Source organism: Oreochromis aureus, linkage group 1 (assembly GCF_013358895.1).
Source record: "Oreochromis aureus strain Israel breed Guangdong linkage group 1, ZZ_aureus, whole genome shotgun sequence".
Taxonomy (NCBI): domain Eukaryota; kingdom Metazoa; phylum Chordata; class Actinopteri; order Cichliformes; family Cichlidae; genus Oreochromis; species Oreochromis aureus.
The window spans coordinates 29,960,339-30,104,517 of record NC_052942.1 but is presented as its reverse complement, the minus strand read 5'-3'; the positions used below and the strand labels follow the sequence as shown (position 1 = coordinate 30,104,517).

The window sequence follows — 144,179 nt, the reverse complement described above, 5'->3', positions numbered from 1 at the left end:
ATTTTCAAGGTCATGAATGGCTTTGAGTAAAAAAACATACACTGTATATAAAAGATGGAAGTAGCCATCATGCCATTGTTTACTGGTTATTGAAACCACCAGCTGTCTTTGTCGCTGCTAAATGAGTAAACCAGTTTAAAATCACCAAACTGGAACTCTAAACCCTGCTGTTGGAGCTTTTTAGAGCATTTTAATGAACAAACAGTATGGCCTCTTGTGTGGTACGCATTATACAAGTTTAGTTATGGTGAGTCAACTTGTATTATACTAGTATGGTACTACAAACTATATCTGTGTCTGAACAGTGCATCCATAGAGTTAATGGGTGCAGCTTTCTTACCCAGAAAGCCCCTTTTGGATCCAGAAAACCAAAATGATGACACTGCAGTGGCTATATCCATCTTTTTTTACACTCTGTGGTCTCTGTATGGATGCAATTGCTTCAGTTTTTGTACATTTTGTCTACAAACAGTGTTTCTAAGTACCTCCTCCAGTATGGCACCCAGCTCGGCCTTATCTTTGGGGCTTGCTCTTTCTCTTTCCAGCCACAGCAGCAGCTCTGGTTTCTTATAGGGTTTGAGAGCCAGCAGGTGGAGGATGCGATCCTTCAGGGGCTTCTGCATTGAGGTCGCCATACTGCCATTCCTCCGGTTATTGACAGAGTACTTGGAGAAGCTGGTGTCTGAGGCAGGGAGTGGGCCTGGCCTCTTCTGGTACTTGACACATTTACCTGAACATAAAGTAAAAGAACAAGATCTACGATGATGCATCAGTGTGCCTGTGATTTAGGATGGATTAACTTGGATGACATTACCTCAAAAGATACACACATTATGTTAAGTCTCTGTATATTAGATGGCATTGCAACATATCTTATAACACATTCTTCTTTTTCAAGTATTTCAATAACACTAAATTAATCAAATCAACATCTAATTATAAATACTTTGTATGCCTCGAGGAGCGGGCTTATAAAAAGCAGGATATTTCAAATCTTTATTGCAGGTGGCAAAACAGAAGATTGTTTCGCATCAAGCATTTTTGAGAACTACCTGAAGAGCTCCTCGTTGAACTTCATACTCTCCTTTCTTTCCATCTGCTTGCATTCATATTGCTTATAGAAAAGCCGAATCACTGTATTAAGCAGCCAGTGGCCAGGAATGCAACATTAACTTTGATTTTCTTGTATTGTTGTTTTAGCCTCTGAGTCTTCTCAATATTTTTTGCCTTATTGTGGATTGCGCTAATCAGTTTCACAAGTGCTTACAGGAAAATTTTTTATATTTTGCAGTCCAGTTATAGACAGAATGGCTTTTAGTGTTGGTGTTTGCATGTTTTATTACATTTTTATGGCTATAGTTAAGAGTTGTTGGTTACTTGTCTCATGTTTTACTATTTGTATTGCTACTATAGCAATCACAGTACACCTACATCTCTCAAAAGGTCCTCTTATGCTGGTAAAATAACCTGTGTTAGGAGCTAAAAATGTAGTTCTGAGAACAACAGTTTCCTCCAGTTGATGTAGTAATTGAATTCGATCTACATACAATATTGCACAAGGAAAACACCAGGTGCATGCCTTTGAGATCGGATCTCAGTGCAGTTTTGTTCTGTTCTTTGTATGGCTTTGAATCACAATTTAGTCTGCCAGGGGTCTTTTATTTTTAAAATTGGCCAGATTATCTATCATCCTCCTTTGTCTGACTTCCTGTCTTTACTCCATACCTGCTCTGTGCAGCTTAATTCAGATTTTATTAAAAGAAAAAAGAAAAGAAAAGAGAAAAAAGGAAAAGGGAAAAAGAAAAGAAAATACAACTGTGCAATTTTAAGCAGGGATACACTTCTGGGACTATTCTGAAATACTTTGTGGGTCATCCTGTGAAATTGCAAGCACCGTCTTACTGGGGTCAGAATGTAACACAGCCACGCCTGGTGGATTCCTGCGGTTAGAGAGAGACAACCCCAGCAATCAGACAATCTCCTATGCAAGCTGGCGACTATGGGAAGAAAGAACTCCTTTTTTACAGGAAGGGATCTCCAGCAGAACAAGGCTCAGGGAGGTACAAGGAGAAAAGCATACCAATAGACTGGTAGACCACCTCCAGCAGTTACTAGAGCTATAAATAAAATTCTTACTGTCTAAAAGAATCTTAAGGCAGTGAGATCTGAGACAAAATAAACAGATTTTTAAAAAGTGATGAACACATTATTCGAGATATCATCTGAAACCCACTTTTGGGGCGATTGTGGCTCAAGAGTTGGGAGTTCGCCTTGTAATCGGAAGGTTGCCGGTTCGAGCCCCGGCTTGGACAGTCTCGGTCATTGTGTCCTTGGGCAAGACACTTCACCCGTTGCCTACTGGTGGTGGTCAGAGGGCCTCGTCTCTGTCAGTGCGCCCCAGGGTGGCTGTGGCTACAATGTAGCTTGCCATCACCAATGTGTGGATGACTAAATGTGTAAAGCGCTATACAAATACAGGCCATTTTACCATTTCACTTTTTATAGATCACATGTTCAGGCTTGCAGCTACTTGTCCTTAGTTGTAAAGATGGCATTGATTATTGCTTGTATCTCCAGTGAAGACAGATAGGGCATGTTAGAGCAGTGAAAGCCACGTCTCTCTGTGCTAATCCCATTACAGGTTAATCTGCGCTTTGCAGGTCAGTGTGGGGGAAAGATACAGGAAAAGAAAAAGTAAGTCCAACAGATAACTTCATGCATATGTACTTCTATTAGTCATTTATCATGATGAAAATAAGGAGAATTATGTCATAATTATTGTGTGGGGATTTATGGTGTGCCAGATACGTGCTTGATAGGGTTTGGATTTCTTTCTAATAGATTCTGTAAGAGTTACAATTTATACTGCTTTGTCATGTTCACCTTAAGATCTGATGTTACACAATCCATGCAGTATTAATCTGGTTTAAACCAACTAGAGTTGCAGCTTCCCTGGAGCTTCAGCACTGACATGGGGGTCCAGGACAGAGCCAAGAAAAAGTTTTGCATAACCGCAGCAAAGGTTAGAGAACAGGGGGGAAAAAATAGAAGGTAGTTTTCAGGTCATCATTAGTAAAACCTGCACGTCCGATACAGCTCTCATTCTGCAATAATCTTTGTTTTAGAGACATGGCTCCATTAACTATACTTTTCAGTTGTATTAATGGTAAGGGCCTGGCAGTGAATCGAAACTCCCTGAAATTAAAGTTTAAAGACAGTTTCTGACTTTGAACAATGGCAAACATTAAATATCGGAGACAAGGCTTAGCTTTTGTCTTGGTATAACCAAAAATACGACCTACGCATGTGGTTTCATCGCACATCAAAAACAGGAAAGTATCTGGTTTTTAGCTTCAAGCAATAAATAAAGGAATATTTTTCAAGGCAAATATTCCTTTTACTTTTATTGGTGCTATTATATTTCTATTTTGGTTTTTATACGGCCTCTTTTGTATCCACATCCAAATTGCTGATCCCTCTCCAACTAAAAAGCTATTTGGCCCTTCCACATGAAAATCTGCAGATGTATCATCTTCGATTTCGGTTTTCCTGCCACAGAAGCCTTGTGCTTAATCTTACTTGGATGTGTTGCTCCAGGTTTGATCTCAATGGCGGAGCGGCTCCAACTGTCCTTCTCCACCTGCGACATCCTCTCGCGGGTCATCTGGTAGGAATCATCAGTGGCACACACAGTGATCTTGTCCTGGATGCTGCCCTGACCTTCCAGCTGCTCGCGGCCGTCACTACAAGATAAAAAACAGCCAGCTGTTGAACTTCACGGCATTCTGCTGCTTTTTAAAAACATCCTTTAAGTTATCTCAGAGCAGGATGCCAGCGGAGAACCCTTGCAGCAGAAAGTGGCTTTGCGGCGGAATCTGGCTAAACCTGTGGTTGCTGTATGTTATGTCACTGTCTAGATTTAGCTCTGCAGCCTGTGACATGTGAGAAAGGCTATATATCTTGGTTCAGAGCAGGACAGACCATGTAGAAAAACCGCCAGGATTAACTTGGCTCCTGTCGGTATGCTTGCAAAACAAGAATCATCTTGGCCAAAAGTAAAAAGTTAAAATATGAACCTGGGCTCCATTAATGGTGCAAATAAATCAGAGATTTACAGAGCTGCCAAAATCCAAAAAACAAACAAAAACAGAACAAAATTTAAAAAAGCAGCAATTTCTGCTCATTTGAGACATTTTCACTATACAATAACATAAGTGACCGATGGCCAGTCTTTCACTCTGTCCTCCAAATATCAAAACAAATGTAGGGGGCAACGGGAGCAAGATATTGCTGTCATGCTGATGTGCTGTTTCTCTTGGCTGCAGTAACTGGCTGAAATCAAAACTAGTTAAAGTTCAGGCCACAATTAGCCATCTGGCACCAAGAAGCCGCAACAGAGCATAACCTTTAGTTTCCAAGCATATCCACTCCATAAATAAGGCAATGCGGGTCTCAGTAATGAGAGGTTCGGCCCAGAAATTTACAGGAAATTACAAGTGCTTCATGGTCTGTACGGTGAGATGCAAGCAAACAGTCTCTTCTGATTTGCAAGCATAGGGAGACAGTGTCTTCTGAGGTTATGAGCCACTACAAGAGGATCAGACCACTTACACATCTGGAAGCTCAAAAGAGTACTTTGCAAAATTCTCCACAAATGATGCACAAGCAATACGCAATCCTTCTTCATAACCATTTATGACCCACTGGAAGTGGGTAGTGGTGTACTTCTTTGTTTGTATTTTCTTCTGCATTTGGAACATTTTTGGGCTGCAACCTTCAGACAATACGTGGATGCCAGAAGCCATGTACGCAGGCAACCAGTTACCAGACTGAAGGGGGCTGAAAATGTGGATGCAGCAAAACAAATCTCCTTCCAGACTTAATCTGAGGTTGGCCTTCACCCAACCAGCCTAAATTGTTGATGCAATGCAAGATGGATCTTGGTTTAAACATTTTTGCAATCTTCTATTTTCTAGTTTGGCCCAACTTGTGTGAACTGTAGCTTCACTTTCTTGTTCTTAGCTGATAAGAGGGTTTAAAGGTTCGATAAGTTGTCCTTGCAGAGAAGCTTTTTTACATACTTTTGTTGTAATAACTGATTATTTGAGTTGTTGCCTTCCTATTAACCCAAAGCAGTCTGATCATTCTCCTCTGACCTCTGGCATCAACAAGCATTTTCATCCAGAGAATTGCCACTCTCTGTATATTTTATTTTTCTGACCAGTCTCTGTAAACCCTAAAGATGGTTGCGCTTAACTCAGCTTTCTTCCTCATTCTGGTGGTCTGTTTGAACTTCAGTTTACATGGCTAAATGCACTGAGCTGCTGCCGTGTGATTGGCTGGTATGTGGGTATGAAGTTTGTGTGTACATCTATTTGGTCTTAATAAGTGATAATAACCAACATAAATGTTAGCAGCATTTTTTAAGTCTGCAGGTGGTTCACTGGGTTGTGTGTGTGTGTTCTGGCAAATTCGGTCAGGCATATTGAGCGAGAACTTTTGGCTGCGTTTATCCAGAGAAGAATAGCCAAGTTTGAAGCTTTAACAAAGAGTTCTTTTTTTTAACTGAAAATATTTGCCAAAATTCTTTGCTGATTAATGTAACGGGGAAAAAGGGATTTTTGATTAGTCTTCCATGGTGCTCAAAGTTGGAACTTGATTCAGTGACGATAACAGTACTCGACTTGTGAAAATAAGTTTCGGATTCATACCTCGACACATACTGATGGATGCAGTCAAAGCTGGCTTGTGGCTGGTCTTTGCTGTCGCTGGACAAGTAAAAGGAAAAGACACGGAGAGCAGAAGGAGAATCTGAAGTGGGAGCTGGGATCTTGATGTACTGTGGAGAAAACAGAGGAAAAGATTTTTATTTTAGCAGATGCAAATAATAACAAAGTCAAATGAATGACCAAGTTGCATAAGCGTGTTAAACGCTGCCACATAATGATGTGCAACATGTATTCCAGGTTTTCCTGCCAGCTGATTTTGTCCTTAAAACAGCTTATGTAAATATTGTGTGACAGCATTACCACGTGAAGTAAAAGAATGGTTTTATTGTTTCATTTGACTGCCAGCTAGTTGCTTTAACTTATCATTTTCCTAAGAGATTAAGCGTCTTTTATCATATTTCAAACTGTCAACTCATTGTAGGGAAAAGCAATTATCTACTCAGCACAATTTCAGGCAAGCTGATGCCAGATGCATTTAAGCCAAGAACACGGGACCATCCAAAGTCAAGATTTCTGCAATCAACATAAATCAGTGAAGTTTTTATTTTCACAACAGGATGCCACAGAAATAAGACTAAGTAACATGCACAATAATGCATAATACCACCAAAGGGTATTTACTTTATTTCATCAACAATTTTACCCAACAGGATGTTAAATGGACAAAAAGCAGACTGATACTTCTTTTAAATTTCCAGTGGGGTTAATAATATGCAACCAGGGGCCTTTAAAAAGAGGCTTTAAAAAAATTAAAATCTAACCAATTCTTTGTCTTAATAGTATGGGAATGTGCCAAATGTCAAAGTGAACAGGTTGCTTAAGTTGAGTCAGTGAACTATCACTTGAATCAGCCAATTTATAGCAAGTTTTTGCTTATTTGTTTGGTTTGTGTGCAAAAGTGAAACCCCCCCCACCCCCCAAAAACCTACATTGTGCACTGGCTGCCCAGCACAGCAGACACATGCAGATAGCATGGTTTCAACAGGAAAGGGAACAACGGTGAAGTTCACCGCGAGGGGGAGGAGGATAAATAAAAACATTAAAAATAGCACACAGAAAATTGCTGCTTTGTGTATTTTGACTTCTATCTTCTGTGCGACAGGGGCTAAGCTAAAACCTCCAAAGGGAGGCGCCCAGGAGACATCCTAACCAGATCACAGAACCACCTCAACTGGCTCCTTTCCTTTTTAGCAGTACTCAGCCACATGATACGATGCGGTTCTGTGTAGAACCTACGGACAACCAACATACTGCCACATGGTGATCTTGAGGAAAAGGTTCCTTTATCTTGTTCCACCACCACAACACAAATTAGAATTTCATTTATTCACTGTAGAGCTTACATTAAACTCAAACATTCAGTGACTGATATTGGAAACATGACAGTACACAAAATCCCTTTGGGGTTGGGTCAGGAAGAGCACCTGATGTTAAAAAAAAATACATTAAAATAACAATATTTGTTGCTACCTGCTGTGGCAACCCCTTATGCAAATAAAGGAGCGTCTCAAAGTAGTTTCTGCATTACATTACATGATAAGTCATTAAAACAATTAAAATTCAAACTGGAAGTAACAATGATCGGCTCTCGCTCCTTTGAGCACCCCATATTAAACTGGCAAAAATGGTGCAAATTCCAGTTGGATCTGGAACGTGAGCTATTTACAGATTTCTTTCCTCAAGCATGTCTAGCTCTTCCAAAATGCAATTCATTTTTGTAAACAACAAACAGAGCAATTTTATTAGCACCTTCTTACCGTTTTTTTCCCCCTAAAAGTCACACTCATGTGTGCACAATAGTGTCTGATCCATACCGCACACAGGTTGGAAAACGCATACTGAAACCAGGCGACACGTCAAAGTCTGTTAGAGAAGAAATCTGCCAATGCAATGTGATGATTATCTCTGGGGTAAAATGTGGGAGATGATTAAAAACAAAAACACTACAGTTGCTTGAGAACAAACGCTTGGACTATGACAAATGAGCTGTGGAGAAACACTGCATTAAAATGACAGGGTTTACACACCTTTTTAGAAATAACACTGAAACATCACTGGCTTCATTTTTTTGTTTTGTTTTCGTAGCATTTCAACACAGTCTCGCATGTGTAAATACAATGAATCACACACACACACACACACACACACACACACACACACACACACACACACACACACACACACACACACACACACACACACACACACACACACACAGTTTCTCTCAGAGGTTTTAGACACTTTGTACTGCTCTGTAACTTTAAATAAATCTCCTTGGGTAAGCAGTGTTTTTAAGAGTCCGCTCCACTGAGGCGTCCATGAGATCTCCTGGCAGACTCAGTGGAGCGCAGCAGAGCCAAGGCTGCAACCTCCAGGGCAGACCAATGCATGTGAGTGTACACACACACACACACACACACACACACACACACACACACACACACACACACACACACACACACATATAATAACAGATTTGGAAAAAGGAGCATGAGAAAAAAGTTAGGATCAACGTTGATTTGACCACAGAAAAAGATGTAATTGTAGGTCTGTGAGCAAAATCCTGAAATATTTACTTTCATTTATGGGAAATTTGTAGCAGCGTTTGTTTTCTGTTTTTTTGAGGGGGCATATGAGTGAGTAAAGGCCACTTCATCAGCTACAGGAAATACAGTGACTGAGTTGAGTCTCAGAGTTCAGAAGACATCCACATTGTCATCGCAGCTATTCGGCACCGTCTCCTAACAGTGGCCAGGGGGATCAGCAGTTTCATATCGGCCCATTCTTCATGCTGCTGGCAGCTGTGGCGTCCTTTTGGGTTGGGAAGCAGCTTAAAGTGCAGATATCACGGGGGATTTCCTCTGCTTTCTCCTTTTCTGTCCCCTCACTACATGACTCTGGTTTCATTCAGAACACAATGTGCAGTCCCCGCTCAGATTTTTCCAGCTCCAAGTGTGGACGTGACACAGATGCTCGGGCTTGGGCATTAGCACTGAACGGTACAAACACATACCACAGAATGTCGTTTCTAAGTTACTTAAGCTGAATATAGTCTAAATAAAGAATCAGACTCTAAAAAAGAACTTATGATTGGTATGCATGCCCTTTTAGAAATTGCTTTGTTTTTATTAGGTACATATTCACATTTAAATGGCGGCAATTACACAACTTTAGGAGCCAAAAATGATTATGCTGGTTTAGGATACCTCAGTTTTCCATTAAACTCACATTCTGACATCTCTGCCTTTATAGACACTTTTGCACATTGCACATGTTCAAATGCTCATCAATGCAAATATCCAAGCAGCCAATCACATGGCAGCATCTCAATGCATTTAAGCTCAAAGTTCAAAATATTCAAAACATAAGGAACCATTTATTTATTTCATTCATCGATGATCAAATTGTTTGTTCTGAATGTCACCGAAGTGTCAGACTGCCACACTTTGTAAAAGCAGTTACTTATTTTTGGCTATTCTGACGTTTTTGCACCATTTTTCTCGTTTCTTGCTTTTCCCCCACCACTATTTGATATTAACCGCACGTGTTTAATTTAAAGCTTCGATTAGCTCAACAAAAGATCAACTCCCTTATGTTTCACCTGGGTGGAAAATAGTTTCTATTGCTTGCCTCCATATACAGAGATATAAATGTTGAATGCATTTTGGATAAATTAGCAAGTATAATTTGGTCTCGTGTGAAGAGCTGAAGGTGAGGAAGTGATGATGGCACATTGTTTATATATCAGTTTTTCAAAATCAAAAGTCTCTACATATCTAGAATAAAGACATCATATGCTATGTTTTACGTGTGTGCCACTTTAAAGAAACAACAAGAGCCTCATAGGCTATTAAACTGAACAAAACTAATACTGTTATAGGGAATTCTGATCTACTCTCATTCAGCTGTGTGGCCCATTACCTCTGTGTATTTGCCTTTAAGTCACCTCAGATGTTTTGCAAGTGTGCAACAAAGAACAGACGTTGGGTCTCTTTTCTTATCAGCCTGCTGCACATGTCTCTACTTGCAGGCTTTCATCACAGGAATTTATACAACCTATATTTAGCTGAACTCAGATGGGACAGAGCAGTTTACATGTAGCTACACAGGTGGATCTCAGTTCCTGAAAAAGTTGTGTTTTTAATTCAGCCTTTGCTGAACTGTGTAATGTTTTTCTGAGATAGTCCTGCAAGTTAACAGTGGATGTCTCATTGTTTATAAGAAGATGGAATACAAAAACATGTTGATTACACAGGGGAGAAGACCAAAAGCATTCCCCCCCCACCATAAGACATTTCTGTTAATGATTCATAACGCGATGCCTGCATTTTCTTAAAAGCAAAAAAACAAAACAAAAAAAACAGAACAGCAATAAAGTTTAAAGTCTTGTAAGTTAAACAACCACATCAGGCACACAAATAAAAAGGCTGATTTACATACAGATGTCACTGCAATCACTAACGCTTAGTGCATCTCTCTCAGTCCAAATCATTTTACACCTACAGATTATTTCACGCAACAACCACTCAAGCTGCAAAACCAGAGAAGCAGCCATTAAATAAGAGCTTATGTTTCATCTGAAAAAGCAGAGAAACAGTCTGAGACAAGCAAGGGAAAAAATCTATTAGCTGATCGAACAGAAAAGCACTCATGAACTGTTTTGAGAAATATAATTATTATATTTACATCTAAAAGTAAAAGCACAATTACAAAAAAATTTAACTGAACAAACAAACAGAGTAAGAGTAAGACTCAGAGAACACTAGATTATTATAGTGTATTATAGTGTGTTGGGGACCATGACCAGTCTCATCATGATCCACTCATGATCCTCTTATGCATATTGCTTATTTCTTCTTTCGTCGCTCATATATTGTGTGTTTTACATTGCTGTGCTTGAGAGACACCATCGACCAGAACCAAAATCCTAGTATGTGTTTGCACATATATTTGGCCAATAAATGCGATTCTGATTCTCTGCATCATGTCCTGCAACTCCTGTTAGAGACTTCTGGATAACATCTGGATATGGATAGCATCTATGCTATCTATTACACACGATAGCTAAACATTAGTCAAACAAATACAAACATGAGTAATTCTGATACTGTAAATCTGATATCTGTACTTTTTTGTCACTCTTAATATGAAGAAGTAAAATTGTATTATTGGTATTAAAGTCTTAAATTAAACCTCCAGAGGTGCTCTGTTAGCGTGCTAACAAGCTTAACTAAACTTAAGAACACCGAAAATACTATGCTAAATATTAGCACACGTAACAGGGAATTTATACTTGTGTTAAATTTATGACTTTGGTAATTCGTAACCAAAAACACCCCAGAAACACTACAACATAACTTAGGCCGTAACCTGATGTGCACCTCCCTGGAAATGTAACTACATGTTGGGTTAATGCAGCTCGCAGCTGTTTTGATTGGCCTGTTCAGTACTGTCTAATACTCCTGTGCAGCTACTTTTTCGCTGCAGGTTTTGGATTTAATCAGTGACAAAAAATTATCATAGCTTCAATATAATGACTCACTGATGGAGATGCAAAAACTTTCAGAACGGATGTGAGATAATGTACGAAGTAGTCGAAAAACCCGAGGGACAAATATTTTTTGAAGATTTAAAACACTGACCACAACATAGAGAAGCATTCAAAGATGGAAAAGTCCCCACGTTTTAATTGTTTCACATGTGGCTGCCACCACATATGAAACATTGGGACACTGCCAGAAGATAATTAACATATAAAACACCTTGTAAAAGCATCAAAGCTGGTAATAGCGTTGGCCATTCATGAAAGTTAGGTTGAAGCCTCTACAACGATTCAGCGCAGAAGTCTAAGAAGTCAAAGCCCCCAAAGAGGAAGGCACCAACTCAAGGAAGCCTCTGATCAACTGTCCTTCAGACAGGGCATCACACAGCAGATCTCTGTCAGCTTAGAGACCAATGTAACCTTGGATTCACCAAGAAAACAAGGCGCAAACATCGTTCTGCTAATTGTGTTAGTTCATGATACATTTTGTTTGATTGTAATTCAATCACCTGACTCTTAAAAGCCCAAATATGCAAATGAGATAATGAAGTATTTAAAGTCGTAAAGTTAAAGTCGCCACTCTGTGAATACATAGACAGCCCTCACTGCAGGAGGGGAGACCAGATCACCTCCTCGCTAATTAGCACACAAAACCCCTGAACGACCGATTTAAGCTACTTTCTTGACCTGTGGAGAACATTCTCCAACCCACTGTGATCTGCATACTCAACCTGAAACTCAACCACTCACGTTCAGATACGTCACAACATCCTGATCAGTGCCTCAACTAACTGGTACGCAAGTTACTTCTGAAAACCTGATCATCTGATAACCTGGTGCAAATTAATTGCTCCTTTCTTACAAAAACACAAAAACAACTTTTACCTTAGTTACCGGCTTAGTTACCCAGGTGATGCTCAGGTTGTCTCTCTTTCCGGTTTGGTTGACTCCTCCATATCCGTCACTAAGTTTTACTGTGTTGATGTTTGTGCTTGACTGAAGCTTGAATTAGAGAAATCTAAGTCGTATCTTATGACATAACTAGAAACCCCGCCTCGCAGGAAGACCCCTCCTCACCCCACACTGCAACTTTCCATGCCATTCAAGCTGTTTTGGGCTGTATCGACCTGATGCGTAACTACATTTCTCGGGAGGTGCATGGAAGGTTTTGGTGTAGGATTAACTTAGAATATAATTTAATAGTACTGCACAACTGGTTGTGAACAATTTTGACTCCAGTTTCTCTACAACAGTGGCATCCAAACCCAGGTCTCGAGGGCCGGTGTCCTGCAGGTTTTAGATGTGTCCTTGATCCATCACAGCTGATTCAAATGGCTAAATTACCTCCTCAACATGTCTTGAAGTTCTCCAGAGGCCTGGTAATGAACTAATCTTTTGATTCAGGTGTGTAGACCCAGGGTGAGATCTAAAACCTGCAGGACACCGGCCCTCGAGGCCTGGAGTTGGCCAAGCCTGCTCTACAAAGTAATCTAACATTCCTGAGTCTTGCTCCATCCATCCACCTTCTTCCACTTATTCAATTCAGAGTCACGCTGGAGCCCATTCAAGTTGTCACAGGACGGAAGGCGGACTATTCCCTACAGGTTGCCACTCTATCTCAGGCCCAACACATAAAGACATCTATTCACACTCACATTCACACCTTTTAGCCAGTTTAGAATCACCTAATATGCATGTCTTTGGACTTTGGGAGGAAGTTGGAGTACCTGGAGAGAACATGCAAACTGCACACAGAAAGCCCCAAAGTGGACTCAAACCCAGGGCCCTCCCGCTGCGAGGTGACAGTCCTAACCACCCGGAACTAAATTTGTAGTTTTGCTATTTCAATATATTTTATCAACAGAAAACATTTTCTGTCTTATTGCATAATAAAAACTCAAAATAAACACAGAAACATGGTGCTCATGTGAGTTAGACAGACGGTGATGAGTCCTGCTGCTTGATTTGAATATGACTTCCAGTGTAATCTGACTTTCACGTGAAGCCTGATAAGCATTCATGGGTGATATGTGACAGAAGAAAGGTGACTAAGCGCCACACTTCACAGGACAGAAGAAATTGTACTGGTGGTATTTAAAAAAAAAAACTAAAAATCTGCGCACTAACTTTTCTTTTTTAGCAGCATAAGTTTTTGTCAGCTTACAGCTGAGTTCACACATCAAACTTTGCAAATGTAAGGCACTTCTAGGTGAAAATTAAAAGTCTGTAATTGCCAAGAGCATCCACTTTTTATACAAGGCTGCCGCTTCTTCAGTCAGGAGTTCATTACAGGAGGTTTTCACAGTAACTTTCAATAATTTATGGACTGTTGTGCTGCGTGCCGTCACAAGACTACAGCTGTCACAGATGCCCCGTCACGCAGTGCACGTAGGAGCAGTAGCTGGCCGCTCCACAGGCAGACATCTAGATCCCCACCGTCCAAACTACAACAATCACTCTTGTTCCCAGCCACTGGGGCCCATGCCAAAGCCAAGCGTATTCTCTTGAGAGACAAACACTGCAAATCAAACCCAGAGAGGCGCTCCAACAAAAAGACTGGGCACTTTAAGAGTTCAACTGACCATGAATAATGAAATATTTATTGTCTTCCTTTGAAGTGAAATATTCAAAGAATCTGTGGGGTTGCTTCTGATCTTTGTGCTTTTTAAATGAGGCAAAAAGAAAACCAGATTAACCAAACAGGGCGCAAGTAATCAGGACGGTTAGGTATTCATACAAGTATTAAAGGGTCTCTTCGTAAGAAATTGTTGTAATAAAAATTGCTTTGAAAGGGACTTCTGACCTCAGTAATGCTCAGTGACCCCAGAGGCCACAAGGCAAAGAGGCAAAGCAAGCAGAGGCTGAATCTGACAAATGTTTCTGTTATCCCAAATCGAGGGATAACAGAACTCATCATTCTTTTTTTATTGTAAGTTAGACAGTTGGGCAGCCTTGTTCCAGTTTCTGCCTTTTCACTAATTCCCCCACCATCAAATATTATGCCTCTCCTAAATCGTGTCTGTGGTGCAAAGTCCATATGTCAGTCTGCGTCTCATTATTGCCATAGGTTTCACCATTCGTTTCCTTTGAGCTTTTCTGTTTCATCTGTGTTCTTCAATTGTTAACGATTTGAAATGTGATCAGGTTAAAATGATCATGAAAGGTGCCATTGTCCCAACTAAAACGTGCAAGCTCATAGGAAAGAGACATCAGTCAATCAAACAAATCTAAATCCGCCTAATTAAATGAAGACACCTGTGTGATCACACCAGCCCATCAAATAAGAAACCCAACGCTGCCGCGCACTGATAAATGAGCACCGAGTTTAACTGCAGTGTTCACTTTAATGTAATTTTCCGGATCTCAGTTTCTCCACCAAGAGTAGGTCACTCCCTTTATTGCACACACAAATCCATTCCCTCAGGCCTCCAACAGTTTTAATCATGATCTTTCCATATTTATCATGTTACATATTAGGCTGAATAAATGAGCAGACATTTAAACTTTTCACCCCCTTGGATTATGTAAGGGAACGCAGCAGCAGTTTAAGGCTTGGCAAATCTATACTTGCATTTCTCTCGGTTTCTTGAATGTTGAGCTGAATGCCACATCTGTGCAAACAAACTAAAAAAAATAAATAAAATACAAGTACACATTTTACGTTTACCCAAAATTTAGCATGTGTACACCTACATAAAAGCCCCAACTTGTTGCTGAAGAGTATTGTGCTTCTTTAAATTATAAATTATAATCTATAATGCAACTTCATGCATAGATGGTCAAATCCTAGCAAGACTTAAATTTGTTTAATGAGTTTTAGGACAAAATACTGTCAGATAATGAGACAGCAGTTGTATGTTCAGGTTCATGTGACGGGAAACAAACAAGGAGAATGAACAGAGACATCTTGCACGTAGCACACAGCAGGAAATAATCCACTTCAAAAGCATTCAAGCTACATGCTTTGTGTGGTTTAGGCCACAGGCAGTATAAAAGATGTACGTGGCCACGGTGATGGCACTCACTGGTTTTGTACTACAGATTTTCAAGTCTCCGTTATTTGAAACGAAGCGTGGAGTGCAAACACCAACATCGGCAGGCTTGGTTAAAAAACCGCATTCGCAAACTGCAGCACAATCCAGTGAGCACAACAGTCCAACAGCTGGGTGTAACATACAGATAGATATCTGCTAATTACTGCGGAAAACCAGACTGAAAACCCCCCCCCACTACAATTTAATTCACCAAAACTGAAGCGCAAAGCTTTTGCCTGGTCTCTGCTATAAAACAAGTCATTAGTCATAAAAATCCATTAAACCCCCCTATAGAGCAATCTATAGAGGCTAAAGCTGTTCCTTAAAATTGGATGTAAACATGTCTTTTAACACTGTACAGTTGGGCTTTTTCAGTCTGTGGTGTTCGACTCACTTTTGAAGCCAGACCTGCCACATAGCAGCAAGCTGACATAGCAGGTGAACTACAGTGGTGTTGTGACACAGTTCTGATTTATTTTAAATTAAGTGTTGTCAGCCCAACCCTACATACTCCAAGAGCCCTATTCATAGTAGGATGGCTGCAGTCACCCGTGCTATCCTTACACGTGTTCCACTGGACATTAAAGGGTGGGAGGGAGCTGGCAGGTTAAGGTCTATTTATTCATCTAATCAGACTTTTGCATTGTTGTATACAGATGATGAGTAATGTCTAGAAAAGTTCACGGCTTCAGTGCATGTGTAACTATAGTCTAAACACATCATAATAACTGGGTTAGGTGCGACTGACAGACTGTTTCACCAATGACGTGCATGTGAGCGCGATTTATGGCTCTGTGCGCTGTCTGGCTCGGTCCAGTTTACAGATTCAGACTTGCTTGATCACTAAAGCATCAAAGCAATCTTTTTAATTCTTAAAAAAAAAAACCTAACAATAACTCTTTCCCACCATAGTTAGGTATACAACGAGCTACACCCTAATTTTCTTCAAAATGAGTTATCCTTCGAGGTGGACAACCTCACTCTTACACAGTGTGTCACCAGGCTGTTGATCCCACCTAACGCAGTAAATACACTGTACTTCAGCTGAAGGCAAACAATAGTTTATGAGTAAGTACCCCTGCCTCCACAATGCCAGCTTTTTATTTTTCCCCACACTGTCTGTTTCTGAGTTTTAGACCACAGCTGAGAGATAACGCTGCCATAAATTGCATGACTTGGAAGCTCAGAAGTGTGTGGGCAGATCTTTGAAAAGTGGCTGTCTTTACATACTGCTCTGAGAGCAATATGAGTGCAAATGTACATCCTCACAAGTCAGCATTTGCAAGATTTCAAACCTCAGAAACAAGCTGATGCACCAGGGACACTGACAATGTTTGCAGACATTGGATAGCTTCTTTCCAGCATATCTAAACATTATGCAAGCTTTACAAACTAAGATTCAATCTTGCAAAACCTCCATTTTAATTAGACAGAGTTTCAAAACTGAACAATTTTCATCCCAGACAAAGCCACTCACTTGCACACACAAGATTTTTAATTTCTACCTGAAAAATACTCCCCATGCAACCTGCAGCTGTTCCTGAAGGAAAAGAATCAGCTGCTGGGTTTTTGACACAGTAAAAGTTGAGTCTGTCAGCCTCTGTGGTGACTGTATCTTAATGAGCCACAGTTCACTCTCTACTGTCATAAATGTCTCCACACGTTGAAGGTGCAGGACGGGAAAGGCTCATTTTCCTGGCTTTATCAAACTATAAAGTCGATTGAACAAAAACTGTGAGAGACTGCTGTCGGTGCACAGGGCTTATGTTTCCTGCTAGCTTTTGGTTGAATGTGGGGTCTGGGTGTAGATCTCATGCAGGCTATTGTTTCCACATCCTCTGCAGCCTGAGTAATGGCCTTCTGAAAACAGGCCGTCTTTTGTCCTGGCCTCCCCGGCTCCAGAGTGAGATGCCATGGCACTGCTTCCCTTTCTGGTTGATAGGAGGAGGAGAAGGTGGAGGAGGGAGTGAAACCTGTCGCCACCACCACTGTCTGTTATCAGCAGGAGGCAAGTCACTCTGAACTGGCTGCTAATGCAAACTGTGCATGTGTGTGTCTGTGCTAATCCAGCATGAGCAAAGAGGCTCAGCTCCAGCTCGTCTCACCGGGGCGTAATCAGCATTACTGCCACTCATAAGAGTGAAGAGGGAGAAAGGCCAAAGTGTAGTTATCAGCCAAACATCTCCACCACTGGTTTAAAGACAGACACACACACACACACACGCTCAGACAGCCAGCCAACCACCACCCTCATCCTCACCACACTTCAGTAAACACTACTTCTCATCATCTCATCGCAAACAAAAGGGCCGAATCGTTCCCAGGGCCACAAGTTGACACATGCCATTTAAGACAAGTCCCCTCCACAATGGAGGACAGAGATACAAAACACAATGTGTGTCTGTGTTTCAGGCTGCTTGGAGGAGAGGGGGCAGGGTGTGGCAGAGCCGAAGAGGAGAAACATACAAAGAGAGAAACCAGTGATTTTGAGTGTTTTTATGCAGGCGTGCGTTTATGATCCCACAGTCAATCAGTCAATGCTTGGAGCTATACTGTGTCTTCTCTCTTGCTGAGTTCCACATGCCGACACTGGGTGATTAATGTGGCCGCCTTGAGTGGGAGACAGTGCATGTAATCAAGCCCCAGCCTGTAATCACCTTCCATTCCTTTTCATTTGCAGTTTCACAGAGGGGCAGAGCTGCTGCCAAAGCTGCAAGCTCCAGCACTGGGGCGGAAGAGGCCGATATGAAGGAAAAGGAGGAAGTGGTGCTGCGCCACAAGCATCCCTCGAGGTTTCTCCCCCCTCTAATGCCAAGAACGATACATCTCTGGCAGGTGCCCGAGGGCCAGACTGTCAACTTCAACAAATTGTGGGTCACTGTTCCTGACAAAAAGTCACTCCTTCCACCCTCCAAACTAAGCAGGATCCTCCCCTGAAGGGTATGTTACCCAACATACCATGATGCACGTGTGCAGGGGTGGGGAGAGACAAGTGGCCCTTTACACCTCATTAACTTGTGTGTGAATTTACACATAAGGGAATTAGACAGGAAACGGGACAAGCGAACCAAAATGTGCTCTGTATCTCCGAGCTGCTTGATTGGACAGAGGACGCTTTTCCAGAGCTAATGAATCTCAGAGGAACGCCTGCATTTTTTCATTTTTTATTAAAATAAAACAAAACAAAAAAACCTCACCAACACATAAATAATCTGGTCAGCACATAAGAATATTCACAAGAAAGAGCACTGATTTTTTTCCCACCTGAGAAGACAGCATTTTCTAAACATGCTGAAGGAGGTGTGCAGTCATTTTTCTTGAGAGGCCTGGTATTTTTTTGTTGTGGGTGATTAGATTTCATATGCATTTTGTATATCTTATATTTTATGTGGTATTTGTTGCATTTTTTAAAAATATGCTTTAAGTTGGCATGGGTGCTAGCTTGGACAGACGATGTACTACAAAGCAAGCTCAAGGCAGCCAGACTTCATTCATCTCAGCTCACTTAACTTAAAAGCTCAGTCAGATAACTGGTATCACAACGGTGGAAATCGACTTTCTCTGTTAACTCAGACTTTCTGCTTCAGACTCTGGACATGCTCACATTAAAAGGTGCGCCTGGCACATTATTTGATTCCCCACCCAAGACCACAGCTACACATCGACCTTTGGATTTAAACATTAATAAAGTCAGTCAGGTTACTCAGGGTGATCAGCCTAATAAATGAGACCTCCAAACCACTTTAATATGTCGCCAGATCAAAGGGAAATTTATTTTATTGCTGAAATAGGTATCATTGGTGATAAATAGCCATAAATGTAACTGATCAATTTTCTAATCTAAGCTCTGTTAGCTGCTATTCTTGAAGTTGGAGATTAAAGCCAAGCATGAAAACACTACAAATGTTCTGTATCACCAACTGAAAGTATGTAAATTCCACTGACAATGCAGTATGTGCTGCAGATACTTTATAGCTGGGCTTCCTTCAGTGGCTTTAGCAAGTCGTAAGTCATACAGGCCAAGAGACAGGCTGGTGACCCCCTGGCAAACCCTTTCGTTGCTAGGGAAAATGTGTATTCCTGGACTGGTTGGTGAGCTGTTGCTTAGTTTGGCTAGGTGAAATTGGTTTAAAATAAGATACACAAAAATCTACTTACAGTTGCTTTGGTCGCCAGCAGGTTGCCTCAGTGTGTTTCCTGAATAAGTTGGAAGTTCTAATTTGAATCTGGAATTGGATCTGGAACGACCCAAGATGGCGCCAATGAACGTAAACTGTAGTAAAACTGCAAAATTTTTCATCTTTACTTCTACTATTAAGGATTTGTGACTTGCTAAATAAGCTGTCCACAGAGCACTGACCGGGCTCTGTCGATGGATGTGCTGCAGCTGTGTTTTTAAGCACAAAAAACAAGTATTGTGCTTTACTGCTGGTGATACCTGAATATCCTGCAAACTTCCCAACTTGCATGCAAACAGTCACCAACTACTTGCTCAACATTAGTAAAACTTGAAAAAGTGGAATGCTAATCAGAAACGAAGAATGTTCCTCGATTCTGCTTTGTGTTGGGAAACTGCAGAATCCTGCTTGAGACCAAAAAAATGGCAAGGAGGTTCTCAGTGCAGCACCATATACCTCTTTGCAGCCAATCTCAGCTACCAACTCAGAAAAAAACTCCAGCAACCGCTCACCGAATGGTTGAGGAATACTCACGTTTCAATAGAAACCTGTGGTTGCTAGAGGTCATTACGATTAGTCTACAGACACGTGTGACTGAGGCTTGCAGCTTAAAAGCTTCATGCTATGAACATTTTTCCTTCACCAGAGAATTTACACAGAACTTTAAACATACTGTAAATAAAACAATTATGAAAAGTTTCGATGTTAGATTTTAGACCAAAACTCCCCACGTAAAAAGAAAGACATCTTCATAAATTTAAGCTCACTAACACATTAATTTTGTTTCGTAGTACAACCCCTCTAATCTCCCTTATAAAATACCCCTCAACCACGTTTCCTGTTTAAATAAAGACATATCAATAAATATGATGCTTGTTTCTACTGTAGGGAAAAAAAATATAATCAGTGCCTTTTAAAAATATACTCTCTCAACACTGGCACATACGGATTAACCAAAAAAACAAAACATAATACATGCAACACATACAATACAGTGCAGTATTGTATAATGTATAAATTTATATGCATAATTTATAAAATGCCCGGCAGATTTTCCCATGCTTAGTTGCAGTGCTTTACAATTTCATCATATCTCAAGATGACTCTTTGGGGAGAACACATACTTTTAAGTGCCTTTGTGGCAACTGTTTAGAGAATCCACATACAGTACATAGTAATGATGTGACAGAAGTACCATCAGTGTTTTTTATATTTTGGTCATGGTTAAATAACTAAATGGTTAAGATGAAAGCTGTTTGCTGTGTTACTCTCCACTCCATTAGGTCCACAGCAGGGAAGTTTTTATCACCCTGGGCACAAACAAACCCTCGGGGCAGGCCACAACACATCTGGACCGACTGTAACGCATTAGTCTGAAAAACCTGATTCATTTTGGGTGATCCAGGCAGGGTGACAACACACCGCCTGCATTCCCCCGCTCATTGTTATTCAAATCAGAGGAGACGGCACACAATCAGAGGGGACTCTCGGGAACTCAGCATAGGCAGGCTAAACACACGCACAGACACACACTTGTGGAAAAATAAGTGCCAAAATCCTCTCCTTTCATTCACTCCTGCAAAAGAAACAAACAAACACACGGCACACACGCACAAACACGCAGATGCACCTTAAGGGATCGACGCTGGTCCTGCCAGGCTAACGACCGCAGCACACCGGGCACAGGGGGGCAGGACAGGAAAGAGGAGGGCAGATATGAATAAATCATGTCTGTAGACCACACAAGGCATAAACAATCACACCAACCCAAATCAAAAACATCCTGCCAACACCCAGGCCAGAGATAAGCAGAAAAAATTATATCACACATACTAACGCATGCATACATGTGCTATTCACTGCATCACTAAAACACGCTTTAACACAGAAGGTGTGATCTCTCTGCTCAATTACTGGCACACACAGAAAAAGTAGGACTCCCAACTTGTAATGGGACGGGAAAATTAGCAGGTCAGAGTTCATGTCATTAACCTAGCTATTACTTCAGCAAAAGTGTGCCACTGACACACACGCGTATATCCCCACATTTATCAATGTCTGAGCCAGGCAGACAGGGAAAGCTAATGCAAACTGAAGTCATGATGCCTCACGCTGTAATCAAGAGCGTTACAGCTCCTGTAATTACCTCTAAACATTCATTTCGCTTATAAATCTGTGCCGTATATTTGGGAGGAGTGCCAGATTCTCTCCAAACCCTGAGCCGTCACAGTGACAGAGGCTCAGATGAACTGTCAGGGAAAAAAAATAATGTCTCACTCAACACATCAACACATTCTTTACATTAAAAGGAGCTCAGTTTAACATTCAGAAAATCACTGTTAATGACAGTCATGGCTGTTAAGTCAACTATAGTCAGCATTTTGTTGCACATCATGTCTGAGTTTGTGTCAACAGCAATGAGACGCACGTAAGTCTCTCCCAAACTGCTTTGTTGTAACTCATGCAGCGACCAGAGACCAGTGCATACCCATGTATTAGTATAATCAGAGCAAAGCTGATTTGAACAAAACAAAGCTACCAGTGCTGGATGCAAGATAATTAGCAAAGTTATGGACATTTGAGATTTGGATTTTTTTATGTGTAACACATGTGAATTTGCTTGTCTAAGCACTTTGTAAAGTATGTTCTTAAGCTGCTATAAATGTATATTAAAATAATAACAATAACAACAATAGTAATATTAATGACAATAGCGATGACTACAAGTAGTAGTATTACTAATAGTAATCATCAGTGTGCAAAAGTCTTGACCCACCCCTAATTCTGTATATTTTGCTTCTAAGGAGCCAGACTTTCTTACAATTTTTGCTCTTGAGCAATAGTTCTCCAGCTTTTCTTTGCAAAACTGGCTCCTTTTTTTTCACTCATTTTAAGTCCAGCCCTTGTATCTTTCCAGAGGAATATTTTTCATTTTATTATTTTTGGTTTGGTTATCCACTTAACACTGCCCTGTGAATCACTTAACTTATGCACTTAACTTAAGGGATGAAAAGTGTCTGCACACAACAGACAACTTAGCAAAGAACCAATTCTAAACTTTATCTTTAGGCAGCGTTAACAGCCATTGTTAAGAGTTAGTAGAAACCTTGGCATCTCTCGTCATGATGTGCAGTGTGTCCTTGAAAAATCTGAGGTAACTGCACAAGTAGAGGAGAAAAGACTGCGTTGAAGAATAAAGGTGGTCATACCAAATACTGACTCTCAAGCTTGTTAGAATTATATAAACTCTGTATTTTGCATCTGTATTTCCATGTACGTTTCCACATGTTTAAATACATTAAAGCACCTATTTCCAATTTTCCTCATAAAATAAACAGAAATTAGGGGTGGCTTAAGACTTTTGCACAGTACTCTATCACTACCAACATGCCATCTTGTTGAGCAAAACTTCCATATAAAGTCAGTTGCCATTTCCCTCGTGCACAGAGCACAGGACAAACCCAAATTAATGAAACTCACTTTTCACGCACAACAGCTTCTCTATTAAAAAAAAAATAATAAAAATAAATAAAACAGGGAATCCAACTATCATCTTCGGTTGTATTCTAACTGCAGGCATTTCTCAGCACGCCATCATCTTCACAGCTTTGGATTTGCAGCATTCGTTTCTAATTTACTGCCATACATACTCGTATCATTGCCTTGTCTAATGGAAGTTGCAGTCAGTACAGAGCACAACACAAACAAAAACAGGAACCGACTGACCGCTTCTTCACCTCCAACTCTTGCAGAGAGGTACCGACTTGACAATCAATCCTCTGTGACAGCTCGAGTCAGCTCAGACACAGGTTAGAAAAATCCTGGACTAGTTACAAAAACTACAGGCACCAAACCTTACTGTCAGAAAAGTAAAATATTTTTTCCAGTACTCTTAAACTAACTTAAAAAAAAAAAAAAAAAAAAAAAATCACACACATACACAAATTAGAAGCAGCAAACGTTCCACCACTATTCACATTTACAGGTTTTACAGGTTACCCATACCCCCCCTCTCTCCCTCATAAAGCTCAGGACCACTCAGCTCATCTTGTCATGACAGGAAGGGGGGGGGTCAACGCTTTCCAACCAGCCTGTGCAATTAGCATTGCCTGAAAAGAAACTATTCCCCAAGGACACAGCTGCTCCCGACTTGAGTCAAAACACGCATACTTCAGGCTGCTTACTGCAGATTATGGCTGAATTTCACGAGCCAAAGAAAGCTGCTAATGCACTGCTGTCCTGATGTTTCTGGGCAGCGACACTCATGCAGCATTAACTTGCGTTTTTACAAAGTAGAAAAAAGGTGCACGGGGCTAATTTGTATCTATTAACGCTCCTCATTTGACTCATAATAACTCCTTTCCCCACTGTTGACTCTGGCTCTGTCAGTGTAGTGCGCACTTCTCCCTCCCCTCCTTCTTCCCCCAGCGCTGACCCAACAAAGCCTCTCCACAGCCTGACCCAGTAACCTGCATGCCTCCTATCTGCTGGAGGAGACCGGCTATAAGCTCCCATCTGAGCGCTCTGAGGGTGGCAGCATGGTGGAGAGTGTGAGTCAGAAGGAGACAAAAGCTCGGCAGCAGAATTTAAGGAACAATTTGCTCCTGTTTTAGGAAACGTTGCTGTTTTATTCATTTAAAGAACAACAATGCGGGCTTTTTGAATTTAGTTAACAAATAAATAGGGTTGAAATCCCAGAAGCATAAAAATACAGTTATGTGCACATGTGTAAACAAACAAATAAATATGATCACACTTACCCCTTGGCTCCCTTTGAAACATATTGATGGCTCACTTGATAAAGACCCCTAATGAGAAAGACGAAAATGAGGCTATTGTAGTTGCATATAGGCGTCTTCAGAGAATTATGCAATCTGAATTAGTGCAGTAAATATAATTTATCTTACATTTAAACAGATTAAAGCACAAGTTACACAATCAATAAAGCCTGTGTGCTGTTAATGATCTCCACTGGAGCCAATTATGACACAAACTAGGCTACTTGTCAATTAGATAACTATGCAGAGTGCTGCCTCTCTGCTTTACTTTGAAGCAGCACCAGGAAGGTTTCCCAGCAAACAGCTGAGGGGCTCGTCTTTCCTGACAATCACTGGGTTTAGTTCTGGTATGTTACCCAGCCACGAAGCCAACTGATTCAGTTAGAAGTAACTGTACTGGCCGGAGCCACAACCTCAACACACACTAAATTAAAAACACGAGCTAAATAAACGAAGAAAAGCAATTTAAGAATAATTAGGTAGTGGAAATTTTTTAGAAAGAAGATAAAAGAGAAACTTTGACGCATGAATTCACATCCAAACACACAAAAAGAAAACAAACAAACCACAAAGGTACCTTGAGGTTCTGGTACGCCTCCAGCGCTCTGATAGCCGTGTCCGTGAGCTTGACATGGTACAGCGTCCTGTTGGGGCTGTTTTTGTTGTTTTTGCCACAGGAGAGCCCGTACTGGTGCTCCTGCCTGAGAGAAGCCATCGCTGGCTTTTCTCGCTGCTGTGCAATTAAAGCTGCTTTCCTCTCTCGGCTCAGCGCTCTCCCCGCCGCGTCACGCCGTGGGCGGGGCCTCGGTGACAATAGCACCGTGAACTGAAGGCTCCGATCGGTGTCGATACACAGGCTGAATGTGCAAAACTAAACGTTTAATAACTAAATAAAAGCTAAGGGGAAAACGATAATTACCCATTTTACATATGAAGGAAAAAATGCATGCGTCTACGCAGTATTGTCAGACTTTTTTGTTGTTTTATTCATGTTCGTAAAACTGTCAATCCCATTTTTAAAGTGTTCTAAGATAAGATTTACTTAAGACAGATCGATTAAATAAAATAGCAACAAAAATGACAGGACAAAGTAGCTCAATTATCTGAAATGTAACAAAAGAAGTCAAATAAAAATAAATAACAGAGCTGGAGAGCTTCTTTTGGCTGCTTTCTTTAGGGCTCACCGCAGGAGATCATCTACCTCCATCTCACCCTATCCCCAGCATCCTCATCTCTCACTTCAACCCTCTCGATGTCCTCAAAATTCATTGTCCAATATATCCACCAACACTCCTCTGCAAATGCTCTCTAACTTTGTCTCCAAAGCGTTCAGCCTGAGCTGTACCTCTAATGTACTCATTTCTGATCTTGTCCATCCTGGTCACCCCCAGTGAAAACTCTAACATCTTCAACCGAGTCACCTCCAGCTCGGTCTCCTGTCTTTTTGTCAGTGTCTCCAATCCACACATAGCAGCTCTCACTACCATCTTTCAATTCTTCCCTTTCAGTTTTGCTGCTATCCTTTTGTCACAAATCACTCCTGACACTTGTTTCCACCCACTCCATCCTTCCTCTTCTTGCTTGCTTCTTGCTCTCTTCTTCACCCCTTGTGCACTGTCTTGCTTTGAAATGTGGACCTCAGGTTCACTACCTCAGCTCCTTGCATCTTCACTGTTACACCTGTCGTCCTCTCATTCACATGCATTCTGGCTTCTGCTCCATTCCTCTTCTCTCCAGAGCTTACCTCCACCTGTCCTTGATCCCTCCTTTCCACTATGGATCATTGCGTTGTCTCTGAATGTCATAGTCCATGGAGATTCCTACCTGACCTCATCCATACTGTCCATCACCACAGCTGAATAAAATTCTCAATATAATGCAAAAATCTAACAAATAAATCCACATATTGTGGAATGACAGGTGGTTACTACATATCTGTCTCTGTAGCAGCAGAACTGATATGTATGGTTTTTTTTAAATAATTCCAGCCTTACTAGATCTAGCTCTATCAAAAGAGCTTTAACATTTAATCTTAATATATAAGTAAAGATTTTTTGTTTTGTTTTGTGAGAAGCACTAATGCTTTAGAATGAACTGTGGGTCAAATCTGAGTCCCACAACATAAATGTGAGTATGGGACACATTAGCTATGCAAGATGGAGATTTGGCATCAGTCATACAAAAGGAAAAATGTATTTTGTATGACTTCGTTTAAACACAAATGGAAACTGCTTTGTTTTTGTGGTCTTTGCAAATTTGCGTTCCCTTTTCTATCACAGTAGCTGCTTAAACTGTTATTTCAGCTGCTACTCTGTCTGGTAATCATCACTGGGTTTCAGTGAGGATGCATCTTCAATATATCTCTTTTTGAGCCACACGTTTCCTGTGAGACTCGCAGTGTTGACTTTGCTAAACTTCAGCCAGTAAAAATGTGGGACATTGTCTCAATATGTGGGACGGGGGCAGGGTAGGGATAAAAATACTGTGCAGTCCAATATAAAGCGGGAGACCTGGTCACCCTGTCTAAGACATTATGAGAGAGAAACGTGGCAGCTATCCTGAATGAGCTCTAAGAGGAATCTCACAAAAGTAAAGATGGTGGTTAAACGTTTACACTTTTAAAAATCGTATTTACGGAAAAAGTGACCCAACCTTTCCAGTGTTTTTGTCAACTACAGTCTTTATAAATGCGTGTTTCATGTTTCAGTAACCACTGAAATCAAAGTTAAATTAGTTCATGCCTCAGAAAACCTCCAAAAAGTGCCGCAGTCCTTTCAAGATGGTGGCAGAGCTGGACATCTTGCTTATAGAGCTTTGATCTTTAAACTATGAGGAGCCAAGCAAATCAGTAAGGGAAGTTAAGCTGAATTAAATATGATTTATCTAAATGGAAAGGAAAAAAGAGTTTAATGGCTCTATAATGCTTATTTTTATTTTAGATTTGGATACTTTTTCTGTTGCTGGTGAATGATTGAAAACTGAGTGGCAGTTTTTTTAGTTAATGAAGTCGGGCGCAGATTGCTTATTATTCTGGTTTTAAGTGAGACAACTTTACTATTATCTCAACAGCAGCAGCAGGAAGACATTTTTAGTGTAAATACTGTATCCAGAAACAAACAGACCTGCTCCAATAAAAGAAAGTTGAGAATTTTTCACACCTTTTCCAGCCCTACAGAAAAAAGGCAGACATCCCATTTATTTGAATGGAGCCAGTCTGTCATCACAGCAGGGATGCCAATTGAAGGAGCAACACAGGAGCCGCAGAGGGTCATCAGTGCAATGCAGCGTCAACCAGTAAGGGCCTGCTTTGGCTGAATCCCCACATGGAAACACATTCCTGGAGCATTACTGTGTGACATGAACACATCCTTGTGATGAAACACAAGTCATCCAACTGGAACGGCATTAAAGGTCATTTGTCCCTATTCTGCAGGAGTGTTTCCACTTTCAAACAGCAGAAAGTCTGCATCAGGGAGTCATAGGGAGTGGGGTTGGAGTTGTTTGGGGGAGGGTGGTGGTAGAAACACGCCCCTTTTCTACTAAACAACTGCAGTCCACTTTCACCTGCCGGTTCTTTCACTTTGACACCAAATATGCAGTCAAAGTGAAAGCTGAGGCAGCGAATTTACTTGTTTGGGAGATTGGAAAAAGATTATGGTTTACATAAAAAACAAAAACGCATTAAACATGAAGAAAGATGAAAGATTTCAACCCTATTTATGAAAGATTCCTAATATGTGTGTGGATCTCTGCACAGCTAAAGGTGACACCAACACACATCTTACATGCCCTTATTTACATGGCCATTAGAGGTTGGTTTGTCATTCTAACAGGTTTCACAATGGACCTCCGGTGTCATTCTTTAAAGAACACACCACCATCAGCAACTAACGAACTCAGAGACCAAAACAGAGCCAAAAGAAGAGGGACGTTTTTAAAGTTTTAATGACATATTGCATTGTCACAACTGATGAAAACATGAATAGTGCAGGATTAAAAAAACAAAACAAAAAACAGCTAGGGAATATAATAGGGACTTAAACTTTTGATAATATAAGTGCAGAAAAACATGTAAATGTTACATACACAGTTAAGTTTGGAAGTTTTCTTGAGCCTGCAGCATAAGCTGAAAGAAATCATGTAGCATCTCACATGTGTCTAAGTTTAGCCACAAAGTCTGCGTAAAGCTGGAATCAACGCTTTCCCCATCTCACCTTCATCTACAACAGAAAGTCTGCATCAAACGTGGAAGAGTCTTTGTGTGGAGCTGTGCAGAAATCTTCCATGCATTCGAAGCTTCTGCAAAACCTGGAGGCTAAAATCTAATTCTTGCTATGCTAATAAGAATGCTAAGAAATGCTGATCTACCTGTAATGTCATGCCTGGCCTGGTGAGTGCTAGTAAAATCAGATAAAAACAGAACCTTTGTGTAATCATGACACATTTCTCATTAAATAGCATGGCAAACGTGCCAACCATAACACTGTAAATGCGTAGTATGTCTGGCACGTTAGATGATACATAAGTGCCTAATTAGCAACACTGTTGACTTATTAAACAAGAATAAGTCAAGAAAAGGCCAGTTTGTTTTAAGTTAGAATATACCCTTTCAGTGAGACTAATAATAATAATAATAATAATAATAAGAAATAATTAAACAAAAAACAAATGTGAGCGCTGTTTGAGCTAAGGACACAAAGCAGTGGGATAAATACTGCGGTGGTTGGAGTGACACAGCTGTTCCAGCAAATTTACTATTTAAAACAAAAAGTAAATTTTCAGTTGCACTGGTGATATTTACATAAAATCAACAATATGACGGTGTCATGCTTGTTTGCTTCGTCCATGCTTAAAGAGCCACAGTTGTCCTGAATGGTAGAGAAATTCCCAGTAACCCACAGGTAATAACTACTCTAAGCCCACAGTAACAAAACAGCCATGTTAAGTAGATGACTAACCATGTTTTTGTTCCATTTATGAAATTATCAAGTTTTATCCTCATCCTTATCTAGCCTGGATTACTCGGGACAAACCATTATGTGTATGCACCTATGCCTGTCACATATCAAAACTTTTTTTCCCCTGTAACTAATTATTTTTATTCATCTAGTTTTATGTCAAAGACACAGAGAGCTACTAGAGATCACCAAAAGAGCCAAATATGTCTCCATGATCCATAGGTTTTAGACCCCTAAAATAATTTATTTATTGTATTTAACGTAAATTTTGACACAGAAATAAAATGCATGCAGACACAGTTAGTGTTTATATACACATCATTATTTATATAAATATTATAGATACGTTATTGCAAGGTGAATGTCTTTCAGGAAGAAAGACAGAGAAATGGATCCAGTGACAATGACATTGTTGGTCAGTTTGCAGGATAAGCATCGTTCCCTGACTTGAACGATGCTTATCCCGGGGAGTTAATTAGCTAATAGGCTTAAGTTATCTTCATTTTTGACGGTCTGTCAACTTTCTTTTGTCTTAGTGATTGAAGCACAATGCAAAGTAAACAGGAACGGCTCTCTGTTAAGGATTTTTGCATAGTGATTTAGATGTCTCACAGCCCAACAAGCATGACCCAGCTGAATGACAGCAAATCAAAGCAACTTAAGTGTTTGCAAAAAGGTGAGAAAGAGCACGAGTAAGGGTGGAGTTTGGAAGGAAGAACAGTTTGATAAGTAAGCCTATTTAGGTAAATTGCTAAACTCTGCTGTGTCAATGAAAGTATGTAAGAGGAGGGTTTACTGCAGGTCAATGCTGGAGAGGTTTGGAAAGCTTTATTCTGATCCCCATCCATTAAATCTTGAACTTTGACAAAAGGATTGTGTATGTGTAAATCCAGCCCCGTATGACAAATACAGGAGTCCTTCCTGTTCATTCACCGACACAGGTATGAGTGGGTTTCAAGTCACTCCTCCGACAGATGAGCAGTTGAAGATTAACCCATCCAACCCCCTCCCTCTTCTGTACCTGGCTTGTCTGTCTCATCTACTCATTGCCTGCGGTTTGCCATCTGCTGCAACTGCTAATGCATGCCTTAACCCCCTGGGAGTGATGTTCGACACCTGAGGTCGGTGACTCCCAGGACACCTGCAGCTGAGCGTGTTTGGTTTATTCACAGCAGTCTGTGTTTAAAAAGCTAAAAGCTAATATCACCAGCACAACCTGAAAATAATATTTTTGTTCTTAACGTAACTGAAGACACAACATATAATGACTACGCTATGGATCCAGCATGGCGGAAGTACATAAAAAAGAAGCACAATTAAAGCAAATAATAATAAAGATATACTTTTCTTTTTCTACTGGATTAGTGTGGTGAAAAGGAAAGAACTACTACAATCTAATGACAACAGAAAAAACTTGAATTGTCTTTCAGCCCTGCTCAGCATCCCCAGGGCAGACCCAGCATGTGTAGGTGAATGCTAATTAAAAGTAGAAATATCTTTGTTTCACATTTTCTTCTTAAAAATCGAGCTTTACCCACAGTGCAACTCAGTCAGAGCCAGTGAAGCCCCGAGATGCTAGCTTACAGCTAAAATGAGAGGTGATAGGTCTGCTCATCAGGTCACGTCTTGCTAAGTCCTCAGGTCCGGATTTTATTTCTTCAGAAACAACCAACGCTGACTCAAGCAACAACACTCAAGGCAGTTCATCTTCACATGGCTTTTAAGCATTTTAATACAAAAGTATGTTCAACTGATATCTGTTGACTGTGGAGGCCATTTAAATACAGTGAACTCATTGTGATATTCAAGAAACTAGCTTGAGCTTCGTGACATAGCACATTTGACCACAGTTGTGTACACTGTGGTCATAAATGGATCGACACTGCTAGCATCAACACTCAGGTTGGCTGTGGTGTTTAAACAATGCTCAGTTTTGGAGGTTGAGTATTCCTCAGCACTATTAGATCACCACCAACAGCCCTCAACTGCTCATGCGAGGCAGGATGTATCCATGCTTTCATTTCATTTACACCAAATTCTGATCTGATCTGAATTTTGCAGCAGAAATTGAGATTCATCTGAACAGACAATGTTTTTCCAATCTTCTGTTGTCCTGTTTTAGCAAGTCTGTGTAAATTCCAGCCTCAGTTTCCTGTTCTTACCTGACAGAAGTGGCACCTGGTGTGGTCTTCAGAGATCAGAAGTGCTCTTTTGCATACCTTGGCTGTAACAATTGGTTATTTGAATTACTGTTGCCCTGCTATCACCTTGAAGCAGTCTGGCCATTAAGTACAATAGCTCTTTTTGCTTGGAGACGTGACGCTTCCTGATATTTTGTGAGAGATGGTTGTGTGGAAAAATCTCAGGAGATCGGCACTTTGTGAAATACTCAGACCAGCCCATCTGGCACCAACAATCATTCCTCATTCAAAGACACTTAAATCACCTTTCCTCTCCATTCTGATGCTTGGCTTGAACTTTAGCAGGTTGTCTTGACCATGTCTACATGCCTACATGCTTTGTGTTGCTGCCACAGAATTGCTGCCATGTGGTTGACCAGATATTTGTGTTAACAAACCTCCCCAATAAAGTGGCTGGTGAGTGCACAGTATCTTATAATATAGCGAACTAAATAAAAAGCACTGGCACCGTCAGCCAGACGGGTGTGACTCATTCAAAGCCTGATAAGCATTTCACAGTAGCAGATAGCGGAGAAGGTCTCCTACCAAATACTTTTCCCAGCATGAACCACCACATGGACATGCAAAAGCTTCATCCATTTTTGCCTTTAATAACAAGTGACTTTCTTTTTATTTGCAGTTAACATTATTATTCTGTATTTACATATTAGTAAAACACACAGAGAATCACATTCATCATGTACAGTAACTTTAGCTGTGAAACCCTAGAAGTTGTTTTTTTAATGCATCAAAACACACACACACACACACACACACACACACACACACACACACACACACACACACACACACACACAAACACACGCACACACACACAGTTATTTCATCTGGCAAGGAATCTGGCAGAGTGGGAAAGTACTGAGAAAGGTATCGACAGAGGCACATTAACGCCTTTTGTGTGAAACTGACGCTTCCCCTGGTGTCAAACACAACAGAAAGTTTATAGTGTTCTAACAAAAGTTAAAAACTTAGACTTGTTTTTAGAAATCTTTTTTTGTCTACTTAGGTTCACTATTTTTTTCTTGTTATATTATTATCGATTCTTTGAATCCTGTCTTTACTTTAATGAGTTTCAGTATTTAATCCTTCTAGATGTTTTTGTTTTTTAACCACGTCTATTGTGAGTCTTGTCTCTGTGTTTAATATTTACATTTTGGCTAGTTCCTGTTTTACTTTGAAGGTCAGATTTTTTCTGCATTATTTTTTATTTCCTGTTTCCCCAATTCTTCTTTCCTGTGTTATTACTTTAACCTTTGTCTCTTTCTTATCCTGGTTTTCATCCATCAATCAGCCCTACGTTTACATATATAATCCTGTTTTTTGTTTTGCTTGTTTATTTGTGTTTCTTTTGTCAGTTTTTGTTCTTGGATTTTGCTCTCAGTCCAATAAAAAGCTGGCACGTGTGTCTGTTTTCCAGTCTTTTGTCTACTTGGAGTCCTGTGTTTACCTTTTACAGTGTGACAATATGATGTATGCAAATGCACCAAAGATAATACCATTTTGTTCTCTGATATTTAAAATTTAAATATCTCTGCTCTGCTATTTTACTTGGCATATTTTGCATATCTTCATGACCTTCAACATGAGCCGTTAAAATGTACGTATAGTTGGTTATGTTATCAAATGTCCCAAGACACTCGACACACCCCTGTGTGTCAACACGTTTAATTTGGCTTCTGTAAAGGGGGACAAGATAAGACACCAACCAAATACTTCTGCTACTCCTGATCTTATATTCCAGTTTAATGTTAGTCTGAAACACAATCAAACAAGGACTCCACATAATGCTAACTGCTGTTTTAATTGTTCTTTTATTTATTGTGACTTAGAAATGAGGCAAATAGATAAAGGTCAGCATCATTAAGGGTCCACATTTTGCTGGCTATCCGGTAAGGTTACACTCCCCAGCATGTGCGGCAGCGCTGAGTTGGGATTTTCTGCTCATAGTTGAGATTTGGGGTAAAATTGTGTGTTGTTAATTTGCAGTTTATGCAGACACTAAAGTAAAGATAAGAAAGCTGAATTTTTCTCGATTGTGTCAATGCTTGGTTAATTTTTTGACATTATGATTAGTTTTATTGCGATTGATCTGTGGACCTCTACAAACCACACTGAAAGAAAAACATTTAGAGCTTCAGTCACTCAGGGCTAGAGACCGAACAGTGACCCTGTGGCAACTTCCAGTTGTTGGGGAAAAATTTGTATTCCCTGACTGGTTGGCGAGTAGGCGGACAGCAGTGCTGGGTGTTGCAAAATGAAAGTGGCTGCAAAGAGTGCTGCACCAAAAACCACCTCATGACTGGATTGGTCAGTAACAGATTATCATGTTTGCCTGTAGTTTGCATGGGAGATGCTGACTTCTCTGCAAACATGGAGCGAAAACCAGAACTGGATAACTTTCATCTCCAAAGTAAAATTTGTGTCTTGCTGCTTAAATATAATAATATTTCAAAAGGGGCAACTTTTGCTTCAAAAATGAACCGTTTGCATTGTATTCTTTGCAGTTCTGCTACTGCTGGCGAGTTGATAAGTCGGTGATCACAGCAACCTGCTAACGATAAAATCAATCACAAGCAGGCTTTCAGCGCAGCATTGTACTCCTCCAGTGATTAATTTTAGTGGTTACCAGGGGGTCACTCATTGGTCTCTATGTCTGCATGACTGGGGCTTCATGCTCAAATTATACTTTGAGTCAATGTAGATCCTACAACAGAGCTTATGCAAGTCACCAAAGCTGTTGCTAGCATTTATATCTGTGTGGGCTTCGTCGACAGTAATGTGTACTTAAATTTTCTAGGATTAAAATTTACACCACAAGTAGGTCGTAACCGCAAACCCTTTTGAATGCCTATACGCCATAACCTACCACATAAACTGACGTGCACCCCCCTTAAAGCCACATGCATAGGCTATGTTGTAGACTCTACATAGATTCACTGCAGAAGTATAATTCATGCATCGCTAAAGAGGTAGATGTCAGGTTTGCATTTATGACATGTGTACAGCATAGATTTAACACAGAAATATAAACCTTTTGTTAGCAATGGTTTTCACAGTGACTGCGAGCAACCTACAGCTATCAGCAGTGGGGAATATTCATGTTTCTGAGGTGACCCATGGACGTCAGGCACTCTCAAGGCCTTTGCGACCAAGGCCTAAGTTTATGTAAGCACATAAAGTTTCTGCACTACAATTCCAGCCTCTTACATGTATGTGAGGGAAGGTTAATAAAATTAGAGCGCATATATGTCGCTACACATGTTTTCTTTTTGTTCTTAGTAGTCAGGTTCTTACTCTAAGCAATGGGACTGACTGCCATTTGTGAGTATCATTTGGATTTTAATCATCAGACACATTTGAAAGCCTCCAGAGTAAGCACATATTGGCTGACTGAGAATATTTCAGGAATCCTGATTTTGTAGCATCAATCAACACTCTTAGCTTCTGTGTTTCAAAAGTGGTGGAATTTCAAGGCTGTGTGTTACTTGTAAGGCGTGTTTGGCAGCAGATCGGTCCAGCATGTCTCAGTCTCTCACTAAAAGCTGCAGCTGTAGTTGGGGTTTTGTTCCTCTATGTTGTGTAACACTTGCTGTCTTTGTGGAACTTGATAATTTGTTATTTTTTGCTCTGCTTAGTGTAACAAAATTGATCTCATGTTTTCCCTAACTGGCAAGACAAAGAGTACAGTCAGTGTAAAAGAGCCTCACATACGTTCAAAACTCCCATGGTAACCAGGGTCAAACTGAAAAAGTTCCATGTAAGATAAGATTTAATCACAACAATCAAACCTGATGACTGTAGAGTTCAGCAGCTTAGCTCGCAGTAATCACCTTCTTCCTACTTTAGAATAACAGAAAAACATCTGGACCTGCGAACCGTGTAGCATAAACACGGGCTTATTCAGCAAAGGCTGCGGATTACGTTCACAACTGAGAGTTACACATTTGTTTTCACTGTCTTCAAAGTGAAGGTGGGCACAAGCTTTCCTGCAAAGCAACACAATCAGACTTTGGAATCAGCTTTTGATTCCCTCTGAATGTGTGCGTGTGTGTTCTTCCGTGGCATCACACGCATGCATGTATGCACTCGTTGATAAGCAGACCCAGGTGTTTTGGTGTTTTACTGAGCACACAGGGCCTTTACAGCCATGGTTACAAGTGTGACTGATGACAGATGAAAAAAGACTCCAAAGAAACAGGTTTTTGCTGTCTCGACTAATATTTGCCTCCATGCTGCTGCTGGTACTTGAAAAAGTTTAGATCTGAATCATGTTAGGGGGGGGTTCCCCTTTTAAACTTAAAAAGTATCAAATGAAGATTAGGAAACTCATCAGAAGATTGGAAATCATCTTGTGCTGTATTTCCAGCCCAGTCCCCTGAGAAAATGTTAAATAGTGAAAAGCCATGTATTTCTCTGTGGTCATGACCCAGTCATCTGGCAAAGTATCTCAATAGGAAGCATGTTTCCTATAGTTTGATTTGAACCCAAACCATTATCTTTTTCTAATCCCAACCAAATTGCTTTTAATGCTTAAACCCAACCGAAGCAGTAATCAATAATGTATTTGAAAATAAGCATTAATTTTGCGTACATGGACACGAATCAGCAAAGCAATCAGGCTCGTATTAGCAGTCCTGGCTGCTGGTGGTAGAGTAATGATATGGGGTTTCTTGGCACACTTTTTGCTCTTATAGTACCAATTGAGCATCACTGAAAGACACAGCCTACGACAGTATCGCTGCTGACCATGTCCATACCCACCATCTTCATGCTACACCCATTCCAGCAGGATAATGTGTCATGCCTTTGTAGCCTAAATGATCTCAAATGGGTTTCTTGAACATGACAATAAGTCCACTGGACTCAAATGTCCTCAGAGTCAGCAGATCTCAATCCAATAGAGCACCTTTGGGTTTTGTTGGAACTGAAGATTCATCCATTTGCTTCTGCTTATCCTTTCCAGGGTCGCGGGGGGTGCTGGAGGCTATCCCAGCTGTCACGGGGCAAGAGGCGGGGTACACCCTGGACAGGTTGCCAGTCTGTCACAGGGATAACACAGAGACACAGACAACCATTTGCACTCACATTCACACCTAAGGGCAATTTAGATTAATCAATTAACCTATACCCACTAACTGCATGTCTTTGGACGGTGGGAGGAAGCCGGAGTACCCGGGGAGAACCCACGCAAACATGGGGAGAACATGCAAACTCCACACAGAAAGACCCCGGCCTGATGGTGGAATTGAACTCAGGACCTTCTTGCTGTGCGGCAACAGTGCTAACCACCGTGCTGCCCCACTGAAGATTCATATCAAATTTAAATCTGCTACAACTGTGTGACGCCGCAAATGTTTCCAGCTCCTCGCTGAATGAATAATTAAGCTCTGAAGGTAAAGATAGGTCCAAACCGGTACTAGCAAAGTGTACCCAATAAAGTGGCGGATAAGGGAGGGTTTTCATTTTTCAGATTTGAATTTGTGCATTTTACTTGGTGGGATGTGAATTGCTGTCTGTGGAATGGGAAGAGCAGCTTAAAGTTCATTTTGTCTCAGTCTCGATTAGTTTTCTTGTTTTCATTAAAAATAAATATGTTGTTGTAAATAAGGATTTGAACATTAGCAATAAAACACTTAATATGTCTAGGACATAATGATTATACCCTTTCTAAGTCGTTTTTTTTTTAAAGGCTCACATTTTTAATTCCCTGTTTTCAGCGGGCTTGCAGACACTCAACAATGGTGAGATGTTAGCGTCTGTGTTTTTTACGATTTAATTGGCATAATTGGACAATTTCTGATTTAAAAAAAAAATCAGTCTTCTCTGGCATACCCAGCGTTTTGTTACTACACACACAAGAAAACAATGGGCAGCACACGCCTCTGGAGCAGGATTTGGTAATTGGGAGCAGGAGCTGGTTTCACGTAACCACAGGGACACAGTGACTGGCGATCCAATAAAAGTCAGACACCAGACTACTGAAGCATTTATATCAAGGGACCAGAAACAGTCTGTCTTTGAATTCATCTTGTGACCGGAGTTTCACACACTGATGAATCTAATGCCTGTAAAACACAAATTAGGATGTGACAGCAGCTTTTAAAATGCATCTGTAATATCCTTTGGGATTTTATTAAAATCACCAAGGAACAGGCGGGATTTGCTGTAGTTAAATATGTGATGGTGGCAGAAGCAGTATCCCGTGCACACACAGTGTCAACACTAAATCTTTGTGATGATGCAGACATTTGTTGAGCCTTTAACACAAGGTTTAAATGAGGATGGTGGAAATGTTACGAAGATATTGGATGAACAGTCAGGTGATCAACAAAGTGATTGCAGTTCATCCTGAGAGAGACGTAAATGTCTGTATCAGTTTTCATGCCAATCAGTCCAATATTTGGTATTAAAATGTGCATATTCAGCTATGAAGCAACACATTTTAATTCAGTATTTGTTCAGATGTTTCGGTATGAAACAAAAAGGACGACCTAACCATTTCATCCAGAACTGCAGTTCTCCTAATGGCCACTTGAGGCTAGCTCCAAAAGAGAGTCAATCCCCATAGAGTCCCATGTTGAAATCCTCAACTTTGCAGCCTGGAAAAAAAGGAATTTAAGTGGCTTTTTTCCTCCTCTGGTAAGTGCCTTTAAAAAAAAATTCACCTATTAAATAATGTTAGAGCTTAAATTTATGCACAATTAAGGGTGTGGCTACTTTGATTGACAGGTGAGTGGTGAAATAAGCAGCTGTAGCAACTAGGGATGTAATGTAATTTGAACCACTTCACTAAATCTCCTGACTATGTTCATGGTTCATGGCAGAGCATTCTCATTCCCAATGCGTAACATACCGACGGTTTGTAACGACGTCTCATAGTAACACGAAAGGTACCCTTCTGCGTCCTTATGAGACGCTCTGTGTTCTCAATTAAATCCAATAGAGTGCCACTCGCGGCAGTAACACACGCTTAGGGCAGAGGCTCCAGCCGTCCATTCCAGCCCTAACACTGACCTTAACCCCATCACATAGTGTTTTCCAAAGTGATTCATGATCAAAACTAAAACACATTTACATGTATAGATTCATTGTAACTGGCTCCCATGCCCCCGAATGCGTAACATACTGACGATTTGTCACATGCGTCGGTATGTTACACGTTGGGATGAGAACGTGTTGTTCATGGCCACCTTTTGGATTTTAATGCAGCGATCTCAGATAACATTTTCTATGCAGTCAATGTATAAACTATTCAAAAAGTCTGATGGAGTTTTTATTAGCACGTTAGCTAGAAAGTGCCTAATTGTGTGTTCAATTAGACCCATACAGCTAAGGCATCAAAAATTCCTTAATGTTTTTAAGTCCCAGTGTCCCGACTGAAATTAAAGTTAGTTTAGTTAACACTTCAATATAACTACATGATCAAGTGTCTACCAAGTTATGAAAACTGCTTCTCAAAGGACTTGTGAATGAAAAACAAATAAAGAGACAAGACAGCAACACAGGAACTGTGTGTTCCTAAACAGACCCACACAAATCAACCTTGGCTCACAAACCACTGGATGACACCACAATTGCGTCATTGTAGCAGGGCGCATGGTACACTGCTCTTTCCTTCCACCAGCCTGGTTGTGAAAAAACAATCTACATTTCTAATGCAAATTTCTATTCAGCCACTCAAATGGCAGCAACTCAATGCATTTAGTAGCATGGTTGCTAATCTGAGTAGTTCAGAAACTGCAGATCTACTGGATTCTCTCTTACAACCATATCCAGGATTTACAGAGAATGATCTGAAAAAGAGAAAATGCTCAGTGAGTGACAGATCTCCATGGCAAGAGTGCTTTAACCTTATAGTAAGATAACAATAACTAAGTAAGATGCACTACTCATTAAACCTTGAAGCAGATAAGCTTCAGCATCAGAAGACCACACTGGGTTCACCACTGTCAGTAAAAACAGGAAACTGAGACTACAGTTTGTACAGGATCACGAAAATTAGAGAACAGAAGACTGGAAAAACATTGGGTAGTCTGATGAGTCTTGATTTCTGTTTCAACATTCAGATGACAGGGACAGACATGGCATACACATTAAAACATGCATGGATTCAGACTGATGGTGGTGTGATATTGTGGGATATATTTTCTTGACTCACTTATCAGCTGAACATTGGGATTGATTGCAGACCATGTCCCTGACCACAGTGTACCCATCATCACCATGTTGCAAAGCTTAAATCATTTCAAATTGGTTCCTTAAACACGACGATGTGTTTACTTTACTAAAATGACTTCCACAGTCCCCAGATTTTAATCCAACAGAGCACCTTCAGGATGTGGTGAAATGGGAGATTCTGTCTGAAAATCTGTGACATTTATGACTCAAACTGTAATGAGTCACTCCAATCCCTTCAACCACCAAATATGGGCTTTTTTTTTACCCTTTAATAAGGGAAAATATTAATTTCATTATGTGAACATGAAATCAGTAAAAACAGGTCTGGAGAAATGAAAAACCTTGTTCAGGACACGAAAAAAAAATCATATTCAGAAACACAAATCAACTGATTAAAGGTTGAACTGCCGTGTGGCTTCACTGCGTCCACAGAAGCACACATGGTACCCCTGCAGATTAAAAGGGCTACAAACGTTTGGAAACTATAAAATGTTAATTTAAGGTTTCACAATAGGGAATTAAAAACAACACTACATTTATAATTTTCACTTTGTCTTGATCAAAGTAGAAACGGGTACACACACTTACATGGGCACCAGCTCACAATGACTCCCAAACATAGACAATCAACATGTGAAGCATCTAAGCAAAGCCCTCTGACTGGCACATTTTTCATGTTTTAAGAGAAAAACAATCAGCCTATTCTCTTTGTGTGTGTGTGTGTGTGTGTGTGTGTGTGCCACAGCATGATGCCTTGCCTTTGAAGCTTGATTAAAGTCATCGCCTTGTCAAGAGCTGTATTATATATTATATCCAGGTAATCACACTTGAAAGTCAAAGGACTGGAGACATAAAACGAGCTGCACTGTGTCTTATCTTGGAGTTTAACACTGTTCATTCTGTTCCTGTTATTCAGCCGGATGATTGGAGCTGTCTCATCCTGAGCTTTATGTGGGGAAATAGAGAGCACAGTCATTCACCAAGCTATGGTTTTCCCGGAAGCTCATAGGGGTCCTGATGACTCAGTCAGGCCACAGACGTCATGTTATTCTGGTTATGCACCAGCTGCGTGACGGTTTCAAAAAGGAGTTAGAAAGAGAATGTAGGGCAAAAGATCTAACATGAGAAAGGGGCTTCAATAGAAAAAAAGCATAATATTACCAAAATATTTTTTAGACCCTTTTGGTTTTGTATGTTATTTATCTATACTGTAAATATTCTGATCTGATCGATATGCTACCAAACAGACTGGACACCTGCTCTGTTGTGACTGTGACTGACTGACAGTTAAAGTAGTCATAGTCAGTGAGCAGGACAATAACAAGCAGGGTTGACTTGATTTCCACCTGAGTACTCCATTGGCATTTTTACAGCTTAAACTGGAGAAAACACCATGTTTGTTCATATTAAAGATACTTAACTGTTTAAAAAAACAACTAAATATGGAGTAAAACTACCAACAGAACATAAATAAAGAATTAATGCCCGTGTCTTTTAACCAGTATGTCTGTGTATTGTGTTGGAGAGACATCAGATGGAGTTGAACTAGGGCTGTACTTGAATATAATACAAGTATTTCCCAGCAAATTAGCACAACCTTTGTTTAAGCCCACAAGTCATTATTCTTATCTATAATAATGTCCTGGCAAAAGGAAATTCATTCTGAATAAACAGTGGTAGTTTAAAAGACATCAAAAATCAGCACACATGCTAAAATATCTCAGCACACCTACTGATAAAATGCTGCCCCCTGGTTGTGAAGGGTTTAGTCAAATTCTTCCACGTGTAATAACAAAAAGTATCATTAATGCACAAATATTCCAGCTGATGATGGCTTTCTAGAAGAAGCCTGTTGTACTGTTTTTGATGTGTTACATGTTAAAGTTCTATTTGGTAGTTATAAAAGATTTTGTGTGTATTTACACTTAGGGCTGGTTCTCTTGTTCCCTCTCGCCACTCGCCTGCTGGCCTGCGCTCACACTGTGATTAAGCTTCTGGACATGAGTATGCCTCAGTTTGTCTTTTTGATCTCTTATTTATTTTACTCCACTGCTCCTCTCTTTGATTTTTATCACAGCTCACGCTCTCTTCCTATGACACTTTATTAACATGGTTTGTTTTTGAAGAAAAACTCCAAAAGAGCACGATGAACTTCATGATTATATTTACATTGTCGTGGGAATTGGTGAGATTAAAAAATAAAAAGCAAAAAAACTTAACCACTTATAAAACTTTTTTTGGGTCCAAATTCTACATTTTCCCCTGAAAAAAACAAAACAAAAAACAAAGAGAAAAACAAGAATAAACAATGAACCACCAAGAACTAACAGATGCCAGCTGGATAAAGAGCGTGAGATTATATGGTAAAAAAAAAATAGGAGAAACATGCAAAATCAAGGACTTTTTGTCATTGATTTTGTGAAAACAAGATCTGCTGAAAGCACCGCTAGGTAAAGTTAGCGTGCAACAAGTGTCACACAGCTATGACCAGTCATTTGAGATCTTTGAAGAATAGTTAAATTTCCGTTTTTTAACTGGTTATTTACTGGAGGCTTTCCCAGATGTCACCCTCAACAGGTTTCCGATGTGTCCCAGGGTTAACACAGAGGGATAAAGGATTATTTACACACTCTTTCACACCTGCAACCAATTTAGAATCATAAACAAGCATGTCTTTGGATTGTGGGAAGAAGTCGAAGTACCTGTAGAGAACCACAGGGACAACGTGCAAACTCCAGACAGAAAATCCTCAGCTTGTCTGTGGATTCAAAGCCACGACCTCCTTGCTGCGAAGAGCCACTGCTAACCCCTGCACCACTCTTCCACCACTAGTGTTCAATCAAAATGCCTATCTTTACTTTGTGGTTCAGTCATTTGAGGTGTTTCTTTGGCTCTGCCACATCTGTTCAAGCAAGCCAAACCACGGTATTCAGCAAACACACAAGTCAAGCTAACTGGACTTTGGGGGTCAAGTGTTTGTTCACCCTTATAGACTGATGACCCTAACCCTTTGTCATGTGAATGTGGACCAGAGGCTCTGTTCAGATGGCCGATGGACCAGCTATGCACCGATCAGGCAGACTCTAAAAGTGTCTTTGGGTGATGGTTTCTTTTAATTGTTAGTAAAAAGAAAAGGATCTCCTTAAACAATAAAAAAAGAAAGAAAGAAAAGCAATTTGCAGCTAATGGATTAGACTCTGTATGAAGAGGGTAATTGTATTCATAGTGGAACGAGCCAGAGAGATTAAAATCCTAATCTTCACTAGGGTTATGCATGAGGAGGCGGTCAGACAAGTGATAAAAAGTGGAAGGCATGAAGGCAAAATAAGGGTAGGCTGGAGAGCGAGTGGATGAAGGTGAGTATTGGGCAATTAGATGCAGGTCTGATGGAAAACTAAACAAAGAGAGGAAGTCGACGTAGCGAGCAGAGAGCAGGAATTGCAAAATATATTAGGAAATGGAATAAGTATAAACATAAAAATTCAAACTTTTGTTTTATTCAGCATTTCACACAAAAGTGTACTTTTTTTTATATCCTCTGTGAGGTCTAACATCTGTTTTGCAGTATTCAAACTGCGTTGCTCAAAGATGAAGGCATACAATAATGAACTCCCACACAACACACATTGTGTTAAGTATTCATCATTATCCGCATAACATAGGCTTTTATAGCTGAAGAGCTCTGGGAGCTGCGGTAAGACTAAAGGAACACAATGCATCTAATTCCATCCTTCATAATATTTGTCTCCACGTGTCCTCTCAGGGAAAAGGCACTGTGGATATTTGTTACTCCTCACGCCAACTATAATGGGCTTCACTGTACAGAAACATGCTTCTGTGCTCTCTCACCTCTGCTCTGGTCCCTGGGGCCCTGTCTCGAGATGGGCAAGGGATTCCCATGTGTCCTGCCACTCAGCTAATTGAGGCCTGTGAAAGGCGAGTTGCTATGGAGGAAACTCCCACATGTGGGATGCTACTTTTAGTGACACTCTTTTGGGAACATGGGTAGTGTGCCGAACACACACACATATGTGTGTATTTTTTGCATAAAATTTGAGTACAATTTAGTACATGTCTGAATAATTATATCTACACTTAGTGCACTTTAACCAGAGAAATTGGTTAGTCGTTAATTATTCCAGTGTACCTGTAATAATTATATAAACAGGTGAAGAATTAATTAGTTTAAATGTTTTTTCTAACTTATTTTCTCCTTTGTTAACTACTCACTCAGCAGTGCAGCGTAATAATGCTGTTTCATATCACATTTCTAATATTAATCTTAATATTTCAAATGCATAAGTGTGCTCACTCAGATAAGTACAGCTATTTGAGGTGCGCTAAGAAGAGCTACCTGGATTTTTAACTCATGGTCAGTAGATTACATCAGTACATGGTGGATGATAGTGTGGATGATAGCACAGACGGTAAAGCCAGTGACAGCTAGCAAGCTAATAGCAGGAGATTTTAATCAGCAATGACACTGACTTGGTGTCTTTATTGCAGGAAGGTTAACAGGCTAATGTTAAACAGGCTGTTGTGAATGGGCTGAATGGTTGTCCTCCTGTTGAACTGTAATCAGAATGCTTTATTTTTATATATTATTTTGAATAACTAATAACTGCTAAGCAACTTTGTTGACTGATTGGGGGCTAATTCCACCCTTTGACAGTTGGAATGGTCCCTCTTTTGACCTGAAGTGAAATAAGTGGTCAAGAAAATCGATTTAGAAGATATAGGAAGTCAACCTTCTGAAGTTCAAATTGAACAGAGAATGGTCCAAAAAGGAAAAAATATCGAGTGAGCTGTAGTTCTCTGGGAGGGGAGAATGGCAAGACTGCTTCCAGCTGACAGAAATGCAAGAGTAATTCAAATAATAGCCAAGATATGCAGAAGAGCATTTCTTAACCTGATTGGGTACAGTTCACAGGAGCGCACCAAAATTAGACAACAGAGGTTTGGAAGAAAAATTTCCTGCTCTGATGATTCTTAATTTCTGCTGCAACAAGCAGATAGGGTTAGAATTTCACATAAACATCAAGAAAGCATGACTCCATTGTCCCTTGTATCAATGGTTCAAGATGGTAGTGTATTTGTGTGGGGTAATATTTCCTTGGTACAATTTAGGCCCCTTTGCACCAACTGTCCTTCATTTAAACACAAATTCAATTTATAGTGGCAAATCACAACAACAAACGCCTCAAGGCACTTTATACTGTAAGGTGGAGGCTAATATTAGAGAAAAAAAACAACAGTTAGATGAAGATGAGCACACACTTAGTGACAGTGGGACAGAAAAACTCCTTTTTAGCAGCAGTACACCTATGGCAGACGCTGGTTCAGAGAAGGGCAGCCATCTGCAGTGGCCAGTTGGGGGTGAGGGGAGGAAGACAGCACCGAGGACACACTGTGGAAAACAATCACAGCCTACCTGAGTATAGTTTCTGACCTTTTCCAATCTCGTTATGACCATCATCCGATGGTTGCTTCCAAAAGGATAACCCACCATGTTACAAAACTCAAATCATGTCAAACTGGTGTCTTGAATATGATAATAAGCTCACTGTACTCAAATAGCCTCCACAGTCACCAGATCTCAATCCAATAGAGCACCTTTGGAATGTGGTGGAACAGCAGATCCACATCATGGATGTGCAGCCAGCAAATCTGCAGTAACTGCTGTCATGTCAATATGGACCAAAATTTCTGAGGAATGTACTTTGTTAAATCTGTGCCATTACGGCAGCTTTGTGTCATGGTCTATGTGTGATCGTGTGATTTTTTTGTGTGAGGACCCAAACGCAGAAAGAGGAAGCTGGACTAAGACTTAACCAAAAGTGAGCCGTTTATTATGGCTGGTAGCAAACATGGACAAAAACAGAAAAACCAAAATGAATAAAAACGGAAATAACACCTAACACCTGAAATCTGAAACACTTGGAAATAACAAGGGAACATGGAGACACGAGGGAGGATTAACGGGCGATTTGCAAATGCACCGACAAAGGACAAGAGGAAGACCGAGACAATAAATACACTAAAGGATGACGAGGGAAGTGGAAACTCATGGGAACACAGCTGGAGGAAATTGGATGTGATGACACAGGGGGAAGGAAAACTTAACACAGCGAACACAGTACGAGAGACTGTCACTGACTTAAGACACACAGCTTGACACAGCAATGGGGATAAACAAGCAGGGAGGCAGATGAGACACAAGAAGAGGAAAGGGGAAACAGGTAAGGAAGATGAAACACAGCGATACAACTAAGACACATGGAGGGGTGAGAGACATAAACACGGGTGGCACGACAGACTTTTACACTCGACACAGGGATGAGACAGACACAAGAGAAACCTAACAGACAAGAAACCATAAACTGGGGATGCAAGACACTCAGAGACATAGAAATAACTTGAGTCTAACTTTAGAACTGGAACTAAACCCATCTTTATAATAGAAAAGTCACAAAAAACACAATGAACTCAAAACCCTGACACCTTGAAGACAAAGTACTAATAAGGGATACCTAATCAAATGGCCAGTGGGTGTATATGGCTGGCTCTTCTTGAGTGGCCCATAGAGAATTTAAGTCTGCTACTCCTGTGGTACAAAAATATTAAACATATAAAATCAAACTGTAATAATTGTACATTACATGTTATGACTTTAAGTTGCATTCTGTTCCATCTTATTAATCTAGTTTATGTTTTAAAATATGTACAAAAACCTTTTAAAGCCCCCTTTTTTTGTGAGAGACACCCCGATGAGTTCACTGGAGTATGAAACATGCTGTGCATACAGAGTGTTGTCAGTAATTCTGCACTACCTGCTACAGAGATGGAATAATTTTCTGCACTTTACATGCAGAGTGAAGAGCCGTCAGTCAGGAGAGAGAGGCGAGATTATTCACAAAGACAGATGGGGAAAAAAAGCAACATGTTTACAAAAAATAAGAGATTGTGATCCATATTTTGACAACTATGAGTGGGGTTGTGTGTCTGCTCTGGTGCAATTATCCCTTTCCAAACTCAATTTGAAATTGAACCATGTAAGCCTGTCAGAGGCATTTGGTATGATCCAGCGCACCATCCACCGTTATGTAGTCATCCCTAAACTCTGGACATCATGCATTAGCTGAGAAATGGTAGTTACCTTGGCAACCATTGCCAAACACATCATCTGGACAATGTCACATTTTCATTTCATTATTGTAATGAGACCGGTCTTGATGTTAGCCCATTTTGCTCGGCATGTTGAAAAAACTGTCAATGAAAATCTATAAAACCACCTCACAGATTCATGTTTCTTCTTAGTCGACTGCTTTAATGTTGCAAAGACTAAAGTAAAGAACAGCCGTTCCAGCTGATTTAGCGCATGACTTTGTTTATATGCTGTGTTAAAACCAGGTTACAAACACAGCAGGACTAAGTGTACATCTGATGTAAATTTAGAAAAGTAAAGCCATCATTTTCTCCTCGGATGATGGCTTTTGTTCCGAGGCAAGTAAAAGAACATTTAATTAAGCTGTATCAGAGGACAGGTTGTAATGTTTTGCTCCTTACACTGCAACATAACTCAGTGAAATCTAAAAGTGGCATGATGGGAGTAATTTTGTGAAACAGCAGATGAAATTACATCGGCTGCTTGGTTGTTATTCTCATAAAGTCCACACGTTGTGAGGTTTTATCATGTGAGTAGTGTTTCTCAGCACCCATTTCCCCTCACGGTCTTAAGCTTTCAAGTTAAAGGTAACTAAAGTTCTTTTCATATTCTTGATTGTTTCATGTCTCAAACAAAAAGCTTTTTCACTTCTAACAGCTGATGGGGAGTCCCAGGTGTTCTACCTCTACTGGGTTTGTCATCTCTGACATCACCATGAGTCATAGACCCACTGTATCATCAGGTGAGGTGTTAGGGTCACATGAGTGAGCAGTGAAGTGTCTTCGAAGGGGTCTCAAAACTGCATTTTAGGAGGCTGATGGTGTTGTAGGCCAGCACTTCTGTTCAGGTAGACGCAGCTTTCTTTATTCGTCTCTTAAACCATTCTGTTGTTCTCGGTCCAAAATGTTAACTGCAACTTGTCCCAGTGTGTACACAGTGTCCGTAAAGACATGGGCGTGGACATTGCATAGCGGTGTTTAAGGGTATAGTGTGCCAAGAAAATATCCCCCACACAATCACACCAACAGCGGATTTGTTGAAGTAGCAAAACAATTACGTGCCCATGTGCACATGCAGGTATTATTGCTTCTAAGATTATTGCATAATGTAAGTAACAAGCTTACACTATTCAACTATAACTGAGTAAAAGTGACCAAATGTCAGACTGAAATTTAAGATAATAAAACCTCTGTCTTATCATCTTCAGCACCATCATGCTGCTTACAGCCGTGTCCTCTCTGGATTTGTCTTCTCTCTTTTTGATTTATTTATGTGGGTTTGTTGGGTCTCTAACTTTGATGCCCTTTGATGCTCCTTCACTTATTTTTTGGGTGAATTTTGAATTTTACCACTTCACACATAAGTCAGAGATATAGATATACCTGACAGCTTAGGTGTAGCAGAGGATTCATCTAGAGGGGAGCTGCTTTATTACAAACTACTCCACCATGTAAACCTGAAATATATGTTGCAGCTGACCTATGCAATCTTCAATTTATATACTGTGAAATCTCAACAACGATCACTTCAAAGACCCTACAATAATACTCTTTAGTAATAATACCAGTGTTTTCTTTAAACTGAGCAGAACTGATCCAAATTGAATCGTGTTTCAGATTTTTTGTTACATCTGTAGACAGATGTGTAAATAACTACAGTGTCTTTGGTCAGCAGTGCACACACACAGAGAGATCTTCATGTAGTTTCTTTTGTTCACTTCTCTCTATTGGAGCCATACATACATGAAATGTCTGTCAAAATTATAACACCTGCAGCCTCACACAGCCTGCAGAAAAGCAATAGCAATGCATGCACGCATTTAGGCACGTGGCACAGTAACAGTACCTTCCCTAACACATCGATGGCTTAGGATCTCACGGCAAATAATGTTTGGTGTTCTTCTGCACATCGTCAGCTGTTACATACAGATTTCAGGTTTAATGGTGGAAATGTTTGTTATACTGCGGCTTGCATCTGAATAAATCCTGTGCTCCATCTGAGTCTAAATCAGGGGTGGGCAATCTCAGTCCACGAGGGCCGGTGTCCCTGCAGGTTTTAGATCTCACCTTGGGTCAACACACCTGAATCACATGATTAGTTCGTTACCAGGCCTCTGGAGAACTTCAGGACATGTTGAGGAGCTAATTTAGCCATTTAAATCAGCTGTGTTGGTTCGAGGACACATCTAAAACCTGCAGGGACACCGGCCCTCGTGGACTGAGATTGCCCACCCCTGGTCTAAATCCTCAGGACCCCGCCCACAGCCCCCAGCAATTTGTAACAGATGAGTTCATTCGTATTGAAAGTCATATTGATTCTCCGTCAGCCTTCTCTTGTTTATCATAATTGCCAGGATGTTTTCAGCGAGAAACACGTTTAAAAGCTTTCATTGCACTGCATTATTTTTGTTAACACTCACTCCCTCACTTAGGTGTGGTCATTTTTGAGCCACTAATTTGTGCTGCTCTTGGCTGGTAATTCTTTCAATATAATTAGAGCACTGTTAGTAGCTTACACACATAACTTTCCACTTTCATGGACGCATTTTTGAATGCATCATCAACCTAATTTGCCCCGCAGTCATAAAACTGACACTGTGCCTCTTTACATGCAACGTTAATACCTGGTTACACCCAAACTCCTGTAAGAGAAATTCAGCTCCGTCTAACCTCCACCTGGCCAAACTGTGTTTCCATGGCACAGGATCAGCCAGGGCAACATCTGCACTCCAGGGGAGATTATTGTTACACTCAACACATCCTCATTTGTCCCCAACTTTTGATCGTGTGCACTAGTTTCCCATCAGGCACGTCAGGGTTAAACAATGGCTTCTAAATCAGGTGAAATTGGAGTGAGAAGTAAAGGAGGGGTTTCTTTTGTCACGCTACAACAGCAAAACCCTCCCTCCACTGACAAGAAACAGGTGGACGTCAAAGCCTGTTACTGGATCTGTCTCATCAAAGTTTTATTTTTAAAAGAATATTGATTCGTGTGCTGTTTCATTTATGTCCCAGAAAGTATTGAGAAAAGGAAAAGGAAAGATTTATGTCACTCAATAACTGTTTTACTTCAAGCAGTGCATACATACAAAAGGCTTCCTTTTTTTTCTTAAGAATTTATTTCATTTTGGCAGAGAATCTACATCACATGCCAGGGTGCACTATCCTTTCCCAACCATGTAAAATATTTCCATTTTTAAATGTTATTTTCCACAGTAAAACCTGTGTTTATACTGTAGAAAGTTCTCTGTTTGGTTCAAAGGAGGGAAAAGGCACAGGTTATAAAATGGAGGGTGATAGAGGTCTCTCAATAGTGTGATGCATACTGGAAATGGAGAACGTTCGCCTTCAGAGTAAAAGTTATGCCTTACCACTGCAACAAACACACCTCAAAAGGTGAATATCCTTAATTTCTGGTTCTTGTTACAGTTCTCACATTTTCACTACAACTAAGTAAAGCGAAGTTTATATCTGTATGTTTGAAGTAATATCAGTCATTGTTAAAATGTTAAGAGTAAACGGCCTCTTTTGCTCGTTTTGATCACAATTTTTCCTTCCCAGGACCCTCCCTGTGTGTCTTAGTGGTTCTTAAACTGTAAGGCACACTATCTTGGTGGGGAGTAAACCCACTGTGTGAGTGTGTGCATGCATGCATGTGGTATGGTTTATGATTATTTAGGGAAAATAAAGGCTTGCATGTGTGTTGACCTTAAAAATTGTTTTCAAAGTTTTTGGGGTGAGGAGGGTTAGCTGTTTTTTGGCTCTAACAAAGGTTATGCCTAAAGATGTTTGAGAGAGAGTCAGCTGTAGATATTAAGTGAAAGTTAAAAAAAATTCATTTTGTGGTGGGAACTTTAGACTGTGTGCAAAAGTGGTCCCAGTGGATCATGAATGTAGTGAATTTTATGTTGCTAACTAACAATTGTGTAAATAACTTTCTAAAGGAAGCAATAATCTTTTACTTTAAGAGATATGTAATAGATTACTTTTTTGAGTAATGATGGCAAAACTGGTGAAATTCTGAGACAGCATGTTGGGATTTTCATTGTGAACATGCTCGCATGCTAACTTTAGCATTAAGCTCAGATATTTTTGCTACAGACTGCTGATCTATTTCTGCACAAACACTCATATGTTACAGATATTTTGGAGGATTAACACTGAATACAAATCAAAGTTTGACCTTGTTTTACTGGCATAAATTCAGTCATGATCCTAGGTTTCAGTGTTGGAAACCTATGGATATTTACCCCCCTTGTCTCTATACACAAGAGAAGAACTATTCAGTTCCAGCTCAAACAGTGTAAATAAGGTTGTCCTCCATTTCTGATCACTGGTGGCTGTTGCCAGGATTTGAAACGGTGTGTCTATGATGACCTGCAATTTCACCACCAAAGCAGTTGTCACCTAAGCAGTGCAATTTCTCTCATTTTTTCCCCCAAATGGATCAATTGCATTGATCCATTCTCTTTGAATCAATTTGAAGGATGGCAGTGGAGGACAAAATGATTTAAAAATAATTCCATTACTTACAGAACCGCCAGCCCTGCTGGCAACTATCAGCAAATTTATTAGGAAATTCTTAGAAAAACTTACAAAAAGTAAATTCAGATCCTTATTATGCAAATTGCAGATTTTTGACTCTTTTCGATGTGGTTTTCAAAATCAGCACTCCACTGAAATCACTCTTCTAAGGATCTATACTGATCTTTTAATGATATCTGATTCAGGGAAGTGCAGCCTTTCGTACTGTTGAATAGTATGTTACTTAATAGGTTTAAGTTTTTAAAGTTGTATCTCCAGCCCAGCATTAGACTGATTTTTCTTCTATTTATCTGCCTTTCTCTGTTGGGCTAAGCAACCTTACTTCTACTGCTGCGTCTCTAACCTGTGAGGTTCTATAAGGATCAATCCCAGATCCATTATTATTTTTATTCCTTTGGCTGGCATTATTAAATCTTTTAATAACATTTCTTTTTTTTTTTGCTGATGATCAGGCCTTTCAGTTTGTGGCACCAAGGCTTTGGAATGGTCTCCAACATCATTTAGCTGGATCTGTTGACTCCTATAAACAGCTATTAAAAACTCGTTTAATGTGGCTTCCTATTGATAGTAACTTTTTTTTTTAAAATTTGTGTTTTCTTTTATTCTTTTTAAAAAAAAATAATTTTGTTATAAAAGCTATAAACTGTAATTCAATTTTGTACTGCATTTTATTGTAATTTCTCTTAGTTTTTATTATTTTCATTCATACCTGTGAAAAGTGCTTTATAAATAAACTTTACTTACATAGAAAATGTGTTTTTCATAACAGTAAAAAAATACATGTAGAGTACTTTCAGTATAGAGTGTGCAACATAATCTTATAGCCTCCTGTCAAAATTAGCTCCCAACAATCAGGGCATGAGGGACATTAAGGGAATGCAGAAGATGGGATCAGCAAGTCCCATCAATCATCGACGACAGCAGGCAGGACTCTGGCAGCGTGATGGATGACAGCGGTGAAATGAGACAGAGAGGAATGCACCATACGTCCAGCTTGTCACACTTAGTCTATACTGCCACACATCAGTGCTTCCAGCACTTCATGATCAGCGTGAACAGAGATTGGTCTAAACAGTGTAGCCTATATGCATGAAGACAAATTTGGAGGCGGATTCAGTGGAGGCTGTCTTGTCCTCACGTCACATTATACACACTCCATGATTTCGTGAATCATCTGTCACCTGTTGGTCTAAAAAAACCCATCTGTTGTACAACCATTTAATATTGTTTCTTAAAGCTTAAATCCAAGAGCCAGTATTGCTTTTCAATTAGATTATCGCTCATCACATAGTCAAATCTGCACAAAAATTTGTTATATGCACAGATTGAACTTCTGAATTAAAAGAGATTTCTGCCACAGCAAATTTCTATGTAATGACAGGACAAGGACTCTTACTGCTAATGTTAAATTTTCTGGTTAAATATAGTATGAAATTAATGGAAAACAGGCTTCCCCTCCCCCTATCATCTCCCTTTGATTAAATTGGAGACACGGCATGAGGAGCACCAGTTTCACAAGGACGGCATTAACAATTAGAGGCTTTGTAAAGCAGAAGCAGTCAACACTGTCAAAATTACCAGGTGGTGATAATTGCACTCAGAGACAGAAATAGTTTGCTTTAAGCTCGATGCTGTCACTGCAAGCAGCTGTGGGGAAAACAAGTCATAGGCAGACATCCTGGGCTGCCCTGCGTCGCCAGAAGCCCAATAAACTGACCACAGTGTTTGACATGCTGTCCTACAGGCTGTTAAAGTCTTCACACTCCAGCACGCAAGTGGCATGATGAAGCCATGGCTGTTTACCCACTAGATCCTCTGCTTGCACTCGCTAAAAAACTATCTCCTAAAATTAAATGACCCCATCTAGGGCTTTGTCGAGTCATATATGAATGATTTTGGTAAAAGATGATTGCATTTCTGGTGCATAAACAAGAAAGTTAAGACTATTCAAACCCCTTCATGAAGGGACTGAAGCCGAATAGCATGATAATGTAAGTACGATTCCAAGGAGAAATAGATGCCTGGTAAAGGTCTCTTTACTCTCTTTGAATATGTTAATTAAACGAATTCAAATATATGAGCATGAACATTCCTAAATATAGCATGTGGATCACACTTATTACTTCAAGACACATGGGTAGCTTTTGAAATAAAAAACTGGCTTTTTTAATGGTTCCATTTTTACTTTACCGACTTTAACAACCAAATTTAAATTACAATAAATGGAAGCAACAAGTGGCAGTGATGTTATTAAATTTGTGCTAAGAATCAGATGAAGCCTAACAAATCTGATGCTGGAGAAATGAAGCAGATCAAATGATAAATCTATTCAAGTTCTGTTCTGTTCATGATCTGCAGTGAATGAATCATTATGATTTTGGAAAGAACTAAATAAACTGCACCATTATTGCATGTTTGGACAATACTTGGTTTAAGATAAAATACTTGCACTACAAGTGATATTCACACCAGCCTCAGCTGTATTTTCTTTAATATCACAGAACATTAACACGTAAAAGGAAATAACTAAAGCTACCAGCATAAGATGAAGAAACAACTGTTACGGCTTTATAATGTGCTGTGCTGAAGAGCTGTAATACCACTATGTACCACAAGATGAGGCAGTGATTGAAAGTTACTTTTAGCTAGTTAAGTAATTAAGAGTGTGTAATTGAGTCGCTTCAAAAAAAACAAACGCATGAGAATTTTAAAATCTGCACACACCAGAAAGAAGCTCAAAAATTAACTGTTAGCAAAATTGCAGTAGCTTTCAACGCAAGCATGGTAATTCTCTCTTTTAGCGTTGGCTTGGTCAACATGGCTAAAGTTTCTTTCTTAGAGACAATAAAGTTTTATTACAACATTTATTCACACTGGGCTTTCTTCTTCAAACTGAAATAACTTTCAGTTATTTGGAAAAAGAAATTACATCCAAAAATGTTCCATTAAAGCAACTACTCCCTAATATGTTTCTTTAAATAGTTGTTTTTTTTTTATGTAACTCCATCTGAGAATCCTTGTGCTGCCAACACTCAGCTGCTGGCTGACTTTGAGCTTGGAGTTATTTGCCAGGTTAAGCTCAAATAAAATATGCTGCAGCAACAGCCTACAGTAAAAATCAATACAAAAACAAGCATTCTCTTTGCTGCTAAAGGTGCATAAATTGCACTCCAGCCAGTGATGTATGACTACCTGTCACAAGGACATTTCCAAGGGACTGTTCATTATTTTTGTGGTAAACATATAATTTTGACCTGTAGGATTTAATGAGAAAAAAAGGGTATTTGATCACTTAGAGTAAGTTTTTAGCCCGGCGTGAGGAAATAACATGCAGAGAGAACTGCAGACCAGAACAAACTTACAGAATATAATTACAGTCTAAGAAGACCTTATTCTTCACCCAAATAGACTGTTGGCTAGACAATTGCAGCAGCAGTTTGATAGTTCATTGTATTCAAACAGTAATTATGTCCCTAAAATACAGTATTTGCCTTTGAGAAAGAAACCCAACCCTGTCTTCATTTTCCTCCTCCAACTCATTTCCACCACTATAAACACAATTTGGGATTTCTATTTTAAAAAAATGCACACACACTATAGCTGACACTAGACTCAGTTTCAGTGTGTTCTTCAGTTTGTTTCATATTTTTATATCAACATAAAATAAGAAGTAAATATATAAGGGTATTAGGCAATGCAAATTATGTCTTTGTCTATTCATAGCGGTGGTGTCTGTGTACAAGTTCAGTTTTGGGCAGACATGACTCAGTCATTTAGTGTATTTAGCAACCAGACAGTGAATAAAGTCAGAATATAAACACTGCTAAGAAACATCACATGGTTTCCCAAATGGTTTTCCACTTAAACAAGCCCACGTTTTGCTATTCGCCTTAACAGAAAAATGTCACATTTTAGATGATTTCAGGGAAGTTACTGTAGCTTTTTGTTTCAAGAGTTTTACCTGATCTTATTAAATGTTTTTGTATTATTATTTGATTGAAGCATTTTAGATATGGAATAATTAGCTTTGATATTTTTATAGTTTAAATGCTTTCTATAAAGTATGTAAATCGCCGAATGTCTTGTTTGTGTGACCTCTTTCCAAATTTACCTTAGTATAGTCTGCCACCTACTGGCATCTTTGCAGTCAGCTTTTAAGGAGTCACTCACCATCTCAGAAAACTGTAACCGATCTCTCATTCTACTAAATCAATATTTGTAAGCATCCTTTGCCAGATTTGGACTGCACCTTGTGATGTTTCATTACACAATACCATTAAGGAGCATCTCACTAGTTTCACATTCAGTGGGTAGGCTTGCATTTTGAAAGGAAAGTTTATAGTTTTACTTTGCCAAATTAAAAGAGTCACATAACAGGAAATAAAAATGAGTACGAGGTAGTAAAATTATTCAACATGCGGTCACCTGGAATCAAATCACATCTGATGCTAGAGAAATGAACCACAACAAATGTTAAACCTACCTCCTGTATGTATTAGATGGCTTCTTCAAGCTTGAAAATTATGGTGCCAGTCATATTCTTAAAACAAATACTACTGTAGGCAAATCCAGGGTGCGAAGAGTTGAAATGCAAGTTTTATAATATGTCTTCTGCCTCCTGCTGTTGATCAAAAGACCAATTAGGCCAATTAGGAATCATTAGGAGTCACTAGGATCATTATTTCATTGTGTGAACAGTCAAAAGCACCCGATATTAACAAATGTTTTGGCCAAAAAGAAAAAAAGGAAATCTAGCTTAAGACAGTCATACATGTTTGGACAAAAGCATTAAGCCAAATCTTTCCATATACCTCTGAATATTGGTGTTTTTGGTCACAGCCATGCAGTCTTCCTTTACAAATATTTGAGAAATTAAAGATGTAAAGTGTATAGAATGACACCATTGCACCAAGTTAGGTCATGAATTTTCAACTCTCTCAGATAATCCACAATCAGCTCTAAGTGATATTACTGTAAAGTGGAAGGGCTGATTCAAGACCCTTGATCTGGCAGAATGGTCATTCAATATTTGTAAGCACCCTGTGCTAAATCTGGAGTGGTGTGCAAGAATCTTTGTAATGTTTAGGTTCTTATTCATCATGTAATACCACCAGAGCGGCAGCTGACTGACTAAACCATTGATACAAGGCAGACCCATGCTTTCATATTGTTTATGCTAAATTCTGATTACTGTCATCTCTTGGCATCCTGGGACCTTCTCTATATTTCTCCAGCAGCTCAAAGCAAACATCACACCTGGAGTTTCATTCCTTCTTGGAATGAAGCTGTACTGCACACAAATTCTTAACTCTCCTCTTAACTTAGCTGTAACAGCTCTTTCCCATAACCTAATGGTTTGACTGATTAACTTTATCCCTCTGTATATTATTATTTTTTCTGGCTTGTATACTGAACTTCCTATTTTCCTAATAAAATATCAATAACTGAGGGGTGTCTCAAGACTTTTGCTGTGCTGTATTTACTGCATATACTTTGTACTGTATATATTCCTTTAACAGTTTTTCCACCATTTAAATTTTAACACACCGATGTTGCAGTCCTTTGCTGCCTCTTTCCCAAACCTTTTTGAAACACGTTGGCAGCGTCATATTCACAAAGAAATAAAAAAGCGTCATAATTTGAACATTTTATATACGGTTCATTGATGGTCTTTGTATTTTCTTTTTAACATATATTATATGCAAAGTCATTGCAAAATGCTAAAACGTAAAAAAATAATAATCATTTAAAAAAGTCACCCCTTTGCAACTTCACCGTCGTGGCATGTTGACGACCAGCCTTGACGCATGCGCAGTCCCGTGTGGCTCGACGGAATGTTCTGGTTATCTTGCGGAAGTCTCGCGCATATTTGGCTCGCGACCAAACTGAAAAACAGCAACGGGAGCGTCGAGAAGGGAGTCAGCGGCCCTTTGGCTGAGCTCGTCTGGATTTTTGGGGAAAGAAGAGTCGATCACTAAAATGACTAGTGGGTACCGACATTTATTACGCTCTGAGGGATTCATGTATTTGGTCGGATGCTTGTTTTCCGTGTTTGTTATTTTTGACCAATGGTTGTCGTTGATCGACTTGGGTTCCGTCTATTTAATGTAATATACATTATCCTATTTGACAGATTCAATAGAGGATTGTCGTTTTGGGCAATAACTTAAGGACGCGATTAATTTGGCCGTTTTAGTTGGTTTATTTAAGGGCATAGACTTATGCTAACATGTGTTACATAACGTCCCGTTGTACTTGTGTTGGCTGTGGGTCGCTTGTTGTCCGGGCGTTACTCTGAGCCCTGGCCTGTATGTGTGGACGCAATACAGAAACAAAATATGGGTGTTTTGGTCTAAACGCAGCTTCCGTGTTTTTACTAGTAATATTTTTTTTTTTCAATCCTGCACATGAACTTGGAAAAACCGTGGTAGCGGCGGATTCTTTTGCTGCCCTCTGTGCTGTTGTTCTGGCTAAGAAAGTGCTCCGGAGCGCCTCTCTGCCACGTCGGCTGCTTTTGAGCGCTGCACCATCTTCATTTTTCATCGTGCAGATCATAGCATGCTCTTTTTCTGTTAACTATTCGACTTGTAGACACACAGATTTCCTTTTTAATAATAATAATAATAAAAATTCAGCTTGTGTTTTATTTATTTTTTGCTGGAAGCAACTTATGTCAAGTGTCTCATTATAAGGCGCAGCTTTTTCGTCTGATTTGTTGTTGTTGTTTTTTTTTACCCTTTTTATTGACATGACAGGAGGAAACCAGCGTGAGCTTGCACGCCAGAAAAATGCTAAAAAGCATACTGAACAGACTAAAGGCAAGAGAAATGAGGATGGGCTATCTGCAGCTGCCCGGAAACAGAGGTAAGCCTGCAGTCTGCAAGAGATTAAAGAAGTGTAGGATGCACACTAACTAAACAAACCAAAGCATAGTTTTCTAAACAGCACAAGGTGACGGAAGTGGTGCACATGTTAAAGGTAAAATGTACTAACAATTAGGAGAATTCATTAGTTTGTTTTTTAAGTATTTCATTTTATAGTTGTATTATAATTGTCCAATTAAAATGGGTACATTATTATATATTTACATAAATACGAAAATATAAATGTATATATTACATATTTTATACATCATTATAATATATATTGCAGCCTTCATTAATTCCACACCTAATTATATACTTATTATTAGGGCTGTTCGATATAACGATATATATCGGATGACGATATAAAAACGTCTATCGTTTCATTTTACGCTATCGTTTGTTTCGTGGTGTCGCAAAATAAACTGTTTACGGCAATATTTTTTCATTATTTTGATGGTCACTGTAGTGGCTATATTAATTTCCTAAAGTTCTCTCTTTCTCTTATATTTAATATAACCACACTACAGACGGACAAGCGCTTGTTTTTATGCGTTGTCGTTAGCAACAACGATGGTAAAACCACCTGGTGTCCGCTTGTTTATTTTCCACATAAACCTTTCACAATAAAGCTCAAGACCCTTTTGAGACTTTTCAAAATAAACTGAATCACGTGAAAGATGCAGAGTATTTACGGATGAGAAGCAAAAAAAGAGCCGTCAGGTGCTAAAAAATAAACCTTAGACTCAAACGATAGAACAGGCTTTTCCCTGCAGCACGCTGTGTAATAAATACTCACAAAGAAAACGGTGGCCGTTACAATCTATGTCTAAAAATGTATCGTTTCATGCATCAGTTAAAACACTCGACTCCAGGTACGCAACGCCCAGCTGGAAACACTTCACACAAGTCGAGCTGCCCGACATTCACAGAATTTACAGAATATGTTACATTTTTGTGATTTATATCGTTATCGGATGATAGATGTCTTAATATCGGGATGTGAGATTTTGGTCATATCGCACAGCCCTACTTATTATTGTACTATCATTATACTGTTCTTTATTACTTACTATATGTTTCCATTATATACCTATTTTTATGTTTTATTCAATTGATTATAAAGGCTATAATTCTATTAAGTTTTTTAATAATTCTTAGTTTAAAAAAAATAAGGGAAAACCCCCAAACAATATTGCAATATTCCTAAAATTGTCAATATAAGTGAAACATCTCATTATGAAACAAGGCTTATTATACAGTTTACTGAGCAAGTCTTTTCAGCACTATATCCACATTATGACCAGTTAACTGCTCATTGATAAGGCTTTTATTGCATAGGGGCGTTTGCTTCTTTTTTAGGTAATTAAAAAAAAAAAAAAATCGTACAGCTTGTTGATGTGATTCTAGTACACCATATTCAGGGGTCTCTGGCTCTTTCCCCGGAACTTTTGTACATGTAAGCACCGGTTCTTGTATAGTAAAGGCAATGGATCAGTGTTGTCTTACCTAACAGAAGTTATTTATCCTATATTTCTGAACCTTTATTAATAATAATAAAAAACAAAGACACAAAACCATCTTATGCTTGAGTAAATTAAACCCCACCAAAAAATCCCCAAAACAAACAAACAACAACAACAACAAAAAATGTGTGTTGCAGTACTTTAGGCAAGGAATTTGTCTTTCAAACAGTTAGACATATATTACACATAATGTGATTGTTTTTGTGTGTGTGTGTGTGTGTGTGTGTGTGTGTGTGTGTGTGTGTGTGTGTGTGTGTGTGTGTGTGTGTGTGTGTGTGTGTGTGTGTGTGTGTGTGTGTGTGTGTGTGTGTGTGTGTGTGTGTGTGTGTGTGTGTGTGTGTGTGTGTGTGCCAACATTTCAGTCATTCAGTCTCCTAATAAAGCTTGTCCTCTCTTGAAATGTCTCCCTTTTCTCCTCCAGGGATGCAGAGATAATGCAACAGAAGCAAAAAAAGGCAAATGAAGCAGGGAAAGGAAAGACCAAGTGAAGAATGAAGTCTTGAGACGAATTCAGCTCGGTGTCTCAAGAACCTGTTTAGCATTCTACCTGATATTTATAAGAAAGGATCTTTTAATTTTTGTCTAAACTCAAGAATCCAGGATCTGACTTTCCTCGCTATGGCAAATGACATTGCTTGTTGGATTTGTTGCTTTACACGATGAAATTATGTCTGAGCAAGTTAGCGGTTGTGTCACGTTGGTGCTGCATGCAGGGGAGCATCAGTGGTGTAAGGAGCAGAATAATGATGAACAATTCTCAACACAAAGCATCTGTGTAACAGTTGTGTATTTTTGTACAAAGATGTCCCCTGCTGGTTTCAAATAAAGTGTATCTTTTTTTTTGTTTGTTTCATACTTGTTTGACTTATTATCAGTATGTCAATATTAACAGTGAGTCTTTTACCGAAGGACCTTTGTAATGGTGCCACATGTAGGTGTAGACTGAGGGACAATGTGGGGTCATAAATGCAGCTACAAAAGGCCTCACTCCACATGTGTTTATAGCTGTTTATTTATATACTATAAGGGATAAAACGGGTCTTGTAAGACCGTGTCTACAAGTCTTAAAATTGTCTTAACCCAGGATTGAGCAACAAGAGCAAAAAATTAAAGATATCTGAAAACAGTCCACTATGTGTGGTCATTTATGACCATAGCAACCGTATTTACTTGAATTGTGATATTTCTAATTGTAAAAGTGTATCCTGCCATTAGTTATTCAATCTACTTCTACAACTTTTCATGGTTAGTGTAGGGTACTGGAGAGCTGTGTAAGGTCATTTGTGACATTGGAAATGTTTGGTTTTTAACATAAACCTTGATTTTGTGTGTAATTTTATATTTCACAATCAAGACCAGAGTCATAGTGAACTGAAAGTGGGTGTTTAGGGAAACAGACATTGTAGTAAACTGAAAAAATAAATACTTTAGGTCCTGAAAGAAACATACTGTTCACCCATAAAACTAAAAGGTAAACAGGAAATGTTCTCTGTGTGGTTAAACAGGGTATGTTTTTGTTACTAGGATACTGTGTGATCCAAAGTATTGTTACGTAATGTCTATTCTTAACATCTATAAACATTTCCCTGAGAAAAAACACATAAAGCTAAACTGAAACAGAACATTTTCAAGCAAAAAAACTAAATGGAAAAGGGCAAATCCACCCAGGAAACTGGAACTAAACTCAAGTGTAGGTCTGAAGTATCGTACTCCATGTCGCATAGCTTAACGCAAAATGAGTGCATTCTTATTGACTATGGTAAGACATTTCTTTCTCACTATTTTTAAAAATGATATTCATAAAATCTCTGACTCTTCTTGCGAAGTCACAAAAAGCATCAAAACAGTGCTTAGAACTGCACACAGCCTGTAAAAGTCACTGCACTACTGAGCGTTCAATATGCATTTGTTCAAATAATAAACATATACATAAATAAATAAAAGAAAAATTGAGCTCCCGAAAGAAATAGCTAACTTTCTGAGGCCATCATCAGTTCCAGTGTGCAGTAAATAAAGACAATTAATGTAGTGAGATTAGGTGAAGGTGTGTCCCTCTCGCTTATATTGAAAAACCGCATAATACATTTTTATGTTCTATATTGTGCTTGAAGTGGACAGGGGAGCCCCCTATGGACCTAAACAGGATAACCAAGGTCACTGAAGGTTTGTGTCCACAGTATGGAGCTTTTCTAGGGTTGGTCCTATTTGCTGATGATCAGTTCATCAAATGCATCTGAATAGCAGCACCTGGCTATAGTTGCCCTCTTAAATCCTATGGCCCCAGTCAGGGTGTGCCCAATTTTTCAGACACCGCATCTGGATTTTGGCAATAAATAATTTAAGAACCTGCTGAGCTTCAGATTATTTTTTATGCCCTAATGCCAATAACTTTATAAATAAAAAGACAATTATACAATAAGAATTCATTGAATGATTTACTCTCATAATCAAAACAAAGAGCCTTCTCTCATAGTCTGTTTTGTCCTTGTGTCTCTGCGTTCTGGTTTTCTCTCTTTTTGAGGCCGATGGTCCTGCTGGAGGTGTCTTCCTGTAAAAAGGGAGTTCTTCTTCCCTTCAACTGCCATGTGCTACTCATGGAGGATCACTGACAGCACTCAATATGGTCTTCTGCTGCTTTGGGCCATTGTTTTCCAGGTTCCATGTGTTGTGTGATCAGCGATGCTCTTCTGCATATCTTGTTTGTAACGAGTGGTTATTTAAGCTGGCCATTTTCCTCTGACATCCAGCATGAGCATGGTATTTTCATCCAGAGGATTGCTGCTCACTGGATATGTTCTCTTTCTCAGACCATTATTTGAGTAGAGATGGCTGTGTGGGGAAAATCACAGTAGATGAGCAGTTTTTGAAATGCTCAGACAACTATGTCATGTTCAAAGTCACTTAAATAACCTTTCTTTCCCCGGTTGATGCTCGGTTTGGACTTTAGCAGGTCATCTTGACCATGCCTGTGTGCCTAACATTGAGTTTCTGCCATATGACTGGATGAAATTAAACTGAACCTTGTAAAGATCATAGTATGTTGCATGGGGAAAATACGAAAAATCATACTATGAGACACTTTTTTTAAAATGCATTCTTCCTCCACTACTCATGGACTCTTTCTCCTCTGCCTCTCAGATTCTTTATATGGATTGTTGATATCAGCTTTAAAGTCTTGCTGGCTGCGCTCTCTGACCTGGTGTGTATTAGTCGAATTAGTTACACAATTAGGCAATAAAGACAGAAGAGTTGTTGTGCGTGTCACTGTACAACATGTTTTGATTTTAGTAAATTAGAGTGTGCTTAGAACTTTATAGGAGTAAAGTGATCTGTAAGCTGCATCTAATGTGATGAAAGCTATTTAACTTGTGACAGTGAGCATTTAGTTAAGAAGAGTTTGTGTTTTATCAGTTAAGGAAATAAATTATAGTAGTATATAATTGGTTTCCACCTTATATAATATACATAACTTGACATCAGGGAGAAGAGATTTTGTGCTGTTCTTAAATCAGTGTACAAACAAAAAAATATCACCAGACAGCGAAGCGCCGCAGTGGCATAGTTCCACCACTAGGTGGAAGCAAACTCCATTGTATTTTTGAAAACAATTATCTAGTAAAGGAAAGACACGCGTTGGAGATATATTTTATGTTGCGTTCCTGTTGCTCGGTGCAGGGCTAAGAATCAGTTAAAAAAAAAAAAAGATATTTTAATTGCTTTACTGAAACATCTGCCTCTCTTGAATGCAGATAACCCGCTGGAGCACTGCTGCTGTTTATTGGCCAAATCTAAGCACCAGAAAGTCCATATTGCTGATATTTGATTGCATTCAGCTCTGCCTATTTATAGTCAATAATCGGTGTGCCTACTTACTGAAATCCACTGAGTTTCTCTCCTCGGTTCTCAGATTACAGGGCGTATAATTAAGTCACCACTTTAGCTTTTTTCCGTCTCCGATAGCAGGAGAGAAGCTGAAGAGCTGAATACTGATGAGGAGCAAATGCTAAATCAGCAGGTTGCTTAAATTCAAGAGATTTCAAACCTTATCCGCTCTCATCCACGGTGCTCTGCTTACAACTCCAAACAGATCTCAGAAAAATTCAAGCATAAGGCCCAACAGACTGACTGTGGGTTCTGGCAGGTTTTCTTAAAACAGACCATGAGAGGAACTCGGAAGTAGTGAGAGAAGCAGAATGCAAAGAGAAGCAGAAGTCAGCTCCTCTAATTAAATTCATCTCTTTAGGCTCTCTCTGCTGGATTTATTGAGATATGGAAGCTTTGGGGAAAATGCATTGTTGTTGCAGGGCTCTTGCTGATAGGAGGGTACTTTATTTATGCTATTTACAACATTAAACTGCTCAGTGTCAAAGCACAAAAATGGGGAAGATGTACTGCAGCTGCTTAGATTTACATATGTTAAATATGGGCTCAAATTATCCAAAGAAAAGACAAGTGCAGTTTCAACCAAATTTGAACTTTAATTATACATTTCACAATTTTAAAAATGACCCTCAGGTGCACTGCAGGTGAAATTTAAAGAAAGAAAAGAAGCCCCAGATAAAAAATAAATGGTGTATCAGGAATGGTCTGAAGCTGGTCACTGTGCAGAATGCTTGTGGTAACTTATTTAGCTGAATCCCATCTCTACAATGTGTTTAAATGATTCAACAATGTTAAATCGTTATGAAGATTCACTAAATTTACATCGACAGGTTAACATTCCCATTGAAACACAGAGCTTATATATCAAAAGGGCAGGAAAACTGAGTTTAGACTTGGATGGACTTGGAGGATTTAAGATATCTCCCTTTCTTCAAGAACCATGTACAGCTCATAAGATCCAGTCCTGCTATTTTCACTCTCAGGAGTCAGCAGTGTAAGGCTGTGGTTGTATGCAGGAGCTTAGCTGCGTGAATATTAGAGCACAAAGTGTAAAGCTTTTTTGTCACCTAGGCTGAAAACATATTTTTTGGAAAGGAAAACAAAAAATTCTCCCAGTTTTGATCCCATTCCAGACTGCAAATGGACTAATTTTTAGAGAGTCTAATGGATACGTTGGCAAAAGCGATATTGGTCACTTCAGAAAGTATTTGGAGCCCTTTACTTTTTGTACTACATTTAATTTAACATAACTAAAGCTATTTTTCCCTATCAGTGTATATTCATGGACAATAGATAGTGACAAAGCAAAACAATGTTTTCAAGTATATTAAAATTGTGCTCATTTAATACCGATAAAGAAAAATAAAATCAGCATCACTGCGCTGTATTAACACAATGTCACACAACTGGTAGTTAAAACTGTTGCCTCACGACAAGGAGATCCTGGGTTTGAATCCACCTGCCAACTGGGGTCATCCTCCCGACGCCTGCTGGAATCCCTACACGTACTCCAACTTCCTCCCATACTCCACACACATCCATATTAGGTTAACCGATGCTTCTAAATTGGCTGTAGGTGTGAATGTGAAACTGAATAGCTGTCTGGCTCTCTGTGTTGGCCCTCCAGCACACTGGCAACCTCCCCAGGGTTTACCCTGCTTTTTGTCCTGTGACAGCTGGGACAAGCAAAGACATATTTTTTGTCTGTGTACAAAATTCTGTTGCGTTTAATTCTGGGCTTTGGCCCACTGACACACTCCTGGACACTCAGTCCCGAAGTACATGCAGGGTTGTTTTGGTTGCTTCGGGTCACTGAAAGAAATGAAAGATGAATGCCCGATGTTTCCCCAGCTCACTGCACTCACATTTTCCTGTGTTTCACCTCATTCACTGTGAAGCTCACTCATTGCATGATTCTCCCACCATGCATGCTTCACTGCATTAGCCAAGTGGGGAGGAATAATGGCCATTAATAATGCTTTAAGATTTGCCCAAAATATTTATTTTTCCATTCTGATAAAAATCTAAAATAAAATAGTTTTTGCCTATTCATACAGAGTCTTTTAAAATCAAGTTGACTGTCATATCTTTTGATTTACATCAAGCTCCTGACTGATGAAGAAGACCCTTTTTTCTCAGTTACTCATCTTGGGTGAATGCTGAGCTCTCTTCCATTTCAAACTGGAGGCCGCTGTGCTTCCAGTGACACCCAGAAACCGTTTTATACCTTTGCCCTGATCCAAGTCTTGATTACAGAGAATTTCTGGGACTTGATTTTTTTTTTTTGTCCTGACATGCAGTGTTATTTCTGGGGTCTTATATACTTTCTTTCTGCTGCTCTGGTCAGATTGTAGACACATCTCAAGGATTATCGTAGCAAACACAATGGCCCTAGATTTTAGCATCACCACCACAGGGTTTAAAGAACTTGGAAAGAAAAGCGTCTGGACTTCTTCAAGTTGCTTGAAGACATTTCATCTACCCTCACCTATTTTAGAAGAGGTTTGTGGACAAGGCTCAGCGGGCCCAAACCTCTAGAATAAAAGAAAGACAACTCAGGAAATTCCACACTTTATTAACCAAAACTTTTACTTCTCAATCAGAACCTGCACCACACAGAGAAGAACAGGAAGACTTCACACCTGAAGACAGTCAGGAAAAATGGGTGAAGAACTTTTCAGACAGGAATGTCGCTGAACTTGAAAAGCAAGTGCTAGCCAAAGGACTCAATTTTGCCATTTCTCCTCAACGGTTGCCCACAGAAACCACCATAAAGATTAATAAATTTTCACAAACACAAGCAGAGCAAATCAGGATGGAGGTGAAACTACTTCAAGCAACTTAAAGAAGTCCAAGCGCTTTTCTTTCCAAACTCTTTAGACTACCATGACCTGGATAACTGAGAACCTTCACAGACCCCAAGGTTTTTAATCATTGTGTCAGTTTAAGTTTTATGATTTGTAATTTTGAAAAAAAAACAAAAAAGCAACATGTTTTTAGTTCATTGTTATGGATAATTACATTCAGATTGATGGGAGGGAAATGCCATTTTTATCAGTCGACCAATTGGGGATAGTGCGGCATCTTCTAATTTTATCAATTCAAATTGAAATCCACAGCAATATAAAGTGGGCAAAAAGTAAACACTGGTGCACTCTTCCTGAAGTGACTATACGGGCAATGTCACGCTTGTCTGCTTACAGCAGTTCCACACAGCCTTATGTTACTCTGAGAACATGTGTATACAAAGTTCTCCATTAAGAAGAAATGTGATTATCACATCATCATCATCATATAGCTGATAAATGTAGCCACAGGCAGGTACTCCTCCTGCTTCATTTTTTTCAAGGGTGAAAGCAGCACCGTGTTTCAACAACCCTTTAAACAAGATACTGGTGTGCCCATTTATTTGGATAATGACTGCACGAGGAATGATGGATGTTATAAATTATGTATCTAGTTGATAGCAACAACGTGTACACAACGCCTTATGTTATCACAGAAGCTGTCTCTTCAGAGTTATAATACTACAAATAATGACAGGGCAGGAGGAATATGTTATCTTTAAGCTCTCAGGTGCACCTCATCCTCCTGCATTGTTAAGCTGCTGCTTCAGCCAGAGTAAATGAAATCAGACATGTCTGTAAATATTTAATAACCGTTATGATTTAATCATTTTATATCGATCCAAAGACATGTCAATGCATAACACACTGATATATTGTAGAGAGAAACTTTTCCAACGCTGCTTCGTTCTTTTAACGGTTTTCGTGATGCACATCCTAACTTTCACACACGACTGCGTCTCATGATAGAGAATTGAAACCTGAGGCTAAAAGAGTATCTCTGAATTATAAAGTTTGCCAAGAAGCTGAAAAGTAAGCACAAAAATGTCTGCAAGTTGGCAATAAGGACTTTATATCTGCATGAGGGGAAATCTGTGGCCTCTTAAGGCCCACCAGATCATTAGTGACCCATCTATTCTTATGCTTGATTAACATCCACTCTTTATATTGTAATTATTTTCCCTGTTTTGACAATCCATGTGAAAATTCTTTTTAGAGAATAACTTTAAGATCTAACATCTGCTACTGTCTGAAACAAAATGCAATCCTAGCCTCAAATGAGTCACTGGACATTTGGTGAATGTTAAGAAGGTAAATGTAATGTCAACATTAAAAACATCATAATTCATTACTGAAAACAACATCATATCTGATGGATCCCAAACCCTTTTCATACAAATCTATTATGTGTAGTTAGAGATAAGTTCATAGGTTTTTGCACAAGAGTATTTTCGTAATTTTGCCCCTGTGTCCCATGTAGAGACCTCTGTACTGTTCTGTTGCCTTTGTAGTATACGTTGGGTGTTTATCCATTTGCACAGTGAAGCACTGTCCAGTTGGTTTTCAGCATTTGGCTGAATCTGAGCAGAGAGTATAGACCTGGACACAGAAGACAAAGCCCCAGACAAAGACAATAAAAACCTGGCCTGAAGGAGCCCTCTCTCAACTGCAGGACTGCTTCTCATCTACTGTATGGGATTTATTCTCCAGCCACAACCTCCAGGAGTACACGGACACTGTACTCTCGTACATCAGGAACTGTGTTGATAATGTCACCGTCAACAAAAGGGTCAGGGTGTTTCCAAATCAAAAACCCTGGATGAATAGCGAAGTGCAATCCCTCCTAAAAAGCCGCAACACTGCCTTCAAGTCAGGGGACAGGGCTGCGTACAGGGCGGCCAGGGCAGACCTGAGTAGAGGCATCAGGAAAGCTAAGGCTGCCTATAGGAGGAGGATTGAAGATCACTTTGCTGACAACGACCCCAGAAAAATGTGGCAGGGGATCAATCACATTACCAACTACAGAAGCAATAACCAGGCGACATCTAGGACTGATGCCTCGCTGGCTGAGGATCTAAATCGTTTCTTCGCCCGCTTTGAGACGACCAGGCCCTCAGCTGTCACACCACTTCCACCCGCCCCCAGCACCGGCACACTAACACTTAGGGAGCATCAAGTGAGGTGTGTTCTAAGGTCAGTGAATCCCAGGAAGGCGGCAGGTCTTGATGGAATACATGGAAAGGTTCTCAGAGCATGTGCTGACGAGCTGACCGGAGTCTTCACTAAAATCTTCAACCTTTCCTTGTCATTAAACACCGTCCCGCCCTGCCTCAAAACCTCCACCATCATCCCCATCGCCAAAAAGACAGCTGTGGTCAGCCCAAATGACTACAGGCCTGTTGCACTTACGCCTGTAGTGATGAAGTGCTTTGAGAGACTGGTCTGTCAGCACATCAGGGCCAGTCTGCCTCCCACTTTGGACCCCCACCAATTTGCCTACAGGACAAATCGATCCACCGAGGACGCTATCACCATAGCGCTCCACACTGCGCTGAGTCACCTGGAGCACAGAGGAAGCTATGTGAGAATGCTCTTTCTGGACTTCAGCTCAGCATTCAATCATATCATCCCGGAGATCCTGGTCCAGAAACTGTCTCACCTGGGACTCTCCACCCCTATCTGCCTCTGGATCAAGGACTTCCTGACAAACAGACCACAGTCTGTCAGACTCGGCCCACACCTGTCCAGCACCATCACACTCAGCACCGGGTCTCCACAAGGATGTGTTCTGAGTCCCCTCCTGTTTACACTCTACACTCTACACATCCGACTGCTCCCCTACCCATCTCTCAAACACCATCATAAAGTTCGCGGATGACACCACCGTGGTTGGACTCATCTCAAGGGGGGATGAGTCGGACTACAGAGATGAGGTCAACAGACTGACTGAGTGGTGTTCAGTTAATAACCTCCAACTGAACACCACGAAAACTAAAGAACTTATCTTGGACCTCAGGAAGGGCAGAGCAGTTCCAGTTTTCATGTTAGCTACACTAACTTTGTACAAGGTGGGTTAAAAGTCAACAAAATTAATATTATAATGTGTTTTGAAGGGAGTTGAGTTGATGTATGACCTGGAAAGTTGGGTCGGGATTGATTTAAAAGATTTTCCAGTTTCCTTCATGGACTGTGAAAAGTAAATCTGCTTTTCAATTTCACTATCAGTGAAGCGTTGCCATGAAATGTGCAATGCGATCGCAGCTGAAATGCAAGCTGACTCTAATTGTTTTCAAGGCTGCTGCAAACAAAAGGCACTTTTCACAGTGCGGTGATTTGCTAATAATGAATAGCAAATTACCATCTTTGCTCTTCATCAAATGCTTGGTGACAACAGATGAGGTGCTGGTGTTGAAAGTAAATGGGATCTGTCACAGGGCATCAAAAGAGAGACAACATGTAGAGAAGCAGTGGGAGAAACAGAAAAGAAAGGCTGACACAGGCGTGGGGAACAACTGTGAGAAAGAAAATGCCAGGACAGCGCAAAAAGCTTTTTATTTAATTATCTGTGAGTCATTCTAGGGATGAATTTGAGATGAGAGTCCTCTGCACAGTCACAGTCAGATCTTTACCAATGTGACCATCAGAGTTTTTGCACACGTGAAGTCTGTGAAGGGAAGAGGCCTATTATTCCCGCTAGCAGCTGATCTCTATCACAGCAGGGGTGTTGAGCTATCAGCAAGGTGAGATTTACTCACAGTGCACCACAGTGTCTGAGACTTTCCTGCAGAAGATTTTGTGCTCAATAATGCTGGTTTTGTCTAAACAGATTACCTACACTGGGATGACCATAAGCATCCACTTTCACATTATTGTAGTTACTTACTGGGTGACTTGAGTTGCTTTCTTTCGTTTTAGAGCCCATCTAGTGCAAACAACACCATTTATTTATTTGTTGAGAGATTAATTTGAAATTGCTATAAAAACAAATGTCAAAGTTGTATATGCAGCATTTGATGGAAAGCAGGAATAATTCAGCTCTGGTTTTCTTTGGTACACAACTTAGAGAAGAAGCCTGAAATATTTGTTGACGATAAAACATTTTAGTTAAACACAGAGTTTCTTCACAGCTCTTTGCTCCATGCAAATTCATCCAGTTAACTGCAAATGTGAGTTGGAAACAATGCTTCTCCTATTAAGGTAACAGCAGATTGTTCCAGTCACAAATTAAGAAAATCAGAAAATAAAAGCCCTCACCAACACTATTTCTTACAACAAAACAGTGAATTATCAAGGTAAATAAATCAAAAGATATGCAGAGCAAAGTCCTTATCTGCTTTGGTTTGATGGAAGTTTTGTCACAGAGAAATGCACAATATCAAAACTGCAGAGGCTGTGCACTCTGCACAGCTCAGCAGCACAACAGAGGAGCCACATTTACTCCCTGTTCATTTTCTGCACTCCTCTTTCTTTGCTTTTCAGTTGGCACCTCATGCAATGCAACACTGAAATTTAGAGGATTCATTTAGTCATTCCTCATTAACATTATACACATCTGTACATTGTATAAGTTTCAAATGAATAAAATCACCAGATCACTTCACAGACAACTTTATCATTGAGTGGAGTGTAGAGGAGGACTCAAACGCACGACAGGAAGACAGGCAACGTAAAACAAAACTAAGCAGTTTAAAGAACAAAATCTAAAAACCAAAACAAGAATCCAAACCAGAAACCTATAGGAAGCAAATAGACAGCACAGTGGAGCCCAGAGACAAACAACCTGACAAGGACAACTGGGGAGACAGGACTATTTATACACACTAGGCTGATTAGGGAATGAGAAACAGAAGGAGAACAAAACACAGGTGAGGGTCAAGACAACCATGACAATTACAAAGGAGGAAACAAAGCTGACACAAGGCCTGAATACCTGAAGTAAAACAGGAAACAAGTAAAAGACAAGAAGAAGAATAAGAGTGGATATGACAGAGGGAGAAACAGACCGCCAACTAATTACACTGAAGCTCAAAACCCTGGATTACAAAACTGAAAATCCTGAATAAAGCAACCATAAGGTAACTTCAGGAATTACAATACACTCCCGATACACCAGAATCATAAAAGAATCAAAACAGGGATCCGAAGACGCCACAAACAAGCAAGCAAATATTAAAACATCAAACAGTAGAACAACAGCCAAACAGAAACCCAAATTTAAACATTAATTAAGAATATACACCAAAACCCCAAAATACCACAAAACAAAGAGAAATTCTCCTTTGTAGTTTTAAGAAAATAAAACTACTTTTTAAAAAAATGTTAAAATTAGAAATCCATTAATATCTGATTTGGGAGATAAAGAACCCACTAAAGTTTATTATTGGAATATGCACTAATGGGGTTATATATAGACGAAACAAAACAACTTCCACCCTGAAACTTTGGAAAAATGTGATTAACATTATCATGTAGGGAAAAGAAAGAGAAAGAATATAAGTTGAGAAATAATTTGTGTGTTGGAGATAACTTATCTAAAGTTCAGAACCAGGACTATACTACTGCACACTGTTCCCAGTGGGACATATAGCTGCACAATTTCTCCACTATGTGCAGTCTTGGGCTTAAGCACTCTGCCTTCACTATACTCTTCCAGGGGGTCTCAGGCCTGCCCCTCTTCCATTTTCCAACAGGGTCCATTTCAAGGCAGATTTATCTCACTGATAATTTGAGCTCTTTGATGTTTCAAACATGGTTCACACATTTCATGGCACTAGCCGGATAGTGGTTATGGGTCCTGGGTGAGCTTTCATCTGAAGCTGTCATAGTGCCAATAATCTGGTTGGAGTCCTCTGCTGGTACACTGGTTGTTGATGGTGTCCTTATTGTAGTCTCTAAAAATGATGGAGATGTAAGCATGTCAGGAGAGGGACCACATCCCCAAGTACCCCCCTGTGAGTGTAGGAGCAACCACCAATCCTCATTAAGACCTTCCACAGAATGCAGCTTTCGGTCGATCTCATTGCTTTGTTATTGATAAAGGTTTAAATTTCCATTTAATTTTTGCCAGTGAAATTAAGATGAACTGGTTCAGGGGTGAATCTTGTCATATGATCTATAGGTACCATTGTCTTGATAAAGTTTTCAGTAATGTTGGTACTTCATACCATATTACCACTGCCAAATCAGAACCCTAAGCATTTCCTATTGCAGTTGTTCTCAGTCTCTATGTTGCTGTAAAATCTTAAAAATGGCATTAATACAGCTCTAGAAGTTGAGGCATGCTCACTAGTTGTCATAGGAAGAAAATACAAGCCCAGTGTGCTGTGTTTCAGTGCATTTGTAAACATGAGCGATGAGTAATAAACCTGGTTTCGATATTCTCTGAATAAAATATGCCTCAGTGAGAGTCTGGTATTTGAGGCCAGATGGCCAAAATTTACATTCAAAAACTGCACTCAGTCACTAATTTTAAGCACTTAACCACCGCCTGGAGACCAGCGGCGGGTCAGATAAAAGCTGTCATTACACAACAATGACAGATGATACATTTTTTCCTTTCTCTGAACAGACATCTGCAATCTGGCCCTTTTATAAAGCAGTAAATTGTGAATCATCCAAACAGCCTGGATGTTTGCAGATGTTTTGTGAAAATGATGGTCGGCGATACAGAGCACACATGTTGCAGGATCTGAGTACTTTAGGCTTCTCATATTTCTCTCATTTCTGCCTCCTCTGTCCACCGTCTTCCTGTCTGTGACCCAAAAATCGACCTCGATACACCATGCTAAAGGATGTCTCAGTTCCTAAAAGCATCTGGAGGAGAGAGGAGACACCAGGAAGAGCTATAATTGAGGGTGCACAGGTGTATATTTGAGGAACCCATCAGTGTATAAAAGAGGTGTGGCTCACATCTGGAACACACAAAAAATGGCCAGAGGAAAACTTGAAACACTCGTCCTTTTCATTCATATTTTTGTTACAATATTTTTTAGGATGATGGAACTTTCTGTCCGTCATCGTTTCCGTGTCTGTGATTAAAGCAGGTATAATAGCGTGACACATTACACCTTGTTGTGTATTCATTAAAAGTGGCCCTAAATATGAAAAGTGTCCCAAAATGGTTACAGCTGACATCATTACATGCAACTCTAGCTTGGTCATAATTAAAAAATGCATCATACTGTTGTGTCAAACACCATATTTAACTGACTTTAAAGTAAGGCTCAGAGGTTGGGATCTCTCATTTTGTTAAACTTGTGTGATTCTCTTCTTCACCTCTCCTCTTCCTTTTCTCTTTCAGACCAGTCTCTGTAAACCGTAGAGATGATTTTGTGGGAAAAATTCGAGTAGATGAGCAGTTTTAAAAATACACAGCCAGCCCAGCTGATATCAAAAATCATACTATGTTCAAAGTCACTTAAATCACTCTTCTTCCCCATTCTTTGTTGCTCATCTTAACCACCTTGATGTGCCTCAATGCACTGACTTGCTGCCACACTCACTTATCTGTACAATCTCATACATCAAGTTACTTTTTGCACACAACTGTCTTTGTTGCACTTTTCTATTGCACTGTTGTGTCTGCATCGTTCTGTCCTGTCTGGTGTTGCACTATTTTTGTTTTGGGGTTTTTTGCAATTTTTGCAAGTGTGCAAAAATTGCAAGTCTCACTTCACTGTGTACTGTAAATGAAATGAAATGACAATAAAGCCACTTGACTTGGAAAAAAAATTGTGATTAGATATTTGTGCTACCAAGCAGATGAACAAGTGGTTTGACAAGTAGCATTAACATGTAGACTTTAAACAAAGATGGGCATTTGCTCGTCGTCCTGCTGATGAAAACGTGATTCCAACGTCATCTTGAAATTTAATGCCAATCCTCAAGGTTCACATTATTTTGCCTCTCACAGACATAAAACTGGATTAGTTCTCTAGTTTTAGGATTTGTGTGAACATCTTATGTGTTGCATTTATATAGAAAATGTGCAACTCTGAGCATATTTAAAGTATAGGTTTATATAGAGTCACTGCTTTGTTTCCACACCTAAAATGACACAAGAGCCACAAACTAAACCGTAATCTGTAGCGCAAAAACGGACTCACACATGCATGTGTCAAAACATGTATTTATTCATTTATTTAAAAAAAATTAAAATAAAGTGCCTTTTATGTACAATATAATAAAAACAACAGTCACAATCTCAATGATACAAAAAAATACAGTTCACAATGTTATTTGTACACAACAAATAAAAAAAAGAAATCATGCAGGCAAGACCACATTTGTCTAATCGTTATTCAGTCAACTAAGCTTATGATGTTCGATACGCTGAGGCGAAGCTGTCGCCGTCTCATGGCTGAGCTGATATGGAGGATCTGGAGCTGTGCTTGCATCTTGTTCACGTACTATACCATGCAGCACAAATGGTTAATTAACTGTATGATGTCGTTTCTTTGCATTTATGACCAAAGAAATAAAATCCTAAAAAAGATGTTGCAATGGATTGCCTACTTAAGCCATTTTAGGAAAATATACTGCAGTAGGTGCTCTACAAATATATAGTTGGCTACATTCATATCCAGTACAGTATGTTGCATTACTAAGGAGCTACTCAAAACTGTTGTACTACTGTTCACCTTTTATGGAAAAGGCCCATCATTGTTAAATATGCAAAGCTATCACACAGTATATATTTCATCTAAGCTTATTAATTGGCAAGGTCCGACTGTATTTTAACTTCAGCATTTCTAACCGAGATCAGGTGGTGTATTGTTAAATAGGTGACCTCACCAGAGGAAGTGATGCTTCCAATGTGTACAGTACCTTTTTTTTTTTTCTTAGATGAGCAAAGGCTGCAGAATGGTACAAGATTTTGAGCAGCTCCCAGTCTAGTTAGCAGGTTAAGTTAATGGTGGCTTAGGTGAATTTGTAAATCTACTGTTGACCCGTGTTGCGTTGTGGAGTTAAACATGCCCACTGAGGGCTACAATCACGCCATTCACCATGTTTCTGTTGGTGAGGTCACTGCTGGGTAGTGTACAATGTGGCACGTGGCTAAAGGCAGAGCAATGTGATATCCAAAGGCATTTTATGCTGTGAAGTTATCCACCAAACAAATCAAAGCAGGCTACTGAGATATCACATAGTTTAGAAAAATCTGTGTTAGCAGAAATGGAAAAACACGCTCCTTCTGGAATCCGTTTTATTTTGGTTATCCATCTGTTGGCAAATGCAATACTCTGGTTTGTTTGCTCGGTCTCAGCTTGCAATAGTTTTGGAAAAGAATATTTGTTTTCTTGCTGAGAGTTAGATAAGATTGATATCGCTCTCGTATTTATGCACTACAGCTAGAAGCCTGATACCCCAGCTTAGCACAAAGTCTGAAAAAAGGAGGAACCAGCTTGTCTGCTCATACCAGCATATGCAAAGCTAACGACAGAAAACACTGCATCTGTTTTTGATAAATAGTCTACAGCCAAAGTGTGAAAAATGATACATTTTAAGGGAACTTTTCAGGCTGACACCTAAAGAACAATTTGTCCAATGGCTACTTGAGGCTGGACCCAAAGATAAGTTAATCCCCATGTCAAAACTCCCAACTTCAAGGCAGAAATAATCATGTTCACAGCCTGGTACAGAAATTACTTGAGTAATTTTCCTGTTTAAATTCCATTAAAATGGTATTTATGACAGTGGCAGCTTTCTGCTATGAAGGTTATAGTCTCACAGCCATTTCACCTGGCTAGATCACTGCGGTAACTTCAGATGAAAATATAACCCTAACCATAATTACACGTTTAAAGTTAAAATAGTTATTTTATTTATGACATGCTTCAATGTGTGATCTAGAATTCTATTAGGAGTCATGCTTTATATAAACAACCTGGTCAATCATTTTAAGTCATTTTGAAACTATCAAGTTTCAGAGTTTGAATGTGCGGCTGTCATATGAGAAATAAACAGCAGCACTGAGACTGCAATAATAAAAAAATACAAGTTGAGTTTATTCATTTTGCCACTTGATACACTTGTGATGATCATGAATTCACAAGATTAACAACTTTTGGAGTATTAATCTTATTTTCTTTGCAGCTCTGGTTTAGCATTTTACTGTCATTTTTTAGAATAATAATCTGTAGAGATCTGCCCACTTCTCTGGTAATGTGACTCAGTTGATCCGTTTCGAGTTGAACAAAAGTCAAATGACACGTGAAAAGCTCCTTTTCGCATGAGCAGAACCTGAAGCAGAGAGCTCGTGGTGACACTGAAAGTTGATAACCATCATTGTGATCATCGTCACCTCTGACTCAGGTTTTAGGTTTTGTGTAGCCAGCTAATGCAAAGACTGGCTACGCTGAACTTGTTTCATAGTTCACAGCTGTGGACCTTTTAATTATGTTTGTGGTGCATTTAGAAAGTTTTAAATGCACCAATAAGACAAAAAAAAATTATAAAATGTTAAAATCAAGGCTTCAGAAGAGGGCTTTAAAACCGATGGGTAGACTTGGTCCATCTTTTTTTATTATATGCGGTTCATAATGGCAGACTAAGATTACTTTTGGACAAAGTCAGAGTTTCTCCCTTTTAATGCTAAGCTAAAGTAACTAACTGGAAGCTGTGGCATCACATTAACTACAGGAAAAAAAATGATGTTGATCTCTTCATCAAACTCTCATCAGTGGCATGAAAACAAACATCTCTGTCCTGCTTTGATGTGCTTGAGTGAAAACCAGTCCAGATGCTAAACTAACAGCGTGGTCAAATGTTTTCTGAATTAGGCAGTAAAGCACTATGAAAGGAAAAAAATAAAATAAAATTAAAAAAAAGAATCACCAGTGTTCACTCTCTAGTTTCACGACTATCTCTACAACACATCTTGCACAAGGTCCCTTAAAAATACACAATATTAAGCACAGGTACTGTATATACACAACAAAAACCTAAGAAACAAAGGAAACACTGACCACTGTTGCACAGTATGCTGTGCAGTTACTTTGTCAACTTGTAGCAGTTACATAGCATTTCATCATCTGCTCAGTGTTTGAAAAAGCAAAGTTTTGATCCTGCATGATACTGGAATATATATTGTAGGCTTACATAATCAATACAGTGACCTGGTGTTGTAGTCTAAGACATGTGGTGCCATGTTGTCCTTACGGCTGTGTAAATGTTTCTCATTCAGATTTACACAACATGATCGGAGTTCTGCATCTTTGGAAAATTCTGCTTGTTAAGTCTCAAAAGTCTAAGCAATGTGGGTGCGAGAGTGTTTGCGATGGCTGCACTGGTCCCTGTAATAACTGATTTCTAAAGATTTTCCTTAGCAGCCATACCGTCCACCTCAGTAGTTGCATTTCTTAAAACAAGCTCTGATTTTAGTGAAATGTGCAAACCTGTGAGTATTCAACACCCTGATTACTTGTGCTTTCACATTTATGTAACCTCGACTTCTGACGGAGTGTGGCGAGTCTGGGACCTGTAACCTGGTGGGGGCGGGGTCATACTGAGCTAATACAAAAGGTCTGTGTATCCATGCCATGATATCATACAGCTGTAGTCTGGACAAGAGAACTCGTAACATTTTCTTTCCCCTACAGCAGCATTAGTTATTACTTATTCTGTGAGTTTTACATTTCGAGTGGCTTGATTAGCACTTAAAGTAGACAAGCTGAGCTCAACCGTCTCAGATGTGTCTCGGTGAGATGGCAGAAGGAAAACTGGAATATTTTCACACCTGACAACCACATGGCACGCAATCGCCATGTAAAACATTTGGCCCCGGTTCAAAATTTACAACAATTATTTTGCCCAACACAGTCTGTAAAGTCTGCTATGAGCTAACAGTCTTAGAAATCCCCAACCTTGCACTTTACATTTATTTATTATTAGTGCCACAACACTTAGCGAAACCCATCCCCTGGGTCCGTCACCATGTGCTCTTCGACAGTGATCAATGCTAACACAAAGCATGAGATGGGCATGTGAGAATGGCACTATTGCATTTAGATAAGACAATCATGTTATTTTTGTTTAGGTTTTTTTGGCACAGTGCACAACGATGATTTTGGTGCTGCCCTGAATGTGGTGGAGGTGTAGCTGTCCCCATTTCTTTTTGTTCCTTTGCCTCTCTGCACTTGGAATTTCAGTTCCATTAAAACAAAACAAACAAATACGCGCGCACACAAAAAAAAAAAAAACGGGGCAGCTGTGTTTAAGTCCATTTAGAAACCCATCATGGAACCTGCAGGTCAACACTCAAGAGCAGGGCTGACTCAGATGAGCGAAAATGCAACCGTCTCTCTAAATCATCTGTGGTGCAGTTTTGTTTGAGCGAAACAGACTTTCTCTCGACGACAACATACATTCAGGAGGTAAACGTCAGCATATAGGCGTAGCATCATATATAATTACATATTCTATCATCTTTCTTAACCTTGCAGTCCTTTTTCATTGAGACAGTGGTGTGGCGTATTCTCCTCCTCCGCTTCAGCTTTCATCTTATTTATCCTCATACAGTCATGACGTTTATTCAGCGAATGGGGACAAATGTGTTTATGACTTGCATCCATAATGCGTGGATCTTAATGAATATGCATTTCATGTATTATAATACTTCTAAACCTGAACTCTTGGTCACCATGTAGCTGTAGCTTGGCTCTAGTGTGCATAATAACAGACGTGTGGCTGCCACACTCTGCAGAGAATGTGCAAGATTACTCAAACAGGGCTGGGTAAAATTAAATATTTTTAAATTCGCTGTCTGTGGTTGTAATAGTATATGATGTACATCTAGACTAGACAATTTTTTATTGTTGCATACCTAAAAAGACAGTGTGATAAACAGTGGAACTAAAAGGTCTTCTGTTTATCTTTTTATTTTTTTTAATCCCCCATATTGCCCAGCCTTATGCTCACCCACATATGGTGTTAGTGGCCACGAGAATGACTCAAAAGAAAGAAAAAAGTAATGTGTGAGAATTATTCTTAGCAGCTGCCATGGTTCCTGATCCTGGCTCAAACTGGAGTATTGTGCTGCTTCATTTTTTTTCTGCCTTACACAGCAAACCGGACCGACCTCTGGCTTCGGAGTGGAAATGACTAAACAAAATGACCTCCACACTGATCACAGAACTAAGATGACAAAAATAAAAGATGTGCTGTGATATAGGAGGATGTCTGGGTCTCCTCTCCTTTGCTCGGTGGCCTGTATCCCTCGTGAAGATACAGGGTGTCGTCGCTTAATGAATGCTGTGCTCTCATACGATGGAGTCTTTGATCTCAGAGCCTAACCTCACTCTGGGCCGAGGGCAGGTTGGGGAGTATTCCACGTGGCTCTCTTTCAGGTTAAGCGGCCGCCTGTCGGAGGCCTCGGAGAAGCTCTTGCTGTTATCTGGCGAGGACTCGTGTGTGGGCGTGCTGCAGATGTAGTTGTCGTTTAACGTCTGGTAGCCCTTGTGATCTGAAGTAGAAACGGGGATGGTGTTGCCGTTGAGCGGTAAACTCTCTGTGGGCTTTCCAACTATCCGCTTCTTCTGCTGCATGTTAGGACACTCGCCCTGCTTCAGCATGGACTTCATGTGGTCACGGTTCCTGTAGATGACGAACAAGGAGAACACCACGAGGGAGAAGGCCAACAGAGCGCACACCACAATCAGCTCGTTCCAGTACGTCTTCGTATGGACCTGCTCAGAGCGAGACTCGCCAGGCAGGATGATGGTCTCCTCGCGCGTGATGTGAGGCGTGCGGGAGTGACCAATCAGAGTGGTACTCTCCTGGCGTGGTTCTGCCCTCACACAGTAGTTGGCCAACAGCTGGTGGAAGCCCTCCTCTTCTGACCAGCACTGATAGGTCTCAATCCTTTCAGACTGAGCCACAACTACCAGGTTTCCCTCGGGGGTAGCATAGAGGAACTGGCTGGCGCTATCACTGTAACGCCACCTCCTCTGTGCCAGGTTGGACCGCAGCTTACATGGCAGGACTCTAAATGTGTTGGCTGGGATGGTAATGAGCTGGCAAGGGGAGCCACCTACAAACAAAAATAAAAGGAACGTTGTTTCAAAACACTGAAAGATGCCAGTAAAGATATTTGACCAACTGCATACTGACTCGGGATGTAATGAATCTTTTAACCCACAGTTTGGTTCAGACCTCAGCAGAGTGGTGAGTGAATAGGGAAAGAAAGAAAAACCCACTTGCGTGATCATTTGATTAATTACTGGCAATTAGCAATAGCATATGTTAGGACCACTAAGCCTATATTTACTCACATGCTGTGTAAACCAACACAAAACATCCTTAATAAGACAGACGGACGACAGAACAGCTAACATGAGATTTTGTGTGTTTCTATCACAACTCATCTTTCTTTTATAAACCTGGCAGTCATATTGAAGAAAGTCTAATTTAAAGGAGTAGTTCCACATTCCAAGAATGAGGGGATCAATTAATCTTAAGCTACAGCCAGGACGAGTTAGCTTAGCTCATTAGCTTAGCTTAGACAGACTTGAAGACACAAAGAATGTAAACAGGAAGCATGGCTCTTTTCTTAAATATTAAAGAAGCACCTGTGAAGCTAACAAATTAACACCATATTTCCATCTCTATAACTTAAATCCATTCAAAATCTTAGACGTATAAAACACATCAGCAAAAATGTTTTAGTTTCAACACCATTCAACTATTTTCTGCCACTTATCTGGGTTTGGGTCAGACCTACCTCTCCCCAGCCACCTCCCTCCAGCTTTTACAGGACAACACGAGGTGTTCCCAAGCCAGCTGAGAGATGTAATCTCTAGTCCCGGTAGGACATACAGAGAAACACCTCACCTAGCAGGTGTCCAGGAGGCATCCTAGTTGGATACCCAAATTCACCTGAGGGTAGGAATGTAGATGGGCTGGTAAATCAACAGCCTTGTTTTCATGTACAGGACTCTCTTCCCCATATTAGACCAGTACAGCACTCGTATCCCTGTAGATGTTGCACCAATCTGTCTCCTGCTCTTCTCTCCCCTTACTTGTGAATAAGACCCTAAAATTCCTCAACTCCTCTATTTGAGGCTACAAGTAATTTCTCAATCAAAGTGGGGAATCCACCTTTTTACAGCTGTGAACCAAAGCCTCAGTCATGGAGGTGCCGATTTTCATACACACTGTTTGTGAGTCCAAGACCCACAGGGAAGAAAAATATGACGTATTGCTGGCATTAATAACGAAGTTCACACTGTGGTTGTACAGGAACTGGAAAGCCTGCAACAGCTGACCCAATATCCCATACTCCTGAACTACCCCCCACTAGACAAGCTGAGGGGTGTGGTCAAATGACTTTTCCCCAAGTCCAGGAAACCCATGCAGTTATACAAACCCCTACAGACCCATGAATATCGTGAAGTAGACACAGATCTAGGATGAAAACTTTATTGTTTCTCCTGTATCTGAGGTACAAGGTTTAGTAGACAAATTTTTAATCTTTAATCTTCTTCTTTTCTGAATGCTGAGCCAATTGTCTTTATATCCATTAAATATAAGCCTGAAGCCTAAAGTGGTATCAAGTTCCTACTACAGCACTTTAAATTCAAAACTGGAATTTGGAAAACAACTTGCATGAATATGCAACTTGTTTTTTCTTAAAACTGTATGATGTGCATGACTTGACAGTAGCGGCAACATGTTTTTTTGAACTCTAAGTGCATGTTGTTTGTGCGTGAGGTGACAGACACACTTAAATTAAAGGCCACTGTGTAGAAAGAACACACTCACGAGAAGCTACTGGTCTGCCAGATCTGGGGTTAGGAAGAGTCCTGTTGCAAATAGCTGATGTGTCAGCCTCCTCCACGTCCTGCTGCCAGTGGCTGAGGCAAAACATACCAAACAAAAACAACAGGCAGATGTAATGACAGGCACCTTACATTACATTACTGATGTCTCCTATCGCAATCGCCAAGTCTTTTATTTAAAACTTACTAATAGAGTGAGTAATGTTGCTCTAAAATTAACGTTAAGGGACATAAAATAAGCATTCAAGGATCTGCTTTATGTGTTTGTTTCGGTACATGTTCAAAGCAAAAAGCACTCGTAGAAAGGACATAAGGTTGAGCAACGAGGAATTTTTATCCTTGAATATTTTCCTGCTTTTAACAGTAAAAGGCACAGTGTGCTTATGTGTTCCTCCTGCGTGCTGTAGTTCTCACCTGTCAGGTGGAGCCATCCTGACATCCTGGCACAGTTGTCCGGTCCAGGCGCAGTAAGGGTCTCTGGACAGCACACACTCACCGCAGCTCAGGTAGTTGGAGCAGTTAGCTACAGGAACCTCCACCAGGCCAGAGTAAGATGACACAAACAAGAGACCCTGTAGAGGAGGGGGGAAAAAAACAGTATATTTCAGATGCAACTACAATATACAAGGTAAAAACCTTCTGCTTTTGGTTGCAGAGTAAGACGAAAAATGCTAAACAATTAATTACAACAGAAAAGCATAACCTACACAATGGAGTAGTTCTGCCCAGCTGTTTTCCTTGATACCATCTGAGGAGCATCTTTAGCATTTTTACTACCTACATCTGTGCATCAGATATGCATTTGCAACACTAATGTTCCTGTCATACTGACGCACGGCTCCCCCTTGTTCCCAAATATATAGTCTATATTTAGAACAGCTTATCTGCCCTTGTATTAGACAGACACCATATGCATTCTGTCTTAGTCTTTCATTTCCCTATTTGGAGCTAAGAATACACTCACAAACAGTATCTCAGACTTTATTAGAATTACATAATCTAAGATAAGATTTCAGTTTGGCTGCTCGCCGCGAGAGAGGCCATTATGTAATAAAGAGAGAAAAGGTAATGAAATTTAGCTCTGGGTAAAATGCCAGAGAGGATCATAAACTCCGTTCCAGACGGTGCTATAACTTACAGGAAAACTCAATGGAATGGCCCCTGTGGAAAGAAGATGTCTGAAGCCAGTTTGCGCTCTGATAAAGAGCGCTCTTCCATATTTTCATTAGTTGTAAATGAAACACTAAACATTCGAAAATGGGATAAAGTATTTATTATAAATGGATACAAAGCAACACGGCCACTACGGTTGTATTACGCTGTTATTAAGTTGTAGTAAATCGATTTTACCTTATTTTCTGCTTTAAATACTGCTAATGATCAAACGGACATGTCCAGAGTCTAAAAATAAAGGCAAGAGAAGAGTTCCAAAAGAAGGGCTAGCTGTTTTAACGTCCACAGGATAGCCGGTGAACTTTTAAAAACTCAACCTTTAAAACATTCTTACAATTTAAAGTTATGCGCACGGTGGCTTTGACTGACAGGTGGATCCGGACACAGATGTCTGTATCTCGTAGTCGTTTCTTAGGGTTAAACTCTGTTAATTGAAGACAGTGAACTTGACCTTTCGACTGCTGTTATGGTGTTTCAGGAGCATTTTTAATGGAATCATACTTTGTGAACAAGTGTAGCGCATTTTTCGGACTATAAGGCGCACTTAAAATCCTTTAATTTTCTCAAAAATCGACAGTGTGCCTTATGTATGAATTCGGGTTGTGCTTACTGACCTTGAATCGATTTTATGTGGTACACAACACTCAAAAATCTGTCAAAAAATGTTTTAGTACGACTTTGGTAAGCTACGAAGCCGCACCGCTTGATGGATTGTCAGAGCATTACGGCTACCATAATAAGGAGCCTCGTGGAGTAATCTGGGTCCAAAACACCGTCCAGTTCAGGTCCCAAAGTCAAACGAACACTGCGGCATCACTGAGAGGTAAAAACTGTCTAAATTCTTTCATCTTTAATAAAATGATCAGTGTTGCTGCTTTACCAGGTGTAACAATTAAGTTTAACATCCAGGCATTCATGAAAACAGAATTTATTAAATTTAGCAGAGTTAGAAGTTAGCAGGAAGTTAGCTCACTAGTTTCCACCTAAACATGATATAGCATGTTCTGACTGAGAGATTTCTGAATAACTTAAAACATACAGCTCTGCTATCACTTACAACATAAATGAAGACAGAAAACTAAACAGCAGTTTGTAGGGTCAGTGAAGTTGGACTAGTTGGTATATAATGATGTGGTACGTGATCGCTATGGACACAGCTATGCTAGCATAACATAAACACCGTGAAGCTGGAGGATGAACACTAACTTTTTTTCCACTCGATAAAAGTTAATGTGAGAGTTCCCGATGGTTAGGGACAAATGCAATCGCATGACAGGATGCTGTTAATGGACCAAACTTCAGTCAGCAGAACAACTGAGATAATCCATCCACAATACGAGGTTAGTCATTGATATACTGCAACAACATGGGAATAGAGCTGTGAGAGAATTCAACATTAATGAATCAATGGTACAAAAGTGGAGGAAGCAAGAAGAATGAGTTGAGTAAAGTTTGACTCATCTGACTGTTTTGTTTCACTTAGTGCGCCTTATAATCATGTGTGCCTTATGTATGAAAACAGACCCGTTCATCGACAGTGCGCCTTATAATCCGGTGCGCCTTATGGTCCGAAAAATATGGTACTAAGCCAAATGAAGTCTGTGTGAAATTTTAGGTTTTTGTTTTATATGTTACTCAATAATAATGACCAGCACCTGTGTGCTGAGGAGTTCTGCTAAAAAGCTTGGCAGTGTTAGCTGATAAGTTCTCTCTCTCTCTCGCTCTCTCTTGTCCTAATATGGTCACAAAAAAACAAAAAAAAAAAACATGGAATCAGCAAAAACACTAAAATTAACAAATTGGGACTAGTGATACCTTTGTGGCTATGTTCATCTTTTATATACAGTGTATATGGTAAAGGTGGTGTTTTACCCTTTGAGGATCAAGCTCAATGTGCTGCACTGGCTGCGGCTCAGCGAACAGAATCATCTCCTCTATAATGTGCATCTTGTCATTGGCATTGATGGCCTTATGGAGTTTTCCATCATCTGGAAGACACAGAGAACAGGCGGAGGTGAGATATATAGTTTTCAGAGGGCAGTTTTCTTCTGCTCTGTTTTTGTTCCTATTAAATGAAATGATTGTAGAATATATTAGGCTCCACCTGTGCCAATAAAGAGCACATCATAAGCTCTCTCCATGCCCTGGATCTTGTGCACAGCGATCTGCGTGTAGCGTACGCTGCGTTTGAGCAGCAGTGGCGTGCTGCGGATCGCGCTGTCCATCAGGAAATGGTCCTTGACAAAGTTGAGCACTTTATCAGGCATGTGCAAAGATGACTGGATTCCCATTTGCCTGGCGTGGTTGGTCACGCACTGTGGGGAGAGTAAATAACAAAAAGAAGAAGAAGAAGAAGAAGAAAAAAAAAAAAGAATCTCCGCTTATTATTTGAGCAGTACAGAAAAATAAATACAATACGATGGGGTGTTGAATTACATTTGACCTTGGCTTTAATTACTTAAGAACACAGAAATGAAAATGGAATCAGTGAGATAAGGAGCTTAAAACGACCACATTGGCTGATGGGTTTAATCATGTTCTTAAGCTGTATGTACTATTTTTATGCTCTGAGGCATTTCTTTGGCTCTCGTACAACCCACAGCAGGACAGTACTTTCTGTTTTCCAGCAGACAAAGAAAATAAACGGGGAACATCTGCTTCACATCAGACTTACTTGTTCAACAGCCTAAAATAATACTACAGGTAGGACGGGATGTTTTGTTGGTGTGTTTAATATAGCTTTTGTACACATGACAACAAAGACAGCTCTTTGTCCTCATTTTATCCGTTACTGAATGAAGACCACAGAAAGAAGATGTGTCTTGTTGCACTGAATTGCACTGTTTGTCATAAGATTCACTCACCGCCCCAGGCCGTGGTTCTGGTACAGGGTGGTTGTAGGTGTACCACTGCTGTGTCTCCCTGTTAACCTCTCGGTAGCGCCCGCTGAAGGCTTTTTTCACCTGCTCCATAGTGAAGGCACAGACCGCGGAGCTTCCCGAGGCGCCTTTATACCTGTAAATGTATAAATGAGGATGTAAGGGTTTCAGCTGTGAACAACTGGTCAATGAACCAAAATGTTAACCTATCAGAACTCGACATCACACAATTTCCCCACATGTTCTGAGATTTTTTGCAACTGCCATAATTTAATTCAAGAAACTGGAATGGCAGTTTCTCAATGGAGAACAGTTGCAGAGTGGGCGCATGAGCGATTTCCTTATTAAAACCTTTATTTCGTTGATACATTAACCATTGGGATCACATTGGCTCGTATTAGCAGTTAAGCACATTACAGCTGCTCTAAATTCAGAGGAGCCAAGTGAAAAACACGAACTTGCCAAGTGCGAGCGCAGATATGAAATAAAAACTGGCTCTAGATGGGGTGTGTGCGAGCCGCGCTTGTGTGTAAACTTTGACTGTAACAGTGTGACAAATCACAGTGTGTGTGTGATTTATGTCACTGTCACAGCTGACATACAGCACTGTCACAGTCTCAACCATCGCCTGCATTTGAGTCGTACCACTGAGAAGTGAAGACGCCGTAGAACACTGTGCTCTCCCAGCTGTCTCCCGTGGGCTTCAGGACAAACATGTCTTGGATAATGTTGAAGGGGAAGCCGTCATCGGGGAGGGAACACAGGAGCTGAGCCTTCAGGAAGGTAGTCCACTTTTTCTGCAGGACTCGCTCACCCCCTTTATCACCCTGAAAAAAAAGATTCAGCAAGTTTATTAGAGGACTTTATGTCCTTGTAATAATGTTTTATTAGATTTTGGCAGGGGTTGCAATGGTTGTACAAGTCTGTACTTATTTTTGGGCTTGAGTTGATAAAAAGTATTACTTAATTATGACTGCATTATTCTGACATCTCCAGTTTATCTGACGAAACCTTAATTATTTCGCTTGAATCCTTTAATCAGGCTTTAAAAACAGACAGCTGCACAAAGCTACTAGCAAAGGCAACATGAGCACATGGTTAGATAGGATCTCATTACATAACGCAAGTTTCTATTTCACAACTACAATTACACATCACAAAATAAATAAAACACATGATGACTACATAAAGACAAAAAATGCCCCGTTAAAAAAAAAAAAAAAAAAAAAAGCCACAAACTCAAAGTGATCCCTTCATTTCCCAGCCATGTGTCACATGACTGTGACATAATCCTCCTGGTTTGTTTGGGTTTACTTTTCTAATTTTTACAATATCTGTGCCATACTGATGCTTCTATCACTGATGTGTGAAGAATGTACGAAGGTGGAGGCAGGTTTGGTGGAGCATGTGGATATTTGGCTTACAAATTTGTTTTCTCCATGAGATCATCACGGAACACGCTGATATCTTGTGATAAAAGCAGGAGGAGTGCAGAGTAGCTGAGTTCAGAAGGTCAGAGCTGTGGCAAAATCTGGGAGTTCAACTTTGCTATGACTAAAATCTGCCTTCAGCTGGAAAGGCTGTGGCTGTGGCAGGAAGGGAGGACACCGTGGGCTTTGAGTCAGCTCTGGACCAGGAGCCCTACAGAACCCTGCCCGACTATACCTAAGAGCTCAAGTGGATTTTAAATTTGCTGTCGGAAGCATGAAAAAGCAAATAAATAAGATAGCAAACAATGTTCTATATGGACCACACAAACCTTCCCTAGAAAAACTTTTATAAATCACTTAAAAGCTAAGAGCAAACTGCATTAAGTTCCCTAGATGAGTGTGAAAACAGCCCCAAACTGTCAAATCATGAAGGCCAAACATTCCAATGAAATAACTGAAGGGACATAAAATATGTTGCAATGTACGAGCTCCTTGAAAAGGCACGCATTACTTTGGAGCCCATGTTTTGCACCACAGTTGCAATCCATCCCCTTTGCTTCAGAGGGTGCTGTTGAGAAAAGGAAGATTATTACTGTGACACTCATGACCCTCCTTTTTTCTTTTGAGAGCAATGAGGTGGACAATCATATCCAGGACGTCAATGTCCTTCTGCAATTTAAAATGTTTAAGCCCTTTCCTGTAGTGCAACATGTTTGGTGCAGGAGCATTTTAACAATAAAATATGTAACACAGAGAAAACAAAAAACTGCTCTGCATAAAAGATGCCACAGCATAAAATATCAGCTCCCCTTTGAAGGAGAGAGCATAGCGAAATAGAAAAACAAACAATGGTTAGTTATTAATTACAGCTTTGAAATAAAGATCAGTCCTTCATGCCTGACTTCACCTGCAGCTCACGGAAAAGGCATTCGCTCTTTCCTCAAGCTGTCGCAAAATATTCCCATAAATACTTATCAGAGTTTTCTAGGACTAGCAATTATCAAAGTGCTTGTAAACACACACCAAAAGGAACTCCTCCCAAATACACGAGCAAGCTTGAAAACACTGGAGGAGCACGACTAGGAGGAAGGGGAGGAAGAGCAGGACCGAAAACAAGCGACCTCGCCCAGTCTCAAGACAGCTTTCCTCCCTCAAATCCAAATGTTCCCGTCAGCATGGCCTCCCAAACCCAGAGCAACTCCTAAATAACCACACAAGGAGTGAGGAGGTAATAAAGTGCAAAACTATAACTACCTCCGTTTCCTCCTCCATGTGCTGTCACACACACAAACAATCACATTGCTCAAGAGTGAGGTGAAGCCACCCTCGTGGGAATGATGTAGGGCCTGGGAGCCAATTACTAAGCTGAGGTAGTAGCCCGTCCACATAATGAGGAGACCACATTCCTGCTCTCTCAGCTGTCCACTGCTATTGTTGCCGTGCTCCGCTGCACAGCTTGTACAATCGCATCGACCACTCCCCTCTGATAGCTGCCCTCTGAAAATAAACCCGCTTCTTTGTGCGGCATTAGCCGACTCTCATAGTATTTATTACATCCAAGATTCTCATCAACCTGAGACGTAAGAGATCACGAGGTAAAGAAAATTGCGCCACGCGGTATTTATAACATGCCTGCTTTTCACAGCCCTTCAGAGCGCACACCTGAATAAACAAAAGAAAGGAGGAGGGCAAGAAGGGAGCGGGGGCAGATAGGAAAGACTGGGAGAATGAAAAAAAAAACAACTCGGAAGCAGAATTATTTGGAAAATGTAAGTCAGTAGTCAGAATACTATTAAATTAATCTTATCTAACAAGAAACATGCTCTCTTTTTCTAAGTGTCTGTCAAGATAAACCATGACACACAACATGGTTTTGATATATTGAATAAAACTGCATACCAACATATCAGGACTTGGCCCGACACAGAAAGAAAAGGGAGTGCGTGTTTTCTGACAGTTTGCAAAAGTGCATTAGATTTGGAGCCTGCCAAAAGGGAGGGGTCTTCATACCTCAGCTTTACTTAATCTGAGTTTAGCACTCACTCCTTAGCAGAGGAGGAGTACACAAGACGCACATTTAAATGTGATACGCTGACATAAAAAAAAAAAAAACAGAAGAATAAAAAAAGTGGGAATTTTTGTGCCGGTCTTGATGTAGTCTTAGATTTTCTCTTCTAAAGACATCTCCAACTGTGAGGTGCACCTTCCTAAGGGGTCATGGGAGAGGCAGGGATACTACACACGGTGAAAGGAACAGCTGCTTACTATCATTCTCAAAACAACAGGGAGCGTGTTCTACACTGTGGCCACCGAGATCACTGCTCACCTATGCAGTCAGCACACAGCTCATAGAGGCAATTAAACCCTCACATGCCACACTGACACAATTTGCAATCAAATAGTGAGTCTTATACCTCAAATCTGAACATGTACAAAATAATTTTGTATTCAGAGTGAATGACAATTTCAGAGGACCTCTGCAAAAAAAACAAGTGTAAATCTGTCATCTTAGGTTAGGAATCTAGCAATAGTTGTTTGTACGTGCATAAATACTATGCATTGTAAACAGGACTGCAAATAGCCGACAAGGCCTTTAGTGAAGCCAAGACGCCAAGAAACATGGATTTTTTTCTTTTTAAAACATTCTTTAAGTGGCCCTATATTTCTTTATTTATACTGTTGGATAGTATAAACATAGCAGCCATTTTCAGGTCAGCGGCTATGCAAGTAATCCCTGTGAATCACTGGCTCAGACTTTAGACTGCTCGATCTTGACGAGAGTGGCTGGCCGTAATGTGGTCATCTCAGGCGCAGAAGCTCCACCCATCTGCTATTCAAAGGTCTGTTTGAGAAGGGCAGCCAATCAGAAGTAAGTTGACTTTAAGGGACGATGGCCTTAAAAAAGGGAGAGGAACTAAAGTGAAAATATGGAGCTGGAAATAATTGGGTTACCTAAGACACAAACAAAAATAAAATGCAAATCACTTATTAATGCATTATTTACCCTGTAAAATGGATAATAAACCACAAGCAGCACTATCATATTGCTATAGAAGACCATCTTCTGAAAAGACATCAGAAAGGGAAAAGGGAGCTGCTGCATTCCTGTGAAATAATGGTGCTTTACAGAGCAGAGAAAGCTATTCTTCTGTCTCTATTGCACAGTTCATCTGCAGCAAGTTGCCACAGTCTGGGGGCACTTCTGTCAATGATTTCCATATATAGAACCCAGGAGGTGCTCTGCCGGCAGCAAGAGGTGTCGCCGCACCGAGTTCCAGAGCCTAGCAGGACTAAGTCATTAAGCTGTCACTTAAGATTACATGCTGTCCCCACGATTACTCACATTACTGCCTCCATGAACAAGAGACATCAGTCAGGGGGGGACGCTGAGTGCATGTATATCATGCAGCTTCATAGCCTTTTAATTGATCTGACGACAGGTGAAAGGGAATAGAGTTTGTGGCTGATTACCCAGGCTGATCAACCAAACTGAACTCTCGAGGAGAGAAGCGGGCGGAGGAGGAATGACGTCAATGGTTTAAATGATCCCAGTGAATTCTGCAGTTGCTACAGTTTGCATGCAAGAAAACAGGCCATATAGTAGGGTGGAAAAAGCATTTCATATTGCTGTGAAGCACTCTTGAATACTAATAATGCCTGCAAAGCTCAAAGGGCTGGCGGAGGAACGGCAAGGAGCTGGAGGGATGGACGAGTGCAGCTGACATTGTGAGGGAGATGGAAGGAGAGTGGGACATGACATTGCAGAGAAAGGGGAGGGAGGGAGCCTGAGACGAGGCAATGATTCAGGCAAGGGGAAACTATATCTGCTGAAAACATGCCTGTACAGTTAAATAGAGAAAAGTTTAAATGCACCAGTGACATGTTTCCATTGCAATTACTCAGGCATAATGTACAGTTAATGTTACCTAATGTGCTTTGACATGGGAGTGTCCCATCTTGTTTTGAGGCAATTGTGCCAGGATTAAGGACAGGAAGCTTGAGCCCTGCTGTGCCTCATACTTTTGCGTGATCATTTTGTGTAATCGCCTCACCCTAACCCCGTGTACATTACCTTACACACGCGAGCAATCCTCGACACTATGGTGTTGTCAAAGAAGTCAAATTCTTTTCCCGCCTCACTAAAGAAGAAGTAAATCTTGTCGTCGTCGCCCACAGAGTTGCCTATAGGCTGACTCTCCTCGATGTAAGCTGACCCGACAAAGACCGGATCTGTTAGAGATAGAAAAACACAAAAGCAAACGTGTGGTTAGACAGCTGCGTTGCACCTTTATTATCGACACAAGGGCACCATTCCCCCCCCCCACTTTTTTCTGCCATCATAAATTTGGAAAAAGTCAGTGTCTGCACCACAAAGCTGTGATACAATCCTGCAAGGGAAGAGGAAACAGAATCCTCTTTATAATTGTACTCAGATGTCTCATCAGGAGCAGTCTGCATGAATTACCTAAAGATCAGAAGACAAGAGGAGTCTTAATTGTACGCAAAGTGCAGCTTACTCTGGCGAAAGCAGTGGCAGCCGGATGAGGTTGTTTTGATGTGCATGTGCAGCGGCTGATAGGCTGGGCTCCCGCAATCTACAAGCGCTTGTCTTTGCTCTCAGTCTGCATGCATTAGTGAATGTGCCTCGCTAATGATCGCTGCTCTTTGGAGCTTATCTGCAGTGGTCGGTACATAATGGAAGATTTGTGGAAGGAAAAAACACATGGGAGTTTACCTTGCAGCCATTTTAAGGAGTTTTCTGTCTTCAGAGCAGTTCCCTGACCCAAACTCTTGTAAATGACTGGTTCATTCCCTTGAAAGTTACTAACAGTACCAGTATATAATTCACCATCTGGAGGAAAACAAAGGAAGAGAAAGATTGAACTGAATTTGGAATCAATAAAAATAACACATGACAAAGAAATAATAACAGGCTGGAGCTGAAGTCGGTAATAAAGTGAAATGTTAGCACATAACAGTCTGAGTGAGATTAGACAAATCATTTCTCCTCTTCATATCCAGTTCAATTATTTACTAATTGCTTGTTAAAGAAGTTGAACAAAAACAATGTCTGCTGCTGTCCAGCTATTTATCAGACAGTCTGACGCAGACAAACAACATTAGCAGGCACATCATGACTCATTACTGAATCAAAGATGGAGTTGACATCAAAATAGTTTCAGAAACAGCTGCGCCCGCTTTCCCCGTCTAAAAGGAAGCCATTCATACAAGTGTGCATTAATACATACCAACAATGATGGCAGTTGATTTATACTCTGGATTAAAGGGGCAGCGACTGCGCCCATCTTCCATCATGACCTCGCCCTCTTCAGCTCTCTCCAGTGTGAATGTTGACGTATTCTGGAGGCAGACACAAACAGCAAACGTCCCTGAGGCTCAGGCCAATTAAATTCTACTTATAGTAAAATGGTGAGCTAAAGTGAGCTCAGTGGTCTCAAGATCATTTTCTCCATTACAATACACGCTGAACGCTGACAATTTGGATGTTTGGTCGCTTGAAATCGCTGTCGGACCATTGACGGGCTGTCTGATTAATAGAAGGTTTCTCCTGTGTACCCTCTGTCACAAGCAAACAGGCTATTTCATTAGTATGAAAAGGAAAACTATATCTAATGTACCAACCAACTTTAAAGAAAGATATTAGGGACAATAAATCAAAAATCTCACAAAACTGGACAATAAAAGCATCTTACTAAAAGATTAACCTTTGTAGCAGAGTGCTGACATTTTATTGCTGTTGAGCTGTTGTCTAAAAAAACATCACTGAGCTGCACTGCCTTCATGACTGTGAACACGGCTACCGTACTTTATCCTCAGCCCTACTTCCATAAATATTTGCTAATCCCTTGCTCCAAATATTCCCTGAAACATTTCTGACATGGGTCGAGAGACATGCTTTTCGAAATTCTGCAGTGACCAGCTATTCTGGCAAATTACTGCTTTAAAAAAAAACATAAAATTTTGATTTACATCATCAGCAGGTACACGTGAATTTAGAGCCGTGTGCCAGAGACAGCAAAGGCAGAAAATCATTTTGACTCAAACTCAAATGATTCATTTATTGTAGAAATATACTTTATTTATCAATCTTCCAGTATTTCTCAGCATTTCTGATTTTAATTTCATAGTCTCTCACAAAAATACTTGAATACTTAATACAAAAACAAAACCATAAATAATATGAAGAAGCTTCTTGGAGGAGAAGTGAAACACCCTCAAGTCCAGTTGCTTTTCTTTCCAACCTCTTAGAGAAACATAAATAATACACACGTGAAACAGTTACTGAACTTCCACTGAAGTCTGACTTCAACAAAACAAGCCTGTATCTTTAAATGTTTCAGTATTTTTAGTTCAATTTTGAGTTTCCACAGACATTTCTTTAAAACCTCAGTCAAATAAGTCTAGAAACTCATCAAAGATCTTCTTCCAATCACAGGTCGCTAGGGAAAAATCTGTATTCCTGACTGGTTGGTGAGTGGTTTTCTGGAAGCTACCGCCAGTTGCATGCTAAAATTGTTTTACCAAAAAACTGCTTACGATTGCTTTGGCTGGTAGCAGGTTGCTGCAGTCGTCCTTAATTTGAATGGAAGATGCTGACTTGCCTGCAAACATGTCTCAAGTACTAGCGAAACAATGAATGGACAATGTTGCCCTTCAAAGTAAAAGTAGGTTCTTACAGCTGCAACCAACAGGGTTCAAACTTTATCTTTACCTTGTCTGCCGACTACTCAGAGTCTTCCACGCAAACTACAGGAGACTGTGGCAATCGGCCAGTGACCAAACTGAGGTGGTTATTGGCACAGCACTTGCTGTGATCAATTTTACAGAATGACTAACAGCAAAATGGGGAATATATATTTTGACCTAGCAACCAGCGGTTGGCAGTTGGGCACTCACTGACCTTCAGGCCTATTTGACTGAGGCCTTATCAAAAAACAGTTTGGTATGAAAAACAGTGGTCAGACTCTGTTCCCAGTGCATGTATATTAAAAACTGCTGCAGCCAGTGAGACCGTTTCCCATTGGATGCTTTTACACATTAAATAAGATGGCGTCATGTTGTCCTATTAGGAAGTGACTTTCAGTGATAGGTCATGTCAAATTCCAATAGCCCATGAGGTCCACAAAACTGAATAACTTATCAAAATTGACAACTTTTGCTGTGGGTGACAGACACTGCACTGAATCAAAATGCAGTCAGTCTATCAGGCTGTAGCCGGTGCCTTTTCAAAAGCCTGACAAAGGGAGCGAGAACAGTGAATTACAAGAAAATATATGGAGGACAATTGCCGTTTCCACTGCTACACACTGTGGTCTGCTCTGTATAAGGGAAAAAGCGACAGCATGTTGGCTAATCAGAGAGCGTGCTTCGTGACGCTTTCATTCGAAGCGTTAGAATCACGTCCAACACTTGCACATGCATTTGGAAGACATGTCGATAAAACACTGAATAGCCTCAGACTTGTATCAAGAGTGCGTGGCATAGGCTTCGCACCAAATCTAAATGTAGCCTGTCTGTCAGACAGCATTCGGCCTTGTTTGTCTGAGCTTCTAGTCCTGTTTGATAAAGCTGACAGAGGGTATGAGGACACTGAATCACAGAATACATATATGGAGAGCAATTGCAGTTTCCACTGCTACACACTGGTCTGGCTAATCAAAGAGAGCTTCTCATGAGGTCTTCATTGTGAACAGTTTTAGAGCCTCAAGCACTCTGAGGTCTTAAGGATGCAAAAGCTTGAGCTTAACTTTGTAATACATTTTTATACAGGAAGAGGATGGAAGATTTTCCATTCCCATCACTTCATTTATATAGTTTTTAAAAAAAGAGATTCCTCTGCTGCCACACAGCAAGAACAATTACATCTATCGTTAAAGCATTTAATGCACACATGGGAATAGGAGCATTGTCACATGATAGACATAAATAATATATAAAGACAATTTGCAGTGATGATATTAACTTTAATCAGAAAGGACAGCATGGAGTTCCTCAGTTGCTGAGAAATATTCCCATGCTTCTTTAATATTAGATGTTGTTTTAATCTTAAGCTTGTTTAAACTTGTGTCTTTCATTTGATTGTTTACTGTATCTTTTTGGCTGACCATAAAATGTTCTGTGAGAAGTGGTTAAAAAAAAGAAATAAATAAAACATCCCTCATTGTTAATACTATACATCTCAGATCGTCTGGCCGTGAGGAATGCCCTGGGTGACACACAGAGTTGTGGACTCCGTCAACAAGACGAGTGTTCACACAGACCAACTCAGACTTGCTTGGAATCCCAGATCAGGGCCTAACGTCCTGCCAAGTGATCCTCAATCTGAGACTCTGACGTCAAAGGGCAGAGTTTAATGCCCTGCTTTGAGAAGCTGTGCTGTTGCCAAACTCTACTGCCGCCCTATCAAAGAAATCAGTGCCATCCTACTCCCGGTTACCATCACTCCAAAATGTACTCCTCTGCTAGATAAACAGACCTACTGCTTCCCCTCTATCTGGAAACCACACAGCTCGTGTACCCCCTGTTGACTTGTCTGGCTCAAGTGCCTCAACAGGATTTGGTAACGCTTGGATAACAACAGATCCAATACTGACATGGTGGATAAAGGGGTCTGATTCCTAAAAAGCACCCCTAAAAAATATTGATAAAATTCAGACTTGTTCTTGTGAGAGGAGAGGAACGGAATAAATCAAGACTCGCTTTAATGATGGGAGAAAATCAACTCTTGCAGGTGAACAATGGGTAGATTGAGAGGTCATTACTTACTATGTAGGCGCAGACAGGACTGAAGGCATAGGTGCCACACACATAGAGATGAGTGCTATTCAGCCGCAGAAGAATTTTGATGTAATTGAAGCAATCAGTCTGGAGGAGAACAAATGGAGAGCGTGTCAGGTCCATAAAAATCACAAGAAATTCTAAGAATTGAATGTGATCTTCTCGAGAGCCCCTTAAAAATCGGCCTATAATACTCCTAATCATAAGCAAATCTTTCAGAGCAGGAAATGTAAATATTATTCGACAGAAAAGTATTCCCCCTCTCCTCAAATACTGCTGGGAAAACCTCTCAGCATCACACAGCACTTTGCCTGGTGAGTTTTTTGTATTACACAGACCAGAGATTTAAACAGATTACTGAGGCTTGTCGCCCAGAGATACAACAGCTGGCATGACAACAAGGTAACAGACAGACAGAAGAACAAGAAGAAGAAAGAGCAATTCCCCAGTGAGCCTGCACACTTGATGAATCCATTTGTAACTGATGGAAAGGTTTGTCAACACACAGCTCCACTGTAATTTTTTTTCCCCCTTACAACACTGCTCAAACAAACAGAAGAAAATGTCTCTCACCTCCAGGTTCTTCCCTTTGAAGCTACACTCGTCTCTTTTTCCAGCAGGAGTGCCCCATGTCAGCTGAAGCAGAGAAAGAAACCCTAAATAAGTCATGTGATAGATAGTGGAAACCCCTGGATTCGGAGCCAATTTTTAGAGAGCATATCCACTTCCACTGTACTAAAATGGGCTTCGATATGCACGTAGTGCTTTTGAGATCGTCCTCGATTGGTTGCTAAAATATTATTTTCACCTGATTTTAGAGAAGAGTTTGATTTTATGCTGAAATCCAAATGAAAACACTAGTGACATCATTTCATCTACTCTTAGAGAGAGGCCGACTTTGTCTATAAAAGAATTCTGTTATTGTACGCTGACTGGTTAAGGACTAACGACAAGACATACTCCCTTAATGGCACCCACTGTCAAACAATAACTGTGGCAGATAAAACAAAACAGAAACTCAAATGTGTGCATAAAGCTGTGGTTATGTCTGATGCATTGGCCACTGCTCGCACAAACTGTGACGTCTGCACATCACCATAACTGTTTATGTTTGCGCTCAAAGTTTTTATGACTCGCTGCAGTCGTCTAAACTGTGAGCGTCGCTGCTCTGAGAAAAGTCACGATTCATAGGAACAGAAGTCTAAATAGTAAACAAAGCGACTGAGCAGGTGTTTCCAAACTTTTTTTTTTTTACTTTAATTTAACTGTAAATATGGTGAAAATTGCCAGGATTTATTTATTTAACACCATCGGCCAACAGCTCAAATTAATGACAAGTCCATAAAGTGGTAATTCAGGGCTTTAGAAATTCTCCCTGAACTATCTACCAGCAAAATTTTTCACATGTGCGAGCCTGGTGAACCAGCAATTCGGGTTTTAAACATGCAATTTAGACTTAGATGAGGCATTTGGCATTTTGTCACACTCACATTCTTCTGCAGCTTGATTTTGCTGATGTCCGAGAGGCTGAGGGCGAACAGTGCCTCCCTGGCTCCCACATACAGCATGTCGTCTTCCTGGCTGAGCAGCAGAGAGGTGTAATTAAAGACGCCGTTTGCCGAGAACCTCTTAGCTGATCTTTCCTTTGCATCTGGAAAAAGACGACACACACACACACACACACACACACACACACAGCAGATTATTATCACACAGCAGAACAGAAAGGAACAGATTAGTACAGAACATGTCCTGATGCTCAAAGCACAGAAAAACAGATGCCTGATCTGATTTTATTTTTAAGGAGGGGGGGGCTTCTAAGTGCACGCACTCAGTAGCACTTAATCATGGACACCCGTTTAACCCAGAAATGTCTGTCAACCCCTGCAGAACACCATGACATGTATCCCTCTTTTCTGCAGGCCTCTGACATTCAAATTCCAACCTAAGATGAGCAGAAGACAACCGTTCCTTAAGCTGACTGGAACTTCTGTTTTAGCACTCCAAAAAACTATGAGAATCTCAAGGTTACATAAAGAACCACAAACCAAAACTACAGCCAACACTTGCTTGCGAGTTTCAGTCAAATTAATTTTATGACACACAGTGTGAACTCTTATCAAACTCGTCTTCCTTGAGCCTCACTCTTGGAGGCGACTGTCTTCTTCGCTTCTTTAGTCGCAGCCACCAGCTTCTCCATGAGAAGACACACACCACTGAGCCACGTCTACGCTTCTCTGTGCTGGCCGACCCCCATTTCGTTCGAATCATTACTGGCAGCGGGGTAAAAGCTTCCTCTGCTCAACACTAATCTAAATCTCCCTGATTCTGCAGCTTCTTCAAAAAGATCTCTTAAGCAGTGGGCCAGAAGTCAAATGAGCTACTTTTTCCCCACGTTGCTCGATTTCCTGCAGCTTCAAATGATTCTTCTGATTAAATACAGACTTGATGTACACATTGCTCCTTTTATAGCATTTCCCTTAGCATCACAGAGGACTCAATGTTCTCAATAGTGGCATCAGAAGCTTTTTACTGCTTTCTACTGTGAAGAGGATTGGATTCATTTTTGAAGCCAGCTTTTATAGGCAGCAGGAGGTCTGACAATTGGTCACTTTTCGCTTGGACTAACCGTATAATACACCTCAAACAGACCAAATATAAAAGCAAAACAAAACCCAATAAAGCGTTTTATTCAAGACCTTCAGGGTTTGGACAAATCACAATCAAGTGGGGCCCATCGTTTTGTAGATTAATGTTATTGCGCCATATTTGACATTCGTTTTCTCAGCTCAGAAAAGCTGACCAAGTGCATGTAATATAAGATCAGTGCATTCTCTGCCTACACGCATCCCACTCTTTGCAGCTTTTGACCATCTTAGTAAATGTTTATCTCTTGCCTCCCGTTCCAAACATATTAAAACACACTCTGTGTCCTTTGCAAGCCAAAACACTGGAGGTCACGGACTCCATTTGCTTGTCCAAATAAGATTACTGGCTCGAATCTGAGGTCGTAAACACTAATATTTGCTGCAGTTAAACCATTTACAGCCTTTTCCACATGTATAACCAGTAAGCTGGATTCAAATTTAGACACTTCTGACAGAACCAAAAAGACACCAGCAAGAAGTTTTCCCTCAACACTATCAGGTGGTGCATTGGCCCACAATGCAAATGGAGCTGATAAAGCTGCAATAAATGTTTACAACCCTACAACCCATGACTTAAACTTTTCAATATGCTCACAAACAAATGGTTCATCTAACACTCAAGGCACTTTGGCAGATGATAGTCTTCCCCTTGTGGGAGTGAAAGCCAGCTGCACAAGCCACATCTTGTCCACAATCAAAGTTTAGGCTCTTTCTGCCGTTACAGTGCTCGTTCTGTTGAAAACATTGTGACATCTGGAGTCAATGGAGACCAGGGCCCATCATTAAAATTATGGGGAGGGGATACAAAATAATTATAATAATAAAAGCATATTTCCTATAGTCATGCAGGTGTCCTTCTGGACAGGGAGAAATTGAATTTTTCCTGTAAAGAGAACAAAAAACTGGTTTTATTTCAGGGTAAATTAAATGTGCTAAAACACCCTTAAATGCTCATAAAGTGAGGTACACTCAGTCCCAGCAGACCCTGCAGACAAAGGAGTGCCATCTCTCCTCTCAACAGGGGGGACATGTCATAGATTGTGATTGTCAGGATTCCCCTGAGTTTTGGACATTCACTAGAACCAAAAACAGCCTTTCCACCGCATATTAAAACTCCCTGACATAAATCACAGTGACAATCTCTTAGACAGACAATGGAATAATGAGCAAGGGGGAGGGCAAAGTCATGAAACTTTTACTCTGAGAGCAGGATGAGTCTACTTAGCAGGAGGTTGGGTTTGAGGTTGGGGTACTGAGTGGGAGTTGTGGTAACCAGGAAGACTGGATTGAGATGTTGAACTATGAAGAAACATGCAGACGGAGGAAAGCGCTTATTTTCAAAGCACTTCAAGATGGATTTCTGATAAGAGCAGAAGGTCAAGTAGTAACAAATGTCCAAGTTGTGTCAAGCTGCAGTGATTTCAGAAAGAAAAACCAAAGCTCCTCCCTTCAGAGGCTGGTTTTTGAGGGAGATTTCTGAGCTCTATGATGCAGTAGATCACTTGTGTGTTTTGACATGATTGCAGCAGAACACTGGGCATCCACAGACAGCAGCAGCAACTGCAGGTCATTTCACAGCCAGGCTCCAGTTCCATTCATCACCCACTTGTTTAATCAGCTGGCTGTCACCAAGTGAGGCCATCAACCTCTGCCAACGGTCATCACATCACACCTACCAGCAATATAACTGCTTTATTACTGGTGTTAACATGCTGAATTAGTTAGCAGGTTCTTTGAATTCCAACATGGAAGTCAAATAAGATGATTTGCCTGAATTCTCCATGGTTATGGAGAGTGCAGTTAGAAGAACAAGGTCTGCATGCAGCACTAACACAGCATCCAAGAGCCCAATGTCTCGTCTCCACTGAGACTTAATAACCTCTCAGTTATTAATTATGTGGAATTCAATTTTGCAAGCGTATTAAATGTATTTATTCACTGTGATTTTCTTCATTTCACTGGAGCTAGAGATGGCAGGAAGAAATCAGATCACAGAGGATTTCAGCGAACAGATGCTTTGTGATTACGGAACCGTTTGCTTGAGAGTCAGGGAATCAAACTAATTCTGTGCGCACACAATGAGCGGCTACATACGTCATGAATGTAAGAAGAGATTTGTAAGCCAGCCAATGCAAACGCATATCCTCCTATTTTTCATATATTAAATGTGTTTATGGAGGGGATTTAATATATTCTAATATGTATATAAGCCTATAGATATGAGTTCCAGTTGGCACAACCGAGCCTAAAAATGCGATGTGTATGTGAATGTTGCAATGTGAGCAATGTTTACTGGTTTCAATAAGTGCTTGTCTGCTTGGAGGAAAAGCTGAAAAGGCAAGTAGTACTGGAGCATAGTCAAAGAACAAAGGGATGGACTCCTGTGTAAAAACGTACCACTTTAAAGCAGAAATGTACAAAAAAAACAAAACAACCAACATTTTTGGTCTCCTTATCAAATTTCATGTGTCAAAAACAACAACAACAACAAACCCCCCCCAACTTACCTATATTATATGCATAGCTATTGTGACATCACCTCTGATTTCGAAAGTCCAATTTTGAACCCTTGAGATGATGCTTCTAATGTCATCATTGTGGTTGCAAGAAAGTGGATGTCACAAGGAGGGGTGCGTCTGACCGTGTTCCTCATTGGGTAATGGATTTCAGGCACTTCTGAGTTGGCTTCAAAAGCCCATTGGTCTGCCAGGATTTAAATATGCTGGCCTGCTTTGACCCACCCCCACGGGTGGTGCTAGTCGTTAGCTGCCTGTTACTTTGATGGGTTTCTAGCGCTAGGAGAAACTAGGAGGTGACCTTTTTTGATGTGTGTGACTTTGCGCTTTTTCAGTGCAAGCATCAGACAAATATCATAGTTTACTGTGTAGTTAAATGTAATTAAGTTACTTAGCACTAATGCACAAGTCTGTGGATGCACTTTTCTAACTAAGCTAGCTAGTGTTAGCTCATAACTTCATGATTACCTCTCACTCAAACGTGACTTCTGGCTTCAAGAAAAAAAAAAAAATGTTACAACATGCATGATAACATAATAAACTCAAGGCTTCAGCAGAGCACACACACCAGTTGGTGGAGGTCACAACATATGTCCGTTTTTTGTATACAGTCCATTACCTTTTATTTCCTTGTTTACAGCCTTTATGTGGTAAGCCAAGTGGTGCTGCAGCTGGCTGAAGGTCATATTTATAATGCACACATGAGAAAAATCATTCTCATGCAACTTTCAGAAATAAACTTTCAGAAGTTCAGTTCTAAAAAAGGTTCATCTGTTCTTTTAACAGGAACCCAGACCTTGAGAAAAACATAAAAGGAATACACTAGGATTTACTTTCCTCCGAATCCCTTTATTCACATCACAGCTGCGCAAGTTCAGTGGGTGCTTACTCACCATCGAGGTAACTAAGATATCATCACAGGGTGCCAGCTTGCAGACGCAGTGTTACTGAGAAATACTATTCATGGTAGCACTTTGGCAGGAATCACATTTGGGGGGGGAGAAAAAAAAATGAAGCAGGATAAATTTTTTCAAAAGGTTTAATGGGAAATTTTAGGGTGGGGTGACTGATTGGCTGCTTGGTAGGTATACGCCTGCCAGAACACTGAGTGTAAACATGCCCCAGATTTACTATAGCAGCATGAGCCAAGTCACAAGGCACAAGGGGGCAATGGGGACAAAGGGGCTCGCTTACAGCTAGGATGAGAAAACCAAAAGGAGGAGAGGGTAACAAAGCTGATATCAATCTCAGACAGAGCTTGGCTTATCTTGCATGCAAGGCACCAATTTATATATTTAAAGAAAAAAAAAAAAAGAAAAGCAAAACAAACACTATCTCTGCCCTCAGCTAAATAAAGCTACACAAGAGTGCACAGCTTCAAGGCTCTCTGTTTGACATGATTTGACAAAAGGTTTGATAGCAATGCTGGAGCTGACAGAAGCCGACAGAAGTCGCTTCAAGGTCATCTCAGCCCCGCTGCTCCCGATGCTTAGGCGAAGTGATGTTATTTCATCGCCGGTGACTACTGGCAACTAAAAGCAGAGCGGCTCTGATCTGATCTCTACTGCTGTAGTTTACCCGCCAAGTCAGCACAGAAACAGTTTGTCTGCACAGTCGGACCTCTGATGAGGAGACAAAGTGTGTTAGAGGAGCAGGGGTGTTAACTGGGAAGCACCACAGGAAAATAAAAATGACTGGGGCTATTTGAGTAGATTCTGTTCCTGTTAAAGAAACGTGACGCCAATTCTGGGAGATATTTGCTTTCTGCACTTCTTCCATGTCACGTGTATTTTGCAGGTATGTAAACAGCATCTTTATGCAAGAGATGTCTAGAAAATATTGCTTTTAAAAGGAAAAGTCACAGAAAAAAAAGAAAAGAAAATTTGACTTTACTGGATGGGAAATAAAGCTGACAGTACTGAACTCTACAGTATCCACAAAGCCAGGCCATGAGGCTTACATGTACTGTGGTGTTTGGAATAACGGCTTTGCTGCACTTGTAGATGTGTGAGTGAATATGCTGTCTGTTCTGTTCATGTCTTAATGTGTGTGTGAGTGTGTGCATGTCATACTGAGAGACAGCTGGGCCTTGCAGATAATAACCAGAGCCTGACAGTGTGCAAGTCCAGTGTTTGTTTGCATGTGAGGATTATGCTTTTTTAAAAAAAAAAAAAAAAGGTGTTAATGGTGCCATATGGTTACAGGTGCATAAATACATCAAAGCAGCAACAGAAAACCGTGCAACGGCAGAATGTTTGTTTGAAATGTGTGTAGCCTACAAGCCATGCAATTCTTGAAAAAGCTTCCTTCACCAGCTGAAGAAGAAAACATCTGTCCAACACATATGTAACAAGGATGAGGTCAGTGCATAAAGCACAGCATAGCTCTAAAAGCAGAGGAGCTGACAGAGACAGCATGCTCTACCCTGTAATTAAAGGCTCTTAGGTGTCATCCTGATGCACTCAGAACTGGCATGCGCCCGCCCAACACTCAGACCAGCAAGGCGATGTGGCGCAGTGTTCCATCACAGCTGAAAGCTTACAAAATCCTGATGATGAGGTATCTGAGTGAGTTATTCAAACACAGACCCTGAAACTCAGAGGGAGAGAGGAGGAGACAAATATTTGGCATCATTTCCCTCACTCAATTCAAAGCAGACGTGCCTGTGCTTGTCGTGTGGGGTGCCTTTTCAAACACTCCTCCTCCATCCTCTTTAGTGGGGGTGGGCAATACCACCACATTTAAGATATTAACAATAAACTCCTGCAGTGTTTACAGTGTGCCTGCTTGCTTTAGCTCCAAGGGCACATTTGGTTCAAGTCCTGTATGGCACAAGTGGGTGGTGGGCCATTAGCTACTCTGTGTCAACAGGAAAAAGTAATACTTATCATAGCAATGTAATGCTTCAACAAAAACAAGTGCTCCTATAATTTGAAGAAACAGATGGGAAAACTAGTTTTAGACTCCAATAGGTGTGAAATCTCCGCAAGTGCTAAGAGTTGCTATTGCAGACAAGTAGCGCCAAGATGTAACAGTAGCACAAATGCACATACCCCTGTATTTATGTGCCAAGAACTAAAATGTGTGATGAATCAGTTTAAGAATTCACTGAGCTCAATACTGAGACTTTCTCGCAGTAGTATCAGTGATTGAGGGAATTAAGCCCACCTCTATTCTACAGATTTTAAAGCTGTAACAGGGTGATGTGATTCATATGATTTGAACCAGGTATAAATGCTTCATATCGCCTAGCACTAAAGCACAAAAAAGGCTAATGGGAAGGCCAATTTGCCAGGTGTTTCAGGAAGGCACTGAAGAGTTAACATCCTGAACTGATGCTTGATAAAAAAGTCCTGAGAAAAATTTGGGAATTGCAATAATATTTGGAGGAGCTGAATAGCTACACATAAATTTGTGGCAAAGTAATTGCTGTTAAAATATTTAATGAAATAAGAAAAATCAGAGGGTAAAAAAATAAATAAAATAATGATTCACCCTTCTTTAAAAAAATCAAACAACAAGTAATGGTAATCAATCCAACCACCGTCATTTTTGCTTGTGCTAAAGAGATTCAACTCACACTCCCTTCTATAGACAAGAGTGCTTACTGAATTGCTTGATAACTATGTCCCAACCATCTGGATTTGAATAGGGGGGGGAACAAAAAGTCATGCCAGTCCATAGCACAAATGTCCAAATCTAGCTAGCTTGCAACACTTACAGATTAGTTTCTGCTGGAGTTAGAATCCCATCAAAGTACATGTTGATGGGCACCAGTGGAACTGCTCTCAGTTTACAAAGTACACACACTTAGGACTGGCATGTGCTGAAAGTCTTTTAAAGTGCTACGCCAGCATATAAACACAACCTGGTGTGTGCACGTGTGTGCATGCGTGTCTCTGGAGAGGCTCTTGATGAGAAGAGCAGGCTGGAGTCGCACCGAGTCTCATGCTCTCCACTCATCCACCACATAGTGACCAAGGATGAGAAGTGGTCAAGCACACTGGTTTACACCAATGGCTTTTCAGACACACACACAGACACACCTTGGATGAAGGGCTGCATGCTTTTCCTCTTGCTCTTCTACCGTCATGTTTATTTCTTATAGCCCTGCTGATATCAGAAGCCTGGTGAGTTTTCAGATCAGCTGCACTAGTCTCCACACTTGAGCATAAGGGTTACATTGACCTGCCATGGTTCAAAAGCATCACAACCTAAAGACTGATAATGTGGCTGATTTAAAAAAAACAAAACAAAAAAAACAAAGAAGGGGAAAAAAAAGCCAACTATTAAAAGAAAAGAAGAGGAAAAAAAAAAGAAAAAAGTGACTTTATCACATAAAACACAGAAGATATGCAGTGAGACACTGGAGGACACACGCGAGTCTCTTTTCCACACACGTCCACTATACCAGGAGTAAAATGCATATGGAGTGCATTAAAATACTGGAAGCAACTCAGGAAAGTTCAGACTTCTAATGAAAGATACATGAGACGGCTGCTTTTAACCATTTCAGTACAGCCTAAACTGAACGGTAAAACCTGAAGAGTTTCCTGAAAAGTGCAAGAGTAGACACCCTTTTTTTTTTTAATTTAAAAAGTGCACTGCATTCTGAAATGTTGGTGCTGTAATATGAATCAGTTCTGGCATATAATCATATCACCATATGGACACCAGGTTTTAACGCAATTTATTCAAAGTACTTTTTTCCAGGGGGAAAAAAACCCCCAACAACCAGAACACGTGTGCAATTCAATAGTGAGGAAAAAAAAAAGTGTTGCTATTCAAATGGCTATTAAGCACAAAAAATAATGGAAAGATGTCAGAACAGTCAGAAGTTCCACAAATTTGAAGTCATCGTCAGCAGAATCCATAGAAAGTCAAACAGTCATGGTCTCTGCTAGAGGAGGGCAAACCTGCTCTGAGCCATTATGTACAGTTAGACCATTACAGACACACAAGTGTAAACAGCAGAGAAGTAGATCTCCTCGTGATGCAGGAGGTTTAAAGGAGTTGCGATTTGAAGTCATTTCTGGTAAACCAAACATTTCATGGCCTTCAGGCATTCGTCATACTGCAGTTTGTGGCATGTTTTAATAAGTCAGTTGTGTTGCTTTCCGTGCAGACACAACTCTATAGCACTTGTTGCATAAGATTTGTTCTTGGTTAACATCACTTGCCTTAAATCCAAAGCATTTCCAAACAGATGATCTGCTTCAGAGGACAAGCTCTCTGCTGTGCAAGACCTTTGATTTTTGGTGAACACTTGCCTTAACGTAGTGTTACTCGTAAGACACCGCAAGCCATGCGGTGCAGGATTGGCATTACATGGTGATTTGGGAGGTGCAATATCACTTTGAATATTACTTGATTATGTTAATTTAATTCTGGGAAGTCGAAATTGTGATCAAGATTAAGATTTAATTAATTGTGCAGCCCTACCTTAAGGTGGGTCTACATTCTACTTGGTAGCAATCCTGAGAGAAACATTTTGAAAACAATGAATGGCATTAATTAATTTCATTTCTCAAATGCCAAATAGCTGGAACGGTTGTTTAGGAAGAAAAACTCATGAAAAACTCAAGTGTTTGCAAAAGATGTAAAACCTTTCATTAATAAGCAGAACATGTATACAGACAAATGACATCCCGTTTGTTTCAAGCCATTTAGTCTTTGTGTTTTATTTTCAGGACTGTTTGCTGTGTCTGTCCATTTTTTCCTATGGGATGAGTTGTTTTTACTGCAAATTGTCGTGCATGGACAATGAGCAGTAAATTGTTGTTGGGCGTCTTTTTTTCCCCAGTGGTTTTCTTTTTGTTTGTTTTGTCATTCTTGTTTGAAATAAATAAATTCTTGAAAGAATGCCTTTTCAACAGAAATGTGTGCAAAAGCCATTTGTTCTCAGACAAGTCCACTACAATGCAGATTCAGCGCCACAGAAACCAAATGAAAGCTTTTTCATGTTACAGTCGAACAAGAAAAAGCCTTTTTGTGTTATAGCAACGGAAAAACTCAGAACCTCTGCTGTTAACTTTTTAATAGCGATTAGGCTAACCAAATGTACACTCCAGCACAGCGATCCAAAATTGCCTAATGACACTCTTTAACCTCACATTCCTCGCTGTCCATCTAAATTATTTGCTACGACCATCATTTCGCGCTGCTTGCCATTTCCTTTAAATCAAATGTTCCTAATCGAAATTTGCAAAGTTTAAACTTCTCTGTACATTCTCTGGACCGTGCGAGTGATGAGTCCATTAAAACATCTGAAAGAGACAGGGCTGATGTGCTGCAATTATCTTCCATTGTTGTGGCTGTTATGGTTTTTGTATGCAGGCACTTGTGAGTGCCACCTCTGCTGGAAGCCACAGACCGCTTTTCTTTCAGGATCAGTGGGCGTGTCCTTGCTGGGTTTTAGGTGGCCATCGGAGCATGTCTAAAACCTCACCAGCCTTTGCTCTGAACAACCACCCCCAGCCCCCCACCCCCATCGCTTCTTGCTGCCCCTCCTCTGTTTTTGAACCACGATCCACACACTGCCAAGGTCAGTGGATTAGCATGCATGAGAGAAAGCGGACAATATTCGCCTAACATAAACCAAACGTACACAAGAAAGGACACTGTGTACACAGAGCATACACAGCATGCTCTGTAGCTTGGCTTAAATGGGCATTTTCATTTGCTCCTCTAAAAGTGTTAAAGCTGATCTGATCTGTCCCCTTTGTTTTACACAGTCTATACTGCTGCACATGAAAACACTAATGATAGAAACAGTAACTGACAGACTCTCTAGATGCTACTTGTGTCCAGAGCTGGATTATGTTTTAGAACCTTTCTTCCAGATTCCCTCTTAACATTATCACAGTAAAAGCAGATCTTTCCGTTGTAGGTAAAAAAAAAAATTCAGGAATTATAGGAAACTTATACATTAGATTTAAGTATAGCAGCAAGAATTGATTTGAACTCATCTGGGTTGTGTCTTGTGCCTTAAACCAACTAGAAGCTAAAAAGCACTAATAAAAAGGGAACAAAGAAATGGGTGGAGGGAGGCGATCACCACCTAATCACATTAAAACGCACCACTAAAGTACTGTGTTTAATGTAGAACACGATTATCTGGCATTTAGGGAGCTTGTTCAATCTGTACAAAAATCCACTCAAATGTAAAAGCATCTTTTTCCTTCAGTGTGAGTAAGGCTACAATGTTTTCTCTGCTGTCGCGTTATCCCTAACAGACAGACACTGCTATGAGGCAATCATTTCAAGCATCTCTAACCATATTTCTTTAAGGTCAAATTATTGATTCAAGAGGAAGATGATTAACAGCACTAAAACGATGATATTCAATTTAGTTACCCAAATAATTAGACTGTGGTGGCGGTAGGGGTACAGGGAGTGTGTGGGCACACATGGACATAAAAAGCAAGCACAACTACACAATCTTAAGATACCATATACTTTTGTTACCGACTTGGTTCATAACCTTTATGGACAGGCTTTCTAGGCAGAGCCAAGCAACAGATGGTTACCAGCTTGGTGACCTCAGGATTACCTCTGCCTTTTGCGGATGATTTCTTCTGGATTCATCAGTAGGTGACCTTAGCATGCACTGAATCCGAGTGTGAAAAAACAGGAATGAGAATTAGCATCAACAAGTCTGGTGCCAGAAGTTGATGTGCCCACTCCTGGTCAAGGCAGATTGCTACTCCAAGGGTAGCAATTCAAGTATCCTGGGGACTTCTTTACGACAGAGTAGAGTAAAGCAGTAAATGCAAACATTGGCATGGATTTGGTAGTGATGTGGATGCTATATCAGTCTGTTTTGGTAAAGAGAGCTGAGTGCGACAGCAAAGCCGCTGACTTATCAGTCAATCTACGTTACGACTTTAATCTATAACCATGAGCTGTGGTTGCAAGCGGCTGAAATGACCTTCCTTTGGAGGGTGTTGTGGTAAAGGAGCTATGAAGGAGATGGCTATATAACCCCCCCCGGCCCTTCAGTCTAACAAAAAGCCATACACCGAGCAGCAGAATACCATCAAATACCATCACCTCAACAATCTCCCTTGTTGTGTTGTTTGTGTCGCATACAAATGATGTCATGGGATGTTCGGCCACTTTGCTATAACGACTCCACACACACATTAGTACTCAGTTGTAATGGGAAACAACCGAAAGCCCGTACAGTTAAGTCGAGTAGGTACTAGTGGAAAGGGTGAAGCGCTTGGTCTTTTGGGAGGGGCTCAGAGTATTTCTGCTACCCCTCTACATTGAAAGAAGCCAGCTGATGTGGTTTGGGTGAGTCCTACTGGCGAGAGGCCCAGGACACCCTGGTGGTGGTGGGGGGGGGGGTTACATCTCTTTGTGGTCTAGGAAAGCCTCTGTGTCCCTTGGAAGATCTAGAGGAGGTGGCCGGGGAGAGGGAGGTCCAGGCAACTCTGCTTTCAGAGGTGGCACTCTAAGCAGAGAAGTGGCAGAAAATGGATGGAGGGGTGAATGGAGAACAAGATGCTCTCATGACTCATTGAGTGACTCCACTGACCAGTCAAGTGGTGGCATGCAGTCTTACGACATCACATTTTAGTACCTGTCCAGTTAAGTAGGTACTATTGTAGCGCCTTGTACCGGGTACTATTACCTATTGGAAAACCTTGAAAACCATGGCGAGTCGATCCGAATAGGTACTAATGGAAAAGGGGCTACTGTCAGTTGAAGTAGTTCTCCATCTGCTGAAGGTTTTGGATATACTACCCTTCTCATCTACAATCCATAATGGTCAACTTGAGAGTATGTTGGACAGTGGGCCTAGCTGGTTAGTGATGACTTTCCAAAAATAAAAGTGAGGAGTTTGTCCGGTACTGAAGAGACTGTGTCAGTGGAAGGGGGGGTGGGGGGGTGGGAGAAGACAGAAAGATTGCAAAATAGAATTATACTTGGGCAAGCCACCCAACTATGTGTGTGACAAACACTGTAGTCAATGTACTCAAGTCTGAACTCGAATGTCTCCTTGATTAAACTGAAAAGAAAACAAATTTGAAGAACAAAAATAATCCATCTCTTCAGTGTACCTCTTCAGAAAGTACTGTCTGAGAAGCTTCTGATAACTAACAGGGATACATGCTGTATGCCTAACCATTGCTTACAGCTCCAAGTCCCATGATCTTTTGTGCTGCTCTGCCTCTGCTCAAGAACCATAATGAAAAACAGACAAGCTCTCCCTTCGCAGCAACCACAAAAACCCCTACTCACTACACATGAGAGATTAGCTTGCTCATTAGGAGAGAAGGAAGGAGCGAGGAGAGAGGGAAGGAGGACAAAAAGGAAGAGGGACGCTTTTCAAGGAGGAGGGCAAGGGTGCTCTCTCCAGAAAACAGGCCGGGTCCCCCTTTTCTTACAGACAATGCCAATCAGAAACGGAGATTTAAAGAGGTGACCTGCTTTACATGTTTTGCAGCAGTGGTGGAGGTCAAACCAAAGCTAGTTTATATATGAAGCATGCTAGTGTTTGTGCAAAGCTGTTGTCTCATTAAACAGCTTATAATCAGTGCCAGTGACTTTTAAATAAGACTTTCTACACCAAATTGTCAGTTGAAAAGCAGTTTTCTCACACTACTACTTATGCTCTCCAGCTGACAACCTCAATCACTCATCGCTCATGTCAAAATACATGAATTTAAGATGATGAATGCTGCGTAGAGTGAGGCAAAGTAGGGGGGAAGAAAGAAACATCAGTGGTTTGCAAAACACTCACTTGCTGGGAACCAGCCTTGGGCCAATTTAGTCTATTCAGCTCTTAGAGAAATAAGCTAAATGGCTCAAGGATGTGAAAGGTTGTTCTTGGGTATGAGAGATATGAGGTGGTGCATGTGAATCACAGGATGACGGCTCACTAAAGTGGCTAAAGAGGAAAGGAAACAAACCTTCGGGGGGGGGGCTTCAAATTCAGGCAGGTGGTGCTTAAAAGAGCCAATATACCTCTAAACCTTTATGAACTTATGCTATAGTTAATGTTTGACTAAACTATTTGCCTGGATGACAACAGACAGATGAGCGAATGAAGCGAGAAGCTTATTTTAAGGAGCATCTTGTTGGCCATGTAAAACTGCACGTTTCAACAGCTCTAATTCAGGATGTTGAAATGTGTTTAGTGAGACTTTCCTGAGAGGAGGGGGAAAAAAAAAAAAAAAAAAAAAAAATCAGTCAATTTCCCCTGTGAGCCACATCCAAACAGCTACCTCATTTGTCACAAGCTTCCATAATGCATCAATCAATTACCAAAAAGCTGTCGGCTGAGCAAATACAGAAAAACAGCGGCATGTGTTTAAATTATGGAAGCTTAATCCACAGTTATTATAATAGGAAGTGTGGCAGTGTGTGCGGAGTAATTACATACAATGATGAAGTCGGGTGCAAAAAGGTCTCCCATTCAATCAGCGGATTTTGCCAGGAGACGCATTAAGTTTATATTTGTATCATAAATTGTTTCACTCAGTCGCACATTAGCAAAAGGTCAATTAGAAGCAAAAAGCGCAGAGCAACCAAGTGCCTTTGAAGGTATGAAGCCAGACTGTATGTGCTACACAGCAGCTACTGGGCCCCAAATTGTTGCACTTCATTTGCTCTTCACTCTGCAGAGTCACGTGTTATGCATATTTTCCCCCAGTCTTTCTGTCAAGGCCCAAGAGGAAAAAAGAAAACAAAACACAAGAGAGACAGTAAATTTTGTGTGAAGTGACATCTAATATGAAAAAAACCCCTAAGGGAACAAAACTTGTAATTTCATGTATCTATGCAGAGATGTTTATAGTGCGGTTGTCCTTAAGTTGGCATATGTGTTTCTGGGCTGGGCCTGTAGTCACTTGTGGTTTCTTACATGCATCTATGCACACACTGCTCTTTCCCTGCAGACTTGTTGCAGCTGTGTATGTTGTTTTTGCTCATCACTGATATTTATTATTATGTTACACTGTGAAAAACTGGCCCTGCACCCTTTATTTACTACTGTTATGTCGGTTACATATTCAGCACATAATGTTTTTAGTAGAAACAGCTGTGCATTTTCAACTTAAGATTCACATTAATATTTTTGTGTCCTTAAGTTCAGACAGGCTTATCATCTGCTGAAATTGCAACTAATGGGGCAGATTTCTGGCACTCACTGGCTGGTTCCCAATGAGTGCCAGTCTGTGTGAAAATGCCTTGTTGATGCCATAGGTCAAAGAAGAAAGGCCCGATTCCAGCTGTCAGGAAGGCCACATTAACTCAAGCAATGGCTTTTTACAACAAAGACATGTAGAAGAGCATCTCTGAATATTAACATGTTGAACCTTGAAGCAGCAGAAGCCAACACAGGGTGCCACTTCTGTCAGCTAAGAACAGTAAACTAAGACTATAGTTCACATGTGCTCACCAACTCTGTGAGCACAGAAGCAACACTCACCTGCTCTTTCAGAGGTGCAATCAGAAAAAAGCTGAAGTAAACAAAGAATGAGAAGCTGCACCAAGCCCCCAGAATAAGATAAATCAGGGTTAATTTGAACTGAATCATGCATAGCTACCCTAATGAAGTACAAGCATAAAAATATAGAGCTGAAAATGAGGATAATAAAACCTCGGTAATGAAGTAGGAGCAAATAAAAAAGAAAAAAAAGAAGCACTGTCCTGAGTTTACAGTGCTGAAACGAGTCCTCTCTTTAATTCTGTTCTTGTTTTATTTGCTTGATTTGCAAACCGAGACGAGCAATATTATATTTATACTTTATTGTTGTGGCATTTGCATTTTATTTTTCCACTTCCAGCATTCTAAGAAAAAGGCTTTTAAGACAGGGTCATTTGCATGTAATATTAAAAATTTCTCTTTACATTTGGTTATTGTAGTTTTCTTTATGAAAGGATGTAAAAAGGAAACCATCACGATGACATGCACAGAGCTTCAGATTTTGGAGAAATAATGCCAAAACTCACTCACAGCCACAGTGTTAAGCCACAACTGGTCATCAGTGAAAAAAATTACACTTACTGTATGGGAAACTGATGCGAGGTGTGACATCTTCCTCAGTGGCGATCACTGGCTGGAGAAAGCTAGCCAATAGCAGTGCAGCAGCAGGAAGACAGTGGACAGTCCCAGTTAATCTCCACATGGTTGCCTGCTTGTCTAAGACGAACACGGATGTACACGGTTTGTTTTAAGATTCCTTGGAACACATTAAACTCCTATTGATGCCACAAAGCGTTATTTTCTCACTCCCATCTTCCTGCAAGTCAGAGGGGGGTGGATCGTGTCCTTGATTCGAGTCTTGTATTCCCAGTGGTCTTTACATACAGTTTGTAGCCCCTTAGTCTAGAGAAGGGGAATCCTTTCTGGATTAAAGGCTGCTGGATTTCATCTTCTCATAGTGCTCTGCGGTGGATCAGTGCTAAGCTCCAACCAGTCTCCACTTAGTTAAAGTCATCTTGGATCTGTGGAGAGGAGAGAGAGAAGTTTTTTCTTTATGTGTGTTCCAACAACAGTATAAAAAAAAAAAAAAAAAAAAAGGAAAAGAAAAGAAAAGATGAAACACAAGCTGGAATAACAGATCCTTATCCAGCTTCTGACGCTATAACCATAAACTACAAACGCAAAAGGACTAATACATTCAAGCAGGGGCTCATTCTAGAGGATGGTGTGGATTTTAATTCAAACAGCTGTTATTTGAGAGGAGTCTTCATTAGTTTTGCCAGCAACAACGGCATCACCCAAAAATGACCTTCCTCACCCATCCGCCCCTCAGCTTTCAATAGTGAACAAACAACCTTTTGTTTTAGTTTTTTTTCCACCACAAAGAAAACTCAGCAAAACAGATCATTCAGCGCTCTAACCAGCTAAAATGAAAATACTCATCATCTGGTAGCTTGAAGGGTTTCACAAACTTAAGCCTAAGTGAATATCCAATTTGCTGTTTGAAAGACGAAACGCCTACTAGATTTTTTTTTTTTTAATCTCTGTATTTAATTATGCTGTCAACAAATCGGTGAGAGATCCCCCTAGAAGATAATACGGGAGTCTGGCTCCAATTTTGTGGCTATGTGGGGAAATAAAAGAAAGAACAGTGACTCCCAAGACAGCCCGGTAATTTGTCACAAGAAGGTGCAATGAACAGCTTTTATTTGCTTTGTGTGAGTATACAGATCAGAAGCATGTTATGTAAATCTATACTGGTATTTTTGTGTTTAGTGGGCTGTCAGTTTTATTGAAAAGCACTTAAAGTAAGCACCAGCCCATTTGTTTCAACCCTCTGAGTTTTTTGAAACAACATCAACAGCTATCAAACCTGTCATAATTTATTTTTGCTTGTTTGAGGAAAACACAAATTGTTAACACGAGCCCAAACCTTCAAATATGAAGATGCATTATGTTTCCTTTGAGGTCACGTTTATTGCAACTAGGCGTTGAAACATTTCTGCCTTTGCTAGCCAGTGACAGAAACAGTGGTCTATTATAGTCATGGTCTATTTTTATTAATTACGGCCTGCTAGTTCAAAGAGGTTATGATGAACCGGAGCTGTAGCCACGAAAAAAGCCCCTCTTTTCCTGTGAAATAAAATTGTATATGAGCAAGGTAGAAATTAAGTAAATGACCAGTGCAATACTTTAAAGCAGGAAATGAGCAGCTTTATGATCGCTGCGTCAGACAAAACTAACACTTAACCATCGACCGAAGCCACCTGTCCAGAATGTGGACGCCAACCTAATAGAAGAAAGGATATTTGTGATTTGTGATTAGCACTTTCATGTTGGTCTCCAACAACACCTGAGGAAGATGGCTTTTAAGCTCTCTCTCAGTTTACTATCTAGTTGAAACTTTGCTTGTTTACCATTTGAAACTGAACACGGGTGGCACCTTTTCATGAGTTTTTCCACTGAAAACAAATCCTTTCTTTCACCAAAAGCAATGTCATGAGAGCACAGATACTGAATCAATAAGTGCTGTGAAAAAAAACTAAGAGCCTAGACTGTTTTTGTAAGCCTGGAGAAGTATTAAAGAGGTATTAAATTATAAAGCATACTCAGTGATTCATCCTGTTTGGTTTAACTTGTTAAATCAAAATAACCATGTTAGTTTTGTATACAGTATGCTGCAATTTCAAATTAACACAAAAAATAGAAGCGCTATGGCCGAAACAAATGATCTTTTCAGAAATTTTGACCCAGTGATGATGCGAGTTGAAAGTCTAGGGGATCACCAAAGTTATTACAACCCTGTCTGAGGTGGGGTATGCACGCTTGCAATATATTTCAATCTCGGTCCAAGTGATGGCCTTACTGACTCCTTACAGCAATACTGCATGCCTGTTGTACACTCCAAACAGCTGTAGATCATATATTTTCCAGTGTTTTCAAACCTAAACCAGAGTGCAAACTATTACTTGATTCTTATGAATTCACCAATATCCTGACCGGAGTACAGATGCCTCCGTTCAGTGAACTCAGTAAAGCCCTCGTGTTTGATATAACATAAGTCCCTACTCCTTATTGCCCGGCAGTGCTAGATGCCTCCCTGAAGAACCCACAGAGGTGGTTAGGTTTAGAAAGTAAACACTGCAGAGCACATGGCGTCTCTTGCATCATTGAAGGAACTCCCTGAAGACCTCATGCAAATATTTATGACAGCCAATAAATACAGCAGACCAAGATGAGCGTGGGACAATAAGTAGCTCCTGGGCATCTGCGGAGGCAGGGCCCAGCTGGAAAGTACCATTTTAAACTTTTGAGCAGCCTGAACATACTTTTTAACATACTCTGCTACCTGCCCAGTCTGAAGAGTGGGGAGCTGACTTGAATGCATCTGTATCTCAGTGTCACACCCTGGTCTCCCCTCCCCGGGGTCTGCAGCACCCAACTAATAGGTCTATGTCACTCTTCACTTCACTGGCAGGCCTGCTGTGGTTCTTGCTGCTCCACTGAAGCTAGCTGAGTCACTGTAGGCTGAAACATCCACCCACGGTACTCTAACATTTCCTTTTGCCTCCGGTGGTCCCCCTCATGCCTGCTGGGACAACAAGCATGGCAGCCCAGCATCTCTTGCACACCTCAGGTCTCCATATTCCCAGGGCACATCCTTATGTAACTGCAAGTCTTTTAAATTTTAATGAAAAGAGAGGCGTGCTGTTAGAAGGGTTTCCTGCCACTCTGATGAATTAGGAAGCTTTTTAGCAAACTCTTTAGGGCAGTAATGCATGAAGAAATATCTCAACACACTTAAATTGACCTTTTACCACCTCAAAAATGTAGCTAATGCCCACCAAAAATTTCACCCAAATTTTAGTGGGCACCAAATAAGAGGTCATAAGTAATTTGGTTCTAATTTAATTGGCTCAGAACACATTTTACACAATCGTGTTTGGTTAATTACAGCAAAAACATTCAGACCTATCACAAACACACCTAGTCGTGACTTCTACCAAAGAATTAAGCAAAAAAACCAAAAAACAAAAACACATTTACTTTCAGTTTTCAGTCAGTTTACTTACTGCCTCCTCACAGAAATATTGGCCTCAAAAAAAAAAAAAAAAAAAAAAAAAAAAAGTTTGTTTTGTCTTTTTTGACAAAACTATGCCAATAGCAAGAGGTCCATACACCCGAATAGGAAGGTATCTGGGGAATCCAAGACGCATGATGACTCATAAATGTTCATATAACTGGGCCCGGTGCCTGAGGAGCAGTAGATGGACACACTGCAGGCCTCAGGCAGATCTGTTCAGCCTTAACAAGGGCATGAAGGCCAAGTAAACTGATGTAATACTGCACTCATCCTGTTTTCTTTCAGATTTTAAAACACCCCATCATATGTAAATGCTTTTTAGTCAAAGTAATCATGCAGTGTCCTAATCCAGTCTGAAAAGCAATGCAACGAGAGTCTGAATGAAAAAAGTACTAAATATTAATAAGCATTAAATCATATTTGACAGCAAGTGCTCGACCAAAGAAAGTGATCTAATTAGAGGTAACAATTATAGGATTTATAGGATTAGAATTCTATTCAACCGGAGCTGTTACAGTAAAAGTGAGCAACTATACTCAACGCCACTGGACCCATCTGCTCATGCAGGCGAGGGTCTGCTGCTCCTTGTATCTGTGAAGGGTGAATCTGGTGCCATATTGCTTAAAGCTACAGATTCATTAACCTTCTGAACCTCCCTTGAGGCTCCCTATTAATACCTGCATCTGTTCATATGGCGAAAGGATGTGACAGACACATTGGGCGATACACTCCGTCAGGTCATGTCGAGTTCATTGGAAAAGTAGCAGCATGAATGCTAACCATTTGGCTAGCTTTTGATTAAAAGACTGGGCTTTGTGCTAGACTACGAATTCTCAATAACTCTTCTCTGCAAAGTGACTTGTCTCACATTTGGTCTTTGGCACAAAATGAGGCACTTATGGAGATAATCAGCAGCCAGGCAGGACCTTGTGATGAGAGCAGTATGACTGAGTTTGACATGAGGGTAGATTAGGCTGCGGTCCAATCCATTAACAGTATCATGAGCACATCTAAGTGAAAGGGAACTATAAAAGCATTTTTAATTGCACAGTTGCCATCAAATCTTATCTGTGTCCGTCAGGCCAGATTTAAGGGTGACTTTGGGGAACTGTATCCAAAACGATGTAATGACTTCTTCCAGTAACAAAAAAGGACAACAATGTTTAAATCAAATAAATGTTAACATTAATGTTTAATGTGGCCTCTTGGGTTTAGATCACTATTTACAAAAGATTTATGGAGCCATTATCTTGGGCAAAGAAGGCCTCAGTAGACGACTGACAAGGCAGAGACTCCTTGCTGTGTCTGTCATCATAACTCAGACTAGCAGCTTGCTTTCTTGGGCGGGCAATGCATAATTATTGCAAAAATCAAGCAGTTAAAATCGTTGAGGGAGGTACATTTTTTTCCTCACCCAAATCAATGGCATGGACTCCAAATCATTTCTTCAACCCACCTTGCTAGATATACCGGCAATGTTTACTTTATTTTTAAAGAACACATCATCAGATAAATAGTTAGTAGGTTAAACTAACTTTAACCTTTCTGAATCTTAATGAATCAGGGCTAAAAGGTGAACTACTTTTCAAATATCCGTGAGGTAAAACATTGCATGCTCTACTTTGCAGGAACATTAGGTGAAACGTTAACGCTTACTCTGTCCACCAGGGAATGGGACTGTGGGTAGTAGAAGGAAAACTTTCAGGTGAGCAGACTGCTCCCACACCAAGAACGGAGTGCGCTAAATAAATCACGACTGGGTTAAAAATAAACCATAAGCACCCCGTGCAGCAGTTGAGACAGCACCAATTGTTTGCTAAGCTGGCAGAGCACATAGTCAATTCATCATCACAGTGACTCTGTGAGTTTACATGACGGTTAAGTATGAGTCAGCATGTCTGGATGAGGGAGCTCAGGGATAAAGATGTCAGACAACAGAGATGTGTAGACAACCGTGATGATGTCATTAATTGCAAACTACAGTAGCCTGCAAACTCGCATGTAGATATCACTCTTAAGCTACAATTATTTTTTATTAAAAACCAAAAAAGAAAAAAGGGAGACAAGCGTATTATCTTACACAAATTCAACCCATCTCAAAAAGGGTTCTCATCATCACCATGCTGATAAAATACTTAAACGAGGTCTGTGGACTTTTAAAAACAGGAAGTCCACACTAAAATTTGGCTAAAGTCTTGAGTGCCTCTACAGTAGTGCTAAATTGGCTTCTCTCCTTCCTAGCTACTTCTATCAGAGAAATCTTCAGGATATCCTCTCTCAGAAGCCTTTGAGTGGTTTCTATATGGACAACCTCCTCATAACTCAACAATGCAGGCTTTGAAAAAAAACAAAGAAAAAAAAAACATTTTTCCATCAAAATATTTTTGTCTTTGCTTCTTGAAAGGAGCTTCCTCTAGATCAGGGAACTGAAAGTGGACTGAAAGTAAATATTCTCAAAAGCATAAAGTAATAAAATATAAATACAAAAGTGCATCAATGAAGGCCATCAATAAGGAGGCTTCCTCTCTGCTTTCACTTATTTATTCAACAGAAGGTAAAAGAGAAAAAGAAAAACATGAACACAAAATGTTCTACTGTCTCTCCAATATAATTTCTAGCCTGCAGGTAACATGAATTTTTTTTTTCTTGGCTCTGAAACCAAATGGAGACCTCTGTGTCAGCACACAGAAGAGATTTTAACCTGGAATGAAATGAAAACCTTTATGCATGCTCCAATGTTTTGGTCTTTAATATGGAGCAGCTGCAAACTGGGAATCCTGGTGCCTAAAGGCAAACTTCCTCTGAAAGAGCCAAATTTGTACAAACGGTTCAAAAATCAGATATGACTGCTTATCAGGACCTGTTCATTTACTATAACTTTTTCCATTTCCTTCATGCAAATATCCATAAATGATCGACATCCATATCTCGAAAAATTGCTTCACAGATTTCAGACCAAGCAGTTTGATACAAACACAAAGTTAGAAAAAACAAAGAAGAGGGAAATCTAAGAAGCAATACTGTCTTGTGAGCTGTAATCCACTACCTGTTCACTGTACTGGGAATTACAGAGACATCATCAGACACTAATGTGGAACTCTCTGAGAACTGAAACTCAATTAAGTACTCAATTACTTATTCATATGTGCGATCCCAGATTGATATGAGGAAGATGACTTTTCCCTGCATGAGTTATTAATTATTCACTGAATCATCTTTGTGTTGATGACTGGCTGTAATGCATCCTGCTGTGGTATGTCCCTGCTGGATTCAGATACAAAAGGATTTTTAATGACTTTCAAATGATAAAATTACTGGAAAAACTAAGCAAATTAGGCATTCGCTGTGAAGAAAATTTGCCTGTGACCAAACAGCAAGTCCTGATCTTCAGTTCATAACCCAGTCACTTTCCATAACCCCAAAATACTTGCTCACTCATGGTTCAAACTGCCACTGCATAGAAATGAATTTAGATCAAAGCTCCTTTTTAGCATAGCAGACAAAGCGGATTTACTAAGCCTGAAAGCGCAATATACTGCTTCTCCAATAAATCCAAATGTCCACAATTTGTTAATCTGCTTTGACAATTAACACACAGAGGTAATGAGTTCAGCAAAATCCTAACCATAATAAATTATAAATGACAGCATTAATAAGACTAGTAAGCATTTGTGACAGACATCTCTTGTTCGAGGTAAAGAGCAGTACCAATGTATCTGACAGTTTATGACCAAGAAGGCATGTATAGATCGCCGGTTATTTGTAGAATAATCTAATCAGGAACAACTTTAAAACCACTGAGTCTTGATATTCATGTCAATCTTACTTTGAGAGAAACCAACCATTTAAACATTGTTGCAACAGTCCCCGATCGTATCCGCCTCCCACACTGTGCTCCACCCCGCATACAAAGGAAATGCTTGGAGGTATTTATCTGACTTCCCAACTTGCTAGATACCAATCTGATCTAGTTTCAGTAGGATGGCTCAACATAAGTGTTGTCCATGAAGGTCTCCCCCAACTACCAGTCTCATGGCATGAGAAACCACAGAAAACCTGCAAGAGGCTCCAGGTCAGCATCCAGACACTTAAAAGATCTTTTGGTGTGTTTTTCATCTTTAGTTTTGCTCCACGCTCTGCACAGCTTCAACCTACCTAAGAGCATTTCAGATGTGAAGCACCTGGTCTACCAATAGCAAACGCAAAACAAAACAGACCTAACTCTACTTTTTTTAAAACGATGCAGAGCAGAAACCTGCTTTTTTGGATGCGTCTGGTGAAACTGCAAGCTTTGTCTTTAGTGTATGTAAACAGCTCCAGAAGTCAAGCGACGCAACCATGCCTGATGTATTTCCCACAGTAAATTGTCCCTAAACAGGTTTTAAAGTAGTAACAGAACTACCAGAGGACTGAAGCAAAGTGTTGCAGTGTAACATGATTGGTTGGTGTTCATTTAAATCCTTATACATGCACTCAGCAGTTCATCCAGTTCTTTGTGCCACACCTCCTTCTCTTATGTTAATCAGGTACCAGGCCGAGTACTGAAAGTGCCTTAATTGGCTTTGCATGACCTTAAGCTACCAGCGAGATGTGTGTTAATTGTTTAACTACAGTACGTGCTCCGTTTCCATGATCCCATCACGTCTGTGTGTCAGAGTCAAAGGCATTCATTGAAATGCAGGAACCCAGTGAGTTTACATCCCTGAGTGGCATCTATGAGGCTACGTACTGGAATTGTCTTTCTGTGACATTTATTCCAATATGCTACATCCACGGAGTGTTGAAATTACACCATGATGTGACAACGCTTCCAGTCTGATCCAAAGCTAGAATTGGCTCTGAGGAATATTCAAACCCCCTTTTTACATTAGTGTACATACTGCTCAGCTTTGCCATGCAGGAAGTAGCAATTATCATTTCAAACGAGTGAGTGAAGCAGAACTGGCAGAGGAGATAAGTGCTTAAAGGAGAGTAAGGGTCACCTTATTCCCTCTGATACAGACTTGCCCTTGCCTGAAATTATTCAAGCCTGACGGGGAACGGTGGGAGATCAGTTCTTGAAAAACTTGCAAAGCGTCAATAATGAGCCGTGCGTCAGTCAGAGCGCAGTGTGATAGAAGGCATAATTTCTCTCTCTTGACACAGTCCCAATACAGAAACTACAGGAAAATTTGGAGACATGAAAACTCTTATGATGATAAAACTTTAATAGTAATTTTTCCCCCTTCAGTCCACTAAACTACAAACTGTTTATTGTGAGCTTCTGTGTTGAAAGTCTCGCCACACTTTACCCTGATGACCCATTTAGACTAATATGGTGTGCTGATTAATCAGTAAATCCTCACAATTACAGACCAACAATGTGGCCTGGAAGACTGAACCACAAAAAGAGAGAAAGAATTTTACGTTCCTACTTGCTTGGGGCTCTTGACTGCTTAGTTGACAGAACCAAGTTTAATGACTGTCCGAAAACATTAGCAGTGAGGGGAAAAATCCTTTCAATTGTTTTCCAGTGCCTGTGGCCTCCCTCTGATTTTGCAGTCCAGATATGTGAGGCACACTGGTGCTGTGAAAGTTGCCCATGGCCACGACACACGACAGCATCTTATTCATCTGCTGGGTCGATGACGATGTCAGTCAAGACTGTGAACAACTCTGTGGTGTGACAAAGGAAAGTTGAAAGTAATTTAGAGTCATGCAATCGCACAATAGAGGCCTTTGTGAGGTCTGGACTATGCTGTATTAGCATCACAGTTCATCTGCTAATTACACCATCAAATCCAAAGGATTGGCTATCCATACTGGGCTATTCACCTCATGACTTACACGTCAAAGTGGTGGTGGGGGAGTGCGGTGCACGATTAATCCCCGTAGTTAAACCGATGTGAGGACTCATTTCCTTACATGATTTGACAAGCAGAGCAATAGGATTTAAAAGCATATCAGATGACTATATTATGTTTCAGGCTCCACTTCACCTCGTCAGACCCAAACTCACTTCAGCGTGCTCAGGTAAGAACTTCGATGACCATGACCAAAAGGCTTGACCACAAAACTGTTCTCATTACTCATTCCAAGTGGAAACATGACACAGTTTGTCTGAGTCATTTGTCAGGTTTGCCGCTTCGAGGCAGTTGGCTGTTGACTCTCAGCAAACATTTGGACTTCAAAAAGAACAACCGAAGCAGTACTGCTTTGTTTACCGTCAGGCGTGAGCTCTGTCTTTGTCTTTGCCAGCAGTTGTAGCCAATAAAGGAAGTAAAAGGTCAACAGTTCTGTCCCTCTGGGCAACGGTCCTACTGATAATAGTGGAGACTTGGAACAAATAAGGGAATGATATCATAATGCATTTGGAATTCAATAATCATTTATAGGGAAATAATTGGAAACGATCTAAAAGACTGCGAACAAAATGGCAAAATCAATTCTTAATTAAGGAGTGTACAAAAATTGCTTGGCTGGGGGTGAAGGCCTGGGAAAAAAATAAAATAAATAAAATCCTGGCATCATTAATATTTTCTTTAGCCTCAATTTAGTCATTGGACTTACTGCTACAACCTCCCTCTGCCTTTCACAAGGCTACTACTACTACAATAATAATGATCATTATAATGTCATTTAATACCACTCAAAATTAAAACTCCTGAATATATTAATTTAACAACAGCAAAGCCCTGTACACCACATTAAGATAACCTTTATAATCATAAAAGAACTAGTAGGCCAATTTGTTTAACTATTCGCTTAAAGTGAAGTTATTGAGCACCATTTGCCAAATTCTGCCGATTATGGTACAAAAAGCATGTCAGATTTTCTTTCTGTTTGGAAACATTTGCAAACGTTAATCTGAAAAATACTGCACATATTTTAAATCCAGCATTGTTTACATTAGTTGTTGTTTCTTTATGCTCCTCCATGTTTACTGCCTTTGCTGCACTGTTTGTGTGTAACCACCTGTTGAACCAAGAGGCCTGTACACAACAGAAAGATCTTCTGTTATCCTGATAACTTCATGGTTAACCCTGGCTTTCTGTTCTGGGAAGGGGGTTCATTTCTTACTGGAGTATATCTCTATAGCAACCAGTAAGCATGTGTCGTTACTGGGTTTCAAAAATGGCGGTTTTAATTTTTGTGAACAAGACGCTCTCCCGACTCATGGAATGATGCAACTGACCAGTCAATCGGTGGCACGCAGACCAAAGACGTCACATTTTAGTACCCGTTTGGATCGCTTGGAACACCGGGGGAGCAAGTACTGAAAAAAAGTATTTGGTATCAGGTACTATGACCTCATGGAAAACCCTGAAAACCATGGCAAACCGTGCCCAGTTGATCAGAGTAGGTACTAATGGAAAAGGGGCTTAAATGAGAGGGGAAAAAAGAAGCAAGAATCCAAACACGGGAAATAGAACAAAAAACAGCTTATACAAAGAAAAGCAAAACAAAATGGTACAATTCCCCTCCTCCTATTGTGCCACTTTACACCTACCAATACCGGTCATAAAGGCCCTCACATAAAGGACTTTTCTTCCTTATTGAGTGCGCAGCAGTTTTTCATTATTTGGGAAAAGGTGAGGTTTAAATAACCTAATAATATGGGTCCCTGGCAATTTACTATATAAATAAATACTGGATCTCAACATTCCAGGCACATCGTAAGTCTGTTTTCCATTACAAAGTCACTGTTTATATTTTTCTCCACATTTCTTTCAAAATAAGAGAAGAAAAATGTAGAAGACGTTCATTTGTCTCTGGAGGAGAGCACCACGTTACATAACATGTTTCCATTCAAAGACAGCTACCTTAGTTAAACCCTCGTGGAAGTCAGAGAGCACGTCTGATGAACTTGTCAGACAGATGCAGCCAAGTGGTATAAACCTTCCTTCAAAATAAACCTTAGTAGCTCGACATGTATTATCCAACATGCTTTTGCAATTCTGCCCCCAAACAGAGTTCAACAGGGGTCTGCAACTGCTCAGTTTTATAACAGAAGCATGAGCACAAACTTGGATTACATCTACAGAATTATCAAAGACTTGCTACGGAAATGTTACAGGACTATATCGACCTCAAGAGGCTTCATTCGCACTGTCTGCCATGTTTGATCTTCAGGATAAACAGTGGAAAAACACCAAATATAATAAATGCCATGAGACTCAAGCAAGTACCTGAAGCATTTATCAGTAGTGGTACAAATCTCTTTAATTCTCAAGCTCCGTGTGATAGATGACCAGGCATGACAGCAGTCTGACTTGAATTAGTGAAATGCAGATAGAACACATGTTTTTACAATCAAAACCAGATTTGTTTATGAAAGCAATGCCAGAGTATAAAGCAGCAATAAATGAAGAAAATCTAATTTGCTGAAGAATTTCTGGCTCATCAGAAAAAGCCTCAGAAGTGTCACCTGCATTCATAGTCCTCTTTTGACCCAACATTGAAAACCCCTGCAGGGCCTGGCCAGCCTTTCTACACAACCTGCAGGTCATACTGAATATGAATGGCCTTGCAAATGGCAGGCGAAGCTATGCAAGGACACAGCGATACAGTCAGCAAAAAGGTCTAGAGCCAAGTTTTAGTGAATGCAAATGCGAACCATTAAAAAGAAATGTGAACTTATCACCAATGTGCAAAAGCACAGTGTGACTTTTCACAGTTTGTGTAGCATTAACACTCAAAGAATTCTCACAAATTCCTCAAAGGGAGGTTCTGTTACTGCCAAATGTTTACATGGCAAAACATCAGCAAAGCAAACCATGCACATTAAACAAATGTATGTCTAGGACAGAGAAACTCTTTTCTGTCTTCTGCACAAACTTAACTGGGCTGATGAAAAGGCAGCAATGGCTGGCTTAACGTCTGCCCTGTCGCTGGGTGCGATCTGGCTTCGGCCCAGCAAAATGACTGTGTTCCCACATCTGGGGCCTCTCAACACGCAAGTTCCCATCAGTTTGCCCTGAACAAATCTAATCCCTCTAGACGTGATATGGAACATCACTAACCTTCTGAGGGTTAAAAGCAGCAGAGTGTCTCCTCTCCTGGGTCTCCACTTGCCCTCCCACTCGTTTACCACAACCTCTCCACATGCTGACCATTCCTCTGAAGTTGTTATAGTGGGTGGAGTGCTGGGTGGAGACTGTGTGTGTTTTGAGTGTTTAAACGTGTGGGTTGGGGTCTGCTATGCATGAGTGTCTATGCGTTTCAGAGTAAGACAGAGAGGATAAGATGGGAAGCACACATTATGATGCTGCTACATGTGCTCCTAGAGCGAACGTTTCTTCAGTTTGTTTACAGTATAAACGCTAGAGCCCATCAGTGTTAGTTCTTGATACAATATCACACAGAGACGAAGAACAGCACAGCCCTGAAGGGAAAACTGCTCCACTGGTCATTTACAGTCTTACTCTAGATTGTACTGATATGATTTACTAAACTCTGAAAGTCGTCTGCTCTCACATGCATCATAACCACCAGATCTGATCCAGCAGTTCAGGATAAAAACCCGCCTTTTCTAAGAAATCCCTACCAAAAACAGAGGAAATGGGATGCTTTATCTGCGGTCAAACTGTGTTTGGTTCATAGAAATGCAAAGTGATACAGGAGGTATGTCAACACAGTCTCCAACATGCCAGAGGAGATAAGAGGAGGCAGCTATTTGGAAGAGAATAACAGGAAAGGTGTCATTAAGCAAGTGTAAAACCGGACAGAATCTACTCCAAAACGACTCCACGTGGTATTTACAGAAATGAGTGATTGATCGAGACTTAGAAGCAACACTTTTCGCCCAATGTTTGGTGAAAACAAAGCAGAGTCAGGTCATTAGAACGGTTTCTGGTTTGTTGTTTTTTGGGGGGCTAAATGGAAATAGCAGCTGTTTACCCACATGGGCGACAGAAAACACAAGAGGCCAAGTCTACCGGCTCTCTCTACACCTACATACAACATACTGCTTTTACAACAATCCAGAAAACCCTTTCTAAAGCTGCAATGCAAAGAATTCTTATTTTTGATTCAAAGTAATTAATATTAGGGGCATTCTCTTTAGGAATAAACAGGGAAATGCGCATGGCATGAATCAGCACCATGATGAGCAACCAAAAATTTAAACTCCACGTAGAAAAACATGCAAAATCCTTTTTAAAACGACAGAAATAATAATAATAATAATGATAATTAAAATGCAACAGTAACCTACACCATTACATTAAAAATCCCAGTTGCCTTTAAGGACCCCATCTTACAATAAACTACCTAAACCGAACAATTAAAATTCACACATATGTCCGGGACCACAAATATCCGCAAAGATTTTTTTCCACTAATAAAACATTAAAAAACTGTCCCCCCCTGCCTCTAATTTCTTTTCGTTAAAGGTGTTTAAAGTGGAGACAGGCAACAAAAAGTCCGAGGAAGGCACAAAAAGACCTTACCATCCACGAGCTGCAGTGTAAAGACCTCGGTTACAGCTGAAATCTTCACGGTCACCGGAACAACTGTCGAAAAATGGACCGAAGTATCTTCTAAATCCGCAGTAAAGTGCGCTTTAACGCGTAGGTTATTGAGTCCATTAACTCGTCCGTAAGGCGAAGTCCATCCTCCGTGCGTGTGAAGACGAGCCTCCTCTACTACAAACTAAAGGCTGGTCGCTTTCAAGCATCCAAACTTTAGCTCCTCCCACAGCACACGCACACTGCCTGCAACCATTGAGTGCTCAGCAGAAGTCTGCAGCACACATGTGCGATCACCTCCGGTAAAACAAAGGGAGAAAGATGTCAGAGGCGTTACAGCCGCCCCCTCGATCATGTAGTTTACAATAACTACGGGAAAAAAATTAATATTTACGTGTAATGCAACAACATCTTACTATAAACAGCTGGATTATTTGTTGTCAAACGCGGAAAATGTTCTATCGACAGTTTAATTGGTGTATATATATATATGTAAGAATTAAGATATTTTTGGAGTGACACATAAGGACTTAAAGGGAAGTCCAAACCATCAAAACATCCGTGGAGTTAAAAAAGGAATAATTGCAAAATTCCCCCATCTGTCCAGTTTGTGTAAAAGGGTGTGACCCCCCCCCCAAAAAAAACAAAAAACAAAAAAACAAACAAAAAAACAATGTAGTGCATGAAATGAATGAGGGGTGGATCACTTGATTATCACTTTAGAGGAACTGAAAATTGAGGTGTGGCTCACGTCTAAATAAAAGTATATTGAATGTATTTTCTACTATAAGGCTTAAGAGAAATGGAAGAGAGAAGAGCCTCCGTCACAGATTTCTTTGTGGAAAGAAAGTTTTCCTGCTCTGCTGTCTTGGGTATCAGTGTTTCTCTTCTCAGGGCAACCCTGAAGCCATCAAACAATGAGTGACAACTGAGAGGGTCCGCCACAAAGAGAATTACAGGGGATTATGTACAAAGGCAAAGACCTGAGCACAACAAGACTCAGCCATTCATGTAATCTCTTTTTGCAGCAAGAAAGGGGTAAAAAGAACCGTGGACTCCACTCATCAAATTTTCCTCTAAGGCTCTAAAACAACAGACAGCGTGTTTGTCCCTTCTGCTGCACGCAGGGCATCCAATCAAAATGATCACTAAGGAGTGGGGACATAAATTAAACTCATGCACAGCACACAACCACCATTCATGCCCGCGGGGAGGAAGATAACATTAATAATTAGTCTCCAGTGCCTTGCTTTCAGTGACATGTGGCTATGTGAGAATTTGTCAGATTTCTTGAGTGTTAACACAAAGAAATGTGATGGAGAGTGCTCCAGGCTGCAGCCGATAGCTCAGCACGACACAGTCCTGACACTTTATCCTCAAAATGTTGTCAATCTCCGACTGGTTTTGCGTGACTGTGCCACAGATAAAGCAGAGGCCAGTGACCCCTCAGCATAAGCAGACACACGCACACACTCACACACAGAAGGATAACTGCAAGCGAGGGTTGAATCACTGGTACAAGCCCATTTTCTCTTTGGCTTTCTCTCTGTCTCTCTTTTGCTTTTTGGCTGTACAGATGTCGCTTTCTATCATATGCTTTCCGATAGACACACAACAAATCAAAGTTGTTCTTCTTTATCTGCTGAGACTTTAGTAATCCCTCAAATTCAAACAAGGATTACTTGTGAGAAGATTAACATCTTTCAACTCGTGCAAAAGTCAGGCTGGAAACAGCAGGGGGTGGCCATACCACTCAGCAATGCGAATTTCTCTAAAACAGGCAGAATTTACTTTTCTCTTTTCACTCTTAAATCATTGATGGCAAGAAAATCTGTTACTGACTTCTGTGAAAACATACATATATTGAACAATCAGGAGAGAAAATTAGTCTCTACTTTCTACTGGCAAAAACATAAAAAATTACCGTGCCATGGAGTCCTCACATTTTGGTACTCACAAACAGAAAATGCAGCAACAAGATGCTGAAGCTGAGTAGCTCTGCAGCTTCGAGTAAACCACTTTGATATGATTATAGCCTTCTGGTAATGACCATACTGGAGTCTATTTGAAGCAGTTTACACTTTGCACAAATTACTTCTGACTTTGACAAAAGCCCAGTTGTTGATCACATCACCCTTAATCTGCTGCTGCACTCAAATAATATCCCCTTGTGGTGGCACGCGAACTTGAACACAGGGAGCATACAGCAGCTATTCATATTAAGGTCACGGCCACCCGTGGAGCTTTTATTGGGGTTAAGTAAATGACAGACAGTCAGATGTGGATTTTCACCCAGTGTTTTGTGGATTTACTCACCAAACAAAATCTCTAAGTAGCGCAGCTCACATTAAAGCCAAGCTTGTGTCAGTGAGTTTATTAGATATTTTCATTGATAAATATTTCTAAGTCATATTTAATACAGCTACCTGCGGAGGCAGGGGAAAGAAACTGTTTTGTTTTTAAAGATAGTCACAAGCCCAGTAGCATACTGGATTCACTGCAATTTAATTTGTACAGAAATTCATGGTAAACTTGCAACCATCAGCTAAATTGGGACTGTCTGATGACTTAGCATTTGTGGGTAAGAGCCAATGTCTCAATGCTTCAGGCACAGCTAGGGACTGTATAATAGATGAAAAGCCTCTGGGTCTGAAAAGTAAAGCCAAAGCAGAAGTGACTAAGGTCTGGAGTCTTTCTAGTGGTCAGCAGGGGGCAACTCCTCTGATTCCAAATAATCAGGTTGAATGGAAATGATGGAACACCAATATTCCAGCCCAGTTAACCATTCCTAAAAAGTTCATGGTCTTCAAGTATTTCACACATTAAAGTGCTCTCCATTGCTCAGTTAGAGAAAACTTGATCAGCATTTGATTGTACAAAAAAGACACCCAGGAGTTGGCTGTTCAGTTTTTCCAGTTTATATTTTAACATGGTTGCATCAGGTTTCACCAAGCTTGTGAAGATCAAATGCCCAACCCAGGTAGCTGCATTCATCTTTTGTATGAATGGGTGAAGCCGGTGGATAGCCAAGCCAGTGTGCTGCTCATTGTTTCCAAACAGATACATTTAAAAAGCAAACAAAAGCTCAATCTTTGTCAGATAATAGCCAATAGCTTTGAGATGGCATTTCACCAAATCTCCCCAGCTTTGCTCTCCACACATACAGTTTACGTGCACGCAACTAAAGATATCACTGCTGTGCCTATGTACATAAAAATAGCAGTATAGCTATAGTAGCTGCTAGCTGGCTGTAAACTTGCAGTATTCTTGGTAAAATGATGAAAGATTTTGTGACACTAGCCATAAGGTACACACTTTATAAGAGTAGGGAGCAGATGGAAGAGTGCCTGGAGAAGTGGAGGCAAGCTCTGGAGAGAAGAGAAATGAAGAGGAATGGAAGTCGGCAGAAGCAAGACAGAATACAGGAGTACGTGTGCCTGAATGGGAGGGAGGCAGGTAGAAATGTGAGGGTGCAAGGAGAAGAGGTAGTGCAGGTGGATGGGTTTAAGTACTCAGGAGGGAGGGGTCAACCATCCAGACCAATGAACTGTGCATGAGAGAGGTGAAGAATAGAGTGCAGGCAGGATGGAGTAGGTGGAGACAAGTATCAAGGGTGATTGGTGACGGAAGGACAGCAGCAAGAATGAAAGGTAAGATTTATAAGACAGTCGTGAGACTTAAGATAAGCTGTATGGTTTGGAGACAGGGGGCAGAGCTGGATGTGGCAGAGTTGAAGATGTTAAGATTTGAAGATGTTAAGAGGTGTAGCTCGGGTCGAGTGGTTTGGACACAAAGTAAAGGGAGCTGCTGAAAGAAGAAGAATATACATGGCTAGGGGCAAATTAGCTATGTACCATAGCCACACAGTATATGATTTAGCAGCTTGTTGTTTAAATAAATGACATCTCTTTGAACTGTACACTTTACAAACAGTATCTCTTAAAGGAAATGGAAATGTGAATTTTTCAGAAGCTTCAAAGTCAAACTGAAGTCGCCTGCTGGATGCCATGTTAGTCACAACTATCCAGCCCATGTGCTCCTGCACAGCTAACAGCACTAACACTCAACTCCATGTCCTCACCTTGTTGAGCTCTAACAGAGCCCAAAATACCCCCACATTTCATTCAACCGCTCTTTAAACTGATGATTGATGACTGTTGATGACAGCACTCAGATCTGAAAGGTTCCAATTTGCTTCTTCTATAAATGACCCTGAGATGTGTTGTTTTGACACTTTGGTCATATATCAGACATAGCAATAATGTGAGGTTTTCTACCTGTAAGCCAGGACAAAGTGCTGCTCGCTGTCTCCATGTTTTTCTTCATTTTGGATATTCTTTCTTTCTCACATCAATTAATATTTCTGAGACCAAACGTTTGTTTGTTAGCGATGAGAGACCATTCTCATACCTGAATTTCTACATGATACAAGGACCCCGAAACAAAATCATTTGCCTAAATCTATTTAACAAAAAAAGAAAAATAGCTAAAATAAAAATTGTTAGTTTTTGCTGGATTTTTTGTTTTATGGTGACCCACTTTGCAGATAAGAGCATTTAAATAATATGACTCAGGAGCTTGACAACTTTGCGCAAGCTAAAGGCTAACACTGGCTTATAAACTTTTCACACCGTCAGTGTTAACCTGTTTATAATGTTAGCGATCTTACTTTAGTGTGCGTGTTTGCATGCTATCAGAAAACAGACAGCCTGATGACTGAATGCACATTTAAATACAGCTGGTCTTTAAGAGTGTAGCCACAAGCGGTTTGTTCAGCTTTACGTAGCCTGCCATATTTGTGGTGTTGGTGCCTTTTGCACCCCTCCACAATTGAACGCAGTTTATGGTGACAGGAAAGATAATTAAACATGAGATGCAAATAGTGCCATCAGCTATAATTGGCTTGTCCTTTCATTCCTTACATGCTCAATTATCTCAGAGTGAGGTTTTGGTTCATCCGAATAATTAAAGCTTAGAGATTTACCAGCCAGCTTTGTCACCTTAAGAATTAAGGTCTGAAACAAACAACCTTCATATCAAGGTAAATTTCACAAAATAAAGCCCCCTAATAATGTGAAAATGTAAAGTCAGCAAAGTAAGCAGCCTATCTATGGATTCATGTTATGACATTTCTTCTCCAGAGGTCAGTAAGCAACAGAAGAATTATACACAAACACAGAGAAAGCCAAAGAAAGGCAGATAAAAAGAGTGAGGCATGTGGTAAAGATTTCAAAACTCAAACTCTTGATGCTACGAGCCCATACTGGAGCCAGCTGGACTGTTTGGGTACCTTTTTATTCACTAATGAAATAGAAGCAATATCTGTCTGACAGGTTCAGAAGAAGGAATGACATGTGGTGATAATATGAATTCTGTAGGATGTTATGAGATTAATGCTGCTTAATGTGGTTTGTTTTTCCCCTGAGGGCTGGAGGGAAGTGATGTCACTCACGGTCAGTGCAATTTAAATGAACATGGTGGTGTGTGTGTTTGCTCAGTCTTCTTTGTCTGGCTCTTTCTTCGTGGTTTTGAAGCTGGTGCCGCAGTAGGAGGGCATAGGTGAAGGTCCTGCACAGCTGCAAAGCGGAAAGGGGGAGGGTGGTGGAAGAAAGCCTCCAGGCAAAGAGAAGGAATTTTTGGATTTTTTTTAATGAATTTTCCAGCACAAATAATGATTACAAAAATGAGATTAAGTATGGTATGTCGTTAAAGTGCAATACCATTAAAAATTATAAAATAGCTTTTTGGGGGGCCAAATTTTTGCGATTCCTTTCTGGAATTAAAGAGCAGAAAATCAAAACTTGGAGCTGCAGTGTTTTCTGTGAAGCTCTGTGGAGGTTTGAGGAATGTGAAGAAAAACAGCTCATTGAAAACAGAATGAATTTTCAGTCAGCTGCTTGGACGGCAAAGATCTGAGCAATCCAGGCAAGTTTTCAGGCTGTTTAGCTTAAAAAAAGTGAAAAGTGAAGATAAGGTGGATTTTCAACTGTTAAACAAGGATCATCCCCTATATTTTGCTTTGATTGCAGCTTTCTGTTCTGTGTTTAGTCTGTGCTGAACTGCTGCACAGTGCCAGGTAGCATTATGCTAGACTATGTCATTTTGCAGACCCACAGTCCCCCTAATTACCAATAGGGTTAGATTGCAGACAAGTCTGAAAGTTTGTTTTTAATTTGTTGAAATTCTGTTAGTGAAATCCCATCTGTGTGGCATTTGCTAGACAGTTTAAGTTTGCTTCAATATTACTGTAGAGTAAGAAAGTTTCCACTTTAGAATGGAAGAACCAGAGCAGCTGTCATGTTTTTTTTCCCTATAACTAGGCCCCGCATTATCACATGTTTTATTCTCAGAAATATTTGTGGTGCCCCTGTTTAGAGCAAATGGAAAAAGACAATTGAACACTTTGGAAAAATAAAGAGAAATAAACAGTTTACGTAGAGGCCCGTGTTTAGATTGCGCTACAGAGGCTAACATGGGCTGCACTACAAATGTAAGAACTATGTGAATCATTTTCTTGCTTTAACTAGAATCCAAATTGGTTATACTGTTGGAAGAGTCAATGAACTATTGACTGAATTGATCTTTTTAATTTGCTAGTTCATCAGTACTTTACATTGAGTTAGCATGGCTTCATTTTCGCTCCGGCCTGTTGGTTTGACGTCAGTGAGCCCATTGAGGGCAGATGCAAAATTAACCAGTTGAATCAGGCCAGCAATGTTCTGCAACTTCAACTCCACATTACAGGAAGTAATGCTCCAAAGTCAGAAGTTGTGCCAAAACATGTTAAACAAGAGAATTCTCGCAATCAGAGAAAGATCTAATAATTTAAGAACTCCTTAGGGAGATAATTAAAATGTAAACTCTCTGCCAAATTCAATAAGTGCAGCATGGCTGCAATCTCAGCTCCTGGTCTTCCTTTTAAAGGCTTTAGGAGACTGGAGAGACACAGTGTCTCTTGCTGTCTGTAATGAGATTCAAACAGTAAGAAATCAATAAACTATCTTAGTATGACCACACACTAACCTTTCAAGCACCAAAATAGTGCTTCACTGGCCAATAGGAACCAGCTCTGCACACTTTCTTATTGCCTTGTGGTTTATTTGGGTTTTTTTGCTGGACCACCATTTTAATTACTTTTCATTTATGCCTACAGAGGCTATGTCAGAGTTAAACAGCCTCGAGGAGGAGCTTTTTCATGTGCTAATCATCGATTAAAAAACCCACCAACATATTTGCACACTGTTCCATGAGGGACTGTGGAGAATCTGAATAAGGCCAGCTGACTTTGAAAATATCTTGGATGGGTTTCTTCTTTTCCATGTGGTCATAACTGCAATCACAATAAATACAGAGCGAGCTGAAAGGCATAGCAAAGCTAATTTGTTTGTTGGCTAATTGAAGAACGGTAAGATTATTGAGCTTGGAAAATATATTGTTTGGTTTACAGCTAGTGAGCTGGTGGCATTTGATGGATAACACTTCCCTCCAGATTTTCTAGATATTTGTTTTGAAATATGGATCCCATCATTGTACTACCAACTAAAAAGAATGAAGACACTCAAAAAGGAACCATCATTTATAGTGAAATGGAACAAAAATGAATCATGTCTGGCTTTTTCAGCCCACTACGTGTAACGCTGAGATGGAAACACATCTGGATGAATTAGTTATGAGAGTGCCCACATGTGAACTAGCCCAGCCCTATAAAATATTAACATTTCAACACACTAGATTTATAAGGTAAGGTTGCGGTGCAATACAACACAGAATAGGAACTAGTCAAACTTGACTAAAGAAGAAAAATGCACCAGTGATTTTCATTTCACTCAGTTCCATTATCATCAGCGTGTCATTTAGCAGTCAAAAGCCTTGGCAATAATAGAATTACTGTTCCTATTAGACTCAGTGTCATTGAGCTTCACAGTGAAAGAGTCTAGTGCACATAATAGGAAAGGATAAGACAGTGAGAGCATTGCAAGTCTCTAAATGTCAGAGGTGCTCAAGTTCACACCACATGAACACACCCAGTTTTGTCAGCAACACAAGCAAAACAGTCTATATGTAAATAATAACACTTTACTTTTATTGTAGCCAGCATAACTAGCACTAATCAGAACAAACTAAACCCTCGCAGCAACTTAACCCAGTACCTGATTTGCATTTACATTCAAACCTCTTTTTTCCCCCTCCTTTGTTATCTCAAACCAGGTGACTGACAATTCTCAGAGAGGAAATCAGATCACACACACAACACCCTGGAGCATATTTAGGCTTCCTAATCCCGGCTGCACATGCACACATATGCACACAAATTTCTCACCTCTCTGGGAGCTGACATCCACATGCACCTCACTACGGCTTCAAGCACCTTACTAGGATACACACGCAACATGCTGAGCCCCTGACCAAATACAATCTATTGCCATGGCACCCGGTGAGAGATGACCGGTATCTGTAGTAGCTGAGCAGCCTCACAGCACTTCATTACTCCAAGCACAAACTCAGCTGCGAGCGTCTCCTCCAGGCTGCAGTGGCAGCAAAGCCTCCCGGTGTTTGTCCGTCACTCTCTGCAGAACAAAACACCGTCCCTCCATCCTTTTGTCTTATTGTCAACCACAATCGCCGGCTGTCATGAGAGAAAGGGACTCACCGTGCTTGCCCCCCACTGTGGAAGAACAGGAGCCAGGTGGAGCAGCAGAGGCTGCAGCGGCGGAGGAATCCCCCTGGTAGTGTATGTGTAAGAGTGTGTGTGAGAGGGAGCATGGAAGTGTGTGTGTGTATGTGTGCATGTGTGTGAGTGTGTGTATGTGTGTGTGCGCGTATGCAGGGAGTCAGAGCTGATCCAGCAGATGCAGGCGGGAGCCACCAATAGAATAAGGAAGAGGGAGAGGAGTGTGTGAGAGGAGAGAGAGGGAAAGACAGCAGAGGAGGGGTCTGGTAGCATTACATCATAGACTAGGGAATGGTAGGTTTGCAGGGGGTGGACTACGGGTGGGGGAAGGTGTGTGTGTGTGTGTCCTTGTGTTTGTGTTCGTGTCTGCATCACCGTATATTCTCCCTCTGCAGCAGACCACACGATGATTAAAGATTGTGTCCATTCTGCATGCAGTGCAGTGTCGTCATGGTGCCTGCACCTGTGTGTGTGTGTGTGTGTGTGTGTGTGTCTGTGGTTGGGCACTCATGAGCAGAGCATAAAAAACACCTATAATCAGGAAGGTAGAGTAATCACAAGGACATGAACCACTTTTTGTTTGTAGATTATGGATCCAAACCTCCTGGTGGCTATAAATAAGTGCTCTTACAGCTTTTATGTACAGATGTATCCCAGATGCTAATTTTGTTTTCCTTTTTGTTTCTTACACACTCAAAAAGGCACAAAATGACAATCCAGTCTCTTTTCACCATAGGACATACTGTAAGCTAACTAATGGCTGCTATGTCAGTTTGAAAAAGCACTGATGGACACCCTGTTAGGAAGTTACTGACATTTCAGGTGAGTGATTCCAAACACTTTCTGCTTGCTTTGACATAAATGGAAGAGGAAAAAACACACACACAAACTTTTCTTGTTACCCTATAGCAGCAGCAATCACCTGTCTTTGTGCAGCGTGGCATCCCTAAAGAGAGACAGAGAGTGAGAAGAGAGGAGAGAAAGAGGGAGTGAAAAGGAAAGGCGTTAGTAGAAAAAAAGAAAACAATGACAGCTCAGGGTCATCCTTGCACCTCTGCTCTGTCTCTAGCAATCTGGCACAAGACAGGCAGAAAACGAGACAGGAAAGGTGCAGGTGGCACAAACACAACGATAAGGAAGTCTCTTCTTCCAGCTCTCTTCATTAATTTTCATAAGTTGTCGTGTTGAGCCCTCCAGGCTTTCTGTGACTTAAAGCACATTTGTATGTTGCATGCGCATTCAAGTTGCAGTCCCTAAATATTTGCTTAACGTCTCCTCTCTAAAGCAGAAGTCACACCACAAAATGTCTTTGCTTAACATTTGAGACCAGAAGTATCGAGTGTTGGTTAAGTTCTCTAACAGTCTTCTCTTCTCCTCTGTTTATTCCATGTTTCAAAAGCTCACACAGTTTATTCAAAAAACTTATTTGCAGCAACATGTTTCTGACTAGTCTTTTTCTTTGACAGAGGAAATCAAATAAAAGTGGCAACACAGATATTAAACACATTTACCATCCTCTATTTTTGATGCTCTGGTTAACAGTAAATGGTAAACGAACTGGATCTTATATAGTGCTTTTCTACTCTACCTGAACACTCAAAGCACTTTATACAACATGCCTCATTCACTCATTCATTCGAGCACTTTTTTCCGTGCTTAAGTGGTTTCTATCTAACATTCACACTTCACTGCATGGATTGGAGAGCAACGTGGGGTTAGTATCTTGCCTAAGGATATTTGGCATACAGACTGGAACAGCCAGGGATCGAACCACCCGCTTTTCCTCCTGTGCTATAGCAGATTTTTGATCAAAGAAAAAACACTGGTTAGCTGCACTATTAAAATGTGAATCTGTGAAAGAAATGAACCACATAGATTATCTCCTTACAACACAATGTTCTGCTAGGAAATTGCATTCATGCGAATGTGATACTCCACCCAGTTAACCAGTGTTGCTGACCAAGCACCCCATCTATGGTCTGACAGCAGTGCCACCCACTATAAACAATAAATGTTCCAGACCAGTTCAAGGTATTGACCCAGCTTCTAAACTCCCCAGATCCCAGTCTGATTGAACGTCTGCAGGATGCACATTTCATCATGGCCCCACCCTGCCTGCAACAGGACTAAGGATTAGCTGCCACTAGCTAGACACAAAGGTGACTATAGCGACATGCACAATATTTGGCAGGTAGTTTTAATGTTCTGGTTGATCTGTATTCATTATGTGTGATACTAGAGATCAGGAAACAGGGCTTTGTTTGAAATTTAACAAACGCATTGTGACATGGGTTAATGCAGCACTTATGCAGTTATCATACCTCAAAGTACAGGGGGAAATCTCTGTGGGGCAAACAAAAACCCAACAACAACAACAAAAAAAAGCTGGAGTGATTGATGATTGTTCTCCATTTACAGCATTTCTGGCACAATCGCTGTTGTGCTTTCAGAAGTGCTGCCTCGTGCTTCTCCTGCCAATTTTCTTTTATGAGATATTGGATATTTTCACACTTTTCTTCTTCTAATGATTCTTGCTTCTCTTTCAGTTTAGGGTTGATTTTTACCCTGATCAGTAGCTGTCCAAAGGAAAAGGAAAAACAAAACAATCTTTATCTCACTATATGCGAAATTTTGGCTTGTGTCGTTCCTCTTCTCTGAGGATAGCAGTCAAAGTTCATAGTTGTACCATATCAGTTGGGCCTGTGAAGGTTCTCAGTCATCCAGGTCATCGTAGTCTAAGGAGCTTGGAAAGAAAAGCGTCTGGACTTCTTTAAGTTGCTTGAAGACATTTCACCTTTCATCTGAGAAGCTTCTTCAGTTCTCGGATGGTGGAGAGTCCCAGAGAGTCCCACATTTAAGCCCTGTGGGAGTATCCCCCCGAGAAGGACAATGGACCCCCTAATTGGACATTGCGTTGTTTGCAACTTTGTGGCAGGGGTCACTATGAGGTTTGTCTTGTAAGGGGAAATGCTGCATACTTTTTCAGTTCAGCTCAATTAGACCTAGCCCCTTTTCAAGGTCAATTAGGTGCAACAAAAACTTTGCAATGTTTTCACACAGATCACATCGGCATGTTTAAAGAGTGAGACATTCTTCATGTATCCCTTACTCTTTTTTATCTTATTTGTCACAAGATGTTAGATGAATTGTGACACAGTGTGAGTGGGGGTGAATCATTTAGTCTAAATGTTCTTATAGCATTTAGATGTCCTAATCTGGCGCCTGCTTATTGTAGGAGCCTCGATAAACGAATGAAATTGACATTAACATCTAATTCGTTAACACAGCTATTCAATTCAGATGAGATTATGAGTTAAATGATGCAATCAGAGTGTAAGAATTGTGATGGCAGAACTCTCGATCAAACATGTACAATTTATGACTATTAAACAGTTGACAGGATCAGCAAAAATCACTTCACTTTAGGTGTGGTGGCACTCCAGAAGGCCTAAATAAAATAAGACAGCATGAAATAAAAGCCCACAAAATATTCATTGAAGTCTATCTTAACAAACTATTGACATAAACACACTATGTGCAGGCAGCTTGATTAAAACACATTCACTGCCCAGGGCCTTGCCACATTAGAGAAGAGAAATGAGAGGAGCCTTGATGATGCCCAAGTCTAGACAGGCCAGGAAGAAAAACTGTTTCCATCAGTCTCAAAAAGATTTTCAGTCTCAGCCAGGCAGGAGCTTTCACCTTACAAAGAGTAAATACACCAGACCCCACATTAAGTGATCAGAGGTTCTTGCTGTCTAGATGAACCTGCATATCAGTGCTCACTTTGCACTGTTTAGATAAGAGCGATCTGCCTGAAAAAGCAAAAGAAAGACGTGAGAAAACAGCCTGGATAAAATCCTGGCTAGAGTGTTGTAGTCCCACCTTGTGCTCCAGGTGCAGCTCTGCCTTCTCCTTTTCGCCCCCTCCTTTTGCTCTCCCTTTCCCCCCTTATCTGTGTGAATATATGCATGGGTGCTACTAACTCTTGTCTTTTACTTGTAGGTGTGGTTTTAGGAAGTTTCAAACAGGTGTACCTGCATCTAAAACCATTTGTTGCTCTGTTCGTGTGGCAGTATAGCTATTTGCAACTCTGCATTTATTTACCTACTTGTTTGAGTCTCTGTCTGTTTTGTGTTTACTTGCTTGTCTTCCCTCCTATCTTAGAAAACCTGTTGTAAGGCCTGCTTAATACTTACCTGAATACCTGCTTGCGCCCCTCCCACTCCACCCGCAACTGGAAACTTGCCTGCAATTAGGCTCTTAGTTACTGGAACTCTAGCCCTGCAGAATGAAAGCGGGTTGCAAATTCTTGTCTTGTTATTTAACTGAGTGTAATCCCAGCCTCAGAACACCCATTGTTATTGCTGCTTCCTGAGTTCAGTTCATTAAAGCTGTTAAATTTCTGTGTCAGGTGAAACCTTGACAGAGACGTGAGTTGGACTGCAAAGTCTCCTCTTATATAGCAATACAATTGTGTTATCAGCTCATGTTTGTTGCTGACATTATGTTGCTTTGGTTAACATTCCTATGCTATGCTAAAACGATAAATAGTAAGGCCACGATCAAAGTTATAAACATGGAGGAGAACACTGTTCTGGTGGTTAACTTGTTTGGACACACCCGATGCTTTCAAATTATTTCAGAGCTGCATGGCTGTTGTTGAGGCTCACATAAAACAATACACATGCAGAGCTGTGAATAAGTGAATCAGCACGGCTGTTGCCAAACAGTGGAATGAGAATGCTTTTGCAGTGAGAACGTTAACAGGACAGCTCTAAGAGTTGGGAGATTAGTACTGTGCTACATATACTGTGTTACTGTATTACTTTTTTAGAGTCAGAAGTGACCATATTTGTACAAGAAAGTGGAGGGCTAAATGATCAGTTAGTCCAATACTCCTTCGGAGTTTGAGTCAAGATTTGCACTCTTAGACTGTAAAGATGCAGCAGAAAGAAAAAGATATGTGTTTCTAGTGCTATGAATGAAAGCCTGTACAAACAGAGCTAGTCAGATTATTTGTCAAACAGCTCAAATATCCTGTCTTTAGAGGCCAAAGTCATTTTTTATTTTAATTTGTTAAGTTTTAACATGCAAATCCATTGGGAGATTCAAGTGGCCACTCAAGAAACTGCAATCGTTGCCACTTCAGTGTTGGCTTCATTGTTGCTGCTTGATTGGAACTGTTATGTTCCCACACAACACTGGCTGAAGTTTGGAGATCAGTGCACTGAAAAAGACACTCCTATTTGCATAAACTTACCTTTGTAACCTCTTTGCTGGCTCTTTCGTACCTCAAAGTCCTTCTTACAATTGGTGTTGGTCTGTGCCTCATCCTCAGCATGACTCAGCCACAAACATCTCTCCACCCTCTTGACAACTCAACCATCACAGTGAATTAGTTTATATACAAACTATATTGTTTATATCTTGGGTTTTTTGCATGCGCTGTTTGTATATATGGTGGGTAAAACTTTTCAATTGCTTACCATGGGTTTGTGCACTTTCATCTTCACAGGAGGGTTGCACTTGTGCAAAGGTTAATGCTTTGAATGAAAGATAAAGTGACACCCTGAAGCTATTTACATTATTTTAAAGAATGGTCATTTCTTGCCCATGCTGGACAGTTTGTTATGGGTAGGTTTCAGTACAGCTCTGTCTTTCTAGTCTTACAAAAACAAAACTATGCCCTGTTGGGGACGGGCCACATCTAAAGTCAACATGGTGGCAGAGTTCCCAGGCTCTGGAAACTAAGCAGTAATTAAGACCACTGACATGAGAATGGCAAGCTTAGCTGCAATGATTAGTTATTCAGTACAGCAGCATGTACAGTACATCTAGAAAAAGCTGAATATTGTGAAAAAAATCATTTTTACTCTAATTTATTTCAAAAAGATAAACTTTACGTTTATCTTAAATATTCTATATTTACTGCCAAATTATTAAAATAGCAGGTTTTGAGTGATTTTGAGTAAATTAAAATTCGAACAATGTAAATACTGTGCATCTCTCAGTCTGGTTCAGTACACATAACTACAGTCATGAGGAAGACTACTGACTTTAAAGTTGTACAGATGGCTAACATGAGCACTGTCCACACAGAATGTAAACTACAGAATGTCATGTTCACTCTGTGAACAGCCAGCTTATTAAAGGGAAGCTCACTGGAAGAGAAAAGTGTTTCAGGAAAAAGGTGCACAAGAAACAAAGGTGACTGCAGCCTTGAGAGGAATGTCAAGCAAAGTCAATTCAAGAACTTAGGAGAGCTTCACAAGGAGTGAACTGAGGCTGGTGTCAGCGCAGCAAGAGCCACCACACACAGATCTCTACAGAAAAGGAGCTACAAATGTTGCATTCTTAATGTCAAGCCGCTCCTGGACCAGAGACAATGTCAGAAATATGTGGGCTGAGGAGAAAAGGAACTGGACCGTTGCTCAGTGGTGCCGTCATCTTTTTAGACGACAGTAATTTTTGCATTTAATTTGGAAATCAAGGTCCTAGAGTCTGGAGGAAGAGTGGAGAGGCACAGAATCTGAGTTGGACATTTCTGTATTTTAATCCTTCACCTCCATTTTTTTGAGTAAACTTATACTTAAATCTGAGAAAAAGGAAGGAAAATATTTGCTTTCAGTTTGTTAAACTAAAACCTACTTCTAGTTTTTTTTCTAGTTTTTTTTTTTTTTTTTAATGAAAGACAATTTGTTTGTCATGTTGTCCAACCAGCTATACAAGACTGTTATCCATTTTTTGTCTTATTTCCCGTCTTCTTTCTCATCACCTTCCAACCAGTCCAGATGGCTTCTCCTCCCTGAGCCTGGTTTTGATGGAGCGCTCTTCCTTCCCTCGGTTGCCAAGTGCTGCTTATATGAGCTCATCTAATTATTGGGGCTCTTCCTCTGATACTGTCACTCTCTTAAACAACTTGAGATGACTGTTATTGTGAATCGGTGCTTTATAAATGGGACTGAATTAAAGCAGTTTACTGTTTTGCTGTTTCAGTTATACTTGGGATTTTCCCTGTTTTATAGTTCAAAATGTCTGCTGTGAAAAGGGTCTGTAAGACAGAGCCAATCAATACGGGCTGTTAAAACAGTGTTTTCTTCAAAAACAGCAAGTCAAATTGCTTGACACAGTGAGGATCTCAACAGAAAACTGTGTGAATTGATTTTTCTGATCTATAAACACACAGAAGTGCTACTTAAAATGTTGACCTCTGCTTTTACAGTAAACTTCCTTATGTCCATCTGGAATGAAACATTTTTAATTGCTAAATTTAAACTGGGGATGTTCTGCATTTATCTGACAGCTTTCACTGAATACAGAGAGGACACATGCAACATACAACTCACTGAGCCATAAGAATGCTTAATATGCACCACTCTTGAACCAGCCTATTGGGAAATGCAGAAAATCTTTTAGGAATTTCCAGGAATAGCTCTGTGAAAGTTGGAAAATAAACAGATTCCTTTTATCATGTAGTAAAGTAATAAATGTATATGTATACATTCTTGTATAGACAGGCAACAAAGTAAAGGAAAAAACAACATTAAACATCTTAGTAGTAGTAAAGTCATTTTAGAAATCAGAGAGGCCAAGGCTTTTATAAAACCAAGCCATTTATCAGATATTGTTAGCTGTGGAATAGAGAGTGCAGGGGAAGGCCTGTCATCTCACTGCACGGAGGTCCTGGTTTTGCTCCATATGAACATGTACAGGTTTACATGTTCTCTCTCTGCCTGTGTGAGTTTTCTCCTGGTACCATGGCCTCCTCCCTGCTATCTGTCTGTGTCTGCTGACAAATTGGCCCCTGTGATACACTAAATCCCAATACTGAGAGGGCCTTATGATAACTTGGATAAGTGCCAGCCTCCCCATGAGTATGAACTAGATAAGT

General features: G+C 40.3%; 3 protein-coding genes across 4 annotated transcripts in view; 1 reads left to right on the top strand and 2 right to left on the bottom strand.

Moving 5' to 3' along the window:
* The window catches only part of LOC116314708 (RNA polymerase II elongation factor ELL-like), a 34,166-nt gene extending 9,156 nt beyond the window's left edge, over positions 1 to 25,010 (bottom strand). The window contains exons 1-5 of the mRNA XM_031732813.2: positions 24,839 to 25,010; positions 24,244 to 24,291; positions 5,712 to 5,839; positions 3,580 to 3,743; positions 486 to 730 (exon numbers count right to left, since the gene is read on the bottom strand). Of these exons, the coding sequence (XP_031588673.1) occupies positions 486 to 730; positions 3,580 to 3,743; positions 5,712 to 5,839; positions 24,244 to 24,291; positions 24,839 to 24,976 (723 nt within the window). The 5' untranslated portion in view covers positions 24,977 to 25,010. The remainder of the gene's footprint in view (positions 1 to 485; positions 731 to 3,579; positions 3,744 to 5,711; positions 5,840 to 24,243; positions 24,292 to 24,838) is intronic.
* A 32,129-nt stretch (positions 25,011 to 57,139) lies between these two features.
* Positions 57,140 to 60,551, top strand: serf2 (small EDRK-rich factor 2). 2 transcript variants are annotated; one of them, XM_031732805.2, is made up of 3 exons: positions 57,140 to 57,293; positions 58,063 to 58,171; positions 60,118 to 60,551. In XM_031732805.2, the coding sequence occupies exons 1-3, from the start codon at positions 57,287 to 57,289 to the stop codon at positions 60,182 to 60,184; spliced, it is 183 nt and encodes a 60-aa protein (XP_031588665.1). In that variant the 5' UTR covers positions 57,140 to 57,286; the 3' UTR covers positions 60,185 to 60,551. The 2 variants fall into 2 exon arrangements, with proteins under 2 accessions (XP_031588665.1, XP_031588666.1); XM_031732806.2 differs by lacking the exon at positions 57,140 to 57,293 and having other exon boundaries at positions 58,056 to 58,171.
* A 14,700-nt stretch (positions 60,552 to 75,251) lies between these two features.
* On the bottom strand, positions 75,252 to 127,781 carry sema4bb (sema domain, immunoglobulin domain (Ig), transmembrane domain (TM) and short cytoplasmic domain, (semaphorin) 4Bb). Its single transcript, XM_031732804.2, has 15 exons — positions 127,597 to 127,781; positions 113,665 to 114,104; positions 97,972 to 98,132; positions 97,055 to 97,117; positions 96,470 to 96,568; positions 92,932 to 93,043; positions 92,418 to 92,534; positions 91,755 to 91,912; positions 86,898 to 87,079; positions 86,238 to 86,388; positions 85,478 to 85,688; positions 85,246 to 85,361; positions 82,615 to 82,772; positions 82,184 to 82,275; positions 75,252 to 80,453 (listed from the first exon to the last, which is right to left on the bottom strand). The coding sequence occupies exons 2-15, from the start codon at positions 113,783 to 113,785 to the stop codon at positions 79,684 to 79,686; spliced, it is 2,511 nt and encodes an 836-aa protein (XP_031588664.1). The 5' UTR covers positions 113,786 to 114,104; positions 127,597 to 127,781; the 3' UTR covers positions 75,252 to 79,683.
* Between the last annotated feature and the right edge of the window lie 16,398 nt (positions 127,782 to 144,179).

Coding starts and splice junctions, on each gene's coding strand:
- sema4bb (XM_031732804.2), bottom strand. CDS start 113,785: ATGTGGAGATTAACTGGGACTGTCCACTGTCTTCCTGCTGCTGCACTG. Junction 97,118..97,971: donor AAATCAAGCTGCAGAAGAAT/GTGAGTGTGACA, acceptor TCTCTGCTTCAG/CTGACATGGGGCACTCCTGC. Junction 86,389..86,897: donor GGCGTCTTCACTTCTCAGTG/GTACGACTCAAA, acceptor ATACATTTACAG/GTATAAAGGCGCCTCGGGAA.
- serf2 (XM_031732805.2), top strand. Junction 58,172..60,117: donor GCAGCTGCCCGGAAACAGAG/GTAAGCCTGCAG, acceptor TTTCTCCTCCAG/GGATGCAGAGATAATGCAAC.